The sequence below is a fragment of the Musa acuminata genome, chromosome BXJ3-3 (genome assembly GCF_036884655.1).
Source record: "Musa acuminata AAA Group cultivar baxijiao chromosome BXJ3-3, Cavendish_Baxijiao_AAA, whole genome shotgun sequence".
NCBI classification, from domain to species: domain Eukaryota; kingdom Viridiplantae; phylum Streptophyta; class Magnoliopsida; order Zingiberales; family Musaceae; genus Musa; species Musa acuminata.
Genome location: NC_088351.1, coordinates 27,366,972 through 27,490,377, shown reverse-complemented (window position 1 = coordinate 27,490,377; position 123,406 = coordinate 27,366,972). Strand labels below are relative to the sequence as shown.

The following is a 123,406-nucleotide window of genomic DNA, read 5'->3' as shown; positions in this document are numbered from 1 at the left end:
CATGTTGTAAACTCCTTATGTTACTCATCATGAAGGACTTTGTCTTTGATATGGTTACCTGATATGTTGTAAACTCCATATGTTACCCTTTACCTTGATCTGTAAGCATATACAAATTTACAAACATCTCTTGTTGTTTATCTCGGATTTTACATTGAAACTAAATGTTTTGAAAACCTTATGCCTTGAAAAATATAAAGTGACATACCAATATAGTTGATAAGTCAGCAATATGGCATTGATATGAAACATCAACTAGCTGATATCTTTACAAAACCTCTAAGTGAAGAACAATTTGATTTCATAAGAAGAGAATTAGGAATGTTGATGTGTCCGAATACTTAAACTAGTTAAAATTATTTTTCGGACGTTATTGATTACTATTACATGCCTTGGTATCACTTGATCAAATAACATGTTGGAAATTATGTGACAAATGTTTTTGAAAATCAGTAGCTTACTCATATCCGAATGCATGTAAGAAGTTCATCTTATTTTCAGTTTGAATGCTAAAAATAGGATTTTCCTGTACACTCTTATGAAAACTTTTTGAAAAATGAGTTTCCTCCTTCAAGCAACAAACTATAACATAACAAGGAGAAGAGATATTCAAAGTATTATATGTGTCATGCCTTCCTTTATGTGCTTGATAACCTGCTGGAATCACATCTACCATGCTTTTTGATAATGCTACCATGCTTTTTGTTGATGACAAAGGGGGAGAAAAATATGAATTGATATGGTTGCTATTACTAATGTTATGATTAGGCCATACCTGCTATCACTGATATTGATATGGTTGCTATTACTAATGTTATGATTAGGCCATACCTGCTATCACTGATAATGATATGGTTGCTATTACTGATGTTGATATAGTTGCTATCACTGATACTATGATTAGGCCATACTTGCATCACCAAGAAATATATGATTGCCATATGCCCTGTATCAAGATATCAAACAAAAATTTGCATCGTACAAACTAATATCTTACCATGTGATGCAATGCTACACTTGCTAAAATATTCGAAATGTGTAAATCATATGATATCAAAATCTTGCTTCACAGCTTTATATGTCGATATCTTACAATATGATGAATTGCTACAATAACCATCATTCAAATTTGTTAAATTTGAAAATGTATGTCAAGCCTTGACATCATCTTCAAAGAGATACATTATGATAGGAATCATGATGGGAATATGTCTCTTGAATTTATAAAGTTTTTAAATTCGAGAAGTATGGCATATAGACAGGGGGAGTTAAGGTTAACTCCATTATCAATTGATTTTCATCGTAAAAAAGGGGGAGATTCTTGAATCTCAGATTTTGATAATGAAGTCAATTGTCATTTGTTGTCTAATGTATGTGTTGAGATAAGTGTGCAGGATTAACTACGATGAAAGTAAGACATGCAGCAGGAGTTGCGCCGGAGTCATGACAATGATCACGTTGGGAGTTCGAGAGCTCGACGGAAGTTCGGACAGTAGTCGGAGGTTCTGCGGGAACAAATCCGAGAAGTCCAGAAGCTTACCAAAGGAGCTCGTCGGAACTTGCCAAGTGGATCGTCGCAGTCCAGGAGTTTGCCGGAAATCCGCAGGAGCATCACCGAGGGTTCATCGGATGATCGACGGAAGTTTGCCGGAAGAAGCGAGTGATGCACCGAAGCAAGCTACAGAATATGTCTTAGGAAATAATCGTAGTTAGCACTTTGATTAAGTTAGAAATGGGAGGTGATCCCATTAGCTTAATCCTGGGGCAATTGGGCCCCTGAAGAACTCAAATTGGCTCGAATAGTTCAGCCCATTCGGACCCAGGTTGCTGTGGGAGGTGCAACCGCCCAAGCAGGGAGGTAGCACCGCCCAGGCTATGTCTCCCAACGAGACTGGGCGGTGCAACCGCCCCAGCCAAGAGGTGGCACCGCCCCGGGCTCAGTCTCCGAGCGAGACTGGGTGGTGCAACCTCCTCTGTCAAGAGGTAGCACCGCTAGAGCTCAAGTTTCGAGCTCTGCCAAGCGGTGCAACCTCTCCAGTCAGGCAGTGCAACCACCTGAGCTCGGTCTTCGAGCTCTGCCAGAGAGGTGCAACCGCCTCTGACAGAGGTGGCACCACCCAGAGGCTCAGTCTTCGAGCTCTGCCAGGCGGTGCAACCGCCTGATCCCGGAATTCCGGGATTTGATCTTTTTGAGCTCCAAATTTGAACTGGGTTGGGGCCTATAAATACCCCACCCATTCAGCACTGAAGAGATACAGACCTACACCGAATTCTTGATCTTTTCTGTGATTCTAAGAACTCAAATTTGTGTAAAGTCCAAAAGTTCTCCTCTTTCTGTTCTTCAAGTCTTGAGTTGTAAAGAGAGGAGAGAAAGGTTCTGTAAGGGTTGTCTCCTAAGCCCGTCAAAAGGAGTGAAACTGTAAAAGGGCAGTTGGCCTTCGCCTATTGAAGGAAGGCCTCTAGTTGATGTCGGTGACCTCGTCGGTGGAGGAAGCCAAAAGTGGAGTAGGTCAAGACTGACCGAACCACTCTAAATCTCTGGTTTGCTTTTACTTTGAGCACTTTATCATTACTGCAAACCTCCTACATAGCTACTGCCCTCTGCGCTTTTACGAACGAGTCTCTAAGTTCTGTTCTTTCTGAATCTGCATTCAGACGTAAATCGGTGTTTTTGTACGATCTCTACATTGCAGTTTACGTTTACGTCTTGATTCTGTTTATAACTGCAAACTGATTTCTGCGCTTTTACGAACGAGTTTCTCTGCAGTTTACGTTTATGTCTTGATTATGTTTATAACTGCAAACTGATTTCTGCGCTTTTACAAACGAGTTTCTCTGCAGTTTACGTTTACATTCCATTTATAACTGCAAACTGACTTCTGCGCTTTTACAAACGAGTGTCTAAGTTCAAATCTTTCCGAATCTATATTTTGATGTAAAACTGTGTTTAGACGCAAACTGCGCTTAGACGCAATCTGCGCTTAAATGCAAATTGCGCTTAGACGCAATCTGAGCTTCGACGCAATCTGCGCTTAGATGCAAACTGCGCAAACTGCGCTTAGACGCAATCTAAGCCTAAGACGCAAACTACACTTAGATGCAAACTGTGCTTAGTCGCAATCTGCATTTAGATGCAAACTGCATTAAGACACAAACTGCATTTAGACGCAAACTGCGCTTAGACGCAAACTGCGCTTAGACGCAAACTGTGTTTAGACGTAAACTGTACTTAATCATAAGTAATCTTAGAATCGGCTTTTGCATCAAAATAGTTTTGATCGAATGAACGCAGCTTTCATTTTTAATCGCTGAAAGATTTCCGCTGCACTAATTCACCCCCCCCCCCCCTCTTAGTGCTCTCGATCCTAACATTCCCTTCTCAACCTATACACGCCTTTAACCCGACAACAAAAGAGAGATCATAACATCACAGATTTGGAGGCATATACTATGGCATCTGAGGAGGCAATCAATGCTAAATTCGAAGCATTTGAGGCACGAATAGAGGATACGATTCGGACACTCTTTATTGAACTCAGATTGGGCCGACCACTAAGCCCGAAGAAATCACATCAAGGAGAGAGCTCTGCCCAATCGCACCAAGCCCGAAGAGATGACTTCCAAAAGAGGGGAGGTTCTATGATCGATCCCAACTATCCACGCATGAGGGTGGACTTTCCTATATGGGAAGAAGGAGACCCGATTGGTTGGATTTCACGTGCGGAGCGATATTTTTGGTACCACAAAACCGTGGATGCATCTATGGTGAAAATTACAGCTATACATCTTAAAGGGGATGCTATACAGTGGTTTGACCAGTTTGAACATACTTATGGAGTTCTTTCATGGCGACAATTCAAAGAAGGACTGCTGATCCGCTTCAGACCAACCGATTACGAGAATATTGACGGACAACTAGCAAAGATCCGACAAACCTCTACCATTCAGGAGTACCAAACCAGGTTTGAAAGGTTATCTAATCAAACTCATGATTGGTCTCAAAAACAGCTATTGAGGACCTTCATTGAGGGCTTGAAGCCGGAGATCCGAGGAGAAGTTAAAGCGCGATAACCGTATACGCTTATGGCAGCCATCTCTTTCGCACGACATCAAGAGGAGCAATTGAACCATGAAGCTCGGAGGACTAGGGTCGCTCCTCAACCAGTAATATTGAAGCCCTTAGCCCCCCCTACTATCGACCAAGTCCCTACATCAAAGAGGTTAACAAGAGAAGAGCTTCGAGAGTGATATGCGAAGGGGTTATGTTGGCATTGTGATGAGCCGTGGAGCTGTGAGCATCGCTGTAGGAAAGAGAGACTTCTTATGATTGAACCAATAGAAGAAGAGGCCATTGAATATCCAGAAGAGAGCCTTGAACATAAAGAAGAAGATGTAGAAGAAGAGCCACAACCGACCGAAGTTACGGTACATACACTAGCCGACTACTCAAACCCGCAAACAATGAAAGTTTGAGGCCTTCTCAAACAACAACCGATTACTATTCTCATCGACACAGACAGTACTAATAACTTTCTAAATGGTAAGGTTACTATCCAGATGGCCTTATCTATCGAGAATTGTAGCAGGTTTGACGTTAAGGTCGCCGATAGATGGATTTTGAAGTATGATCGTAGGCGCTCGCAAGTGAAATTGTTGCTAATCATGAGGCCTTACCAAGAGATAATTGCATATTTCTTCCTTCTCCCTCTTGATGATCATGAGACCCTGCTCATAATTAAATGGTTGACAATATTATGTGATATTTTTTGGAATTTTATGCAACTAATTATTAAATTTTATAGTAAGGAGAAACAGGTGATACTGAACGTGGGGGCGACGTAACGACGATTTGCACACAACAAATGGAGAAGGTTTTGCATAAAGCATGTAGCATATTTTTGGCACAACTTGAGCAGCAAACTAAGGGAGAGCCAAAAGAATTTGAAGATCTAAACCTACTTCCTTTGGTTGCTGAATTTTCAGATATATTTGATGAACCGTACAACCTACCTCTTAACCGTCGGCATGATCATTATATAACGATTCTTTCAGGCAAACCTCCAGCAAATACTCAGCCATATCAATATCTACATCTCCAGAAGGATGAAATAGAAAGAATTGTAAAAAGATACTCGAAACAAGAGTTATTCGGCTAAGTTGCAACCTCTACTCTTCACTAGTGCTACTTGTACGCAAGAAGGACGGAACATGGCGAATATGCGTTGATTATCGAGCTCTCAATGGCATAACCATCAAGGACAAATACCTTATTCTAATAGCAGATGAATTGCTAGATGAAAGGGAGCACAAATCTTCACAAAGCTGGACCTTTGATCCGGGTATCATCAAATATGAGTGTGCGAAGAAGACATACCGAAAACCACCTTTTGAACACACAACAACCACTACTAATTTTTGTTTTCTTCAATAGAAGGTGGAATATCTTGAGCATATTATATCAAAGGAAGGTGTGATAGTGGACCCCTTCAAAATTGAAGCAATGCAAAACTGGCCTACCCTGAGGAACATAAAATTACTACATGGCTTTCTGGGTTTAATAGGCTACTATCGTAAGTTCGTGAAAAACTATGGAAAGATCAATGCACCACTTACTTTCTTACTGGAAAAAGATGTCTTCCAATGGTTAGACAGAGCCTCCATTGCCTTCGACAAACTTAAGGTAGCCATGACGTCGATGTCGGTGCTAACACTACCAGATTTCAACCGACCCTTCATTATTGAGGCCGACACATCTAGAGTCGGAATTGGAGTCATTCTCATGCAAGATAGTCGACCACTCACATACACTAGCAAGGCATTATCTCCCTCCCATCAAAATAAGTCAACATATGATAAGGAGATGCTAGCCATTGTGCGCGCAGCAACGAGGTGGAGACCCTACTTGATTGGTCGACGATTTTAAATTAAAACCGACCGTAAAAGCCTCAAGTACTTTTTGGAGTGAAAGATATCATCCCCTAAGTAGCAAAAATGGATAACAAAATTTCTTGGATTTGATTATGAAATAACTTACAAAAGGGGAAAGAGAATGTTCTTGCAGATACGCTTTCGTAGCTACCCGAGCAAGCTGAAGCTTCGGCCATTTCACTTCCGACCAGCGACTTCCTTGAAGATATTAAGATGGAATGGTAGGAAAATTCAGAGACTAGTAAGATTATAAAAAAATTGGAGGAAGCACCAAGCTCCGTGGCTCATTACAATTGGGACTCAAAAGAATTACACTATAAGGGACGCATTGTACTTATGATAAATTCTACTTGCATCTTCACGAGCAGATTTTGGACAAAGTTATTCCATATGCAGGGTACTAAATTGAAAAGGAGTACGACATATCACCCACAAATCAACGGCCATACAAAAGTTGTAAATAGGTGCTTGGAGACGGCCCAAAGCCACCCACCAAATATGACTATCCAAGGAGAACTCCAGACCCAGCCAAGTGCCATTATTGATCGACGGATTGTGACTCGACGACAACGATCCACTACTAAAGTGCTAATACAATGGGTGAATCTACCAGTAGAAGATGTCACTTGGGAGAACTATGACGACTTAAAGATCAAATTCCCAAATTTCATGAATCGTCAGCCTCGAGGACAAGGCTGCTTTGAAGAGGGCGGGTCTGTTAGGACTCTAGCTAGGAGAGTCTTAATTGAGAGGGACATTCATGTAAAACCTACCTAAGCTGACCCCTATTAAAGAGGTGAAGAGGCTAGCTAGGGTTTGGAGGTTGTTTCTTAGAGATGAATTAGGAGTTGTAAAGGAATAGGAGTCTTGAGTAGAAGTCCTATTAGGAGTTGGTTAGAAGTAGGAGTCTTGAGTATGAGTCCTATTAGGAGTTAGGGTTTAGAAACTCTATAAATAGCCATGTATTCCTCCTCTTTTGATAAGCAATAGATGAATCTTTTCTGCAACCTTTGAGCAGCAACTTGGAGGGAGGAACCTCTATAGAGTTCCAAGGAGGCTGATCCCCTAAAGAGATCAACCCCAAGTTTAGAATCTGCAAGGTTTCTAACAGCTCGCTGCCTTATCCCGGTTCCTATCCCGATCTAGTAATCGTTGCCTCCCCTTCTTCCGAGCGTTGAAGAACCCGAAGAACTTCCAATGGACGGCGCAGTGTGAAGAAGCTTTTGGGCAAGTCAAACGACACTTGGCCAACCTTCCCCGCCTTGCCTCGGTCTCTTTTGGGGAAAAACTCAGTATCTACCTAGTTGCCTCCCGGCATGCGGTCAGCTCTGTCCTGATCAAAGAAGTCTCCGGCAAGCAACTGTCAATCTACTACATCAACCACGTCCTAAACGGGCTAGAGGGGCGGTACCCACCGATAGAGAGACTAGTTCTAGCGCTCGTGCTAGCGGCTCAGAAGCTGCACCCCTACTTCTAAGCCCACATGATTGAGGTAATCACAGACCAACCGCTTAGGCAGGTTTTATCTAAATTTGACGTTGCAGGTCGGCTCCTCAAGTGGTCGGTAGAGCTCGGGGAGTTCGACATACGTTACGTACCAAGGACCATCGTCAAAGCCCAATCCATAGCCGACTTCATCGCGGAACTTGCTCAGACCGATGACGAGGGTTCCGAGTAGTCCGAGGAACTGTGGATCTTGCACGTGGATGGCTCGACCACTTCAAGCGGCGTGGGCGCGGGACTGGTATTATCGGCCCCCGACGGACATTCGTTCGAACGCTCCCTCCGCTTCGGGTTCCGTGCAACCAACAACGAAGCCGAATATGGGGCACTCCTGGCAGGACTCAGGCTAGCCCTCGAGATGCAGGTGAATGTCGTTCGCGTCCTCACCGACTCATAGCTGGTAGCCGAGCAACTTGATGGTGGATACGAGGCCAAGGAATCAACCATGGCAAAGTACCTGACGGAGGTAAAAAGCTTAGCCTCCAATTTCTCTCACTTTATAGTATCTAGGGTGCCAAGGAGTCAGAATGAGCAAGCCAATGAGCTGGCTAAACTAGCCTCAAGATCGGACTCCAAAGCCCAGTCCGAGATTGAAGAACTCCCCTTTCGCGTCATCTCGGTCTCGGTTGTGTCTTCAACCGGCGCTTGTACCACATGGGTGCAGGAGATGCTGCACTTCAAGCGCGACAGGATTCTTCCCGCCGACGAGGCTGCGGCTCGACGCATCCGTCGAAGGCAGGCATGATACTCCGAGGTGAACGGACGGCTCTACAAGCGGTCCTTCTCGCATCCTCTACTGCAGTGCCTTGGGCTTGAAGAGGCTCAGACGGTCTTGGCCGAGGTCCATGAGGGGATTTGCGGGGAGCATATCGCTGGATGGACTTTAGCTTACAAAGTCCTCTGCCAAGGATACTATTGGCCCACCATGTCCCAAGATGCAAGATCTTACGTACAGCAGTGCGTCCCGTGCCAAAGGCATGCCCAAACGCCCCGGCAGCCTACAGTTCCGCTCGCACCCATTGACTGCGCGTGGCCATTCGCGCAATGGGGACTGGACCTCCTCGGCCCTTTCCCACCGGCCTTGGGGTAACGAAAGTATATCATCGTGGGAGTAGACTACTTCACCAAGTGGCCCGAGGCTGAGCCACTAGCAACGATCATGGAACGACAAGTGGAGAGGTTTGTCTGGAAAAACATCATGACTTGGTTCGGCTTGCCCAGAACCATCATCACGGACAACGGATCCCAGTTCGCCAGCGCAAGGTTCTAAGAGTTATGCGCGAACTATGGGATTCAGTTGAGGTTCAGCTCGGTGGCCCACCCCTAGACGAACGGGTTAGCCGAGGTGACCAACCGATCTATTCTGGACGGACTCAGGAGGAGAGTGTCTGCGGCCCGATCTGCTTGGGTGGTTGAGCTCCCAAGTATCCTATGGTCCCTGCGGACCACCCCCAAAACCGCAACTAGGGAATCCCCTTACAGCCTCTCATATGGGACCGAGGCCATCCTACCCCCCCGAAGTGGTTTTCCCTACCCCTTAGACAGAAAACTACAATGAAACGACTTCGGCTCGAGGAATACGAGCCGACCTCGACCTGCTCGAAGAGCGGCGTGATGACGTGCACTTGAGAGACCTCTCCTACAAGAGAGCCGTCGCCATAATCTATAACCGCAAGGTATGACCTCGACCCATTAAATTAGGTGACCTGGTCCTATGCATGACCGAGGTCAACGACCCGACCCGAGCGCGGGGCAAGCTCGCCCCCAACTGGGAAGGACCTTATCGGGTTATCGACATTATCCGGGTCGGCACGTATCGGCTTGCAACCATGCAGGGCCACCCTTTTCCGAGGACGTGGAACATGCAAAATCTCAAGAAATTCTTCGTATGAAGGAGAGATGAAGTAGGCAAGAAGTCCGAAACAAAAATTTTATTAAAATAAAAAAACTGATTACAGGACCAGACAGCTTGTGGAAGCTTTATAGCACCAGACTAAACCCCTAGGTTATTACAATGCTCTATTTCTCGGAGGCTTCGGCACTGTCGTCAATGCTAGTCATAGGTGCCCAACAAGCCAATTACGTGAGTGATGGCACGTGTGACTTGATACAGAATCTTTTTGCTTATTATATTTTGGCGTATATCACTTTATAACTATTGCATAAATGCATACATATATTGTGATGTCCTTGGATTTGTGCAATGGGAATCGGATCGTGATGAGATCACGATAATGAGATCGATTCACCTTTAAACACATATCCTAAATGATCCCGGTCATAGGTTACTCGAGAGGGACATCATGATAACCGGATAGACTGGTGTGTTGTATACTCGTCCATATGATGGATGCAGCTGGTCTCATAGCTGCTTGTGTAGGGACACTAGGGATACAGTACAGGTGCTCATTAGAGAATGAGTTCACTGATTGATCCGCTTACGGAATGCTGGATGGTTGATGATGCCTTATTGTCAGACAGCGATTCCGTAGTTCTAGTGGTGTATCTGGTCCTTAGACTTGAGACACCAAGGATGTCCTGTATGAGTGCTCCACTCTTTGATACCAGACTTATAGGTTTGACTATCCTGGATCTAGTACAGTTGGTCATTAGGAGTGGTAGTCGACCTTACGAGGGCTATTGAGTGTCGATAGAGGATCATCCACTCTCGGCGTCATGAGAGGAATATCCCATGTGTTCTTGCTCAGACAAATCCCTGGCCAGGGTCATTCGGGTTGAGAGAGAAAGAGTTCTCCGGGAGAATCCGATTAGAGCGAGACTCGAGTAGAAACCGTATGGGTCTGACAACACCATGCTCGATATACGGTCTCTGGGATATTAGATGGATGAGGGATTATAGGTACACGGTAACTAAGGACAGACAGGTCCAATGGATTGGATTCCCCTGTATCGTCTGGGGACTACGGCGTAGTGGCCTAGTACTTCCGTAGTCGATGAGTCAAGTGAATTATTACAGAGATAATAATTCACTGAGTTAGAAGGAGTTCTGACAGGTATGACTCACGGCCAGCTCGATATTGGGCCTAGAGGGTCACACACATATGGTAGGCATTGCGATGAGTAGAGGTTCGGATATGAGATATCCGACGGAGCCCTTGTCTTATTGGATGCAGATCCAATACCCACTAGGGGAGGACCCATTAGGGTTTGACAGGGGATCTCTATAAATAGGAGGGATTCAGAGCCTCATAGGCTAGAGTCTTTGCTTGCCTTTTCTATTCTCCTCTCCCTCTCCACCTCAGTGCAGGCATGGAGTTTTGAGGAGCGTCGTCGCAAACCTGTTGTGTGGATCGCTGCTAGAGAGGAGGACGCTTGACCTCCTTCACCCTCTCCTAAGGATCTGCAAGGAAACAGGGATATACGATCTCCCTAGGTAACACAATCTACTTTATATGCAGTTTCATGTTTCGCGGATTTTTGCGTACCAATCTTCACACAACGACGAACATCTTTTGGGAATCGGGGATTTTGTTTTCTTGTTCTTCCGCTGCGCATGTGATGTCGCCCCCATGATTTCCCAACAATCAAAAGGGACCTCGTTTGGCATGTCGACGCTCAAGTCTTCGAGGCAGGAGGCGAAGGGGTTTTCCTCGACCTCCAGGTTGGGGTGGCGTGCCTTGAAATGAGCTAGGGCAATCTAGTACCCATATTCATAGGTAACCTGCCCCGACCGGATCAGACCGAGCTAAAAGCCCGAGGACTCTTTGTAGTCCTTGATCAGCTTCCTGTCCTTCTCCGGTCGTTGACTCATCTCAGCGGCTAGGGCGTCGGAAGCCCCCTTCACCTCAGCACGAGCCTCCTCTAGCTTTCGAGCAAGGCCCGCCGCTTCATCCCGAGCCAGACGAGCCTCGGTTCGAGTCACCCTCAGGAGCGACTGGAGCTCATTATTCTGGTCCTTGGACGCCTTCGCCTCTAATGTGAGGCGCGCTGACTCTGCTTCTAGCTCCGAGGCGCGTTGCTCAATCGCCTCCAAGATAGAGGAGAGCCATGACACCTCCGCCTCGAGATCGGAAGCTCGCTGCTCGGCCGCAGCAACCGCCTCCGGGGCCTCCCCTGCACGGACCTCCTCAATTTGCCGGCGCAGCTCAGCGTTGCGGTCGCTCAGAACGTCGAGAGCCCGGCCCGTGTCGCGGACACGGTCCATCAACACCGTGGTATAGTGATGGCTCTACAAAGAGAAGGAATCAGGACAAGTATCATTCGGGCAAGGAAGTCGATAGCAAGATGCTTACCCACAGCAATGACTTAGTAGAATTTCCTAACAAAACGTCTGAGGGCATGGTATAAAGATCCCGAGCCATGTCAGGATGAAGCCCGCCTCGTGCGAAGGAGGTCGCGGCCTCCCCATCAGCCCACACCCGGGTCCCGCGGGTCAGGCCCGCCCACCGGGCGACCAGCGGGTCGAAGGTTTGGCCCTCCGGGAGTCCGCCCATCACCCGAGCTTGATAAGGCTCATCCTGCACTCCCGTAGGAAGGAGACACAGATCACGGATGGAGGGTTCCCGAGGCGCCTTCCCTGCCACCTCGTTGCTCGGGCTAGCTTCTCCCCGACCAAGGCCCCGTCGCCGATCACGACGGCCTGGTTCAACAATGACCTCCCGAGCTCGAGGTGGAGGCATATCCCCCTTCTGGGCGGCGATCTTCGATTTCTTCCGAGGCCTACTAACCTCGAGTTCTACTGGCGCTTCTTTTGTGCCGGCCCTGGGCTCGACCATTTAACGCGACGACGTGACCGACGAAGAGCGCCCCCCGCGCACAGCGACGAGGTTCACCATCTCTGCACGAAAACACCAACATTAGTCAGAACACCAAAAACGATCCTTAGGAAAACCCTAGCATTACCCACTGTGGGCATACCTTGAGGCGCCAGGCTAAGACCCGCCTCGACCAGCCACCCCTCGGTCATCTCTCGGATAACCCGGGAGGCTGGGAGAATCTCCTTAAGCCGTCGAAGGTCCCTGCACTCTTCATCGTTTAGGGACGAAGCGATGTTGTCGATCACGCACGCCGCCCATCGGAGCCCGAAGCCCCAATCCTCCGAACGACAGACAAAAATGAAATGCCCCTTCCATCCCTTATTACTGGAAGGGGCCCCGCTAACCCGGAAGCCCGCTTGAGCGGACAGATAGTAGCCCCCCGACCCCTTGGAAAGGCGAAAATAGGAGAGGAAGAGGGACCGGGTCAAGGTAAATACGCCACCACGAAATGCAAGAGGTGATGACGGGATGCAATGGGAGGCGTAGCCCGGCCTCGAAGGCATCCAAAGTCAGGGCGAAACCCTTTGGGATAGGGTCGTACGCCTGTTGCCCCGGCTCGGGGGCAATAAGAACAAACTCCTCCGGGATACCATAATGGCCTCGGAGGTAACGAAGTGATGACTCGCTCATGGTAGAGTCGAGATCGTGTGGCCACATTAAGGCTTCAAGAGCCCTAGCCGCTTTTTCGTCGGACGACGAGTTGGGGCTCGGCGATAATATTTTCTCTCTAGCATTACCGGAGGTGGATGGTGAAGAAGACAGGGGCAAGAAAGAAGGGGAAGCCATCCTCACCGACCTTAGGAAGGAACAGCAAGATAGCCGATTTGGACGGAGCAACATAGTCTAAAGGAGCAACTGGGCGAATGCAAGTAACAAGACGTGCAGGAAGCCAACTGCATGCTATTTATAGGCCAAATCCAGCCAAAATGGCAACCCTTCCTCTCCTAAAGCACGTTGCGTAAGGCAGACCGAACGTCACTTCACCATAAATATGGCCTGACGTGGCAGCCAACCGGCGCGCGGAGCGAATGCTGAAGCGCTGATCTTATCGGCCTTGAAAACCAGCGACTCCCGAAAGTGACGGTCCCTTGGGCTTCCCTAGGAAGTGACCTGGCCTCCCGTGCCTGCGTGTCACTAAGCAATGGATTGCTGATCAAAACCAAGTCGCTCCTCGGCCGCAGACTACCCGAGTCCATGCCTACGAGGCCAGCCCTCCTGCGCCGTGCTCCTCGGCTGCGTGTTGCCCGAGACCACGCCTGCATGGCCTGCCTGCCTGTGTCGTGCTCCTCAGCTGCGTGTTGCCTGAGACCATGCCTATGTGGCCTGCCCGCCTACGCCGTGCTCCTCAACTGCATGTTGCCCGAGACTACGCCTGCGCGGCCAGCCTGCGTCGTGCTCCTCGGCTGCATGTTGCCCGAGACCACACCTACGTGGCCAGCCCGCCTACGCCGTGCTCCTCGATTGCATATTTCCCGAGACCACGCCTGCGCGGCCTGCCCGCCTGCGCCGTGCTCCTCGGTTGCATGTTGCCCTAGACCACGCCTGCGCGGCCAGCCTGCCTGCGCCGTGCTTCTCGGCTGCATGTTGCCTGAGACCACGCCTGCGCGGCTAGCCCACCTCCGCCGTGCTCCTCAGCTGCGTGTTGCCTGAAACTACGCCTACGCGGCCAGCCCGCTTGCGTCATGCTCCTCAGCTGCGTGTTGCCCGAGACCACGCTTGCGCGGCCTGCCAGCCTGCGCCGTGCTACTCGGTTGCATGTTGCTCGAGACCACGCCTGCGTGGCCAGCCCGCCTGCGCCGTGCTCCTCGGTTGCGTGTCGCCCGAGACCACGCCTGCGCGGCCTGCCCGCCTCGCCGTGCTCCTCGGCTCCATGCTGTCCGAGACCACCACCTCTACGCGACCTGCCCGCCTGAGTCATGCTCCTTGGCTCCATGCTGCCCGAGACCACCGCCTCTGCGTGGCCCGCCCGCCTAAGTCATGTCGCTTGGTTATGTGACCACAGCCTCTGCTCGGCCTGATCGACTGAGTTGTGCTCCTCAGACGCTACCAGAAGGACGGTCCTGCTCCCTGCGGGCTAGCACATCAGGCAACGGTAATTCTCACTATAAAAACCCTCGCGCTCCGAGGGGAGAGAAGAGGAGGAGAACACACAGAACTTAGCTAAAGAAACCCCCTACGACTATCCACTAACTTGATCGTCGGAGGGGTTGGCTCGAGCTCCCCGACCCAACCTTTGTGCAGGTGCAAAGGCGGAGGTCATCCACTAAAGGCGCAGGCGGGGGGTCCTCTCCCAGTGGAAACGACGACCCCGTCCCGATCGGACCAACGCAATCGACTGCCTCAACAGTCTCGAGAAACGTCACAAGGAGATCCCCTATCATTCGGACCCGAACTAAGCCGCAATGGCCCCGAGGCTACGGCTTGAAGTTGTTTACACCAATACTAGGGATATAGTGTAGGTACTCATTAGAGAATGAGTTCACTGAATGATCTGTTTACAGAATACTAGTTGGTTAATGATACCTCATTGTTAGATAATAATTCTGTGGTCCCAATTGTGTCTCATCCTTAGACTTGAGATACCAAGGATGCCTATGAGTATTCTACTTTTTGATACCAGACTTATAGATTTAGAAGTTCCAGATCTAGCATAGTTGGTCATCGAGAGTGGTAGCCAACCTTACGAGGGAAATTGGGTATCAATAGAGGATCATCCATTCTCGATATCATGAGAGGAATATCTCATATGCTCTCATTCAAGTAAATCTTTAGCTAGGGTCAATCATATCATGATGAATCTGATAAGCGTGAGATTCGAGTTGAGAGATGAGTTCTTTGGAAGAATCCGATTATGGTAAGACTCGGATAGATTTTGTATGGGCCTGACAACGCTAAGCCCAGTATATGATTTTTAGGATATTAGATAGATGAGGGACTATAGAAACATGATAATTAAGGACAGACATGTCCAATGAATTAGATCTCCCTATATTGTTTCGAGACTATAACATAGTGGTCTAGTACGTCCATGATCGATGAGTTGAGTGAATTATTGTGAGGATAATAATTCACTGAGTTATAAAGAGTTTTGATAGGTGAAACTCACGATCAGCATAGTATTGGAGCTAGAAGGTCATACATATATGGTAGATGATGCGATGAATAGAGGATTGAATATGTGATATTCAATAAGCCCCTGTTTTAATGTATCAATTGAGTGAAACCCAATAAGAGCTTAGAGTGGATACTTAGATAGAAATTCAATGTCTAATATGCTAGGGTAATTCGATGAAGATCCAATACCCAATATAGTATGATTCATTAAGGTTAAATTGAGAGGGCTTTCTATAAATATGAGAGGGACCAAAGAGTCATAGACAAGATTCATTTGGCTGCCCACCTCTTATCATCTCCTCTCCTTTCTTACCTTGCCACCATCCTTTACTTGGGTGTGAGGACAGTAAAAAGAGTCGACCCCTTCTTGTTTTGCTACTGCATGGTGGTGTGCAAAGACAAGGAAAGAACGTGCCATAAGAGGAGGTGTGTCACTACTTAATCCATTTGTAGATCACTACTGAAGAGGAGTTTGCGAGAGCTCCTTCATCCATGGACTAGGATCTATAGATTATAGGATATACAATCTCCCCTATATAAGAACGTCTTACATATCCTATGCAATTTTCGATTTCACTAGTTTTATGCTCCCAATTGTTGCACGATGATTTGATATGATTCTTTTGAGAAACTAATTTTTATTTTTATTTTTATTTTTATTTTTTTGCTATGCATGTGATGCTCTATATAATTTCCTAATAGAACTAAATCTAAAGCATGCTTCGACACTTTCTTGTAAATGACAAAGAATGGTGATGCTCTGATAAAACTATGAATTATGTTGTTATAGGAAAATTAAGCTTATGCGAGCCTGAAATCTCATTATCTTGGTTTGTCACCACAAATGTAACGAATCAAGTTTCCTAGAGTTCTATTAGTTACCTTCGTCTAACTATCAGTTTGTAGGTGAGCTGTGCTACTAAACTTTAAACTTACATCAAATCTTTTTCACAAGGTCAACCACAAGTGAGATAGAAATTTATAATCACTATTAGAAGTGATTGATTTGGTACTGCATGTAAGCGCACGACTTCTTGAAAGGATAGCCTAGCAATATGTATTACATTTGAAGTCTTTCGATATGGTATGAAATGAGCCATCTCGGAGAACCGATCCACTACTAGTCATAGGTGCCCTGTAAACCACAATATATATATATATATATATATATATAGTGATGCCCATAGATCTGTGTAATAAAAATCAGATCGTGATAAGATCACGATAATAAGACCGATTTACCATTAAACATAAACCCTAAATAATCCTGGTTATAAGTTACTCAAAAGGGACATCGAGATAACCAGATAGATTAGTGTACTATATACCCATCCATATAATGGAGGCGGATGGTCTCATAGCTGCTCATGTGGGAATACTAAAGATACAATGCAGGTGCTCATTGTAGAATGAGTTCACTGATTGATCCACTCATGGAATGCTAGATAGTTGATGATGCCTTATTATCAAATAACGATTCCTTCATCCTAGTGGTGAATTTAGTCCTTAGATTTGAGACACTAAGGACGTCCTATATGAGTACTGTTGAATCTCGTATTTTGATGATAAAACCAATTGATAATTATGTTTATGTTTAACTGCATTTTGAGTTATGCAGGTCTACTCGATAAAGATTAGACAATTAAGGCAGGAGGAATTGACGTTGTGCCGGAGGAGATCACGTTAGGATATTGGGTGGCAGAAGGCTTCGGACGTTGGGCATCGGGCCAAGAGCGGAATTGCGCCAAGGATATCGGTGTTGCGGAGGTCAACCGCCGATTGGGCAACAAGCCGCAAGAGAGGATGATGTGCCGAAGAATCGGACGAAGTGCCAACCAATGACGTGCCGGGCAACAGAATGTCAATTCGCTTTATAATAATTGTCTAGATCGGAGTAGAGTTTTTGCTTGTGTGTGCAGGATTAACTACGATAACGATGAAGACATAAAGAAAAACAAAGTGTCGGAGTCAAGCACGAAGGATTCATTGCGAGTTCAAGAGTTCGACGGAAGTCCGAAGGTTCGTCGGGAATGCTGCCGGAACTAGCCGAGAATGAGTAGGGAGCTTGCCGAAGGGTTTTTCGGAAGCTCGCCAGAAGGTTCGTTGGAAGTTCGCGGAGCTCGCCGAGAAAGATCGGAGCTTGCCGAAGAAGCTCGTTGGAACTCGCCAAGATCAAATTGTGAAGTCTAGGAGCTTGCCGGGAGTCCGTAGAATGGTTTCTGAGAGTTTATCGGAAGACCGTCGGAAGTTCGTCGGAAGCTCGGCGAAAGAAGTCTTGACTTACGAACTTTGTAATAGCTTAGAAAATGTCTTTAAATTCATAGTTAGCATGTTAATTAGGGTTAGGATTAGGTGTTAATCCTATAAACCAAGTAGGGGCCAATTGGGCCCGAGTTCGGACTGGTTTGGGCCAAGTTTGGAGCCCAACTAGTGAGCTGATTTGGCCTAGGCGGTGGCACCGCCCAGCACCCGAGAGCTGGGCGATGACACCTCCTGGGCTGGGCGGTGGCACTGCTTGGTTGGGCGGTGGCACCGCCAGCATCGGGAACATAAGAGAATTCAAATTTTTGGAGCCCAAATTTGAATCCTCTTGAGGCCTATAAATACCCCTCAAGTCTCAGCTGAGAAGACAACTTTTTGAGCAGCAAGTGATTGAGAGAAAAGTCTTAGAAGAGTCTTTGCTAGTCTTGTTTTCAATTTGCTAGTGTTCACCTCCTTCTTTCTTGCTGAAAATCTGTAAGAGAGTGAACCGCTTGTAAAAGTTGTAAGAGGGGTATTTTCCCTTCCCTTTCAAGAGATTTGCTAGTGGAAGGTGGGAGCCTCATCGAAGAGGGGCCTCGCAAGTGGATGTAGGTCATTTGACCGAACCACTGTAAAATCGGCGTAATCTCTGGTTTGCATTTACTTATTGTCATTTATATTACTGCAAACCATTTGCACTTTAATTCTATACTACTTTGTCTCCATCTTACTTATCTCTTCAAGTTAAAACGCAATCGAAACATTTTTAAACGAAAACGTTGCTTTTATCGTACGAAGTTTCCGAAAAGTGTTTAAATCGTAAAAAGTTTATCGCACTTCACCGCTGCACTAATTCACCCCCCCCTCTTAGTGCCGCTTCGATCCTAACAAGTACTCCACTCTTTGATACCAAACTTATAGGTCTTTAAGTTCTAAATCTAACACAACTAGTCATCGGGAGTGGTAGCCAACCTTACGAGGGCACATCAAGAATCTGAACTATTTTCATTGGCATGTACCTTTTCCAACTGTAATTCTTTCAACTCAAGCACATCACGAATCCAATGATATCTCACATCAATATGCTTGGATCTAGAATGATATGTTGAATTCTTGGAGAGGTGAATGACACTCTGACTATCACAGTAAATAGTATATCCTTCTTGTTTCAAGTCCAATTTCTATGAAAACTTTTTCATCAATAAAGCTTCCTTGCAGGCTTTAGTAATTGCTATGTATTTTGCTTCTATGGTAGATAGAGCAACACAATGCTGTAGTCTTGTAATCAGTATCACCTACCATGTCTACATCTGTGTAGTCTTCTAACACAGGTTCATCATTATCAAAATATAAATATAACCTAGAAGTACCTCTTAGGTATCTTAATATTCATTTCACTACTGCCCAATGTTCCTTTCTAGGATTAGAGAGAAATAGACTGACAACTCCAACTGCATGAGCTATATCTGGCCTAGTACAAACCATAGCATACATCAAACTACCTACTGCAGATGAGTAAGGCACTCTGGACATTTCTTCATTTCTTTCTCACTTGTAGGATATTGTTTCGAACTAAGCTTGAAATGACCTGCAAGTGGAGAACAAACTGCTTTGACTTTACTCATGTTGAATCTTTCAAGAACCTTTTCAATGTAAGTTTCTTAAGATAGTCAAATCTTCCTTTTCTTCCTATCACGAAGAATCTTCATGCCAAGTATTTGTTTCACCGATCCCAAGCCTTTCATGGCAAAAGACTTACTTAACTCTCTTTTTAGTTTTTTAATTTTACCAGCATCATGACCAACAATCAGCATATCATCAACATATAATAGTAGAATAATAAAATCATCATATGAAAATTTCTTCATAAACACACAATGATCAAATGTGGTTCTATCATACCCTTGGCTCATCATAAAGGAATCAAACTTCTTGTACCACTGTCTAGGTACCTGTTTGAGTCCATATAAGTTTTTCTTAAGCTTACACACCAGATTTTCTTGTCCTTTGACTTTGAAACCTTCTGGTTGCTCCATGTTGTTGAATCTCGGATTTTGATGATGAAGTCAATTGTCATTTGTTATCTAATCTATGTGTTGAGATAAGTGTGCAGGATTAACTACGATGAGATTAAGACAAGCAGCAGGAGTTGCTCCGGAGTCAAGATCATGATCACGTTGGGAGTTCGAGAGTTCGACGGAAGTTCGGACGGTCGTCGGAGGTTCAGAGAGAACAGATCCGAGAAGTCCAGAAGCTTGCCAAGCGAAGCTCGTCGGAACTCGCCAAGTGGATCGTCGCAAAGTCCAGGAGTATGCCGGATGTCCGCAGAAGGATCACCGAGGGTTGTCGGTTGATCGACGGAAGTTGGCCGGAAACTCGCCGGAAGAAGCGATTGACGCATCGGAGCAAGCTGCAGAAGTTGTCTTAGAGATAATCGTAGTTAGCACGATGATTAAGCAGGAAAATGGGAGGTGATCCCATTAGCTTAATCTTGGGGCAATTGGGCCCCTGAAAAGATTCAAGTGGGTCGAATGGAGTGAACCATTCGGACCCTGATTGCACCAGGAGGTGCAACCGCCCCAGCCAGGAGGTGCAACCGCCTGGGCTGAGGGGTTGAGAGGTGCAACCGCCCCAGCCAGGAGGTGCAACCGCCTGGGCTGAGGGGCTGGGAGGTGCAACCGCCCCAGCCAGGAGGTGCAACCGCCAGGGCTGCACGGCTGGGAGGTGCAACCGCTCCAGCCAAGAGGTTGCACCGCCAGAGCTCAAGTTCCGAGCTCTGCCAGGCGATGCAACCACCAAGCTCAGTCTTCGAGCTTTGGCAGAGTGGTGCATCAGCCTGAGCTCAGTCTCGAGCTTTGCAAGGTGATGAATTCACCAAGCTCAGTCTTCGAGCTATGGCAGAATGGTGCATCAGCTTGAGCTCAGTTTGGAGCTCTGCCAAGTGATGCAACCACCAAGCTCAGATTTCGAGCTCTGCCAGGTGATGCAACCACCAAGCTCAGTCTTCGAGCTCTGCCAGGTGATGCAACCATCGAGCTCAGTCTTCGAGCTCTGGCAGAGAAGAAGCAATCGGCAGAGCTCAGTCTTCGAGCTCTGCCAGGCGGTGCCACCTCTCCAGTCGAGAGGTGCAACCGCCTGATCCCAGAAATTCTGGGATTAGATCGATTTGATCGTTTTGAGCTCGAATTTTGAATTGGGTTGGGGCGTATAAATACCCCACCCATTCAGCACTGAAGAGATACAGACCTATACCAAAATTGTGATCTTTTCTGTGATTCTAAAGAGCTCAAACGTATTGTAAAGCCTTGAGTCTCCTCCTTCTGTTCTTCAAGTTTTCAACTGTAAAGTGAGGAGAGAAAGGTCTGTAAAGGTTGTCTCCTAAGCCTGTCAAAAGGAGAGAAACTGTAAGAGGGAAGTTTGGCCTTCGCCCATTGAAGGAAGGCAGCTAGTTGACGTCGGCAACCTCATCGGTGGAGGAAGCCAAAAGTGGAGTAGGTCAAGGCTGACCGAACCACTCTAAATCTCTGGTTTGCGTTTTAATTTCGAGCACTTTATCATTACTGCAAACCTCCCTCATCACTACTGCTCTCTGCGCTTTCACGAACAAGTTCTAAGTGCTGTTCTTCCAAATCTGGATTCAGACGTAAACTCGTATTTTCGTACATTACAGTTTACGTTTACGTTTGATTCTGCAGAACTGTTTTCCGCGCTTTTACGAACGAGCTTCCTTGCAGTTTACACTTACATTTTAATCCTATTAATAACTGCAATCTGTCCTCTACGATTTTACGAACGAGTTTCAACATTTAGACGTAAAACTGCATTCGGACGTAAATCGGCTTTCTTCGCTCAATCATCAGATTTCAGTTTACGTTTACGTCTTGATTTCAACTGCATACTGCCTTCTGCGAATATACAAACGAGTTTCAAAGTTTAGACGTAAATCTGCGTTTAGACGTAAAACTGCGTTTAGACGTAAAACTGCGTTTAGACGTAAATCTGCGTTTAGACGTAAAACTGCGTTTAGACGTAAAACTGCGTTTAGACGTAAATCTGCGTTTAGACGTAAAACTGTGTTTAGACGTAAAACTGCGTTTAGACGTAAATCTGCGTTTAGACGTAAATCTGCACTTAGACGCAATCTGCGCTTAGACGCAAAACTGCACTTAGACGCAATCTGCGCTTAGACGCAAACTGCACTTAGATACAAACTGAGAATTTGCTTTTGCATCATAATCGTTTTTGAACGAACGCAGCTTTTTGTTTTTAAATTATTATAAGATTTCCGCTGCACTAATTCACCCCCCCCCTCTTAGTGCTCTTGATCCTAACAATTGGTATCAGAGCTCGGTTAACTCTCTGAAGGATTAAAACCCAAGAGAGATGGCATACGCCGGAAACCAAGAGGGGTATTCAATTACACGTCCACCCATGTTCAGTGGAACGGACTACACTTACTGGAAGACCCGAATGAGGATCTTTCTTATTTCTATGGATTTAGAACTGTGGAACCTTGTTGAAAATGGATTTTCAAAATCTTCTCTTCCAATGATCGATTGGAACGATTTGGAGAAGAAGACTTTCGCTCTTAATGCAAAGGCTATGAATGCCTTATTTTGCGCTCTTGATAAAAACGAGTTTAATCGTGTTTCAACGTGCGAAACTGCTTTTGATATTTGGCACACACTTGAAGTGACCCACGAGGGCACAAGTAGAGTGAAAGAGTCAAAAATCAATCTGTTGCTGCATTCTTTTGAACTTTTTCGAATGAAACCGAGTGAAACCATTGGCGACATGTTTACCCGTTTCACGGATGTCGTCAACGGTTTAAAAGGTCTCGGAAAGAGCTTTTCGGATTTTGAGCTTGTTAATAAGATACTAAGATCCCTTCCTAAGAGTTGGGATCCTAAAGTCACCGCCATTCAAGAGGCAAAAGATCTGCAAAATTTCCCTCTTGAAGAACTAATCGGGTCATTAATGACCTACGAAATGACCTGCAAAGCTCATGAAGAGCAGGAAGACATCCTTCCAAAGAACAGGAAGGATATGGCACTTAAGACTTCTGAATGCCACTTGAGAGAAAACTCAAGTGATGAGGATTGTGACGATGACTTGGCACTTTTGACAAGAAAGTTTAAAAAATTCTTCAAAAGAAACAAGTTTAAAAACGATGTGAAAAATAAACTTGAACCTAAGAAGGACCAGGTGATCTGCTATGAATGTAAAAAGCCGGGACATTACAAAAGTGATTGTCCCCAAGTCAAGAAAAGAACAACAAAGAAGAAGGCGCTCCAAGCAACATGGGATGATTCGAGCGCATCCGAGGAAGAAGAATCCAACACCGAGCAAGTTGCTCATTACGCCTTTATGGCCATCGAAGGGGAGGTAACGGATTTATTAGATGCTGATTTATCTTTCGATGAATTACTAAATGCCTTCCATGATTTATTTGATGAATGCAAAGTTATAAATAAGAAATACAAGTTGCTAAAAAAGCTACATGATAATCTTACTTGTGAGTTTGATAAGTTAAAAGTCGAACATCATGATAGTTTAAACTCATGTATCAAATGTCATGATTTAGAAACTATACAAAAAGAAAACTTGCTGCTTAAGGACACCTTGAAGAAATTCGAGGTTGGTAGCAAGTCATTAAACATGATCCTTACAAACAAGGGTCATGCTCCCAAAAGAAGTGGGATTGGATTTGTGAGGAGTCCTCACCGAAATCCAACTACCTTTGTAAAAGGCCCCATCTTACACGTTCAACACCAAACCAAGTGCAACTTTTGTTGCAAATCTGGACACAAGACACATTGTTGTCCATTCAAGAAAATAAGTCCAAACAAATTAATTTGGGTTCCTAAAGGAACCATGATAAACTCTATGCAACATGATAGAAAATATAGATCTGTTTATGAGGCACCCAAAAGCAAATGGGTACCTAAACGTCATCCTTTCTTGTAGAAAACTAAACAATTGCAAGCTAGGAGCAAGAAATGGTACCTTGATAGTGGATGCTCAAGGCATATGACCGGAGATCCATCTCAATTTTCTAAGCTCTCTAGCATAGACGAAGGATATGTCACCTTCGGAGACAACAACAAGGGTAAAATCATTGGCAAAGGAACCATTGGTAACAAATCCAACCTCTCTATTGAAGATGTTTTACTAGTTGATGGTTTAAAACATAACCTCTTGAGCATTAGTCAATTATGTGATAAAGGATATATTATAAGATTTGAATCTAATGCCTGCATCATTGAAAAACCACACAAAAATATATCTATGATTGCATTAAAACAAAACAACGTATACACTATTGACATCAATGACTTATGTGATGAAATGTGCTTTGCCGTTATGAATGAGGATGCTTGGCTATGGCATAGAAGATTAGGTCATGCTAGCATGAAACTAATCAATCAAGTATCATCTAGAGAACTTGTAAGAGGAATTCCTCATATCAAGTTCATCAAAGATAATGTATGTGATGCTTGCCAATTAGGTAAGCAAATTAGGGGTAGCTTCAAAGCTAAGAATCAAATAAGCACCTCTAGGCCCTTACAATTGATCCATATGGACTTGTTCGGACCAATCTCTACATCGAGTCTAGGAGGTAGCAAATACGCCTTTGTCATTATTGATGACTACAGCAGATATACATGGACCTACTTCTTAAAATAAAAAAATGAATGCTTTAGACATTTTACCAAGTTTTGTAAACTTGTTCAAAATGAGAAGGAATCTATGATTTCGTCAATTAGAAGTGATCACGGTGGAGAATTTCAAAACCATGACTTCCAAGAATTCTGTGAACTCAACGGATACAACCATAACTTCTCTACTCCAAGAAATCCTCAACAAAATGGGGTAGTAGAAAGAAAAAATCGAAATTTGCAAGAAATGGCTAGAACCATGTTGAATGAACATAGCCTACCCAAATATTTTTGGGCCGAAGCTGTAAACACTGCATGTTATATTTTAAATAGAGTCCTAGTAAGACCCTTACTCACCAAAACTCCTTATGAGTTATGGAATAACAAAAAACCCAATGTCTCATATTTTAAAGTCTTTGGGTGTAAGTGTTTTATCTTGAATGAAAAGGATAACTTAGGAAAATTCGATGCTAAATCTGATGAAGGAATTTTTCTTGGTTATTCTTCGGTTTCTAAAGCTTTTCGCATCTTCAATAAAAGAACCTTAATTATTGAAGAATCCATCCATGTTGTTTTCAATGAGATTTCAGAAATTAAGAAAAATGATCTTGATGATGATATTAATTTTGATTCCTTGAATTTAAACGAAACCCCGTCTCCAACTAGCAACTTGGTTGCATCTACTTCCAAAACATCCTTACCCAAGGATTGGAAGTATATAGATGCTCATCCTAAGGAACTAATCCTAGGAGACACATCAAAGGGGGTTCAAACACGATCTTCTTTTAAAAACTTTTGTGCCAACGCCGCTTTTCTCTCCCAAATTGAACCCAAATGTGTTGATGAAGCCATGAAAGATGATTCATGGATTATCGCAATGCAAGATGAATTAAATCAATTTGAAAGAAATGAGGTGTGGACGCTTGTTCCTAGGCCAAATGACCATTTAGTAATTGGTACTAAATGGGTCTTTAGAAACAAGCAAGATGAAAATGGTATCGTGGTTAGAAACAAGGCTAGATTAGTGGCCAAAGGTTTCAACCAAGAAGAAGGTATCGATTACGAAGAAACCTTCGCACCTGTGGCTCGATTGGAAGCCATAAGGATGCTCCTTGCCTATGCTAGTTGCAATAATTTTAAATTATTTCAAATGGATGTTAAAAGCGCTTTTCTAAATGGTTTCATTTCCGAAGAAGTTTATGTTGAACAACCTCCTGGATTTGAAAATAATGGCTACCCTAATCATGTGTTTAGATTAACTAAAGCTCTCTATGGTTTAAAGCAAGCCCCAAGGGCTTGGTATGAGAGACTTAGCTCTTTTCTCATTGAAAATAATTTCGTAAAAGGCAAGGTTGATACTACATTGTTTATCAAGAATTTTGAAAATGATTTTCTCATTGTTCAGATTTATGTTGATGACATTATCTTTGGTTCTACAAATGAATCTCTTTGTGAATCCTTTTCGAAAACTATGAGTCATGAATTCGAAATGAGTCTAATGGGAGAGTTAACATTCTTCTTAGGCCTACAAATCAAACAACTAAGCAATGGCATCTTTATTAGTCAAACCAAATATGCTGTAAGTTTGCTAAAGAAGTTTAAAATGAATAATTCAAAAGCCATTGACACTCCTATGAGCACCTCCACTAAGTTAGAAATTGATGAGAATGGAGAAAGCTTCGATCAAAAAACCTATAGGGGTATGATAGGAAGTTTACTTTACCTCACTGCCACCAGACCAGACATTATGTTCAGTGTAGGACTTTGTGCTAGATTTCAATCAGACCCTAAGATATCTCATCTCAAAGCTGTCAAAAGAATACTCAGATATCTTAATGGAACTACCAATCTAGGATTATGGTACCCAAAAACAGAAAATTTTGAATTAACAGCCTATGCTGATGCGGACTTCGCTGGCTGTAAACTAGACAGAAAAAGCACATCAGGATCATGTCAATTTTTAGGACATGCCCTTGTATCCTGGTCATCTAAGAAACAAAACTCGGTTGCCCTATCAACAACCGAAGCTGAATACATTGCAGCAAGTGCATGCTGTGCACAAGTTGTATGGATGAAAAACACTTTAGAAGATTACAAAGTGATTCTTAAAGATATTCCCATTAAATGTGATAACACGAGTGCAATATGCTTAACTAAAAATCCTATACAACACTCAAGAACAAAACACATTGATATTAGACATCACTTTATACGTGATCATGTCACTAATCATGACGTGACCATAGAGTTTATTGATACCAAACATCAACTGGCTGATATCTTCACAAAACCCCTATGTGAAGAACAATTTGATTACATTAGAAGAGAATTAGGTATGTTGATGTGTCCAAATACTTAAACTAGTTAAAATTATCTTTCGGATGTTATTACTATTACATGCCTTGAGAACGCTTGATCAAACAACATGTTGCAAATTATGTGACAAATATTTTTAACCAAATGCATGTAAAAAGTTCATTTTTCGGGTTGTATGCTAAAAATGGGATGTTCCCGTATTGCATGATGAAAACTCCTTGGAAAATGACTTTCCTCCGTCAAGCAAAAACAATAAAGTGATATATGTGTCATGACTTCCTTTATTTGCTTAATAATGCTATCATGCTTTTTGTTGATGACAAAGGGGGAGAAAAAAAATATGAATTGATAAACACTATGTCATAGCTGAACTGCCATAATCATATCTATGTCATAGTTGCAAATACTTGAGTGATGCTATAAACAATGTTATGCCATCCTTGCATCACCATGAGATATGTGAACATGTACTATAGTTTGCATCATATCTTAATTTGATATTGTGAAAGAAAATGCAAACTTACTAGAAAATCTCAAATGTAAGCATCATGTAAAAAGTCCTTCGTAGCGTTATATGATTGCATGATGATTGGTTACAAACACTATCATACAAACTTGTTGATGTATGTCATGCCTTGACATAATTCTTGAAGAGATACATCATGATAGGCATCATGATGGGAGCATTGATAAGTTTAACTGATCTAACTTATCATTGCGTCACTTGAATTCTTAGGTCTTGAATTCAAGGTTGACTTATCTCAACTATGGCATATAGATAGGGGGAGTTAAGGATAACTCCTTTATCAATTGATTGTCATCATCAAAAAGGGGGAGATTGTTGAATCTCGGATTTTGATGATGAAGTCAATTGTCATTTGTTATCTAATCTATGTGTTGAGATAAGTGTGCAGGATTAACTACGATGAGATTAAGACAAGCAGCAGGAGTTGCTCCGGAGTCAAGATCATGATCACGTTGGGAGTTCGAGAGTTCGACGGAAGTTCGGACGGTCGTCGGAGGTTCAGAGAGAACAGATCCGAGAAGTCCAGAAGCTTGCCAAGCGAAGCTCGTCGGAACTCGCCAAGTGGATCGTCGCAAAGTCCAGGAGTATGCCGGATGTCCGCAGAAGGATCACCGAGGGTTGTCGGTTGATCGACGGAAGTTGGCCGGAAACTCGCCGGAAGAAGCGATTGACGCATCGGAGCAAGCTGCAGAAGTTGTCTTAGAGATAATCGTAGTTAGCACGATGATTAAGCAGGAAAATGGGAGGTGATCCCATTAGCTTAATCTTGGGGCAATTGGGCCCCTGAAAAGATTCAAGTGGGTCGAATGGAGTGAACCATTCGGACCCTGATTGCACCAGGAGGTGCAACCGCCCCAGCCAGGAGGTGCAACCGCCTGGGCTGAGGGGTTGAGAGGTGCAACCGCCCCAGCCAGGAGGTGCAACCGCCTGGGCTGAGGGGCTGGGAGGTGCAACCGCCCCAGCCAGGAGGTGCAACCGCCAGGGCTGCACGGCTGGGAGGTGCAACCGCTCCAGCCAAGAGGTTGCACCGCCAGAGCTCAAGTTCCGAGCTCTGCCAGGCGATGCAACCACCAAGCTCAGTCTTCGAGCTTTGGCAGAGTGGTGCATCAGCCTGAGCTCAGTCTCGAGCTTTGCAAGGTGATGAATTCACCAAGCTCAGTCTTCGAGCTATGGCAGAATGGTGCATCAGCTTGAGCTCAGTTTGGAGCTCTGCCAAGTGATGCAACCACCAAGCTCAGATTTCGAGCTCTGCCAGGTGATGCAACCACCAAGCTCAGTCTTCGAGCTCTGCCAGGTGATGCAACCATCGAGCTCAGTCTTCGAGCTCTGGCAGAGAAGAAGCAATCGGCAGAGCTCAGTCTTCGAGCTCTGCCAGGCGGTGCCACCTCTCCAGTCGAGAGGTGCAACCGCCTGATCCCAGAAATTCTGGGATTAGATCGATTTGATCGTTTTGAGCTCGAATTTTGAATTGGGTTGGGGCGTATAAATACCCCACCCATTCAGCACTGAAGAGATACAGACCTATACCAAAATTGTGATCTTTTCTGTGATTCTAAAGAGCTCAAACGTATTGTAAAGCCTTGAGTCTCCTCCTTCTGTTCTTCAAGTTTTCAACTGTAAAGTGAGGAGAGAAAGGTCTGTAAAGGTTGTCTCCTAAGCCTGTCAAAAGGAGAGAAACTGTAAGAGGGAAGTTTGGCCTTCGCCCATTGAAGGAAGGCAGCTAGTTGACGTCGGCAACCTCATCGGTGGAGGAAGCCAAAAGTGGAGTAGGTCAAGGCTGACCGAACCACTCTAAATCTCTGGTTTGCGTTTTAATTTCGAGCACTTTATCATTACTGCAAACCTCCCTCATCACTACTGCTCTCTGCGCTTTCACGAACAAGTTCTAAGTGCTGTTCTTCCAAATCTGGATTCAGACGTAAACTCGTATTTTCGTACATTACAGTTTACGTTTACGTTTGATTCTGCAGAACTGTTTTCCGCGCTTTTACGAACGAGCTTCCTTGCAGTTTACACTTACATTTTAATCCTATTAATAACTGCAATCTGTCCTCTACGATTTTACGAACGAGTTTCAACATTTAGACGTAAAACTGCATTCGGACGTAAATCGGCTTTCTTCGCTCAATCATCAGATTTCAGTTTACGTTTACGTCTTGATTTCAACTGCATACTGCCTTCTGCGAATATACAAACGAGTTTCAAAGTTTAGACGTAAATCTGCGTTTAGACGTAAAACTGCGTTTAGACGTAAAACTGCGTTTAGACGTAAATCTGCGTTTAGACGTAAAACTGCGTTTAGACGTAAAACTGCGTTTAGACGTAAATCTGCGTTTAGACGTAAAACTGCGTTTAGACGTAAAACTACGTTTAGACGTAAATCTGCGTTTAGACGTAAATCTGCACTTAGACGCAATCTGCGCTTAGACGCAAAACTGCACTTAGACGCAATCTGCGCTTAGACGCAAACTGCACTTAGATACAAACTGAGAATTTGCTTTTGCATCATAATCGTTTTTGAACGAACGCAGCTTTTTGTTTTTAAATTATTATAAGATTTCCGCTGCACTAATTCACCCCCCCCCTCTTAGTGCTCTTGATCCTAACACATGTAAATTTCTTCTTCTAAGTCACCATGAAGAAATGTTGTTTTCACATCAAGTTGTTCAACTTCTAAATTCAAGCGGGCAGCAAAACTAAAAACAACTCGGATAGATGACATTTTCACAATCGGAGAAAATATTTCTTCAAAATCAATACCTTTCTTCTAATTGAATCCTTTCACAACTAATCGTGCCTTGTATCTTTGTTGTGAATTATTATTTTCAGTCTTCAATTTGTAAACCCACTTATTCTTGAGAGCTTTCTTCTCTTTAGGTAATTTTACCAAGTCATAGGTGTGGTTCTCATGCAAAGATCTCATCTCTTTTTGCATGGCTTTAACCCACTCATTCTTATGCTCATGTAGAATAGCTTCTTGATAAGTTTCTGGCTCTCCCCCGTCAGTAAGCATAACATACTCATGTGAAGGATATCTGGTAGATGATTATCGCTCTCTTGTGGATCTCCTCAATAGAATCTCAACTGGCGGTGGAGGTGCTTATTCAGTTGGTTCATCATCATCAACTATAGGAGTATCATCACTTCCATTCTCACCATGATCTTCTTATTCATCTCCCCCATGATCATCATGAACTACAGGTGAAGGAACTGGACTCAAACTCCAAGGAATATAAACAGAGGTTTCCGACTTCTTAACATTATCACCATCATTAAACAATTAGTCTTCGAGAAACATAACATCTCTGCTTCTAATAATCTTCTTGTTCATTGGATCCTATAATCTGTACCCAAACTCTTTATGATCATATCCCAATAAGATACATGCTTTTGCCTTATTATCAAGCTTGGACCTCTCATCTTTGGGAATATGAACAAATGCTTTATACCCAAAGACTCTTAAATGATTATAAGATATATCTTTTCCTTTCCATACTCTCTTTGGAACATCACCTTTCAAAGGAACTAATGGAGAAAGATTTATCAGGTCAACTATAATTCTCACAGCTTCCTCCCAAAATGACTTCGGTAACTTGGCATGGGAAAACATACACCTAATCCTTTCTTCAATGGTTTTGTTCATCCTTTCTGCCACACCATTCTGCTGAGGAGTTTTAGGGACTATTTTCTTAAGCCTGATACCATGGAACCTATAATAATTCTTAAAAGGACCCTTGTACTCACCACCATTATCTGATCGAACACAGTTTAATTTTCTGTCAGTTTCTCTTTCAACACTGATATGAAACTCCTTGAAAACATCGAGTACCTAGGCTTTAGATTTCAAAGTAAAAGCCCACACTTTTCTAGAATGGTCATCAGTAAAAGTAACAAAATAAAGATCACCTCCAAGAGTTCTAGTTTGCATAGTACAGACATCAGTATGAACTAAATCAATAACATCTGATCTTCTAAATGATGGATATGTATGAAATGCAACTCTATGTATTTTTTCAACTAAGCAATGATCACAAGATTTAAGAGATGTACCTTACAACTCTGGTAAGAATTGTTTTCTAATAAGATTTTGAAGTCCCTTCTCATTGATATGACCAAGCCTCTTGTGCCAAAGATTTATACTTTCACCTTTTTGAATTGCATTAATCTCTCTTTTGTGTAGCTTAACTTCCATGATATAAAAAGAGTTAAGCTTATTTCCTCTTGCCACAATTAGAGAACCTTTAGCGAGTTTCCATTTGCTTTCATCAAAATAATGTGCAAAGCCTTCATCATCAAGTTTTCCTGTAGATATCAAGTTAAGACGAATATCTGAAATATGCCTTACATCTTTGAGTATCAATTTGCTCCCAATACTAGTCTCCAAGTAAATATCTCCAATACCCACAATCTTAGATGTACCACTATTTCTCATTCTGACATTACCAAAATCACCAACAATGTAAGATCTAAAGAAATCATCATGAGAAGTAACATAAAATGAAGTACCAGAGTCAAATACCTAGTTACTGTCCTGAACTATAAGACTAACACAACCGTCATCACAAACAATAGTGATATTACCTTCAGCGGCAACTGTATTGATCTCTTTCTCATTTTTCTTCATTTCATTCTATTCTCGCTTCCAAAACCTACACTTTTTCTTCATATGACCTGGTCTATTATAGTGGAAACATTTGATATCTCTTATAGACTTGGATCTTCCTCTATAACTATGTGGATTTCTACTATGACTTCTTCCATATCTTTCTTGTTTTTTAAGAACAAATGTCCTAGAAGAAGATTCACCCTGTTCTTTCCTTCTGGCATCTTCATTTAGCAAACTGTCTTTAACCATATCTATAGTTAGAGTTCCCTCTGGCATGGAGTTATAAATTGTCACCATATATGTTTCCCAACTTTCTGGTAAAGAGCTAAGAAGTAATAATCCTTACATCTCATCATCTATATTTATTTTCATAGCAACTAACTTGATTTCAAGACTCTAAAATAGGCTTATGTGCCTAACAATGTTACCATCATCTTTATACTTCAAATTTATAAGCCTTCTGAGGAGAAAAATTCTATTTCCCACTGTTTTTTTCGCAAAGAGATTTTCTAACTTTTACCAAACAACATCAGCTCTGATTTCATCAGAAATATGCTCATGCAAGTTTATATCTATCCATCTAGGCAATAGCTTTTCTACATTGAACTTCATATTCTTCATCGTCCATAGTAGAAGGTTTATCTTTAACCTTAATGGGCTTATATAAATCTTTGCAATAGAGCAAATCTTTCATCATACGCCTCCAAGTAGAATAATTTAATGAGTTCAATTTAATCATACCATCTGACTACTCCATTTCAATCACACAAGAAAAATTAGCACCAAATAACCTGTTGCTCTGATACCACTTGTTGGGAAAACCTATTAAAGCGGAATAATTTTTTTCCCTCTTTGTGTATCAAAATGGGTTCCTCATCAAAATACTAACTTGATATCAAAATGTTAATATCAATCAGCATAGCATAAACAATAGAGCAATAAATCAATCACACAGTGAGACCAAATCTTTTAACGTAGAAAACCCAATGTGGGAAAAATCACGGGATCATAGTCCACCTCAAACTTCCACTATCAATAGTAATGATAATAGGTTTATAGTAAATCTTCTCTAGAATAACTAAAGGATCATAATAATATCAAGAACATAGATCTTGACTCAAGAATAGTATATCATCATCACATATGGATCGTCTTGTAAGAGAATTCTAGGTCTCACAAAGTGGGTATAGTAGGAAAGTACCTTAGAGAGGGTAAACTATAGATCAACACCGTTAGAATTGTAGAGTTTGCTGCAAGGATTCTCCACATAAAATTTGGGTCAAAACTAACAACGTTTGGCTACTAATTATTAAGTAGAAAACTCAATATCTTAATCTTTCTCTCTCCTCTGTCTCTCTGCACTATCGCACGCTGCTGCATGTTCGCTGATCCCACTACACCGAACCTTTCCTCTTGTTTTCCGCCCTCAACTATTTTACCTTTTAATTAATAATTTGATTTGGGCTCCAAAGGCCCAATTGTCCAAGCCCACATATGAGCTAGACCCAACAGTTACAACTTGCTTCTCTTTGTTAAGAATATGTCATGTTACCAAAGTAGAGAATTGTCAAGTAGCAATTGGAGGTTGAGTCAACAATATTTCAGCCTTTAATACTATATTATAAGCTTCATCTATTATTTATATCGGAGTTAAAGGAGTTCTATCTTTAATTATAAATTTCAGTCCGTTAACGTACCTTACTGTTTATTGGTCTTCTAACTCTAATAAGTTACATCTAATTGAAAAGCATAAGAATTCATCAATATACTTAGTTACAAATCAAGTGCCTTATATGTAGTTTTGGTATTATTGGAATAATAATTGTTCAATATTTAGAGGTAGGAATCTTCTCTTAAGAAGTTGTTTCATCTTCCATCACGTACTAATGCCTTTCCTTATCTTTTTCTATTATTTTGTGATGTATCCTACTAAGCTGCTACACCTCTTTTTAACTTGTATGCAACTTGCTTGTAATCAGGAATATCCATCACCTTGAATAAGTTCTTTACTTCATAATTCCAATCAAGAAAGCCTTCAATGTTGAGGTAGCCATTAAAACTGAGGTCTGAGGTGATAATTCTCAAATAACTTATTTCGTCTAGGTGGTGGTTTATTTCTTTCACACCTTTCACTATAATATAATGAGTCATCATCATATATAGTTAGTTGTTGTGGGTGGATAGTATCACGTTGGTTGAAGTATCGAGGTTAAGCCGCACTTGCACCTCTTCTTTGGTTGGTTCTATGATAGTCCATAATTTCTTCTTCATTTGACTTATCTTTAGAGGTTGGTTGCCTACATTGGATTGCAGGCCATAAGTATCAACTCTGGCACTATTAATCCTACTATTATCATGAACTCTATTGGTGCCTAAACTCAAGTTAGTGAGAATATCACTAATCTTTCAAAGTTCCCAAGTTATCCTTACTTATTGTGCTTTAAACATCTCCTATAAGGCTATTAATCCCCCATCATTATTATTGTGATTGTTGCCATTGTCTCCATCATGAAAGTCGTCATCATCGAAATTACCATTGTCATCGCGGATAACATTGTTATCGTTGCCATCATTATTGCCACTAGACCCTGATGCATAAAATCTCCTGTATATGACGAGTTTAAAGCATACTCTTTAATTTTCTAACAAATATATATTATGCTAACACCAAGAGCAAGGATTTGATACTATCATAGAATGAAAACGAAAATAAGAACTTACTACTATAAAAAAAAGGATTCTAATAAGTGAGGATGAGAAAATCAGCTCCTTGGTGGAGAAAATATTTATCAAACTTGAAGATATAACTTTTTTATTATTCGATAAGCCTCGAGGATCTTTTTATTTATACAAATTATATATATATATATATATATATATATATATATATATATGTATGTATGTATATATATATATATGTATGTATATATATATATATATGTATGTATATATATATATATGTACATATACATATATATATATATACATATACATATATGTATGTATATACATATATATATATACATATACATATATATATATGTATATGTATATATATATATATATTTATATATATGTATGTATATATATATATATATATTTATATATATGTATGTATATATATATATATATATATATATATATATATATGTATGTATATATATATATATATATATATATATATATATATATATATATATATACATACATATATATATATATATATATATATATATATATATATATATATAAGTGAGGAGCAGAGGACGGCATTTGTAAGCGCGTCTTCTTGATTCTCATATTCTATGCGCTGTTACCATTCTCGTCGATGACGCCTCGCGCGATCAGCTCCGGGATGCTCAGTATCGTGGCGAGCACCGCCGCCGACGCAGGCCAGAACGCCGCTGTCCGGACGCCCATCTTCTTCGCGACCTCCAGCGCCCAGGCCATGCCCTGGAAGGCGATCATGCACGTGATCTGATCGCCGGCGTCGCCGCTCCTACGGATCAGCTCCTCCAGGCAAGGCGGCATGGCCTTCTGGAGGCCCGCCATCAGCTTCCCGTGGTCGTTGCGCATGCCGGAGTCTTCCAGCTCCAGCCCGTCCGGGATGGAGACGAGCTCAATTCGGCCCGAAGCAGCCTGCTCCATGTCGGCCAAGGCGGCGACAAGGCGCGCGTGGCTGAACTCAGTGTCGACGAAGGTGACCTTGAAGCCGTGGTTCACAAAGCAGTGGGCGAGCGCCATGAAGGGGATGACATGGCCTTGTGCAGGGTACGGCAGGAGCAGTGCGTGAGGCGACGAGTCCATTGCAGCCGTTTGGTGATCTCCACAGTATTTGGATCTCTGGTTTATATGCTAAGCAAATCTGAAGATAATTGAGATAATAAGATTACATTTTAAAATTATTATTTTATATAAAGTTAAGTATTGATAAAAGATTCTGTAGTTCATATCAAATAGTTGAGATATTAAGTTGTATTATTACTAGAAAAGAAGATAGTTATTAAATGCATATCAAATCATATCACTTGTGTTTCTCATGTCTTAATAATATATTCCGCCACCGAAGGCACTTTCACCTTCGTGGCGTAAGCCGCCGTGTTTGACTTCGCCGTCGGCGTCGTCTTCTTCTGGATCATATTCAACTGGCGAATGCGGCAGATAGAAGTTTGTGGAGAGAGAGAGAGAGATTTCTTGACCACTGATGGGATCCAATCTTGGCTCTTACTTGGACGGTCAGCCGAGAATTACTCACGCGCGTTGGATTCTCCACATCGTACGATAATTTCATCAACTCAATTATATTAAATAATAAAAATAATTTAACGAGCTTCGATCAAAACGATTGGGGCCCCGCCCATTCTTCCAATAAAAGAAAAAAAATTAATATTTTATGAAAAGTTATCAAAAGGAGGATCAAAATATTAGAAAAATGGAGTAGGTTGATGAGTTGGAAATGGATGAGTAGAACAGAAGGGAGGGAGAAAAAAAACAAACAGAGAGCAGGAATAAAAAAAAAAGAGGAAATAGAAAAGTGAAAGAAGAAGAAAGAATTATAAAGGAAAATTAATAAATAATAAATTATTTTATAATATTTTTTGTTGACTTTTCATCGGTTTATCCCCTGCAATATAGTGAATAGAAACTTACTCGCATCAAGGTTAGGTTCGATTAATAATATATATATACATATACATATATATATATATATACATATATATAAATACATATATATATATATATATATATATATATATAAATACATATATATATATATATAAAATAACAAATTGTGTTTGGATCTCTGCAACACACACACAACTATTGTGTTGATAGTCTAAATTTATCTAGATTTGCCTTAGTCATGTAATACTTGTTTGCAAACTAACGGAGTCGCTTTGTCGAAATATAAATTGCGATCATAAGTGTAATTGAAAAAAACAATTCATTAATAATGAAAAATGGACACATTTTGGTCATGTGAAGTCTTGCTTTGAGTGCATAGATCTTGAGGTGTAGCTCATAGAGTTCCATGTGAATGTTCAGCCATCTCATAAGCCCAGTAAAGCTGCAGAACTGATAGCTATTCCCACACACATACATAGTTGTTGAGGCTTCAAGTTGATATCGTAAAGACTGTTTTATTCATGCATATGTGAGTGGAATTTGCATCCATTAGACTTAGACTAAACTTGCTCCGGAAACCAACTTCTGAAACTAATACCCTATATTATCTTTGTAAAGACAACCAAACTCACTTTTCTTTATTAAGAATAATTGCTTTAAGTGTAAACAGAAAAGAATTAAGAAGTTGCTGTATGCTTATTGTGTTTGTATTGTGCTGCTAAGAGCCTGGTTAAGCATGATGTTATTAAGAAAGCTCTTTCTTGCACTTTTATGCCTTCCCCATTCTTTATCATCACCTCCTTCTTAGATTTTATATTCTAATTAATTAATTAATTAAAATAAAGAAAACCTCATAATTATCTTTTCCAAAACTGTTGTTCTCATGACCTTCCGAGGACCTTTATTATTATAGATTTTTTTTCTTACCTTTCGATAAATCCCTTCTCCGTTAGTTACAATGCTTGTAAATTTCGAGGTAACTTCTTTAAAGCATGATTTATCCAATAAATTACCTAAGTTTATAAATATTATACAAACTCATATGAGGAAAGTCATCAAAATATTAGTTTTGTAGCAATAAAGGTTATATGAAGAAGACTATAAGGTTTAGTTCCAAAGAGAAAGGTATAAGTTAATCTTTATATGTTTCGAATTAGACATAACAGAAATTCATTTATAATATTTGATGCTTCAACTCATGTTACAAATAATACATAGAAATTAATTTTAACATAAAAACCAAAAGTGCATAAAAGATTCACCACTACAATGAATCATCTTAATTCAAAAATGATGTAGTGTATATTTATCATATATACTTAGAGATGATCCATTTGATGTATCTTAAGAATACATGTTATATTTCTATAATTTTAAATTTTAAATTTTTTATCTAGAATTATTAGGATATTATCTTTCTTTTGGTGGTGACAAATTCAACATATTTATGATTCAATTAAAGTTACTTATACAATTTTGAATGATGATTTATATAACATTAATATAAATCATAAGTTTCCTATTATCCTACATTCAAATATTAGAATGAAGCATAGTTTTACGAACTTCTTGAGATTATATATACTTACAATTATAGATTACTCCATTTTCTTATTTATGAAGAGATATCTTATGACATTTATAGATGATATGTCAAAATTTGACTATGCATATATGATGCATGTTAGGTCTTAAGCTATTGATACTTTTAGATATGCATAAATAAAGTCAAAAAATAATTAGATTAAAAAAATTAAATTATCAAATCTGATAGAGGTAATAATTTTATAGTAGATATAATATGTTTGATCATAATTTTGGTTCTTTTACTAAATTATAAAGAAAGTAAGATATTCATGCTCAATATATTTTATTAGGTGTGTCACAATAAAATGAAATTATTGAAATACGAAATCATACTCTTATTGATATGGTTAGCAATATAATAAATTATTATTTTATACTTGAATCAATGTGAGGTGAAGCTTTAAATTAATTTCATCAACTCCTTTAGAGTTATGAATAGACAGAAAACTCAACTCAAAATATTTACATATTTAGGATTGTTCTACGAAGATAAGGATCTTCAATCTATATAAAAAGAAATTGGATTCAATATTTATTTTTAAGTATTTTATTCTAAGGGGTATAAATTTTTTTATCTCAATCATAATATGAGAATAGTTGAATATGATAATAAATATTCCTAAAAAATGATGAATCAGTAGGAGCGAAAATCTCAAATTTTAATCTTGATATTAGGAGATATATGTTAATATTTTAAAATTATCTATAGATTTGCTATTCGAGAATTTGTTATTACTTAAATCACTAAATGACTTAATTAAGGTGAATAATAAACGAGCATGAATAAATTATCACATAATATTGATATCATTGTTGATAACTTGTAGAACAATCATAATCGATAGTCTTAAAAATATCTAAAAAAAAATGAGACTTATCATTTTTAATAACTATATGATACAAAAGAATCATATTATGATATAGGAATAAAAAATGATCTATTATTATTTTTATATGTTATAAAAAATAATGATTCTGAGTAGTGGTATGATGCAATAAAAGAAGAGTTAAAATTAATAGACCTATTTGATGTGTAGAAACTCATTGAATTACCTACTAATTATGAAAGAATTGATTGTAAATTAGTTTTTAATACTAAATAGGACTCAATGGATAATATCAAATAATATAAAGTTAGATTTATAGCCAAAAGTTTTATTTATAAAGAAGGCATTGATCATAACTTGATATTTTCTTCAAGTTTTTTTAATGGACTCATTAAGAATCTTCATGATATTAGTAGCTTATTATGATTTTGAGTTATCTCAAATAGATATGAAAATAATTTTTCTGAATAGAACTATCTAAATGATTAGTAGAGAAAGGAAAAGAAAGAAAAATTTTAGCTTACAAAATTTGAAAATCTATTTATGACTATAAGCAATCTTTTTAGATAATGGTATATAAATTTTATGATACCATTATTTTCTTTAAATTTAAAAAATATTATTGATTAATGTTTATATCTAAAGATTAGTATGAGTTAGTTTATTATTATTATTATTATTATTATTATTATTATTATATATATGATATTTTACTTATCAATAATAATTTTGGTTTATCACACGGTATCAAGAGATTTTAACCAGGAATTTTATGTTGATTGATATAATTGAGATAACTTATCTCTATGTTAATATATTTTAGAAATATATATTAATAATTATTAAGACTATCTTAGAAATAATTTATTAATTGAGTTTTAGGGAGATTTAGTATGTAGCATTATTTAGCAAATAACAAAGGTATAAAATTCAATCAAAGCTATTAATTTATAAAATTAACTTAGAAAAAATCAAATAAAATAATAAATAATAAATATTTCTTATGTATGTGTAATTAAAAATCTATTATATGCTTAACTCTATATCAATTTTATAGTTAGAATATTAGGTAGATATTGGAGTTACTCAAAAATAAAATATTAGAAAACTATAAAAGAATAAAATAAGATATCTATATGAGAAGAAAGATTATATATACACATATAAGAAATCATGTCAATTTGAAATGATGATATTTTCATATGTTGATTTTATAAATTATCTTAATAGCAAAAATTCTTCTTTATGATTTATGTTTACATTAGCTAGATTGACAATTTACAAATATAGTATAATATAAATTATATTATTGATAATAGAAATTGATTCTGTGATATATTATGAGATCATTAATTAAGCTTTATGACTACAAAATTTCATCTCAGAATTTAGTATAGTCAGACTCAACTACAAAGTCATTAAAAATATTTTGTGACATACTGTTCTAGTTTTCTTTTCTGATAAATACTATTACAATTCTAAGTATATCGACATAAAATACTTAATCATTACATAAAGAGTTTAGAAACAACTTGAGTTTTACTATATTAATTGTTGATATATTCACTTAGACCTTACAACTAAAAATATTTAAGAGAATATAATCTTATAATTGAGTTTGTGAGCAGTCAATAAAAGATATGATAATACATATTTGAATGAATATTATAATTAAAGTCATTTATTTCTACTATCTTATTTATATTTATGTATATATATAATAATAATTAAATATGATAATAAGATTATCTTAACAAGACAAATTAGAAAGATCATTTTGGATTAGATCAAGAAAGACTAACAAAGTTATAATATATAGAAGGAAGCAGATGACATACAACCGCTATGATTTATATTGCTAGACATACTTAATATAGTATTATTATATTTATTAGACTTATTGACTTATTTTTAAAAATATATATATAAATATATTTTAAAATTTTAATTTTTAATTAAGTAAATTATTTTTAAAATAATTTTTTATTTTAATTTGTAAACTATTTTATGTCTTATCAATTAATGAGTCAAGTGAAAAAATATTAGATTTTATTATCCTAATTAATTTATTAAAATATATTGATATTCTAATTAAGGTTATCGACTAATAGAAATAAAGTTTACTTAATGTTTGGATACCTTATAAGATGACTTGATAGGAGGAAATTTTTTGATTGCCTAGACCCTCTACTCTCATCTATATATGAGCAAAACATTATATGTATCATTTTCTTTATAGATTTTTTCTTTCAACTTATAATAAATCTCAACTCCAATAATTATCATAGTCCTAAAAAAAAAAAAAAAAAGATCTATCTTCTTTCTTACATAGATTCATGATGTATATGGATCACTTACTTCATAATATCCGAGATATTTTATCAATTATTATATTTAATAAATATTTTTTATCTATAATATTTGATTTTAGTTTTAACATAAATTTTTCTAATAATTTTATTTCTTATACTCTCATCAAAATCAAATTGAGAATTTCTTTAACTTGTGAAGGATGGCATATCTAATCATTGACTGCTGACAGCTGACTCCCAAGAAAGTTATTTCAGTCAACTCGGTTCCTTTCAGAATTTTCAACTCCATGCTGTGAGCAAAGGAAGGAATACTTGTGAGAAATGTAGTCAAGCATGGCATTCGTTGAGTCTCTCTCTCTCTCTCTCTCTCTCTGTGTCTGACATGTGACCTTTTTCCAACACAAGAGGAGCTGATAGTGTCAGTGGATTACAACATATATATATATATATATATATATATGCCACACAAACCTTGTACGATGTCTCGTTTTGACTCCACACTGCACAAAGGACAAAGACATAGATCTCTCTGTGCATTACTGCCATCAATGTCATATCATTCGAACGCCTACACTCTTCTTCCAAGGTGATCCAACAACATTCCACTGAGGAGGAGATGTGATGGGAATGGAGCCATGCACGCAGTAAAGCTTGAGGTAACCAAAATAAATGCATGCATTGGCTGAACAATACTTTGGCAATTGCCACCTTTTTGTCAGCTATTTTGGTGACATTTTTGCAGCAGAAGTGCCACCTTAAACTTGGCTTCTCTTCTTGTATGCATCCATTAACATGATGCAGCTTCATAAGCTGATAACCCTAACTTTGTGAGACCCTGCAGCATCATAATCATTTATTTCTATTCATTTTTAATAAATAAGTCAGACAGCAGAATTTTTTTTATATATAATTGGAGAGCTCTAAAAAAATTCTGAAAGTTAGACCCAAATATTTTCTCAAATAAAAAAAAGTCTTTTTCGCCGACAGAGAGAGAGAGAGAGTGATCCAGTAGGGTGATCGCGCTTCCGTACCTCGCGGAACGGAAACCCTAGGTCCCGATTCGGAGGTCGGAGGAACCCTGACCCTGTCTCCGGGACGATCGAGACCCCGCTCCCTCTCCCGCCACGAAAAGATCACCAAATTTCCCGCCCGCAGACTCGCGGGTCGATTCATTAATCTGATGCCGGGCAATCGGTCGTAGGTGTTGGATTCTTCTCCTTCTGCGTCTAGTTATGCTACTTTGTTTGGATTTGCCTGTCGAGGTGGCGAAGTTCGTGCTCTTGGCCCCGATTTGAGAGGGATATGGTGGGGATTACTCTTTTGGTGAGAACCGGGACTTTATTTCTGTTGTCTTGGGCTCCTTTAGAGCATGTTGTCATGAACTAGAGTTTTGGAATTGGAAATTTTATTTGCTATAGTTTGTTTTTGTTCATCTTCAGCTAGTCTATTTCTTTGAGCACAACATTTTACCAAAAATAGAAGGCTCTTTTTGATATGGTGGTGAATGATTGTTGATGATGTCAACTTGTTGAATTAGTGCATGCAAGCGATGTACCTACTATGGGATGTTTTTGAATGAACTCAACTTTTTGGATTGGAAACATAAGAAACGATCTTCGAGTGACTCTTGAAGGGGTCATTTTGTGTCTACTATGATTTGAAAATCTTGAGCCGTATGATTGATGCTTTGGATAGGCATACTGTTCAAATATCTTTGTTTCTTTTCTTCAAAATGTACTACTTTAGGCATACAACTCATGGTCTCTTCTTCTGCTTCTTTGCCACTATCCCTCTCTCCTTTACATTTCTGTTGTTTAAAGCATATTCTGTTGATACTCAATTTCGCTTTCTGCTTCTCATTCCTTTTTTTCCATGGTTATAGTTGACAACACAACACTTTGGTCACATAGAATCAGTGTGGACTTCATAAATACAGTTAATAGTTGCTTTATAATCAGGAAGCAGCAACAAGAAAAATATTTTTAAAAAAATAATATACTTTTGACAGTGGGGTTTTTAATTTCGAATAATACCGGGTGATATATACCGATCCGACAATATACCGATATGTGGATCGCCCACTTTTGGAATATATCGGATGATACAAGGGTATATCAAATGTTAACGATCGAAATTTCGATCGTTACTGCTCGGTACAGTTCGGTAATGGTCGATTTCGATCGTTATCGATTTGTAACAGTGCTCCAACGATCAAAATGACCGTTGGAGCCTTTTCTCATGGGTTTTTAAACTCATTTTTTCCCTTATTTCATTCTATTTCATTCTCACACTCTCTTAAACTACCTCAAACTTATTTTTTCTCATATTTACACTCTCATAAACTCTACAAAGTAACGATTTGTGAATTGACAATTCAAATAATTTTTCTATAGATATTTCAATATTTACATAAGAGCAATCCGTAATGGATCGAAATATGAACCTTGCACAAGACTATTCCTCAATGTCCGAAAAAGATATATGATACTATTCTTATCTAATTTACATTGGTTTTGCTAAACTTATACTAATACTATATTTATTTCTAACTTAAAAGTCTTATCCTAACTTTTTTTTAATTTTCAGATATTTTTGAAGGATTTTACTCCTAAATTAGGTGTATCGCTCGATATGTCATGGTGTACTACTCGGTACATAGTACCGTACCATACCGAGCGAAGTTCGAAACTCTAATACAATACGAAATTTCAATCCTTGGTTAGTAGTGTGAAGAAGCTTTAGCTAGTTCACATGGAAGCCATATGCTCTCAATGCCCTAATTCTGATAATTCCAAACCTGTTTGGCTGAAATATAAAAACACACTTCATGTTCCTTTTTCGTTAATTATGGTATGTAGAAAGTACATGATTTTTTGTTCTTATCATGTTCCTTGCCGAATTTAACCAGCTTACGGATTGAGAAAAGTGATGTGCACTGTGACTTACTGAGTTTCTTTATTATTTATGGATTCTTTAAATCGTTCCTGTGATAAATGAATTTGATTATGTCACAGGCTCAGTCACTTTTTGAGTGTTTATGTTGAAGGAACTCATAATGATATCAGGAAATTGCTTTTGTTTGGCAAGGAGATAAATGCACAAAATATCAGGGAAATTAAGTTATAACCCCCCCCCCTGGTCAGAGCAGGCTGGATTTTTGCTAGGAGTGAAGTTTCTGAGGAGGTCTAGATTTTCCTCAAGGAGTACTCATTCTGTATTCATCCATATCAAGAAGCTGGAAGTTGGCTGACTTTGTAGAATTTGCCATGGGTCGTTCAGTATTTGAATAATATGCTGTGAAATCTTAATCTAAAAGGTTTCAGTTCTCAGTTCTGAGGTACTTTTGGTAGCCCCTTAGAAAAAGCACCTAAAATTTGGAAAGCTTAGTGATTTATTTCTCTTTTGTAAATGCTGCTATTAATTTAACATATGGAAATCTATGGAAGAGGAAGTTAATATGGTGCCTTATCAATGACATTCAGTTATTTGCCTCTCAGGAAGCCTGATTCTTGTGTTTAATATGGTTTGTTTTTAAGGGTCTTTATGTGGAGATTATAGGACAGAAAAGTATATTTTCATCCATAAAGTCACAATTGGATACTAAATTTTCAAAGCATAAGCTTGAGGCTTCTTTGGTACCGATACTCATATTTTCTTTTAATATTTCTGATGGCTATTAAAGTATCCAAGGAAAGCTGTTCTGATCTTGTTGAAGATTTAGAGGCAAGAGACTGCTGAATATGCTGCTTCTTAGGTGCTTCCTCTTTTGAGTGTCTCTTTCTTGTCCAAGACAGCACATTGTGCAAGGAATAAGCAGTTGTGGCAACAATATTTGATGTACAAGCAGCTCCAAGAGGTTCAGAGACAGCAGCAACTTCAGCAGCTAGATCAGGGAGCAGGCAGCTGAGTCCGCTTAGTCAGTTATCTGCTGTATCAAAGCCTGCAACAGGAAATCAGTCACCCGCAAGCCATCAGTCAAGCATATAGCAGTATGTGGCTTAATAATTTTGTTGGAGGCACATCCAACATACCTAGTAAATCTCATGTGTTTAAAGCTGGAAACATGAACTTGGTGCAGCCCAGTTGCTCTGTTGCCATGCAGAACCATGCAAATGGTGTAATTATTTCAAATGATCAAAATCAGGCAACACAATCTATGGGATTTATTCCACAAAAGATGGATCACTCTTTTCTTGGCATGCCTACTTCAGATACCAGCTCTGTCAACAACTATTCACATTTATTAAGAATGTCTGATGATTGTCATGATTTGATGACTAAGGCAGCTGCAACCAAGGCAGAAAAGCCAACATATTCATCTAGCACTTTGTGAGCTGATTATCAAGGGGCCTCACAAAGTTGCTTACAGGATAAGGCTTTAGCTACTGCACAGAATTTTCAGGGGAAACATGACTTTGGCAATTATCCAGTACAAGTTCTGGGTAATAATGTTCCATCAAGAAACTTTCAACAGATGAACAATATGCAAAGCAGCATTCAGTTCCAGGAATTTCATGGTACACAAAAACAAGAAATGTCATCTAGTAATTCACTGGAAGAGCCATTATCAGACGTAGGGACTTGTAGCACTGTGGCTAGTCTAGATCCTATAGAACTGAAGCTCTTGTTTGGCTCTGATGATGATCACAATTGGGGTCTTCCATCTGGAGGGAGCTTTATCTCTGGCATGGGTAGTGATATTCATGGGCATCCTTGAGAGAGTGGTTATTATGGTATGTTTCCTTCTATCCGTAGTGGGAGCTGTAGTGCTCTTATACAAGAGGCTGTTCAAGCTTCCATTGCTGATAAGGGGCAGGAGGAATGGAGTGGCATGGGTTTTCAGAAAACAGAGCAACTGACCGGTAAAGCATTTTGTAACTACTAATGATAATGGGAAACATGCAGCTGTTTGGGATGATAGCAACCTTAAGGGTGCAACTTCTTTAATTCCGGGAACTTTTCCCTTGATTAATGGTGTTAATGCAACCTCAAACTCTGATCCTAGTAATCGGCATTCCTTTAAGTCCGCTTATGAAGAAAACAACAAGGCTCTGACTGAGGTTCCCCATGCATCTTTCAAGTCTTCTTCCAGAGGACCCAGTAACAAAGAGTTCCTTCAGAGCAGAATCATACCCAAGCTGTGGAAGGTGGCCTTCAAGTTCAAGTACCTTCAACTAGTGGAGCCTGGGCTGGACAAACTATTCAGCTGCGTGAAATTAGTTCTGGTAACTTTTGAAGTCACAGGACATAGGTGGTGTTTGGGGTAACCAACAAAACATGTTCTCTTCTAATGTTTCTATCCTGCCTGTTGATAAAAACTAAACAGCTTAAATGCAAGTTATCCTGTGGCATCAAGAGGTGACAACACTTTAAATTATCAAGAAATTGATGACAGTTTGTGGAAGATTGGTGAAAATCATGGTAATCTGAATTGTGGGTTGCAACCAGTTCAAACCGATATTATTGGCAGCCCCAAGATGCAAGCCGAAGATTTTTTAGCAGGTCAGTTTGATTCTGTAAAGAAACCAACACCTTAAAGTTGGACCAGGACATGCATCGACAGGTTCTCAATGCACGGCAAACTGTCTTTGAGGAACAGTTTGCCCTTAATTTATGTGTGAATTCTGGAGGTGACAAAGATGTTATTGAGAACCAGAATCAACAAACGGGGAGACCACAAACTTGGAACACATCTTTAAGTGCTGCTGCAGAAAGATTGGGTGATAGGCTACTAGAAGGAATGCAGAAGAGTGGTCACAGATGAGGGTTATGTTGGAAATGCAGCAAAAGAGAAGTCCTTATTGACTGGTAATATAACCAGTTTAAAATGTTGTGCAGTTCATTGCAAAGTTTGAGGAAGACTGCAGGGCCCATCCAACTCCAACTCCGTTTCTCAAGGATCGAATAATGAGGAGCAACCATTTGTTGGAAAGTCAGTCACAGTTTTCTGGTCATACTGTTTCCAACAATTCTGTGGATGTGCCTAAGGTAAACGTAGGTTTTGGAACCATTATAATTTTGTACTTCTTTACCTCACCTGTTAATCTATCTGTAAATTTTTATAGTTCATATTGGAAACTTTCTGATCTACAGAGGATTGCAGTGGGAACAGAAGAATTGCTGTCGGGAAATACCATACCTCTTCCTGGCAATTCTTTTGATGGATCAACTGCTCAAATTTTCCAGAACGAGACAGTTGCTCCAACAAGGTACATTATGGACTATCCATTTAGCTCCATTATTTTATCATGATCATCCTCGCCAAGAATTCCCTTGCGCTGATGCATTATGCTGATAGCTGCATGGCGCTTGTCACTATCAGATAACCATGATATGTGGTCAGGGTATTGTACTCTCCCATGCCTAGTGCTGGGACTGCCGAAATGGGCAGGCTATGCTTTTCAACGTTTGCTTTACCGTCCGGATAAACTTAGATGTTTGTTATAATGCTTATATATGTCTGTGTCTTTTGGCATGTTCATATCTTGTACAACATATAGAGGGGCGGCCGAAGGCTTAATAGTCTCATTTTAGTTTGGTTGGTAGCCTCTTTAGGCTTGTAAATAAATGTTGTGTCATATGGACACGTGCGAGAGATTTTCGATCTGTAATGGACCATTTTACCTTTTGTTGTGCAACTGTTCAGAGCTTGTAAAGTCTGTTTGTAATTTGCATTGTCTATGAAGTGTTTTTCGGAGATGTTTGCTTGTGGATCCCGATTAAGGCGTTCTCTCTAACCCGTTCTCTCTTTTGTTGGTCCTAAGGGACAATGGGAGGCTTCGGGGAGGCTGACCTTTGCGAACGGACACGCAAGGGTGCCGCACGACTTAGGCAAAACCAGCTAAGTCCGTGACAGATGGTATCAGAGCGGGACAAGCACTCATAAACACTTAGCATGCAAACGTGGGGGACCTAGCAGGGCTGCGTTGAGGGCAGTCAGCAAACGCGCGACCGTTTGGGGGAAAACGGGCATGGAGATGTAGGGAAAAAGAGTCGCTCGGAGGAGCGGGCATCTGACATTGGCATTCAGAGGAATGGCCAACCCTTTGCGTAAGAGGCACCACGAGAACAGGCAAGCTTGGAAGAATGCGGAGCGCACAAAGGTTGAGATGGCTGAGTTTGAGCTACGGCTCAACGTTGACAACTATACTTGATGGTGCTCAAGACAAGCGAGGCGCTTTGTAAATGATGAGACCATGCAAGGTGGAATGAGTTGCTCAACGACCAAAAGAGTTATGCAAAGCTCACAGAGGTGAGAGGAATTGCTAACTCGAAGAATTTGGTACTCATGCATGGGCTTGTATGCGGACGATGGAATGTTCGCGGCCATCCCAAGGCGACCGAAACTCGGTGTCATGGAGCATTGAAACTTTCTCTTCAACATGTGAAGGATACGTCTGTAGGAGGCTGAAGTGTGCAACGAGTTCAGCATATTGCTAGGCCTTGAGGAGTGCAATGGGGGTTGTATTGACGTGGAGTCGCAATCTAGCAAATGCGTTTGCAGGAGGCAGAACAATGCACAGTTTATTCAGCAGATCGGAGTAGTCCAAGGGGATGGTGGTCTCCGAAACGAAGAGAGATGTTGCTCCAACGGGATAGTTATCTAGGAGGGATAAGTCCCGGCTCTCCAGAGGGAGGAATATGTGGGACGGACCTCACAAGTTGAGGAGGAGTACCTCAACAAACAACAACTCCACGAAGCTCAATGGACTAAGCAGGCGGTGAGGAGTCGTTGCATGATCTCGCTCGAGAGAATGCATTGGTGGATGCATTGCGAGATCAAGTGGGGGAGTGACCCAAAGCAACTTAAATGAAGGCACACTTGGAGTCGATGTGGAGATCGGACTCAAGGGAGGGCTGACCCGTGGAATGGTGGGCACGAGGGCCACCATCAACTCAATGCAAAAACGAGGAGCGGAGCAACTTGGGTGTAACTTGGCGAAGTACTCAAGCCGCATGAAGGGAGCCAGCATAGAAGTTGTAACATGGAGCAGAGGCACTGTGCTTTCCGTAGACAGAGGTCAAGGACATGAACTCTTACAGAGGCAAGAGTAGGATCATGTTGTTCCATGGGTCCTTCATTCTAACGGAGTGGACTCATCTTGCATGGTGCCAAAGACGAAGGGAGCTTTTAGGCACATGCACCTTATCTCGGAGAAGCATTTGATGGAGGAACTAAGGTGACTCAATTTGCGGAGGTGAAGTTAGGTTCAGAAGGCCTTAGCACGGGGCAAGAGGACTCAAAGGTGGGTACTCTTGAAGAATATGCCACAGTGTTGTCATTCAAGTTGCCATGAAGGAAGCGGTGCGCAGCGGAGATTGTACTGGTAGAGGCAGAGGCCTAGGATCCAAACAATGGTGCACAAATTACAATGAAGTCGGTGGACTTCGGGAGCTACTAGGCGACGGACTGTCCTAAAGCGGTGCTTCATCTAGGTGTGACCCAAGAGTGTGTGGATGAAGGTCGATTGCCAAAGGAGCGAACAAAATCGAAGGTGGAAGAGACCCTGCGATGTATTGGCAGAGGCCACACATGGAGGGTTCACAATTCGAGTTTATTCCATAAGGATCAGAATGCAATGGAGATGTCACCAGGAGGCGACATGGTGCAGCGGATCGTGGTGGAACAGTTCGTGGCAATACGATACACACGACATAGTCCCGTGAGGGACTAGATCATATGAAGGTATGATCGGGAGCTACTGGAAGCTCCACTTCAGTGAACAACACGACGGCAAGAAGGGCTATGGATTCAAGGAGTGAAGGCCATGGTACCGTAGAGGCAGGTCTTCCAGGCGTGCATCGAATTTTGCATCAGATGAAAACCTTGGTCATCAGCATATGGGGGCTGTGTTCTACCAAGGGAAAAGTTCGAATGCAAGTACCAGTGAGCCCCATAGGGGGGACTTGATCATGCAGAGGTATGATCGAAGCAACTGGAGAGTTGGACTGCTCCAGAGCTTATATTCGCTTAAGGGAGCCCGGCAAGTCAGAGGACAAGGTCGAATAAACGAACGTTGCTACCAAGGAAGCTAAGGAGAACAGAATCGGTGCAAACCCTACAACGTGATGGCAGAGGCCATGCATGGGAGTTGCAGTCTATCTTTCCATCGACCAAACGGACTGCTTGGAGAACACAGAGGTGTTGAAGCAGGGGGTCGAAAGGGGCGAGGAAGCGACGACGAGTCCAGAGGGACTTAGCTACCCAAAATCAAGCATCAATTAGAATGGAGGTGGACTCAGAGGAGTGCCACGGAGACATATCTACTGATCGTGAAGAAAAGGGATGCAGATGCGAGGCGACGGATAGTAGGGCCATGGGCATGGCAGCGCCATGGTACCGTAGAGGCGGGACTTCCGTGAAAGTCATTGATCCCTTGCTCTCATGTAGGGAGAGCGCTTGGTCGTAAAAGGGGCCGAGGAGGTAGAGCATGTAGAGGCAAACTCTAAGTATTGAGACAAGGCTGAAGGGCAGAGGCCAAGGAACTTCATAAGACCGGTGTCAACGAGCTTCTCATTAAGATAGCCGAAAGTAAAGGACTTTAGGTCGTGCAAGAGTGCACGACCAAGAAATGAAGCAGGTAGTACATGGTGTTGTACCTTTACTACTCAGTGGAGTAGGCGACAGGGTTGATGGAGAAGAAGGTACAATCTTAGAGGTGACCAAAATTACAAGAAACTTGCTCCAAGTTGAGGTGAAAACTTCATCCAAAAGTTCGATGACATTGAGAAGTCGTTTGCTCTTTGCTCACACTTCTGAAGCACTTGAAGTGTTTGCACTCCTTGCATCAAGTTAGCTACTATGATTCACCAGCTCAAATCATAGAGTACAACCCTCAAGGAGGTGGGCGAAGTCAAGTAACATTTACCTTCTCAACTCTTAAGAGAATGGGCGAAACTGAGTACTCCAATTCTCTTATCTATTCAACAAAGGAGCTTTGTATAGGTTCAAAGACCCTTCGAAGATAATGGAAGACAATAGTTGTTAAATCATTACCAATTGTGATCAGTGCTACTGAGAGTAGATTATCTGCTTCATTTCCCAACAGAATGTCAATCGAAAACGGAAGTTATGTGAATCTACTTGGAAGTAACAACTAAGTGAAAGAAGAGTTGATGGAAAAATTTTATGGAGGAATGACCCAAAACTTCAAAAAGTTTGCGAGGCGATGCTCGTTAAAGCTCCAACAAGCATCCACCCAGTTCAAGCAATATGAGGTATTTGAGAAACTAGCACATAGTAAGGATTATCTTTTCCTTCATCTGAAGGATCTGCAGGAACTAACATGGATCAACATAACTTAGCCAACCCCACACTAGAGTTAGAGTTATTGGGGAGTTGAAGCAGCATGACGGATCAAAAGTTCGACTACTCAATAACAGCAGCGGAGAGTAGTTAGGAGCCAAGAGACGCATTACAGTTAGAGCAGAAGATTAAATACTCAACAAAGGCGAGGAGTTGTAGTGTCGGTAAAGACTTCGATAAGGACGTCGAAGGAATAAGTGGGAGAGAATGTCACGGACAAAATTCTAAACATGACGTTTGATATAATGCTTATGTATGTTCATGTCTTTTGGTATCTTCATACTTTGCACAGTGTGTAGAGGGACGGTCGAAGGCGTAACAACCTCATTTTAGTTGGGTTTGGTGGTCGTTTTAGACTTATAAATAAAGGTTGTGTTATGTGGACACTTGTGAGAGATATTCAGTCTATAGTTGACCATTTTGACATTTTGTTATGCAACCGTTCAGAGCTTATAAAGTCTGTTTGTAATTTGCATTGGCTATGAAGTATTTTTTGAAATGTTTGCTTGTGGATCCGAAGTAAGATGTTTTCTTTAACCCGTTTTCTCTTTTGTAGGTCTTAAGAGACCATGGAAAGTTTCGGGGAGACTGATCTTTACGAACAGACACGCAAGAGTGCTGCACGACTTAAGCAAAACCAACTAAGTCTGTGACAAGCAGGTAAAATCTTGGTTAATTGTGTGATTATGCTATTTTCTCATATACTCGGAAGTCTTATTTTTCCTATGTAAGTTACAGTGATTGCTGTTGACATGTCTTGTTCGGATGGCACTTCCAAAGGTGGTTGTCTTAGTGGAAGTTTTGTAGATCAAGAGTTGGTCATTCAGACATTTAAGGTAATTTATGTCATCTAAAGATTCTCCTGGAAGCAAGTTGTCCAATGGATGCGGCAGGGATAGTGAGCGTAGAGCAAACTTGCAGGTAAGACTGCAAAAGCTTTTAGTAATTCAATCATTTACAAAACCTTCGGTGTCAAGGAATGGATGTGTATGTTGGTCTGTTGTCAATTCAAGCTGAGCAAATGATTTTGGTCCATGACTAATATTTGCAGTGCTGCATTGGCATTGCTTGTTTCATCCATGATTCATCCTCATCCAGTAGAGAAATCATCATGTTGCTGGAAAGCATATATCTCAAAGTTGGGTATGTTTGATTCACAGCAACAAGAAGCTATAAGAGTTCCCATAAGATCTCCTCTCCATTGATCTCTGTTGAAGAAGCCAATGGAATATGGGGTCTCGATCTCCGATTGGGGGGGATGAACGTTCTTGCAATTCTTGGAATATGTTCGTGTACGTGGTTTTGTTCTAATTTCTTCTTTAAAGTAAATTTTTGTGTATAATTATGTGTTTAGAACAGATACTAGGTGGAATAGGAATAATGTGAAGTTTAACCGGAATCTAGGTGGGTGTAAATGTAAATATCTTATAATTGTATGTATTACTAATAAAATATATTAAGCATGATTTATCTTATCGGTTCATATTATTGTACTCATCGATAATCGGTATGATATGTATCGATTCGTATTGATGTATCAACATATGATATATTGGGATATATCGATATATCAGTATATACTATTCACACTGATTCTCTATTAGATCGGTATGATATATCAGTATATACTGTTCACACGGATTTTCTATCAGATCGGTATGCATCATTTGCATCGAGCGATATGATGAATTTTGATATTAAAACAGACGTAAAACTTTTTATTATTGTTGCAAAACGATTGAGAAGATTCTCACTCCATGGTTAGATTACGTAAAGGAGTCTAACCCACATCATTCATCTTCTAACGCTGCAAAGCAAACATGAAAAAGAAATCTCTATTTCTATCACACTTTTCAGATACTTTTAACTTTTTATGGAGCTTTGATATAGTTTGTCTTTTCTTTAAGAGAAAAAAAATTCTTCCAATATGAAAGCTTTGGACCTTTTATCGGTCAACCATTCCATCCCTACCTGTACGTTTCTATCTTTGCCGAGCGTTTCATAGTTTGAGCTTATGATACGTTGACACACTTGAATACAACCATTGGCCATTCTTCCACGACGTCAGGTCGGATGTCATACTCTTCTTAAGTGACTCCATCGATTTTCCATAGCTCGTCATTTATTTTTCCCAAACGACTGTCCTCTTCATAGCTCCGATGGTGAAAGTCATGTCAAGCATCTGTTTGGAGTTCGCTGGATCTGTCCGTGGCTGATGTTGTCGATCGAGATGATACGAGATTGGCTGCGTGCACCAATAGATGCCCTGCGAAATGTCCTATAAAATAAGCCCTCCTGTTGAGGGCATGCTTTGATGTCATCAGATTGTGCTTTGTGCTACGGGGATGATACCACTAGAAATATTTATGTATTCGATCTCAAATAGTAGTATTTGACATTTAAAATGAACAGTACTTGCCATTCTCAATTATGATAATCAAGTGATGACTTGACAGATAAAGCGAACATAGAAGCACAAGTTTTGATTGACTGATCTTCCAATCCTGGATGACATAGGAGAAGCTTGTGAAGTTTGCTCTCACCTCCACACTGCATCAGCTTGAAGAAAATTGGAAGTTTTCTCAGAACCTCATTTCTTAACTCACAAAGAAGAAGTGATTAATGACATCTTTACCACAGAAATCTTCAGTTCTATACTCTTGAACCTGAAAGGAGAAAGAATACAATTAATTAAGCCTATGTCACAAAGGATCTATGATCATTGTTTCTAATATAGCTTATATGTTCCATGTGAAGAAACCCAGCAAATTTTATAGATTATGTATATGGTAATCACATTGCTGCTAGGTTTCTGATACCCTGATGCCTAGGCAGACTGAGAGCATCCTAGAAGAATCTAAGCATCAAGGATAAATACTATCTAAATATTTGAGTCAACTTAAATATAAAAAGCAGTCTTTGATTCAGATTAATGACATTTTGACTTCCTGTGCTGGAGCTTGTTCTTTGGTCTTGAGTTCACCTTTGTCCTTATTTGACTGGTATGCTCTTGCAGCAATGAGTTAAATCAAACTTAAGATAACAATTTCCCCACATATTAAGGATAGCTGTCTTTCATCACAGAGTTCACCTGCTAAGAAAATATATGCAGATATTGTTATCACCATTTTCTGCAATTACAAAAATCAAAATGAATTGGAATTTTGGAAACTTGATGAAAATGATCGAAGCAACTGTGCTAACTTGACTAGCTGGGGATCAAGAGCACAAACTTGTCCTCTTTTTTCTAGCAACAGAACATTGACTGAAAGAAAATTTGGCCTCCTTTTGGTCCATATCTTGGTCATTCTGTAATATAAAAGCTTATAACTTCCCAAAAGGCCTGACTGATATCAAGAAAAAACTAAATCTAAAAAATGCAATAGATAGCCTACCTTCCAAACAAAAGAAGCTATTCACCAATGCATAACAGTTGGACGTGGCCAATATTTAACACTGACTGCAAGAAGGGTCCATGTCAAATATATTAACAATGAGTGAGCATAAAAGGTACTACTAATCATAATCAAAAGTATATGAGATACTATATCACACCTCTCAAACTTGCATTTCAAAAAGAGCTCTTCTTAGTTGGTTCACCACAGGAATCTGATGGATCCTGATACAATTTGCTTGAATTGAGGCCTCTGGATGCAATTTTCCAATGCATTACTAAAATGCTTTTAATCCTATGTAGCACCATAACTGTACAAAGGCTCTTCTGCTGCGTGAACCCAACTAAATCCGGGCTCCTTTCTCGTTTGTGATCCTGTTATCTTCCTCAAATTTTCTGCATCATGTTGTCTTCCTACTTCACAATACATATTGGACATGAGCACAACTGTAGGAACATCTTCACCTTGCATTTTCATAACTTGGTCTCTTGCTAGCTCAGCCAGGTCTAAATTACCATGAAGTTTGCAAGCAGATAACAACGTTGCCCAAATTGAAACATCAGCTTCAAAAGGCATGCCATTGATCAACTGTTCTGCTCTATCTAACATCCCAGACCTGCCAAACAAATCAACCATGCATGCATAGTGCTCCATGCTTGGTACGATACCATGCTTAGAAACCATCAAATCAAATAGCTGAATTCCATCTTCTACTAGCCCACGGTGGCTGCAAGCTGACAAAAGAGAAACAAAAGTTACATGGTTCGGATGTACATTTTCCTTTTCCAATAGAGCATACATTTCTAGAGCCTCATGCCCATACCCGTGTTGTGCATATCCAGTGATCATTGTGTTCCAGACTACTATGTCCTTGTTTGTTAGTTCATCAAAAAGTCTTCTACTCTCTTCCAGGGCTGCACACCTAGCATACATGTCCAGAAGAGCACTGCTAGTATAGTCATCCATAACCCCATGCTTTATGACACATGCGTGAATGTGTTTTCCTTCCTCTGGACCAGCTAAATGGCCACAAGCCTTTAAAACACTTGAGTAAGTGAAACTGTTGGGTGATACTTCTGTAGAAATCATGGTTTTAAAAAACTTCATTGCATCTGAATAGTGACCTGATAGTGTAAGTCCTGATATCATTGTAGTCCATGAAATAACGTTTCTCTCTTGCATCTTATCGAAAAACTCTAGAGCTTGGTCGGCAGCACCATCTTTGAAAAGACCATCTAGCAGTGTAGTTCTAACCATCAAGTCTGATGCAAATCCATGCTTAATTGCATGAACATATACGACCCATTCACACCCACAGCACGAAGATAACAAAGCAACAAAGGTAGCAAGATCAACATCTATATGCTTACAGTTCATGTCATTAAAAAGGGCTAAAGCCTCTCTGTAATTCCCATCTTGCCCATGTCCAGAGATCAAAGAATTGTAAGAAACAGTATTCCGTTTATGCATGCATCCAAACACTTGACAACTTTCCTTTATCGAACCACATTTTATGTACATATCAATCAAAGCAGTGTTAACTACCACATCTTGCCGAAAACTTGACTTCTCAACAAACCCATGAATCGCCCTCCCCAAATCCAAAGACTTCAAACCACCACATGCTTTGAGTACACCAGATAAGGTGCAATCATTTGAGATGAAACCTTTTGACCTCATCTCATGGAAATAATCCAATGCAAAAGTGTCAAGTCCATTTCTTATTAACCCACCAATCATCGCATTATACAATGTGACATCAAATGTCTGTACACTCTGGAAAACCATTTCCAAGCTTTGTGTATCTCCAAATCTGCCATACATATCAATGAGAGAAGTTCCAACAAAACAGTTTGAATCAAGTCTCATCTTTAAAATAAGCCCATGAAGTTGTTCTCCGATCCTTCTCTCCAATTCTGAGCAAGCCTTAATCATACTCCCAAAACTAAACTCTGTAGGATGGAGATTAAAACTCCGTCTTGCCTGCTGGAAAAGTCTCAGAGCCTCCTCATGGGCACCAAAACTTACGTACCCACTAACCATCGTGTTGAACATAACAGGATCCTCGACCGGAGACAGACCGAAAAGGGAGACAGCACTCGCCAGATCACCAAGCTTTGAGTACATGTCGATGAGAGCAGCATTGACAAAAGAGTCCGATCCCCATCCAGAGACCATCACTTGGGCATGGGTTTGCTCGCCCAGACCCAACTTTCTGAGCTTCCGGCATGCCACAATGGAGGCTGAAAACACGAACTGGTTGAGCTCGATTTCTGCCTTGCGCAGCTGGAACAAGAGGCGCAAAGCACACATAGGATCGCCGAGTCCAGAACTCGCAGACATAAGGGTCGAGTAGGAAACCAAGTTTCGCTCAGGCATTTCGTCGAACAGCGCACGGGCATCGTCGAGGCAGTGGGCTTTCGCATAGAGGTTGAGGAGATGGTTCCAAAGGGTTGTTTCTTGCAAAGACCCAATCTTGATCATGTAGGCATGGATAGATTTACCCACAGGGACACAATTCTGAGCGATGGCAGCTTTGATCCCCGAAGCGATCGAAGAATAAGACATGGAATTGGGCAACCTCTTGGCGTCCGCATACAACACAGGATTACCAGTCATCGGGGCAAACACCCATCGATCATCCACCAACAACTCCGAAGAATGAATCTGCAAACGAGTGATCGATTCAGTGCATCATCAGACGACAACACTTTGACTCGAGCACCGACCAAGCACCCGAGTTCCAACCTGGCAGCAGGATTTCGACCCTTTGTAATCAATCTTGCGAAAAGTCAACGTGGACACTTAGTCAAACCTTTCGAAATCCTTAAAAATAATGAAGTTGTGATAGTAAATATTGAATGATGTATTTTCACATAAATTACTGTATATGTCTTCATCATAAAAGCGAATTTATAATAATATCAAATCTTATTTATTTTTATGATAGGAAAAGTAACGGCGCAAGCATTGACTTGCCGAGTCACCCAGCAAATCATTGTCACCTAGGCGATGATGTGGGTAGGAGAATCCGTGCACCTCCCTTACCTTACGATTGTCAATAGATACACTGATGGGGATATAAACAGGAATAACCTTTGTATATGAACAAATACTAGAAGACCAAAATACGTAGCGGAATAAAATGGAAACACAATCAAACAGAACACCAAGATATACGTGGAAAACCCCTTCAATGTGAAGGGTAAAAACCACGGGGCAAACTAGAGATAATCCACTATGAGAATAATGAATATACAAATCTCAATCTCTTGCCCAAAACCCTAGCAACGTCACTGCCCACAATATCTAAAACCTCCCCAAGTAATCACAGCAAGAGTCTACTGTAGATTTGATCTAACCTGAGATGAGAACACTGCTAGATGATTGTGAACAGTCTCTCTGCGTTGTCATTGTCTTCTTCCCTTTCTTTCTCTTCCTTTTCTGCCTTGTTCTCATTCTTCTCTTTGGAATCTCGTCCCTCCAAAGATCTGCCTCGTTGCTACCTTTTTATAGCTTTAATATGCCTCTAAAACGCAGCCACCACACCTCCTAATCTTAATTAGGGTTAGGTTAAGAGGGGGTGTGGGCTGTGGGCTGATAAAGCCCACATGGGCTGAATATGGGTCATCAGCCTAACAACCTCCCCCTTCAGCCCATAAGGGAGGCTGTCCCATGACTCCTCAATGTGAAGCCATACCGACCAACTGTCGGCATATCTCCTGTCTTTCTTTTGGTAAGGTCTTCGTCAACATGTCTGCTCCATTGTCATCTATATGAATTTTCTGAAGCTGCAATTGCTTCTCTTCAAATACATTTCGAATCCAGTGGTATCTGACATCTATATGCTTTGACTTGGAATGAAACATTGGGTTCTTACACAAATGGATGGCACTCTGGCTATCACAATGCACCACATAATTTGTTTCAGCCCCAATTCTTGTAAGAATTCTTTCATCCATAACATTTCTTTGCATACCTCTGTAGTAGCAATATATTCTGCTTCTATGGTGGAGAGAGCAATACACCTTTGTAACATGAATTCCCATGACACAGCTCCCCCTGCAAAAGTAAGTACATAACCTGAAGTAGACTTCCTCGTATCTATATCTCTTGCCATATCTGCATCTGTGTAACCTGTTAACACAGGTGGTCCACCTCCAAAGCTTAAACAAACCTTAGAGCTCCTCTGAGATATCTAAAAATCCACTTCACTGCTGCCTAGTGCTCTTTGCCTGGATTTGCAAGAAATCTGCTAGTAACACCCACTGCATATGCGATGTCTGCCCTCGTACATACCATTGCATACATTAAACTTCCAACTGCTGAAGCATAAGGAACCTTTTGCATTGTCTCCTTCTCCTCATCACTTGACGGACTCTATTCTGAGCACAACTTGAAGTGATCTGCAAGAGGAGAACCAATTGGCTTAGCATTGCTCATACTGAATCTTTCCAATACCTTCTCAATGTATTTCTCCTATGACAACCAAATCTTCTTGTTTTTCCTGTCACGAGAAATCTGCATGCCTAGTATTTGCTTTGCTGGCCCCATGTCCTTCATTGCAAAAGACTCACTCAGTTCCTTCTTCAACCTGTCAATTTTAGACATATATTTCCCAAGAATAAGCATGTCATCAACATAAAGTAAGAGAATAATAAAATCCTCACCAAACCATTTGATGTACACACAATGATCTGAAGTCGTTCTTTTGTATTCGTTTTCTGTCATAAATGAATTAAACTTTCTGTACCACTGTCTTGGAGCTTGCTTTAGCCCATACAAGCTCTTCTTCAACTTGCAGACAAAATTATTTTTACCTTTGACTTTGAAGCCTTCTGGTTGCTCCATATAAATTTTCTCCTCCAAATCACCATGAAGGAAAGCTGTCTTCACATCTAACTGCTCAACCTCCAAGTCCTGGCTAGCAGCAATACCAAGAGCAACACGAATAGAAGACATTTTAACAACAGGAGAAAATATCTCTTCAAAGTCAATACATTTCTTTTGACCAAAGCCTTTCACAACCAATCTAGCTTTGTACTTTGGTTGAGAACAATATTCTTGAGTCTTCAACCTAAAAACTCACTTCTTCATCAAGGCCTTCATTCCATTTGGTAGCAGCACCAAATCATAAGTGTAGTTCTTCTGAAGAGCATCCATCTCTTCCTGTATAGCAACTAACCACTTCTCTTTCTACTCACTCTCAATTGCTTCCTGGTAACTCTCTGGTTCACCTGCATCAGTAAGCATCACATACTCATCTGTAGAGTATCTTCTGGAAGGTTGACGTTGTCTAGAAGATCTTTTCAACTAAGGTTCTGTTGGAACTTGCTCTCCTACTTCTTCTTGCTCAACATGTCCTGCAGGTAGATCAACATCAGGCTCTACACTATCTTCCTGCACATCTCCCCCATCACCCTGATATACTGGAGGAATAACTGGGTCACAATCTGTTAATCCTTCTGCAGAAGTCTTGGCTGGTGCCTTCTTCTTCAAATCTTCAAAGGTTTGATCCTCAAAGAAGACAACATCTCTGCTCCTGAACACCTTCTGCTTTTCTAGATCCCAAAGCCTGTAACCAAACTGATCATGTAAGTAACCAAGAAAAATACATTCTTTAGACTTACCATCCAGCTTGGACCTCTCATTATCTGGAACATGTGCAAATGCACGACAACTAAACACTCTCAAATGCCTGTAGGAAACATCTTTCTCTAACCATACATGCTCTACAACATCACCATCTAGGGCTGTACATGGTGATAAGTTGATCACATCAACTGCGGTCCTCAAAGCCTCATCCCAAAACCTTTTGGGTAGCTTGTCCTGTAAAAGCATACATCTGATCGTTTCCATGATGGTGCGGTTCATCCTCTCTGCAATTGCATTATGCTGAGGTGTACCAGGAACTGTCATCTCATGTTGGATCCCATGTGACCTGCAATAGTCATTAAACAATCCCGTATACTCACCACCATTATCTGATCTTATGCATTTCAATTTCCTTTCTATCTCCCTTTCAACCCTGGCATGAAACTCTTTGAAGACATTAATAACCTGATCTTTGGTCTTCAAAGCATAAGCCCAAACTTTCCTGGAAAAATCATCTATAAAAGTGACAAAATAAAGTGCACCACTTATACCAAGAACATCAACAGATCCACCAGGAGTTTTTGTCCTCAAAGGACCACATACATCTGTATAAACACGGTCTAAGGCATGCATTTTTCTAGACAAAGCAGCACTAGCAAATGAAACTCTATGTTGTTTACCAGCCAAACAATCAATACAATGGTTCAGATGTATACCTCTGAGATCTAGTAATACCTCTCTCTTAGAAAGAGCTTGCAGCCCCTTCTCGCTCATGTGTCCCAATCGCCTATGCCACAACTCCATACTGAAGTCTTTCTCTGTAGCATTTAACTGCTCACCATAAGCTTTAGCCTGCAACCTGTACAAAGTATGACATTTCTTTCCATTGGCTATAACAAGAGAACCCTTACTGAGCTTCCATTGCCCTCTATGAAATCTGCTTTCATACTCTTCATTATCTAGTCTTCCAACTGAAATTAAATTCAGCCTCAAGTCAACCACATGCCTCACATCCTTAAGTACCAACTTGCAGCCAAGGTTGGTCTTTAAATGGATATCACCCATGCCAATGATGTCTGTTGTGCCATAGTTGCCCATCTTGACAACACCAAAGTTTCCAGACCTGTATGTAGCAAAAAATTCTCTCTGAGGTATAGCATGATAAGAAGCACCTGTGTCAATCACCCACTCAAGATCCTGACACACACAAGAAAAAATATCATCAGAAGGAGACAAAATCAAATAATCACCACCCTGCACTGTAGCTGTAGTATTATCCTTTGACTCTGTAGACTCCACTTCTTTTCCCTTTTTCTTGTTCTTCTTAGGTTGCTTACATTGGTTCTTGTAATGTCCTTTCTCACCACAGTTATAGCAAACAATATCTTTTCTTGATCTTGACTTGCTCCTACCCATACGTGAACTGCTTCTAGACTTTGACCTTCCTCTATTCTTTGAGATAAGTGCTTGTGAATCATTCTGAGATGTTGCTGAACTCTTTCTTCTCAACTCCTCATTCAACAAACTGCTTGTTACTTGACTCATAGTGACAATACCATATGGTGCAGAATTACTAAGGGAAACCACCAGTGTCTCCCAACTTTCTAATAATGAACTGAGAAGTAACAATGCCTGCAACTCATCATCAAGAGATATTTTCATAGAGGATAACTGGTTAGTAATACTCTGCATTTCATTCAAATGCTCAGCAATAGAAGCACCATCTCTATATTTTAGGTTCACAAGTTTTCTGATCAAAAAAGCTTTGTTGCTAGCTGTTTTTCTTTCATAGAGACTTTCCAATTTTTTCCAAAGAGAATATGCAGAAATTTCAGTAGAAACATGGTGAAAGACACTATCATCAAACCACTGTCTAATAAACCCAATTGTTTTTCGATTTAACCTCTTCCACTCATCATCTGTCATAGTTGTAGGTTTTGCACTATCCCCTTGCAAAGGTCCATACAAATCTTTGCAATACAAGAGATCTTCCATTCTTGGTTTCCATATCATCCAATTATTTCCATTTAAACATGCGAGAAACATTACTGACCTCCATGTTCAAATACAAAAATTAAATCACCAAAACCCCGCTTTGATACCAGTTGATGGGGATATAAACACGAATAACCTTTGTATAGGAACAAATACTAGAAGACCAAAATACGTAGCGGAATAAAATGGAAACACAATCAAACATAACACCAAGATATACGTGGAAAACCCCTTCAATGTGAAGGGTAAAAACCACGGGGCAAACTAGAGATAATCCACTATGAGAATAATGAATATACAAATCTCAATCTCTTGCCCAAAACCTTAGCAACGACCACAAGAGAATAACTGGGATACAAGAATCACGTCACTGCCCACAATATCTAAAACCTCCCCAAGTAATCACAGCAAGAGTCTACTGTAGATTTGATCTAACTTGAGATGAGAACATTGCTAGATGATTGTGAACAGTCTCTCTGCGTTGTCCTTGTCTTCTTTCCTTTCTTTCTCTTCATTTTATGCCTTGTTCTCCTTCTTCTCTTTGGAATCTCGTCCCTCCAAAGATCTGCCTCGTTGCTGCCTTTTTATAGCTTTAATCTACCTCTAAAACGCAGCCACCACACCCCCCTAATCTTAATTAGGGTTAGGTTAAGAGGGGGTGTGGGCTGATAAAGCCCACATGGGCTGAATATGGGCCATCAGCCCAACATACACGACGTTTACCATCTACGATTTCGGAAAAAATCGCACGAGCCAATCGTAAGATGCATTAATATTTTACGATAAAGCTCATTTCCCCTTCTTCCATATGCTTAGCGTAGACGACTATCGTCCACTTATCCTAGGCAAGCACTAGCCCTAACAAAATAGCATGCTTGTAATCGTTCTTTGCTGACAATGTGTCACAGAAAGATGTACCAATCAATAGTCGATATAAATGAGCTCACGAGGGACATACGAGATGACTTTAATGAGCCATTGGCCACCTTCCACCGATCGCTCAAGTATAAATTACTATATATGTCTTCATTGATAAAAGCACATTTGATAAAAGTATAAATTACTAAATATGTCGGCATTGACTTGCCGATTCACCTAGCAAATCGCTGCCACCTAGATGATGATGTGGGCAAGAGAACCTGCACGCCTCCCTTCCCCTACAACTTATCAATTTCGGAAAGACCATACAAGCCAACCATAGGGGGTATCAATCTTTGGCGACAAAGCCCATTTCCCCTTCTTCTAGTTGCTTAGCATAGACGACCGTCATATGCTTATCCTGGGCAAACACTAGGCCTGACAAACAACACGCATGCAGTCGTCCTTTGCTAATAATGCATCATAGGAATATGTATCAACCAACAATCGACATAAATGAGCTCTTGAGGGACACATGAGATGGCTCTAATAAGCCATCGGCCTCCCTCCACCGATCGCTCCCCCCCCCCCCCCCCCCCCCCCAACCGATCGCTTCCCCCCCCCCCCCCCCAACTATTCTCACTTCACTACTAATTTTACCATCGGAAGGATCGAGTTAGGACCCTCGATAGCGATCAATTGTGTAGGGACCTCGATGAAACCAAAGCACACCTCGGGATGATGCAAAATCCATCTCGAATTGCATCATCCGACCTCTCCTCACTGCAATCGCCTCTCGTGACCGTCACGTCGACCACTTAGATGTGCTTGTACCTTTGGGATAGAATCAAGTCGTGTCGACCTCTCGATCAACGACATCAATACAGTAACATTTTAAGATATCAAATATTAAATATCAATAAAAAATATTGAATTGAGTTTATTTTTTATTCTTTAAGACAAATAATTCATTGTAATTCCAAAAAAGAGAGATTTTTTGGAAAGATATTCATATTTTTATATTTTTCAAAATACACTTTTTATTTGTCATAATTCCTTGAAATATTCCTAATAAAATAATTAGTGTAGGTATATCATACTATATATAGATCCGTTTATAAATGAATGGGTTGTCATTTTGCTATATAGATCGGTTGAATCCCTCAAGTATAAGATTTAAATATCACTTAGAGGAATCGATTATTTTTAAATTTATAATATTTTTGACACCTCCATACCATAGAATTTATAAATTTATAATATTTTTGACACCTCCATATAATATTTTAAATTTATAATATTTTTAAATCGATTATTTTTGGACTAAAAAACCGATAGAAATCGAGTTATATATAAAAATAATAGATTATCTTATTGATTTAAGAACAAAAACAACCCGATAATATTTTTATACTGGTATTTTTAAATATGCTTACGTACCACACCTGAGGAATTGGACAAGTTCATGAACCAATCTCAATGATATAATCAAATATGTGTGTGATGGACAAATAAAAAATCATTATATTTGGAGAGATGTGTTGACCAATAACATTTTATTAATAAAAAGAAGGAAAAAAAAGAAAGAAACGTGATTCATTGACCCACCACCGTTCCATGGAGATTCGACCCGGAGATTCCCCGAATCTCCGGATCTACCGATCCTGCATCTCGTCCGTTCAGTGAGTCAATCGGACGACAAGAAATAGTCGTCGTTTTCAGAGAGGTCATCAATGAGGTGAATCAATTCCAACTGTTGTCCAATCATCCGCCAAGCTCCCATCAGTGCCTGCTGCGGTCTTCAGATTCCAACAGCGACTTTTCGTCCAAAGTCTCATCGCCATTTTCCTTGGGTTTTAATGCCTCGAAGATTCACCAACTGGCTTCCGCTTTCTTCTTTCAGAATTGCCCTGTGACTCTCCTCCGCAAGGTGAGTTCTTTGGCTTATCTACTCTTTAGACGGATCATGTCGCATGGAATCTTTGACTTGGATCCTTCTACCTTCGGCTTAGATGTTCTTGGATATGTTGTCATGTTCTCCCCAGGAAAATTTTGTTGGAAAGACTGGTTTTTTGTTGTTCAAGACCGAGGGTTTATTCTGACATGTGATTCCTTCTTTGGAGTTCCTTTCCATTCGAAGTATGCTAGGTTTTTTTTATATACCATTGTAATGATTTTACCCTTTTCTGATTGACTTTTACACTAGAAGTTCTTGAGTGCTGCTTCTAACTTCTATGACCACCATCAGTTTCTGTTAATGTGGCTTTGGCACCAGATTGTTGCTTGTGATTTTCATTCTCTTTTTTTTTTTTTCTCATTTTCGTTCCTGGAATATGGGTTGTTTTTATTCAGAAGAAAATAAGATTTAAAAGGAAATTTTTTTGGAGTTGATTTGCAATAAGAAAACTCATGTGTGACGAACTTATTAATCTGATGCACTATTCTTCAGAATGTTTGTCAGATTCTGCTTTGCCCTCGATTAGTATATCATGGATGATGAATCAATAATGCAGATCTAGAGACAAAGGGTGTGACCATATGGTGACCTGCTTCGGTGTAATCACCGGATATTCAGCTATATTTGGATTGATCCTTGTTTGTACATTATGATTAAAGAAATAATTAAAATCGGTTTCCTTAACGGAGTGGACAATTTAGAAAATCAATTAATTAATTAATTAATCCAAAAATCAATTTTCATTTCTTTTCTTGAGAAGAACGTCTCTCTCCCTTCATATATAAAGCTGGTGAGGCTCCTCTTCTATTCTTCATTGGGGTAAAGAGGAGCCTAACAACCACCAGATACGAGGGAGGAGAGAAGCCTCCTTGAAAAAGACAGGTTCTCTACCTTCCTCAGAATTAAATTTCTTTTGTTTACTATTTGAAAAAAAAAAGGATGCATAAGTCTAACAATCAATTTTTTGGATTTCAGATTAGTCTTATGAGGATTTAAGGTCAGTTTAGTGATGTTCTAACTGAATTAAGTTTCCGAGTTAGTTGGACCAATTCAGCTAAGGTTTAGGTCAATTAAGGATTGGAATGAGATCGACACCTCATAAACTTATAATTTAAAAGTTTTATTTGAATTTTTTATTTGAAAATAATTAGTGAGTTTTAAGAATTTAAAACTATCATCGATGATATTGATGTGATTATTACCATGTGGTATATGCAGCTATGATAAGTGGTTCATATTTGAAGTGCCCTCGTAAAAGGAGCTTTAAGCTCATCATAATGCGGAACCACCAATGGAGCCTCACATGTTGTATATTAAGCATTGTAGATCATGATATTTTATTGTATGGCTTCTTAGGATGTATATATGAATGAATGAATGAAACAAATGAGAATTAATGATTATGACATATGATAGATGAGGCCTTTGTTTCTCTGCCAAGGGCCAAGATTAGTAGACTACCAAATATATTGACTAGACAGTTTCCTACTATTGAGAGGGGAACACAACTCATTTCGATAGACGAGAGACTATAACTCCATCCACTCTTGAGAGTGCGATATGAGTTCTTTTCATCTGCCATTAGGAGAATATAAAACTCATTTCTTTTTATTCATTGTTGGAAGAGTACTCCATTGGGTATCCGATATCTGCCTATGTTTTATGTGAAATTACTTGACAGTTATTGAGATATGTTGCATGAGATGCATGATTGTGTTTATTTCATAAGAATTATTATTGTTTTATCTTGTTTTTTAATCTTTGGAGGTTCTACCTAGCATAATTGCTGATATGATTTTGTTTTTTATTTATATTTATCCGTAGAGAAAATTCTGACTTGTATTAAATTTGATACTTGGGTGGAGGAGACTTCTTTATGGTTAAGTAGCACCACCAAGTTCCAGCAATTGTTTTAGTCGATAATGTTCAGTATTGTAAAGATAAGAATATTAAATTTAGTGAAAAAAATTACCTATGTAGTTATGGAGTTTGATGTGGTAATCTATTCACAATATAATTTTCTTAGTACAGAGTTAAAACATTTTGGGATGTGACAGTGAATCTTTCAGGTATCTATCTTTGGCTCTTCCTCTGATCAAGAACTAGTACTGAAGATGTACCTGGTACAAGATAAAGGAGGTGCTATTGCACTTATGTTGGCTGCCCTTTTATTCTTGGGCACCTGGCCTGCTGTTCTGACTCTTTTAGAGCGGAGGGGTCGTCTTCCTCAACACACTTACCTTGACTACTCCATAACCAATCTCCTGGCTGCTGTGATCATAGCCCTAACACTTGGCCAGATTGGTGACAGCACACCTGAGATGCCAAATTTCATTACCCAGCTTGGTCAGGTTATTTCATGCCCTCTAGTTTTAGTTGACATTTTATTTTTCTTCTCTTAGATTCAAGTACCTTCTTGATTCTGTACACTTGTAGAAGAATTGCTAGCAAGAGGAAATCCTGTTTGTATTATAAAAGTATCTAACTGCACAGTGAATTGGAGAATTTTGAATTCTTCTGCTTTTAACATGTCAAACAATTGCTAGGTGACATCAACTTTTTGTTTCAATCAGTTTTTTTTTTTTTTTTAAATTGAGTCTTTTGCTTAAGATCAAAGGTGAGTGGGCTTATAATCCAGTTCTAGCATTATATGTTGCTTAAACTGCATGCTACTTTGATTTTAAAAATTCATTTCAATACCTGTTTATTCTTCTGTAAAATAATCATTTTTGAAAATGGTTTCTGGACATAGTAGGTTTCTTTCCACATAATTTAGTTACCCGGCACTCTATTTCAATTGTTGATAACTTCTTGACAGAATGATTCAATTTCTTGTGACTAAATTTAGATAATGAATATTTGCAGGATAACTGGCCTTCAACCTTGTTCGCAATGGCAGGTGGAATTGTTCTAAGTCTTGGGAATTTATCAACACAGTATGCATGGGCATATGTTGGTCTTTCAGTAACAGAAGTTATAAGTTCAAGTATAACCGTAGTTATTGGTAAATACCTCATGCCATCTAAAGGTTTAGTTAATTGAACAACTTCTATTTTACTTACTTTATAGAATTTATTTTATTTTACTTAATAGAATAGAGGGAAAGATTGTTCGGATGATTTTTTTAATTGAATATTTTCTCTTTAGATCCCATGTGTTTGCAACATAATTTTACAGTCTGTTTCTTATTTAACTTGTTATAGTTCCTAAATCAGATGTGTGTGCCATAGTACTTGAAGTTTCGGACGCCTTAAGGTAGTGACTGATAAATCATAGTATACTCTTTGTGATATTATAGGAAAAGAAGAATGGGAAACACTCTTATGCTTTAACATTATCTCGAATTTCATCATCAGCCCAGATTAGGGATTTTTTTAGCATTTCATGGGCTAGAATTATCCAACAAGATGACCTAATATTTCTAGGATGTCTTGATCTATTCCTTTCCATCTTGAAAACAAGCCTGAACTATGTAGTGGAAACTCATTGGTCCACTACATTGAATGTACTTCAATTCTTAATTAGGGAAGATTGCTCTAGAATGCATATTGTTTCTCCTTCTTAGTGTGTTTTAGCTAAACTCTTCTCCATTGTCTGAAATGCAGGAACTACATTGAACTATTTTCTTGATGATCGTATTAACAGAGCTGAGATTCTTTTCCCTGGAGCTGCTTGCTTTCTTGTTGCGGTTTGTCTAGGATCTGCAGTTCACTCTTCAAATGCTGCAGACAACACAAAGAAACTTAGTGGCTCATCAAGTAACTCCACGTCCCAAACTTGGTATAGTGTCCTCATGAACTAATGTTCTTTTTATCCATTTAATACCTGTAAGGACTAGGAAATCTAAAGGGAAAAAATAATTAAATTTGTTAACTTCACTGACATGATCATTAGCAAGGATAGATCAAAGATATCTAGGAGAATTATGCCCATAGCAAAAAAATTAAATGGGCCTTGTTTAATTATTATGGGCAGGTATAATTAATTACATTTTCCTTTCCCCCAATCCCAAATCATCAGATGAGATAATTTCTAGCAAATAATTTTGGTATCCTAGTTTTTGGGTACATCACATCTTTGCTCCTTAGCCAAGGTATTTTACCATTCAGCTACCTCCATCCATAATTGCCAACAAGATAGAATGGCATTTTATGATGCACTTTTCTTTTGTACAAACTATTGCTAAGTTTGTGCCATGTTGTTTACATGCCCATCAATATGTACCATCTGTTTGTGATGTTATCATTGACACTGCTAGAAATTTGTAGAATAAAGATCTTATAGTTGTGCTTTTTTGAAATGCGATCAAAATTTTTTCCTTTGAATTGTTCTGAGTTTGGTTGTCAATTAAGAAAAACTTTTACTCGTTTGTAGCAATTCTAGGGATCAAGAAGTCAGCAAGAATTTACCAGACAAAGGTTCTACTTTGAGTATATGTTTCTTAGTTTTAAAGCATAACTTCCAGCATTCTCTGTTCTAAGTTGTTTTTCTTAAATTCTCTGGCTGTAGATGAACCCAGGGACTTGGAAGATGGAGGTTTGGTTTCTGGCTCTAATATCAATAGTGAGAAAGCAAAAGTTGGAACTGCAGAATTCCTTATACAGCTTGAGAACAAAAGATCTATTAAGGTCAGCGATCATACAGAATTCCTGTCGAGATCATGTACATATATTTTTAATAAAAATATTTTAAAAAGAATATATAAGCTTGATGTAGACAAGAATATTTTAAAAAAAGGACAAACAGGAATATTACCTAGCAACCACACATGATTGTTCACTGGCATGCAGTATTAGCCATATCGATCTGTGCATATAATGCTCCAAAATATGCGTTCAAGAAGTCTTGCATACATTGGAACAATTTAACAATTATTTTACACAAAAGAATAAAGTTGTATGAGACCAGATTTTATCTATATACATGCACTTGATTTTTATGTGCATCTGTTTGCTTTGTCAAATTCCTGTAGTTTGAATTGTTTAATATTCTGAAGCCTATGCTGCTGCAATGGCCAGATATACTCTTCTTGGTAAATGGTCAGATCCAAGGTCCTCATGCATTTGGATTATTTACATGCATTGAAGACACACATTATCTCAGATTGATCAGTGATCATGTCTATTTACAGGTGATAGGGTCTAATACATTTCTAGGTCTCAGCATCGTATTCTTTGCTGGCATTTGCTTCTCACTCTTCTCTCCAGCATTCAACTTGGCCACCAATGATCAATGGCACACATTAAACCAAGGTGTGCCACACCTTGTGGTCTACACAGCATTCTTCTACTTCTCCAGCTCCTGTTTCATTGTTGGGATCGGTCTGAACATCTACTTTCTATACAAGCCGGTACTCGGTCTTCCGAGATCATCATTCACTGCTTATCTCAAGGATTGGAAGGGCAGGCACTGGGCTCTGCTGGCTGGATTGCTATGTGGTTTCGGAAATGGCTTTCAATTTATGGGTGGGCAAGCTGCTGGATATGCTGCAGCTGATTCTGTTCAGGTTAGTGTATTATAGTACATTTTCTGACAATTTATATGCAGTTGTGAGCTGTAACATTGCTGAAATATTCTCTTTTTCTTTCCAAAGAAGAATCTTTTAATCATAGACAAACCTAGTTTGGCCAATCATGAATTGAAAATGACCTTACCTCTCTTTTAGCATGTGGATGCCTCTAGGAGTAGGACCCTGTAACTAGTAAAGAGCCATAATAGATTCCAGGATTATTTTCAAAGTGTTTAAGCTGAGTTTATTTACAGAATCCTAATTTTCTATAGTTATTTACCAATTAAAGAAACAAAAACAATCAAGTTACATGTTTTTTTATTTTACATGGATTCTGGGAAATTATTTTCTGCTGTGTACAATGTTTTGCTGTAAAACTTGGATGCATGAAAGACCTTATTTCCACAACTTCATGGTAAAACTCACTTTAATGCCCTCTTGATCATGTATATGCTCCTTTAGTCTTGTCTTCCAGAAAAAAAGAATTCTGGTTTGAACAAGTAGATATCTTTTTCATGTATCCATGAAGAACTGAATTAAGCATGAAAATGGAAAATGAAGTATTCACTCGGTGTAACTAGATTTTCATAACCTCACAATCAGCTAGATGATGAAAACAATTTCTGCGCTTTATTAAATATGTTAGGCAACAAAAGAAAATTACTTGTAGCCAATAATGGTACCAAAAGAAAATGAAAAAAGTTCATATAAACTGATTTACATATTGTTTCTAACTATTTCTTTGTATGAATCAGGCATTGCCACTTGTAAGCACATTCTGGGGCATTGTCCTTTTCGGAGAATATCGAAGGTCTTCGAGGAGGACATATGTGTTGCTTGTGAGCATGCTCTTTATGTTCGTCGTTGCTGTGGGTGTTCTGATGGCTTCATCTGGGCACAGAAAAAGTTGATGCAAATTTGCAAAGGACAACATCTAATTCTCTTTGATGAGGTCGTTTTGGTATCTCCTTAACTCATCAAGAACTGCTCTTCATGTGTAGATTGGCACACTCTCCATTCCATAAGGTTTACAGTGGAAAGTTAACCTTCTGAACCAAACAAAAGGTCTTCAAATAGCCACGTTTGTGTTTGTTAGCACTTGTCTCGTGCAAAGTATGTGTGAAGAACATATCGATCACTGCATGTTGTGGACAAGAACTGAATGAATGATGCAGATGGAGGATTGCAATTGCTATCTTTTATGGATACTGTAATCCGGGGAACATCCAACTTCTACATTGTGATAGAACATCCAACGACCATATTGATCATGCAAAAATCTACTCCTTTTTATGTCCACAATGTTAAAAGAATGTTGACCTTTGTGATGTTTGTAGTTTTGAGGATTTTTTATCATGCACTTGATGATGTGTTTGAAATGGGAGATGACAATACAGCATACACATGTATCTATTGACTATGAAAGCAATAATGATGTTTGACATTTACTTGAGTTCATAATAATAAATTATCTATCTGTATTTGTTCCGAAATAAGATTGTAAATTAAAAGATCAAAAGAAAAGGCTTTGAAAAATTGAGATTAAATGATGTGGAAGTTGTAAAGGTTAGTCCTTTTTTTTTCTATTATAATTTATTTACAAATGACCAAGAATATTTGAAAGGTTTTTAAATAAGATGATGTGGATGTTGTAAAGGTAAAGCTTTTTTCTAAAATGTTAAAGTTATATGCTTCCATATTGGTCCCAACAGAGATACAAAAAAAAAAAAGTATTCAAAAGGTATATTATTTAGATGATGTGAAAATTGCAAAAATAAATATTTGCTATAAATATAAATTTTTTTATAAAACAATAATTTTATTGCACAAATGAAGATTCTAATGGGAAAATTAAACAATTTATTAAAAAATACATGCTACCTATGAATAGATTTTAGATTATATGATGTGAAAATTGTATAGTCAAATATTTACCAATAAAAAATACCTTTCTTTTTTAAAAAGTTATTAGTCAAAATAAGCATCTAATGAAAAATGAAATAAATTAATAAAATGCTTGCTAGAGGAAGAGCTAAGATTCTTTTAATGGCTAGACCATGTGAAAATTGTAAAAGTAAATCTTTTTTACAAAATTATAATTTTATTAATATTTTTAATTTTTATTGGTCAAAATAAGACTCTAATGGAAAATTAAAAAAAATCATCAAACAACTCTATCATTCTATAAACTAATTTTCCAAAAAAAATTTAAAACTAAATATTTTAATTAATACATTTTATTGTTTTTATTTTTATATGAATAATTATTTTTATTAATTAACTTGAAGGAGGGTTTATACCTCCAACCCTTGTGGCTAGCAGCCACACACTCTAACCAACTTAACTATTCCAGCTACATAATTTTTCTATTTTTAATTTATATAAACTATTGTATTATTCTTACCTTCAACATCATAAATATATTTTTTTTGGACAAACAAATTAATTCAAGATATGATACACATGCTTCAATTTTTTCACCTCTAAAACTAAGTAGACTCCAACCACTATAGGTGCAAATTTTAAACCATTGGATGTATCTTATACTTATTTTGAAGAAATATATACAAACATACAAATTATGGCTACTATGATTATATAGTAAATCCACTTCAAAAGTTATTTATATACCTTTAATCTTTTCTCTTTTACTTACATTTATTCATTAATAAGATGAGTGCTATACTAAGGATTTTTTTTTTATATTTGGATGATAATAGTTGAAATTATCTTTCTTCATTATTTTTTTACTTGATTATCATTTTCCAATTCCTCCTTTCTTGTAAGGCAAGATAAGAATATCATGTAGTTTCTTGAAAGCATAAGCATATCCACATGCACATACTTCACATTTAGCTGTCTTGCAAATCATGGCCTCATACACAATAACTCATCAAAAGATCTTATTTTGTTGGATTTATAAATAAATCCAACAAAATATTGCATTTTTCCTTATAATTTTTGATATATTATTACTCTAAATTTTAATTCATCTGAGAAAAAAAATGGAATAATCATGGCTAATTGTAACAATGCTAACTAATGTTAATGAAAAAGCATATATAACCATCTAAAATATCCAAATAATTAACAACAAATGTTAATTAACTTATATATATATATATATATATATATATATATATATATGCTCCAAGATGCGACGATTCGATTCCATTCTCGTCAATCACCACTAAAAAATCTCAGTGTTTTTGTTCCCCGATCGTTTTCATCCTTCCTGCTGCAAAAAAGACGTTGTCTTGACGATCCAGACAAGCTACTGTTGATCGCCCAACCATCAGGTGAGCTCCGCTTCCTGCTGAAGATTTTACAGAGGTTTCTATCTCGTTTTGCTTAATTTGCATGTCTTACGAGGATGCTGATGCTTAAAGATTGCTTTTTCGCGCCTTTTCTTGAGCAAAGGAGCTTCAATTCTTGAAGGGGCTTTTGATCTCGTGTGTTACATTGGGGAGCTTCGAGGCTGGGGTTGCGCGATGAGCCTCCGGAGCTTGAATCTGTTGGTGATGATCCTCGTGACCCTGTTGAGCTCTGGTGCGGGCAAGCCCAGCGGCGAGCAGCCCCTTTTGAGAATTGAGATACACAAGACCACTCTCGCCCTCCATGATTCGGCTTACGTCGAGGCCTCTCCTCGTGTTCTCGGATTGCAGGTATTGTCCGATGCTGTTAGGTTGAATCACGAAAGCAACAAGGTGATATGCATGTGATGAATTCCAATGATTCTATGCGCTTATGATGCTTCATCTTTAATCTTAACATTACTCATATATGATATGCATATGGATGATTCTATGCACTTATGATGCTTAATCTTTAATCTTAATATTACTCATATATGATATGCATATGGTTGCTTCTGCTTCAATTTCAAGGCTGATTGTTTCATGTTAAAAGGTAAAATCAGCAAAAATAGAATATCATTTAGCAGAAATAATGTTTTTCTTCTTTTTTCAAGCAACTGCTTTTTTATAGCATAGAAATATACAAAGAATGAAGTAAATAACTGAACAACCATCTCTTTGATATGGATGAATTTCTCTGTTTGTTTTGGCTGTGCCTCATCTGGTTCTTTCGTTTTCATTTTGTGGCCTACTTATGCCAAGCAACAGTCATGTGTTCACAAGAATGCTTGAATTGATTCAAACATGATTGTATATGTAATAATAAGCTTAGGAAAGACAGATTACTTCTGCTTCTATTGTTTTTGACAACACTAGCTGTTATAACTTTATCAATCAAGGAACCAATGTAGAACATTTTCCAATTTCACAATCTCATGGAATATGTGATATATTGCAGGGTCAAAACAGTGACTGGGTGACTTTACAGTATAGTTATCCAAGTCCATCAAATGACGATTGGATTGGAGTTTTCTCTCCTGCAAGTTTCAGGTACAAGTATCTTATGTATCAATTTGGACTTGTATTAGTGAATATGTTCCTGGATGATGCAAAAGGAACAAACACTAAAGGAAGTTTCTGATTGGAATTTTTTTTTTGTTTTATAGTACTAGTGATAAAACTTTTTTGAGAAAATTTTTACTTGTTATATGAATTCCTAGATGTTAAAATAATTGTTTGGCTACAAATGTTAGGCGAACACAATAGTTCAAAAGCAATTTCCAAAGATGACTTATTTTAAGTAAATGCAACGATTTAAGATTTGGTAGCGCTGCTTCACAATTAGCTGATATCTCATTTGAGTTTCAGTTCTTCCATCTGTCTGCCGGAAAATCCAAAAGAAAGTCCTCCACTGCTATGCACTGCACCTATCAAGGTTTTTCTCTCGTCACACAATAAATACAAGACTTTGATGCTTTAATTGTAAGATAGATGTAGAATATAATCATCAACTCATCCATGTTTTGCAGTACCAATATGCAAATTATACCACCTCAGACTACCGCAATACAGGAAAGGGATCATTGAAGCTTCAGCTAATCAATCAGAGAGAGGATTTCTCCTTTGCACTATTTTCTGGAGGGCTCTCAAATGTATACGTTGAGACTGAATTTTATTTGTGTTTCTCAATAAAGCATCAGCCTCAAAATCGAGTATTGTTGGGTTCATTATTTCTTAGATCGGAACTTCATAGCCAGAAAGCAAGCTTTTTTCTTTAGTTTGATGAGCCTTTTATTTCTGAAGATTTGGCTAGGAAGAATCTTTTGTAATGCAAATTATTAAAGATTACTTTATTTTGTGCCTATCAAGGTTCTCAATATCGTACCGTACCGGTATTTCGACCTGGGCTCGGTACCGGTATAGTACGGTATACCGAGTGGTACACCCAGGTGTACCGAGTACTGTAGCACTGTAGCACTGTAGCAGTGCTACAGTACTCTCGGACTGGTAACAGTCGGTCCACGTACTGACAACCTGTTGGACCGGTACGTACCGCCCGTACCAGACGGTACGGCTCGGTACGACAGACCCTGGTGCCTACTATGATTTGCTGCTTTAGTTGATTTCCTGCATCACTTAGGGAGTAGGGAGTAAGGATTCTTTTTTCCTGTTTTTAAAAATTAGATATAAGAAAATAATTTTTAACCTAATCAGACTGACAATTTTATAGATTTTGACAAACAAGACTTATCCTCTCACTTCCAGTTATTAATTACTACTGTAAGCTAATGTTGGTTTCATACTTTCTATCACTGCAACAGCCAAAGTTGGTTGCTGTCTCAAAAAAAGTAACTTTTGCAAATCCAAAAGCACCAGTATACCCTAGGCTGGCTCAAGGAAAGTTGTGGAATGAAGTAAGTATTGCTTACATTTCTTTCTGTAACTAAATGATGCCTATATACAGTTCTGCTTGAAATTGAGGCCACAGTTCCCTAGATTCTAATTGAATTATGATCTGAATAACTAATCACTCTGTACTGTTTTCTTATTTCTGCAATACGCAGTAGCATATATATAAACCATGCAGAGTACTTCCACTTTCGCTTCAGATTTGTCATGCCTGTTATTAGTTGACATTGATGGCAGATCATGTTTAAGCAATGAGAATAGATAAGTGATATTGCATCAGAAAAAAAGTTATACGTCCATAATGCCCTGCTTATATTCTTTAAGTTAAAACACCTACCAGAAGAGAAAAGTTCCAAGTCTCTGCATGCTTGATAGGATATTTTTTCTTTGAGGGGATATACTTGATAGGATTTCAAGACAATACTTTCTTTCAAGCTTGTTGGACATCATTGCATTTTCCTTTTCTGTACACATTCTTCCTTGGAATTTCATGTTCAAAAGGTGTGTGACAAAATGTTCATTTTTCAGATGAGTGTTACATGGACAAGTGGATATGGAATTAATGAAGCAGAACCTTTTGTTGAATGGGGTGCACGAGGAGATTCTCAAGTCCGCTCCCCAGCTGGGACATTAACTTTCAGTCGTAACAGCATGTGTGGTTTGTAATTTTTCCTTTGCTCTGGAAGGTCGTCTTTATCTCTTTAGGGATCAAGTGAAAAACTAGAAGACTGCTGGCTATCATCTCTAGAACCTCTTACATATTTAGGTTTTCAAAATTCCTCAGGGAGATCTGTTGGTTGCAGACTAGAGTCATTTGTCTTGGTTATTATGCTGAATATCTGTTGAAGCTAGTCAAATGTGATGCAACATGTCTAATTTTCCCATTGTTATAGATAACTTGTTTGTATTCCATCTATAGTCTCAATATAGGATTGTCCTTGGAAAGTTTGTTGCATGTACTTTGACTTGTCAATAAGATATAATATGAGCAGAAAATCTCCATTCTTGAAATAGAAACTTGATCTATCACAGTCAGAAGCGAGTAGATTTGACCTTTCAAGAAAGACAACATTTAAAAAGATTTTGTAATAATGTGCTCTATGGTTAATATGTTTATGACTGCATTTGCCTTCTCCCATGAGCAAGTTAGATTTACAATTATTTGCTTGGTTGCACTTACAGGTGCACCTGCTCGGACAGTGGGTTGGCGAGATCCTGGTTTCATACACACTAGTTTTCTGAAGGACTTATGGCCTAATAAAATGTAAATATCATAGTTTCATCTTAATGTTTCCAGTCCATTTATCATTTGTTTATCTATTATCAGAGGGAGGTTCTTCCACAAGTATTCTAATGAGTCATACCTTTTACATTGTAGGTATACTTACAAATTGGGACATAAATTGATCAATGATTCATATGTTTGGAGCCGGTCATACATCTTTAAAGCATCTCCATATCCTGGGCAAGATTCTTTACAGCAGGTTGTCATTTTTGGTGATATGGGAAAGGTAATGATCTTGGTTAGTTTTGGTGTGCATTTAATAAAGACATTATTTAGACTCAATCGCTGGTCGTTGACAGTTTATTTTCCTCTACTTGTGATGTAGACCAATGGTATTTAGCCTATTTTTGGAATGAACTTTGTTTTTCTCAGAAGCTGCAGCATATTCATGTCCTTACCAAATTATATGTTTAACCCAAAGAAACATGTGAAGTATATTTAGATGTTCAGATATATATATATATATATATAACATGATCAATTCACCAAAAACATTAAAAAATATATTAGTGGTCATTAAACCTTGAGAATACATGGATTTGTGTTCATATCCACCAGCTTAACATACATTTGAGTTGGATAGTTCGCACCTAGGTTCCACAAACTACAAAGTAATATTGCTTCCTGACTTTAATTGATTTGGCTTTGATAATAATCTTTGGATTATCTTTCACTTGTGTTTTTCAAGTGTATTACTCTTGATTTGGCTTTGATAATAATCTTTGGATTATCTTTCACTTGTGCTTTTCAAGTGTATTACTCACAGGATATGCTTCTCCTTTGCCTTGAAGATCTTGAGTTCAACAGTAATACATAGTAAGAAGAAGATTTGATGTGATCTGAGTCAGTTGATGTACTGGAAAATAAAGTAACAAATCTATGGTAAATAGTGTTAACTAGACTATATTATGCATATATATGAATCATGTTTGATGTATATCCTAATGTTACTTGCACTTATTGAACTCTGTGATTATAGATTATTAGAGCTAGCCCCAGGAATTTTACCAAAGGGTAATTTTGGCAACCCAACAAAGACAATAAAGCAGAAAGAATAAAAGCGACAAGAACATCAGATTTACGTGGTTCGGTCAATTAACCTTGACCTACATCCACGAACGAAAGAGGAGCAAATCACTGCTATAAAATGAGACTATTACAAATGCCTTAGGAAGATGTTCCTAGGCCATAAAACACCCGAAAATACTAAACAAGAAAAACCCAAACTATAAGCTCAAACTATTTAACTGAGTGTGGACTTAAACCCAAAGCAAACACTTAGGTTTTTCTTGTGGTGCCACTTGTGGTGTATTTGACTTCAAAGCCCAGACCCTTATTTATAGTTCCAATAGGAGATAACAAGCCTGATTTTCCCGATGTGGGACTATGGAACTTGCCAAACTAACAAATCTCCACCTTGGCATGTCCTAACAAAACTTGCTCCACCTTCTTCATAAAAGCCCCAATGGGCAATCACCAACAATGAACACCAACCAAGTCCAAGCACTGCTTGAACTTGTAAACCGGAAGAGGCTTCGTAAGCATATCAGCAGGATTATCCTTCGTATGAATTTTCTGAACAAGGACCTTTCCCTCAGCAATAGTATCTCATTTGCATCCAACAATTTTCTTACCCGAAGGCGGCTTCACAAGATCCCAAGTTCTATTCTGATGAAGAGATTCTATTTCTTCATTCATCACAATCAACCACTTAGCGGAATTATCACAAGAAACTACATCTGAGTAGAAAGTAGGCTCACCAACTTCACTTGTTTCTTCTGCAACAGACAAAGCATATGCAACCAAATTTGCATATCTTTGTGGTGGTCGAATATTTCTCCGTGGTCTATCCTTGACTATGGAATATTGCTCTTCCTCTGGATCATCTGTGTCAGTAGACTCGGGACCATCTACTGGCATTCTTTGAGTAGAAGAGTTCGACTTAAAAGAATTAGAACTACTAATCTCAAGCTCCACCTGCTTCTGTGCACTATCATTTGTATAACTAGTAGATTCCTCTTTAAAAGATAACATAGATAATTCATCAAAAGTAACATCTCTACTGATTACAAATTTTGGGGATTTGGGATCAGAACATCATAATCTGTATCCTTTCACCCCAGATGCATACCCAAGGAAAATGCACTTTTTCGCTCGAGGCTCTAATTTTCCTTCATTTATATGCATATATGTTGGATACCCAAAAAATTTTAAATCAGAGTAATCAGCAGGAGTACATGACCAAACTTCCTCTGGAGTTTTAAAGTTAAGTGCTGCAGAAGGAGCGCGGTTGACAACGTAACAGGCCATATTAATCGCCTCTGCCCAAAAGTCCTTTGTTAACCCTGCATTTGAGATCATACACCTTGCTCTCTCCAAGAGTGTTCTGTTCATACGTTCGGCCACACCATTTTGCTGAGGTGTCATCCTAACAGTGCGATGCCGAACAATTCCTTCATTTTTGCAGAATTCATTAAAGTCATGCTCACAAAATTTCATGCCATTATCTGTTCGAAGCCGCTTAATCTGTTTACCTGTTTGCTTCTCAATTAAAGCCTTCCATTGTTTAAAGGTTAGAAAAACATCATTTTTATGCTTTAAAAAATAAACCTAAACTTTCCTGGAATAATCGTCAATGAAAGTCAACATATACCTAGCACCACCCTTAGATTGAACATGAGCTGGACCCCAAAGGTCTGAATGAATATAGTCAAGAGCAAGGTTCGCCGTACCGTACCGTACCGACGTTTCGACCCAGGCTCGGTACCGGTACGGTACGGTATACCGCTCGGTACACCCAGGTGTACCGAGCGGTACACTCACGTGTACCGAGCACTGTACACTGCTACAGTGTTACTGTACACTGCTACAGTGTCGGTACGGTACGGGACGGTCCGCGTACCGCTGGCCTGTCGGACCGGTACGTACCGCCCGTACCGGGCGGTACAGTCCGGTACGGCAAACCTTGGTCAAGAGTACCTTTCGTTTTGTGAACTGTCGGATAATTGAAGCTGACTCTTTTCTTCTTTCAAAAAATACAGTGTTCACAAAAATCCAGTGGCCCAGTACTCTGTCCGCAAAGTAGACCCCTTTTGCTCAATATGCTTAAACCTTTTTCGCTCATATGACCCAAACGCATATGCCATAATTTGATGATGTCAGAATCAGACAATGATGATGACGAGACTGCAACCGAGCCTGTGACAATAGTTCCCTGCAAAATATATAAGCTACCAGACCTACAAGCTTTCATAACAACAAGGGCACTTATAGAAACTTTCATAACTCCACCTTCAGTTGTGTATTTACACCCAAGGACCTCTAGGGTGCCTAAAGAGATGAGATTCTTTTTTAAATCAGGAACATGTCTAACATTAGTAAGCGTCCTCACAATACCATCATGCATTTTAATTCAGATTGTTCCTCTACCAACAACATCACATGCTGCATTATTGCCCATCAAAACAATTCCACCATTACAAGATTCATATGTGGAAAACAAATCTCTATTAGGACACATGTGAAAAGAACAACCCGAATCTAAAATTCATTCATTTTTAGACCTCGTCCTATCATCAGTAGCAAAGAAAATATTTCCATCATTCTCATCAGTTACTACATTAGCTTCAGCAAACTCAGTAGTTTTCTCAACAATTTTTTTCTTTTGCTTTAATTTATTTTTCAATTTAAAGCAATCAACTTTAATGTGTCCCATTTTATGACAATATCTGCATTCCAAATTTCTATGTCTGGATTTAGATCTAGATTTAGATTTACTATTGTCAAATTCCCTTTTATCTGTTCTCCCCCTAATAACCAGACCTTCAGCCTGATTCTCTCTACTTTCCCCAGTGATATCCCTGTCTATCTGCTCTTTAGATTTTAGTGCAGATTTAATTTCTTGATATGAAATTGTTTCTTTTCCATAAATCATAATATCACGAAAATGCTTCAAAGATTGGGGAAGAGAATACAAAAGTAACAGGGCCTTATCCTCATCATCAATTTTTGCATCTATATTCTCCAAATCCATAACCAAGGAATCAAACTTATCAAGATGTGAGAGTATAGATGTACCTTCAATCATCCGAAGTATATACAAACTTTGCTTTAAGTAGAGACGATTCTCTACTATCCTCTTAATATACAAGGCTTTAAGCTTGTCCCACATGCACCAATCACGTGAGTGATGGCACGTATGGCAAGATCTTCCTTGACGTACCATCTGGCATGTTCTCAGCTCCCTAGAACACCAGATTTACGTGGTTCGATCAATTAACCTTGACCAACATCCACGGACGAAAGAGGAGCAAATCACTACTATAAAATGAGACTATTACAAATGCCTTAGGAAGATGTTCCTAGGTCATAAAACACCCGAAAATACTAAACAAGAAAAACTCAAACTATAAGCCAAAACTATTTAACTGAGTGTGGACTTAAACCCAAAGCAAACACTTAGGTTTTTCTTGTGGTGCCACTTGTGGTATATTTGACTTCAAAGCCTAGACCCTTATTTATAGTTCCAATAGGAGATAACAAGCCTGTTTTTCCCGATGTGGGACTATGGGACTTGCCAAACTAACATAGATCCTAAATACCAACTGATTATGAAATTAGTAATGGTTCATGTTTTCCCATTATTAGCACATACCATATAAAATTCATTACAATAATTCTCCTAGTATGATTATGATACCAAACTGGCACTGAGATATCCATGCATCACTGCTTGCAAAAGTTACTGAAAAATATTATTACAAATAAGACCTTTCAAGGCTCTTTTCTCATGCAATTAATCGTCTTACACGATAAGAGAACATAGTTTTCATCTGAGCTGTGGCAGAAGATGCTTGAATAGGAGCACATGCTATAACTTTGCAATTTTTCTCTCTACTTCCTGGGCATAAGATGGTTTTCTGTTTTGGCTTTCTTTACCAGGCTGAGGCTGATGGTTCAAATGAGTACAACAACTTCCAGCCTGGCTCTCTTAACACTACTTATCAGCTTATCAAGGACCTAAAGAATATTGACATAGTTCTCCACATTGGTGATATCTGCTATGCAAATGGTTATATCTCACAGTGGGACCAATTTACCTCACAGATTGAACCTATTGCTTCAGCTTTGCCTTATATGATTGGAAGGTTAGTTCTATAAGTTACTTGTATCACCATGAAAACTGGAAATGACAATGTTTCATCCTCATCTTGCAGAGGTAACCATGAACGGGACTGGCCCGGGACAGGATCATTCTATCAGAATACAGATTCAGGTGGAGAATGTGGTGTACTGTCTGAAACTATGTTTTATGTTCCTGCCGAAAACAGAGCAAAGCTTTGGTATCACTCTGCAGACATATACTAATTTTTGTTCCCTTATGACAGCTATTGTTTGCATCATACGGTTTGAATTTGTGTATGAATTAATTGCCATCCACTTTACTTAAGTGTGGTGTTCTACATCAAATAACAAAATCGAGTTTTTGTCGAAAGGTCTTGATGTTGGATTTCTTACTCAGTGGCATGCACTATTCCTTTCTAATTTTCCATCCTATTCTAAAGCTTAATTGTTCTTAACTTAGATATGCCATCTCATAAGTTCTCCAGCTAACAGTATGCATCAGTAAGCATAAAATGAATTACTTATGTTGGGGATTTAGTTTTTTCTACTATTTTTGCTGATTTGAGCAAGGCAGATTATTGAACTCGTGTTTTTCTCCCTTAGTCTCCTATGATGCAATCTAAAAGTCTTTAACTGTGTTTTCAGGCATTCGATCGATTATGGCATGTTCCACTTCTGTATAGCTGATATTGAACTCGTGTTTTTATCTCGCTGAGTCTCCTAGGATGCAATCTAAAAGCCTTTTAACTGTGTTTTCAGGTATTCGACCGATTATGGCATGTTCCACTTTTGTATAGCTGACACTGAGCATGACTGGAGACCAGGAACCGAGCAATACAGCTTCATCGAACATTGCTTGTCAACAGTTGATAGACAGAAACAACCATGGTTGATCTTCCTTGCTCACCGGGTTCTTGGTTACTCTTCTGCCGATTTCTATGGTGATGAAGGAACATCTGAGGAGCCTATGGGAAGAGAAAGCCTTCAAGAACTCTGGCAGAAGTACAAGGTTGACATTGCCTTTTTTGGACATGTACACAACTATGAAAGAACATGCCCGGTCTATCAGGTACACATCTTACAACCAGTCCTTTGACATCAAATATACGTTACGAGTTCTATCAGATGAACACCAAGAGCATGTTCTTGTCTGTTGCAGAACACCTGCATACGGAACGGATCGAACTATTACAGTGGCCCCTTCGAAGCAACCACACATGTAGTTGTCGGAGGTGGAGGTGCCAGCCTTGCTGACTTCACCACGGTCCGAGCGAGATGGAGTTACTATCAAGACCATGACTACGGGTTCGTAAAGCTCACAGCCTTCAACCATTCGATGCTGCTGCTCGAGTACAAAAGGAGCAGCGATGGAAGGGTCTACGATCACTTCATCATCTCCCGGGATTACCGTGATGTTCTCGGTTGTGCCGTTGACAGTTGCTCAAGAACAACCCTGGCTTCTTGAACATGGCCACTGAGGCTGCATCGATCTCCATGGAGGAAAAGTCATCTGTTATTATGGTTGATACTCATTTATGTCGCATGTTGATCGATTCTTCTGTGGTGATTCAGAATTCGTATTGTTCTGGGAAACAGAAATCTCAGAGTAAGGATTTGGTAGATGCGAACTTTCACCGTCTGCCTCTTTAGCTTGCGTCCACTAGAACTCAATCTGGGAATCTCGATGATACGATGAGATTAACGCTTTTAGAGTCTCTTTCAAGCACTCCATTCTTGGTGAATGAAATGTCAACCCAACCACATAAGAAGATTTAGCTCGTGTTAAGCATTATCGCCTCTACCATGGAAAATGAGTCTGCTACATCACCATCGGATCAGTCGCCAATATCTAACCATAAAATTCAATACCATCAATATTCGATGTGTTACCGATATGTCACTACCATACCAATCCATTATCAATGTTGGATCAAGATTTAGTATTATACTCCAAATTGCATCAAACAAGCCAGAGGCAGTCAGGCAGGAAAGAAGAAACCAACATTCAATTTGCAGCAGCTTCTTCTCCAGCTATCAATTTTGTGCATTTAGAGACGCAGCTAAGGAACTCCTTTGTGGTACTCTTTGCAATCTGCATTACTTGTATTACTTGGATCATCACAGCTCCAAAAACTCAGTTAATGCTAACCAAATGATTACGACAAGCTCCGGTGACCAAAATAGAACGAGCCAAGAGAGAGTAGAACTCATAGATGAGCCGCAAAGGCCAAGTAATTATCCATAATCTCCCAGTAGCAAACACCTTCATCACCTTAAGAAGCAAGGTAGGAAGAGAAAAAAAGAGAATCACAACTATGAAGTGCATGTGCAATTTCTCATTCATCTTTAGTAGAAAACTGGCCCAAACTCTAGTAGGAGACGAAGAGAAATGCACTCTTCCATGGAAGAAAAGAGATGAAAAGATATTAAGATGAGGTTGCGGACGGAGAGGGATTGACGACGATGTGCCTCAGAGGGTGGGAAACATCACCACCTCCAGCATGCTTGACAAACTCGGCCGGGGTGAGGAAGGTGCCATGGCAGACACACACTATCCTTACCTCTTCTCCCTTCCTGTATTTGTAGAGGAATCCCTCGATCTTTCTCCCATTTGGACCATCACCCCTGGTGGAAACACATGGCATCTCACCCACCATGTTCCTCCCTCGATTCACACCATCAGTTGCAAGGTTCTTCAATGAGTCTTCCTCTCCAACAACAGTAATAGGTTTCCTGACTTCCAAAGTAGAAGTCGAACTTGTGGCATTACGAATAGAATCTGAGTGAGCTGAAGAGGCATTCTTCGGATCATCTATGTCACGAATAAAAAGAGACAGATCGAACCCTGCAACCAAAAAGAAAAAAAAAGGAGTCATAAGCTTCTTCTTTTTACCTTCCTTTTCTTAACTTCTAAGAAAGTTTAGAATATTGGCAACTACAACTGGAACATTGACATGAAGTGAAGACTTGTTTTGCTTCCAAAACTATTCGAAGAAGTAATTAAATAAAGAACAAACACCTAAACAGTTGAAAGAACAGTGTTAATTCTTTCAAATCCAATTCTTTCTGTCTTTTTAAGAGACACTGATATTCACTCTTCTGGTAAGATTAAGCAGTAACAATAGTTGAATAACTTCAATGACTACAAGCATAGTTAGAGATGATAATATAGCCACATTTTTTCAGAAAAAGGAAGGAAAATACTATAAGAAACATCCTAACAAAGCGCAAATATCATACTACAAGTGATACATCTGATGATTCTATTGTCGCTAACAATGAAGCACCGGAGGTGAATCTACAATGCAAAGATGAAACTCATCATTGCTTCTCATGATTTGAGATATCCTCAAACAATGACATGTGAGTCTATGACAAAAAGCAAAACTTATCCTTGCTACTCACTATTTGAAGTATCTTTGAACTATAATATGCTTTTGAACTAATAAAAAGCGAGACGGATAACATCTACAGTAACAATTACAACAAATAAATTATTGTGGCACTGACTCAGTGACCCGCATCGTTGGAAAATGTTTACTACCCAACATCGATGGAAAAGAAACATTGACAACACACGAATTAAGCAGCACCATTCTTGCACCATTACAGGAAATCAAACCAGAAAAGTGTTCTTTGCCTGTCGAGGATACATGATATACTCCAACTCCAATCATTTCTACCTCAAGAAAGAAAATATCACTAGCTTATACAATTCTACCTACTGATAAGCATAACCCAAAAAAAAAAGAAAAAAAAAGAACTCAAACTTATAGTTTTTGCATTTTTTTCAATAGATATCATTCATGATCTAACCAAAATTCTCAACAAGAATGCAGTACCTTGGGCTGGCGTCTTCCTCTTGAATTCAAACACGCCGTAGGAACTGCCGCTGGCCCGAACAGAGCCATGTGGGATTGGTGGCAAACACCCTGTCACATCTACCGGCGGTGATGCAGCCGTGCTTTTAGACCCTGCCGCCCATGCAAGTAGCTCGGAAGGAGTAGCAGCACCGAACACTCCTCGGAATTCTTTCCCCTTCAGAGGCTTGAGGCGGCCATTGATCATATTTGGCGTTATCAAGCTTTTCCTTCCATCCGCATCCTCATCTGATCTCGAAGCGTCTGGTTTGATGCAATGTCTCTTCTCCAACCTCTTCCTCTTCGCTTCGAACCTCTTCAGGCTCTGCAGCTCCTTCCGCTTCCTCCTCTCCTCCTCCGTCTCAGCCGGCAACGAGTTCGTCCTCACGAGGGCCGTGGTCATCACAGGGAACTCGTGCTCCCTCTGCGGTGAGGAGAAGGCGGCGATGGACGACGACCGAACCAGCTTCTTGGCCTTCGAGTCCGTTCCGAAGCATCCGCCTAGGGAGAGGCCGAGGTTGAGCTCGACCTCGCCGGACTCCCGTCCTGGCACCTCAAGCTGCTCGCCAAAGCAGCTGTTTCCGTCCAATCTGCGGAGCAAGTCTCTCGGAAATTTGTCGATAACCGACGAGGGTAGCTCCCTCTCCCGCTCCGCTGCCTCTTCTTCCATTTGAGGATCAACAAACGAACCGTAGATCAAAAGAACAGATAAGTATCACAAATTTCGACCAAAAAGCTACCTTTTCTCTCAAAGGTTTGATCTTTTTTTCGACCTACTCGAAACCCGAAACGTGGATTCCTATAGCATTCAAATTCTAAAGAAAAAAGTACACAGATAAATCGCAAAAAAAGAGCAGAGGAGACATGAGGGACAATGAGATATCAGATAAAAAGGAACAAAAAAAAAGAAGAAGCAATCTTTGAGCTTCCTAAGAGCTAAAAATCATCATAAAAATAAAATAGAACGCGCAAAAAAGAGGAAGTCTATGAAAGCATCAAGGCCGAGATTCCATTTAAATTAAACAGCGAAGAAGAAGAGGAACGGAGAAGGGGACGGAGAGCTTTCTCCTGTTACCTGTCGGCGTTCCGTGCCCTGGAGATTGGGCAATGACCAGAATGCCCCTACTCGTGGGGTGGGGGGAGCCCTGTCGAGGATACGCGACCGCAACGTAGGAGGAGAGAGACGATGGGGAGCCGAGGGCCGCGTCATCGCGAATCGAGCGGCGCCGCGCCCCTCGGCTCGCGCGTGAGCCGATGGCGTGGCCTTCCTGCTGTCCGAAGCACACGTGTTGCGGAGCAAAAGCACGTGACATCGAAACGTGTCGAGCTGCCATCCGACCGGCCAAGGTAAGGTCGCTGTCTCGGCCAATCCAGCTGTCACACTCAGACAGCGACCTTACGGTGGAAAGCGGATCCGTTATGGAAAAAGAATTTGGTACCCGTTACCAGCAGCAGATCCGGTCTACATGGCTACGGCATATCCGTTCTCACCCTAGAGACAATTTTTTCCTGAAAATAAATTTTAGGCTATATGATCGATTACTTTTTAAGTTTTGTTTACAGAATTATTTTTGATTTATATATTTTTAAAGTTGATATCATTCTAGAATGTTGTAATTAGACAATGTGAATAAATTAATAGTACCGATGCAAAAAGAGATTGAGAGACCAAAGATGACTACAGAAAACAATAAAAAATAAAAATTCTTAATCTAATATCTTTATACAAATAATAGGGCCTAAATAATCGGGGCATTGTCCGATTTAGTCATGTTGTGTATAAAAAAAAAAATTCAATGCAGCTTTTTATAAACAAAGGTGCCACGTAGGCAAGGCACCAGCACCTACTAGATATAGTAATTAAATTTGGTGGAGATGAGGGAGGACCTTAAATAAAATGTTGGAAGTGAGGAAAGAATGATGCACAGATAAATAATCAGAAGACTATTTTAGATATATTATTGATTATTTTATCAATATGAAAACACAATATACTAGATATAGTTAAACTTTTTTCTTGATTTAATGTAGAAACATCTAATTCTATCTAGCATGGAACCCGATCCACATCCTTATCCAGAAATTATTTGTTAAAAAATTTGGATACGAATATGAACACAGAGCATGTGTTATATTATATAATTCAATTGGCCTCCCACTACCGGCAATTCGGTGGCAAACGGCATTGTTTTGCACCGTCGCATCGCAGCACATGGTATTTTGTCGAGAGTCCCTCACGTGCATTTGCATGTGTCGAAGACTGGTTTTGTCCAACGAAAAAGATGAAATCCATGGAAGACGTCGACATAAAGATTTGACCAGTGCTCAATCTTATTTTTTTTGGGATGATGTGATCTCACACTGTTCTTTTAAGCTATTCTGATAACAAGAACTGAAGGTAAAGAAAAAAAAAAGAAAAAATCAATCGATATCTCATCAATAACTGCGAAATGGAATTATTGATGATATGTTTAAACTTTTATTTGTATGAGAACCAACCTTAGAATTCGCTTTCATAAGCGCCAAGAGCCACATCTCCATGTCACGCCCACGTATCCTCCTCGATTATACCAGCAACTACTCTGTCGTATGGGAATAAGATGCATGCATTTTCAGCAATCAAAGGAATAAAATACTCTAAAAGGTACTCCAAATAGTAAAACGTAACATTTTGTTAATGGAATAGTAATTCTGGTGATCTTAAATCTGTTTGATTTACATCAAAGAAAATTTTGATTTCAGACTATTTGACACAAACAATAGAAAGTCATACAGAGCACTGAATGAAAAAAGTTAAACACCTCGTCATAAAAACATAGAAATGCTTATTGCTCCAGAAATGCCATATTTTCTCTACAGTAATATAAATCTCGTGCAGAGTTCAACGTTTGATAGTAAGTTCATGAGAATGAATATTGAATATTGACTACTGAATATGGTCTTCACCATTGCATATCATGGAATTCAAATGCTTGTCAAGTAATCCAAAGCTGTTCATAAACTAGAATTAAGCACTGGAATTTGGAAACCAATTTCCAAATACTAAGATATTTGCAAACATTAGTAGAAATTTGAAAAATCTTATTAATAAAGTTCCCACCACCTAAAAGCAGTAAACAAAGTGTGAAAGAACATGCATTCCACTGAATTTTTTGATTTGTTATATGAAAATCTCATTGAATAATATGACAAGACTTGCTTGAAAAGGAAAAAGACTAAATCACTAGTCGACTTGCTTGAAAAGGAGCTGCAGTTGGCAGTACCATGCCACACAGTAGGAATAAACAAACAAAAATTGAACAACAACAAAAAGAAAAGCCTTTGAAGGTAGTACACATTCGTATTGGTGATGCATTGGCATTGGACCCCGCAAACAAGGCAAATAATGGATTACTTGGGAAATGAAAGAAACAGAGAGATGAAAATGAATTGTTCCCTGGTGAGAAAAAAACACTAAGGCGCATCAAAGACCATACCACATGCAGCACTATGTTGACCATGTCTCTTCGAAGTCTTACTCAGTGGACATTGGACAAGAAGAACAAAAGCTATGTAAGCAAAATAAAATAAGCTTAAACTGAAAATATTGATTCTCAAGCATAACCAGAGAGGCATGCATCCTTATGGCTTTAATTTAAAAACCTTTTTCATCACTGTTGGTGAACAAATGTGCCGTGGCGGGTGAGTCAGCACGGTTAGGTCCACGGGCCGATGTCGGGAGTTTTTGTCGGTTGAGCTCGACGCCGAGGTCGACCGAGCCCTCGCGACGGGGTGTTGATCAACGTTCCTTAGTGTGCCGATCCGGGCACCGTGTATGCCGAGCTGCGTCTCTCCTTCTCCAGGGTGGTTGGCAGCTCGTCTTTGTGAGGTGGTCGCGCCCGCGGGAAGGAGTGCTGGTTGGCGTTAGTCGGGACCCAGAATGATTGGCTGCTCTCCTTCGTGCACTGGATGGCGATTCTCGGGGGTTGGCAGCTCACCTTCGTGAGGTGGCTGCGTTTTCTTGCAAAAATGGCCCTCGTCGGGATCACCCGACGAGGCCCCTCCGACGAGCAAGTCAGTCAAGTGATCAATTTATTTTTGTCACCCCCTGGCCAAATGCTGGCCATAGGTCTTTATATTATTGTACGTGGGTCGGTCGTACGCGGGTTGGCGTGGTGGACGTGCCAAATAGTGCCTTGGTACGGATTCTGATTTGGCGTGTCTCGGGAGTGGCTCGGCCTCGAGATTCCCGAGCCGTGACGTGCCAAGCAGTGCCTTGGTATGGATTCTGACTTGGCATGTCTCGAGAACGATTCTGCCTCGGGATTCCCGGGACATGACGTGCCTAGCAATGCCTTAGTACGGATTCTGACTGTGGCTGATGGCGTCGGATTCTGACGTGTCTCGGGAACCGATCTGGAGAGGCTCGGGCCAGAGCTGAGCCTGCGGGCTGCAGGTCGGGAACCGATCTGGAGAGGCTCGGGCAAGAGTTGGGCCGGTGTCTTTCGATGGGTCCCTTGGGACGTGGAGTTGCTTCTCGGGGTTTCTCGAGATAGCGCCCGAGGTGACCTTTTCGGATGAAGTCCTCGCTTCGATTCTGGAGGTCACGATAATCTTCCGTGCCATGGCTGTAGTCCCGATGGAACGTGCTCAGAGGGAGAGGCGGAGGCCTCAGGAGCAGTAGCTCTTGTTAGTCGGGCCTTTGGCGAGGTTGCACCTGGGCTACTGAAGTTGTTCCCCGGGATTGCTCCGCCCTTGGCCTCTTGTTGTTCATGCGCTTTCCCGCCACCAGAGCTTCAGCAGCGATGTACTGGTTGGCGCGCGCTGGAGTATCTCGGGGATGACTACTGGTGGCCTCTCGATCAGTGACCAGAAGAACCTTGAAGGCTTCAAACCCATCAGAAACGCCTACATGATAAGAGAAGAGTGAGCGTCCGGGAATCCCCGGATCTCAATGGCAAAGCGTGCCATGAACTGAGAAAGTGACTCATCTTCGTGCTGGGATAGCGCGAGCAGGGTGGCCATGGAAGGCCTAGGTCGCGCGCTAGCAAGGAAGTTCTTCTCAAACTCCCTGACGAGTTGGTCGAAGGACGAGACCGAGGATTGGCGTAGCCGGCTGAACCATGCTCGTGCCGGTCCCCTTAGAATGGTCGGAAATGCCCGACACATTAATGCATCGAATGTGCCATAAAGGGCCATCTGAGCCCAAAATGTGGGGACGTGCTCCGTGGGATCGGACCCACCGTCGTATGTCTCCAATGTCGGCAGCCTGAAGTTGAGAGGTACCGGCCTGTCCTGTACTTGCTGAGTGAAAGGGGACCCGCCCGAGCCGCCTTCACTGGACTCGCCTCGCGATTTTCGAAACTCACGCTGGAACGCATCCAAACGTTGGTTGACCGGGGACAATTGGGCCCTAAGCGAGTCGTCCGCCGAGTCGAATGATACAATGTTAGGCTCGAAGTGGGGTAGTGTGACTCGGCAGGGTGCGGGTATGCTCTGCTCGGGCAGACCTCTCGGGTCCGTCATTCGGTCTCGGGCTTCTGCCGTCCAGACCTACTCTTTGCTCGGCCTTTGCCGGGTCGGGTCAATCGAGGGAGCTGCTAGCTGCACGATTTGGGGAATGAGCGGGACGAGTATCTGCATCATCCCTGCCATCGCTTGTACTTGCTTGGTTAGGTTGAGGAACGCCTCGGGCGACACGGCCGAGGATCCCACGGTAAGTCTGGGAGGTGGTAACCCCGGGTCATTGAATGGGCGACAGCAGTGATCTGGCGTCGAGGCCGGGGTCCCCCCATCTCGAAGGACGGGGAGGGGCTGATCTCCGGGCCCGACAAAAGGGTGACCGACCGGTGGTTCTTCCTCGGGGAGAGCTCCCGTGGGATGCTCCTACGACATGGCCCTCCTTTTAGTGCCAAAATGTTGGTGAACAAATGTGTCGTAGCTGATGAGTCAGCACGGTTAGGTCCACGGGCCGATGTTGGGAGTTTCTATTGGCTGAGCTAGACACCGAGGTCAACCGGGCCCTCGTGACGGAGTGTTGATCAACGTTCCTCGGTGTGCCGATCCGGGCGCCGTGTATGTCGAGCTGCGTCTCTCCTTCTCCGAGGTGGTTGGTAGCTCGTCTTTGTGAGGTGGCCGCGCCCGCGGGAAGGAGTACTAGTTGGCGTTAGTCGGGACCCGGACCCATTGGCTGCTCTCCTTCATGCACTGGATGGAGATTCTCAGGGGTTGGCAGCTCACCTTCGTGAGGTGGCTGTGTTTTCCTGCAAAAATGGCCCTCGTCGGGATCACCCGACGAGGCCCCTCCGACGAGCAAGTCAGTCAAGTGATCAATTGATTTTTGTCACCCCCTGGTCAGATGCTGGCCATAGGTCTTTATATTATTGTACGTGGGTCGGTCGTACGCGAGTTGGCGTGATGGACGTGCCAAACAATGCATTGGTACGGATTCTGACTTGGCGTGTCTCGGGAGCGGCTCGGCCTCGGGATTCCCGAGCCGTGACGTGCCGAGCAGTGCCTTGGTACGGATTCTAACTTAGCGTGTCTCAGGAGCGGTTCTGCCTCGGGATTCTCGGGACATGACGTGCCGAGCAATGCCTTAGTACGGATTCTGACTGTGGCTGATGGCGTTGGATTCTAACATGTCTTGGGCCAAAATATAACGTATCAATCACATAAATCCATGTCTCAAAATGAGAACCTTAGCATCAAGACACAATGACAAGAAAGATTGCAGTTGAGAATCCATTACATAATAATGAGATTGAAGCTAGAAATTAGAGGTCAGAAGATGGCAAGACCTACTGGGACTCAAAAAGAAAATGAAATTTATAATCAAGGTTGCAATTGTGTGGCATTTTCCAACTCGATAGTTTTTGTTTGGACAGAGGAAATGTCCAGTGTCGAATTCAATTCAAAATATGCAATGAAAATATTTAGTTTGACCCAGATGCCCATAAAATTTTAGTTAGGTTATCACTAATCCCGAGTTTTAGCAATCACTTAACAGAAAAAAAGCATTTTCCTTTCCAAAAGAGGTTTCCACATCACAAGCAATGACAAGAACATTGATCGCAACGAATTGATGCAAGAATAGAAAAGACGGACGCAAATTATTGCGTTTATAGATATCAAATCGTAAGCATAGACAACCCCATATGACCTGAACCAAGACCATCCAATTCCATGATCGCAAATTCCTAAAACCCTAAAGTTCCGACTAGGCATGTATGATGAGCACGAAAACCCCAAGCCTTTAAACCCTAACTTCCATGGCTCAAATCATTCTGCCCATAGTATTTATCGTGGGAAGATTAATCAAACAAGCAAGCAGACGGACCGAAAACCCACTAAGAATTCACTCAAAGAATGCTCGTTGTTCTCAAATGTCGCTATCAGAAGAATTGAAACACATTATTGTAAGGAACGACCAATCCTATCGAAACCCAAACTAGAAAATAATAGAGGAAACCATGAAACGAGAAGGAAATCCGTCAATATTGAATCTTTTCCAACGAAGAAAAGACGTAAGTGGGTGAATGCGTAGATCAACGAGGGTAAGAAACAGATTACTTTCTTGGAGATGTGGCGACGAAAGAAGAACTCCAGCTCCGCTGTGACGGGAGCCCTAAGAATCGAAGCCAACGCGGGAAAGCAAAACAGAGTAGGACTTCGCAGGCCAATGGATTTCAGAATTTGTACCATCGGCTCTAATTTGATCGATGCAGACACAGATCACAGAGTAACCAAATCAAAGTTCACACGACTCTTAAAGCACTCGACCCCGAAGAGTTTGTTATGAAAAAAAATGGTATCATTGATTTAGATAATATGTATTTATACAGATTTTAAACTTTAAAAGAGAGATTTTTTTGAACATATACTCAAATTATATATTTAAATCTTTTACTCAAATCTATGGTTGATTCTCAAATCATAGGTTGATTGAGGATCGAGTACATAAGGAATATAAAATTATCATTTCATATTTACCTATCATGATCTTCAATCATGTCCCCATAAGATAAAGCTTCTGTCAAGGATGTTAATCTTGGATCGATACAACTGAAATATCCTACAAGTAAACAAATATGTCAGGAAGTCTATTAGTTGATAAACAAATATGAAGTGAGAAACATGTAATTAACGTATGACAACTTAATCTCTAATAAAGAAGAAGTCAATAATTATATTTTATGTGTGAGTGGAATACTGAGTTGGCGCATAGATATGTGATACTAATATTATCTTTGTATATTATAGGAGTAGATTGGGAGGTGATTCCAAATTCGTATAGTAAATTGGTAACCCAGTTGCATTATATAATAATAGTAGTGATGGCTTATTATTCAACTTTAGTAGTACATCTTGCGACTATGTGATATTTCTTAGAACTCTAATTAATCAAATTTGCTCCAAGAAAAATAATACAGGCTAACATAGATGTTCAATCATCAGTGTTGCTTGCCCTAGTAACATCAATAAAAGCATAGAGATGAAGTTATTAGTGTTTATGAATAAAAAGTCTATAATTGAGAGTCCTTATAAAATATTGCAAGACATGTTTTAGTGTAGATTAATGCACAATGGAGGATTGATGCATGCATTATGATAATTTATTGATTACAAATGAAATATCTAAACATATGATAGATAAGTACTACAAGTAACTAAGTACTTATTGGTATTGTGTGAGATCCATAATAGTAAAATTATTATGAAATAATTTGAGTAACTTAGTGGTGGAGAGTGAGGTGGAGATTTCTTTTATAGTATTTATATTCATATACCTCTTTTAAGATAGAAAATGTGTATAAGATATGAGCATTGTTTCTGCTCCTAGAAAATAGCTTAAGGTTCCTAGATTTTTAATGAAGAATTGATCAGCTAAGTGCTTAAAGAATTATTTAATCTTCATAAAATTATTGCCTGAAGATAATATCATCTACATAGACAATTAATACATCTCTTTTACTATCGTAGGAATAAAGAGGTATTAGACTTGGAGTTAATGAAGTCAATTAACATAAAAAATGAGCCAAATTCAATGCTAAGCTCTTGGAGCTTGGTAAAATCCATAAATATTTTTTGTAGTTTACAAACATTGTTTGGATATTAAGAGTGAATGAAAATAGGAGGTTGTTGTATAAAGACATCTTCAATTAAGGACGGTAAGAAATTATTGTTAACATCTTGTTAGCATACATATCAGCTATGAGTGATAACAAAACTTAGGATGAGTCGAATTATCATCGATATGATAATTTATCGAGAGTCTATATGAAATCAACATCTAATCATTGGTAAAATCCTTTAGCCACTAGACGTGCTTTGTATCTTGTAATGGATCTATTTTGATTTCACTTAATTTGAAAGATTCACTTACACCTGATAACATTTTGCATGAGGTGAGATGGTACAAAGGTCCATGGGACATTATGAAGTAGAACATCATATTCTTCACATATAGCTTTATGCCACTCTGGAGATTTTTTGGTCTTAGGTGATAGTTATGGGCTTAGTTGAAAAGCTTGTGATAGCACGAAGATCAAAGATTTGATATGGTTTAAAGATATCATTTTTGGAGTATGTTGTCAAGTGATTCCTAGACTCGATGGTATTATTAGGTTATATTGAAGGAATAAGAATTAGTGAAGAGTTAGTGACACATACTTAATCAGATTGATGTACTTCGATGTCACTTAATCAAGGAGAGGACAAAGATATCATTTATAGTGCCGAGGGCATTGCTTCATTAGGCATTGTAGACTGAGTTAGTAGAGAGGTAGATAAAGTTGCAGAGAATGTGAGGTGCTGTTGAACTAGGGTAATAAGAGAGTACAGGTTTAGATGAGAACTATTGATTGATATGGTAAGAGGTGCATTTGAGAAAATTCAGCGATTGACAAGAAGGGGACGAGGACGCTAGTGAAGATGTTGGGTAGTAGGCATCAATGTAGGAATAGAGGGAACGTTTGTCAAGTAGAACTAAACAATACTAGAGGATCATTGGAGAAGCAAGTTAATCATTAGAGGAGGATAATTAGATTGATAAAGTGGAGTAGATATATTGCAGAGTATATCATACCAGGAGATTGATAGGGAGGAGTCCCATGTCTTCATCTTCAGTACAATACTAAAATATGAAATCGGGGAGCAAAAAATCGAGAGTTATAAAATCACAACATAGAGGGCAAGAAAGAGGAATAACAATAGTCAACAGATCAACGGGGTAACGAGGAAGAGAGAGCCTTGCTTAAAGAAAAAAGACTCTGATACCATGAAGAATTGAAGAATTTTTTGTAAAAGAGATGATATTATTTATTAAGGTAGTGTGTATTTTATAAATTTTAAAAAAGATATTTTTTTAATTATACACTCGAATCATACATCTAAATTATGTACTTAAATCTATGAATGATCCTCAAATCATAGATTAATTAAATATTAAAATATATAAAAAATATAAAATTATCATTTCATATTTATCCCTATCACCCGAGCAATAGTAGTCCTATCTCTACTTGTTAACTATATTATATAAGTTTAAATAAGATATAATCACAAAATTAATATTTCTGTTCTCCTTATTTCTCTATCAAATCATCTTTTCTTCTTCTCTCAGTGGTATGTATTTGTTGATGGTGGTGGTGGTGGTGCTGTTGGGGGATGAGGGAGGTGGTGTTGGGTGGGGGGAGCACACTTGACCGTCCTTGTTGGATTTACTGGTATCTGCCATAGTTTCAGGAGACATTGCAGGAATTCTACTAAGCTTGTACAGAATTTATCAGCGCACCCTTTTCCAGCTTGCATGCAGACTCTCCATTGATCTGCTTTCAGGACCATCCCTCCTGCCCTAAAGCCTGTTTACCCACCTTCTCTCTCTCTCTCTCTCTCTCTCTCTCTCTCTCTCTCTCTCTCTCTCTCTCTGGAGCCTTAATGCACTCACATACATGGAGATCTCCATGGCTCTCAAACCATAGGGTCACTGCAAAACCCTAAAATGGTAGGCATGTGATATCTGGGTTAGTTCACGAGGACACCCCTCTCTTTTCAGGCCATCAGAGAGGTGCATGTGCCTGTGCATGCGACAAGACTGCAAAGAGCAAGGCAAATGGCTGCTGAATCTTTCTGGGTTCGGTTATCATGGTCGTGATGGACTTCCCTCTGCTTTCCTGCCCAACGAAGGTTGACAGAGGCCACCAACGAAGTTATATTCTTCCTTGCAAGAGCATTCCATCCCATCAACTTCAACCTCCTTCGTCTCTCCCTTTTTCCCTGAGGAGATGGTGAGCAATAGCCGTTCCCCATCACTCACTAATTAAGAGCCTCCTCCTTTGTTCTTTCTTAAGCTTACTTCGTGTTTCTCCTGTGCTTTCATTTCTCCGACAGATATGCTTGGTCTCTTTATACATGGATGTGGGTTTTATGTCTCAGTCGTGTTATCCAAAGAAGGAAGGGATTCTTCTTTTCGGCATTGCTCCATGTTCAGAAAGTTCATCCTCTGTATTCCCTTTCGGATCACAATGAAGCCTCCTGAAGAGCAGCTGTAGCTGCATTTGTTAGCTTACAATAGATAAGCATGAAATCAACTCTTCTCTGTGTTTCTACGTGATGCAGAAGTTACGGAAGAATCAAGGAATCTCTTGCTCTTACCACACACATCTCATTAGAACTCATACCTCTTGAAATATTCCCTGAAACTATTGCTTAGTGAGCTAACTTTTTCTCTAAGAAACCATCTTATTTCAGCTTCAAGGCACTGATTGTATTTAGTTCATGGCCTTCTTTTCCTGCAACAAGGATCACTCAACTGTGATGAGATTAAAGGCATCACTGGCTCTTCTGCAACAAAGAAGACTTAAATGTGATGTCAAATGTGGTGCAGCTAGGAGCTATGATGAGGATCAAGACCACTGCAGACATGCCTCGATCTGTTTGCAATTTGCTTTGCGCAGACTCGTCTAGCCAAAGAAGGCTGGCAAACTCAGTGGTCCTCCAAGCATGAGTGGATGTCTTAAAGAGGTTATGATGGTCCCTGGGCTACTTGGTACCTTGTTAGGGTTTCAATTATACATGCTTTCATGGAAGATATACATACCTACAAGGTCAAAATACACACTTCCATCAGCTTGACTCTGCAAAAACTATACAAGGATGATCCATGTTTAACTTGATTTTGGTTGCTGTCATACCTTAAGAATTCAACTCTTGCTACCGTACTTTGTTTGACTTCCATCTGTCATGTAAAATGCACCAAAGAGAAAAATATGCCCATAAGAACATGATATTATGGGAGTAAGTTGACTTTGTTACTGTAACATGCATAATTCATATGTATGTATGTTTCTTATCAAGCTATTCACGACGAAAATGTCTCTATTTGAACATTTTCATCATGCTTTTGTCTCTGTACAGATTGAAGAATAGAGACTCTTCTGAAACAGATTGTTTGTACATGATGAAAAATACATGTAGCAGACCAAATTACCCCTGTTGATGAAACAGTAGTTGCTAGATATGCTTGAGCTACAAGGATAAAAGTAGTGACTTATCTATCAACTTGATAGGCATAAATATCCACCACATGTTTGCAAATGGGCTGCACCTTTTTATTTTCTCTTTTTAGGGTTCCTGCAAACACAGCATCTGAACAAGATCAAAGTGCATAACCTGATGGAGTTGCCTGCAAATTTCGAGAAGAAGTCCAACCTAATATGAAGGCTGAGCAAACCTGGAGCAAATTGGAGGTGAGGGTTTGCCGACTCCCGGATTCTTCCCCGATAGCTTGATTTTTGAGTTTTGGAAGAATTTGAGTTCTTAAGTTGTTCTCACTCTTCTTCGTTACTATATTGAACTAAGAAGAGGTAGTTCTTGCATATGAAATAGTTTATTGAGATCTTTGTATGCCTTCATCTCTCTTTTTAGAGAAAGATGGAATCATAAATAATCCTTTTCATTTTGCTTAGGTAATATGGTGTCTTAGATCTATGTATCTAAAATCTAAGAGTTCAATTCTTAATTGTTCTTCTTGAGAATTTTCAGAAATAAATCAAAATTCAGCTTTCCTCTCTCTCTCTCTCTCTCTCTCTCTCTCTCTCTCTCTCTCTCTCTCTCTCTCTCTCTCTCCCCCTTCATATATTGTGAGAAAAAGAAATTTATTATGCTTATGCTGTGTATAAGCAGCATCTTTTTTGTATCTCTCCTTTTGTGTAGATGCATGCTTGATATGCTGCATAAATCATATGATATTGATCTTTAATTTCTAAAGATCCAGTTAACATAACTTGATTTTTAAAGATCCAAGCTAGATAAGTTGTCATATGTATTTCAACAAGTAACACTAGTAGATTTCTCTCTCTCTCTCTCTCTCTCTCTCTCTTCAATTTAGATGAAAGAAGTATATATGAATTATCTAGTAACTGATGATGAAAACAGTGACTTAAGATGATCCAAAACTCAAGAGAAGGAGAAGCTTTCACCGAGCAAGGTGTTGATGATAAGGGTCAAACAAGTTCGAGAGCATGGTCGGCACTCAGAAATCCAAGAATCGTGCGAGTGTCAAGATCCTTTGGAGGAAAAGATAGACACAGCAAGGTGACAACTATAAGAGGTTTAAGGGATCGACGCATCAGGCTATCAGTGCCCACAGCAATCCAACTGTATGACCTTCAGGATAAGCTTGGTCTGAATCAACCCAGCAAAGTCGTGGATTGGCTGATCAATGCTGCTCAGCATGAGATCGATAAGCTTCCCCCACTGGAAATGCTGCAAGGAGATCTCACTCAGTTCCCTCAGTCTGTGGCAACTCCAGCTTTCTTTGGCCACACCGTTCCTGATGATGGTGAGTTTCTTCCCAGAGATAAAGCTCATCGATTAGCATCATCATCTAGTTTGGCAACTGCTGATATCTTTAACAGCAACGTTGTGCCAAGATATGTCAGTAACAGTTTAGATGTTCTTATGGGGAGCAAAGAAAAGGAAGCATCGAAGGAAACCCGTGGCGTTGTGTTGGAGAACAGTGCAGTCACTTACAGTCCTTTCTATCATTTGGAGCCACCAAATGCTTACTCTTCTCTTGCTCAATCCGAAGCACCTCATGGTTACCGCCCGATTGCGATACTTGCATCACACATGGCGCAGAACATGGAATCAAAGCAGTATGGCCACGTTCAGATGGCAAGCCCAGCATCAGGAAGTGTCCCCCTAAGAACTTCTCTGCATGCAGGTATCCCTAACTTGGTGGTTCTCCAACAAAACAGTAGTGTCTTCAAGCACCATCCTCATGATCACTAGCATAAGAATAAGCAGCGTGTACTCACAACTCAGTGATGTTCTTTTTCTCCATGTACTGGAAATGCTGGCCTTTTAAGTATTGGATGTGGCATATAAAGTTTTTGTGTGTTTGAAAGTAGAAGAAGAAGATTTATATATAGGAATTGTTATGTGTGTGTGTGAGAGAGAGCGAGAGAGAGTGTGTGTGTGTGTGTGAAATTTCCAGCTGCAATTGTACTCCATTGCTGCATACTTGCAGTTATATATACAAAGCATGGCACACATTCCATCATAGCATTCTAACAGTAAGATTTCTATCACATATTGCAAATAGCTGCATCAGTCATGCATACTTGATGCTTCTAAAAGTACTAAATGATCTCATAAAACCTATCTGCAGTTACCAAGCCATTTAAAGTCTTATATGACAGATGAGATATGATACTGTTGCTTATGTTCTGATGCTTAATAATGATAAATGAGAACATTAATCATTTATGCTATCTCATGTGGAACTGAACTTAGTTAATGAGAAATTACATGTTCATAAGACTCGAATATGCTGAATACTCTCAGCTTAGGCTTCCAACAGCGATAGGAATAGTATTTGTTGAAAGCAACTCTTCTTTTATCTACTACACAGAACAACAGATAAGGAGATTTACATCATGTCTCGGTGACCATCGCAGCTCCATCTTTATCTAGAAATCCTGATCACTTCCATCACATATCTTAGGTATATGTGTCACATCCATAAATACCTTTGTCTTCCCCTCATCAATGTTCAGATGTCATTATGTATTAACTGCGAACAATCCACTGTGATCCGTTGTGATAACTTGTCTTCGACCTGCACCCTTGTGTTCTTCACCAAGACAGAAGGGATAGATATCACAGTGGTCATCATAACTTCTTAAGACCAAAGGAAATAGTACAGATTGTTGTGGGTTTGCAAAAGATGCATGGGAAGTGGCACGTTGCCTTTACATGGTAGCCAGTGGTCCAATGGACCACACTAATGCTTAGGATGGACCTTAATATATGTTTTGCTTTTTCCTATCTTTGATATTCTTTCGTGTTATTTATTTTATCATGCGCCATACATGCATATTAATATAACATATTTTGATATTCATCTCACGTGACACATCAGCTACCATTCCTAAACTGATATGTCACACCGAGCCAACTCGGTAGCATGAGCCTGAGGCCAACTAGTCATCTGACACCATCCCCCCTGTACTCACTCCGCTCGAGGTTGTGCGAGGCAACATTACCATGTATCGGGTCACATGGGAGGTAGGAAGTAGCGTTGAACGAGACTGAATCGAGCATAATATCATACGTCTACACCCAACACATGGGCCCACCACTTGTGACGTCAGCGGGCATTAAACACCCATGTACGATGATGATCGAGAAGTATTAAAGCTGCTACATACGACTGCATATAGAAATAGATATAAAAGCCACCCCCAGGAATAATGCTGGGTCAGACCTCATACACACACACACACTCCAACTCTCCTATCTCCAACTCTTCCTAACTTAAGCATCGGAGGGATCGAGTCGGGAATCCCCCTCCCGATTTCGACTTATGTGTAGGTACCCGAGGGAAAGCTAAAAGAGTGATCTTTAGCCTCCACTTGGGAGAACGAGGCCTACACCCCCTCAACCAGACCTCGGGTTAACATACTCCGGCTCAAAGATCATGCTGGTGATCTTGCCCACTCGGGACGGGCCCAGCCATGCTAACACTTTGGCCACAGTATAAAGGTACAAAATATTTTTGATGTCAGAAGGAGGGCCCATGTCATAAGAACGCCAACCGTCAACCAACCTTGGTGAACATCCCGGAGAAGAGACGCATGCAACCCCCTCCACTTTTGGCCTCAAGGGATAGCTCCCCCTCCCTCTACACACGGATGGAAATGCTGTATCCTAGACCCCGAGCAACTATTGGAGGTTGCTTCACAACTCTGAGCTTTCTCCCCTTACAGGGAGCATGGGACATCTTATCATCTCTACCAAGGGGCCTCACCCATCAAGTCCAAGCTTTGACTAGGATGATGCAAACCATCATTCCCCTCATCCCCCATCTTGCTCAATTGATAGTGCCGCCACAACTACCCTTGCCTATGGCCTCACTAACTCTCTCCCTTACACCTTAGGACCCTCCCATGGTTGATCGACAACCCTGAGCGATGAACACTTGCCCACCAAATGAAGAACAGTTAGGAGGGCGGAGACTGACGTCGAAGCACGGTACCCCAGAGGCCCCACGGGTCGCCATAAGTTGTCCAGAGCCAAACACTCTGTTATCTGACTCAGCGGACTCTTTCAGGGCTTAGCTACGCCTAGTTAGATGATGCCTAAATGAGGTCCAAAGAGAGTTTTGCAAGTTGAAGGAAGAACATTGGGGAGACACCTTCAGGGGATCTCCTTTGTCCTAGAGATCCAGGATAAGCCGATTCCCCTCAATTTTCACCTCTCGACATTAGAGGCCTACGATGGTAGCTCCGACCCGGTGGACCATGTCACCACCCTTTGATCCCAAATGGCTTTATACAGCACATTCGATACTTTAATGTGCTGAGCCTTCCCCACCACCCTCCGAGGTTTAGCTCGAATGTGGTACAATAGGTTGAGGCATTCTTTAGTCTCATCCTTTATTCAACTCACAAGAAAGTTTGAGCTCAACTTCTTGGCCAGCACCTGACTCAAGTGTAGTGAAATCTAGAAGTGACATCATATGCACAAAAGAAGAACAGAAAATAAAAACCCCAAATTTCTCAAAAAGATGTTCATTATCATACAAAAAATTATGTATAAAATCTGTAAAACTAAAAACCACACGTGAGATATTTGTGTTACCTAGAGAGATCGTATATTCCTGAATCCTTACATATCTGTAGGAGACGATAAAAGAGGTCAAGCATCCTCATCTCTAGCGGTGATCCACATAGCAGGGCTACGACGATGCTCCTCGAACCATTGCCCAAATCTCCACACTTGCTATCTAAGGAGGAGAAGGGGAGAGGAGAATAGAAGGTGGCAACCAAGAAACCTCTAGTCTAAGGGTGTTTGGTTTTCTCCTATTTATAGAGGTCCTTCTGTCAACTTAACCCTATTGGATCCTGCCTTATTGAGTATTGAATCTCCATCAAACTACCCGAGCCTCTTAGATTAGTGGATCTCTATCCAATAATCTCTTATTGGCTCTTATTGAATCTCATTCATAGGATCCAATAATTAAGGGGCTTATTAGATATCCAATAAGATAGGGGCTCCGACGGATATCTCATATATGAACCTCTACTCGTCGTAACGTCAACCATATATATGTGATCCTCTACTCGTCCGAACTCCTTTTGGCTTAATTAATTATTATCTCTATAATAATTCACTCGACTCATCGACTATGAACGTACTAGGCCACTACGTCGTAATCCCTAGACGATACAGGGAAATCTAATTCATTGGACCTGTTTGTCTTTAGTTACCATGTATCTATAGTCCCTCATCCATCTAATACCTTAGAGACCAAATACTAGGCATGGTACTATCAGGCCCATATAGTTTCCACTCGAGTTTTGCTCTAGTTAGACTCTCCCGGAGAACTCTTTCTCTCTCAATCTGAATGACCTTGCCTAGGGATTTATCTAAGCAAAAATATATGAGATATTCCTCTCATGACACCGAGAGTGGACGATCCTCTATTAACACTCAATAGTCCTTGTAAAGTTGGCTGCCACTCCCATTAACCGATTGTGCTAGATCTTGAACTTCCAAACAAAGTCCAGTATCAAAGAATGGAGCGCTCATACAGGACATCCTTGGTATCTCAAGTTTAAGGACCAGGTACACCATTGGAATAATGAAATCGATGTTTGACAATGAGATATCATTAACTATATAGCATTTCATGAGTGGATCAATTAGTGAACTCATTCTCCAATGAGCACATGTACTATAGCCCTAGTATCCTCATACAAGCAACTATGAGACCAACTGCCTTTATCATATAGACAGATATATAGCACAACAGTCTGTTTGATTATCTCGATATCCCTCTCGAGTAACATATGATTATAATTATTTATGGTCTATGTTTAAAGGTGAATCGGTCTCGTTATCGTAATCTCATTACAATCTGATTCTCATTGCATAGATCCATGAACATCACAATATATTCATACAACAAGCAATATAAAGTGATAAAATATTATAATAATAATAAGTAAAAAGACTGTGTATTATGTCACATGTGTTATCACTCATACGATTGGCTTGTAGGGTACCTATGACTAGCAATCTCTCACTTAAAGTCAATAATCTCTAGGTTTGATCCTCATCAGACCCCTATGACGCTTAAAGATAATTTGAGATAATGGCTTTGTTAGTAGATATGTGATGTTATCTTCGGATGGAACTCTTTCCACTACTATATCTCCTTAGGCCAAGTTCTCTCTAATAAGCTAGAACCTCCTTAGAACACTTTTAATGAGACCCGGATTCTCTTATTTGAGCAATCACCTCATTGTTATCGTAATATAACAGAATCGACTTCTCGTTGCCTAGCATAACTCCCAAATCTGTGATGAACTTCTTCATCCAAACTCCCTCATTTACCGCCTCTACTGCAATAATGTACTTTACCTCTATAGTCGAGTCAATAGTAGTGCATTGCTTGGAACTCTTTTAGCATACTACTCCTCCATTCAAGATAACCACATACCCCAAATTAAACTTACTATCATCGATATCGGACTAGAAACTCGAGTCAATGTAGCCTTCAACCCTGAGGCTACTATCTCCATATACTAGTAAAAAATCCTTAGTCCTTCTTAAGTACTTAAAGATACACTTTATTGCTTTCCAGTGCTCTAAGTCTGAATTCGCCTAATACCTACTCGTGATACTCAGAGCATACACTATATCAGGCTTGGTACATAACATGACATACATGATAGGTACTATCACTGAGACATAGGGTATTCTATCCATGTTCGCCCTTTCTTTAAAAGTCTTTGGGGGCATACTCTTAGAAAGCAATATCTCATGTTTCATCGGTATGAGACATCTCTTGAAATTTTTCATATCAAATATTTTAATAATGATATCTATATACCTGGATTGGGATAAGCCAAGCATCCTCTTAGATCTATCTCTATAGATCCAAATCCTAAATATATATGATGATTCCCCTAAGTCCTTCATGGAGAAGTGTCTAGATAACTAAGCCTTTACTATGGACATTCCTACATCATTCTCAATTATCAGGATGTCATCCATATATAACACTAAAAAGGTGATAGCACTCCCACTTACCTTTCTGTACACGCAAGGCTCATCTTGTTCTTAACGAAGTCATAATATCTAATCACCTCATCAAATCTTATGTTCCAACTTCGGGAAGCTTGCTTCAGTTCATAAATAGACCTAAGTAATCTACACACCTTATCTAGATAGTCCTTGGATATAAATCCCTAAGGTTGTATTATATATACCTCCTCCTTGAAGTTTCCATTAAGGAACGTGATTTTTATGTCCATTTGTCGTATCTCATAATCATAATATGTTGTGATAGCTAACAAAATTCAGATGAATTTCAGCATGGCTACGGTGAGACGGTTTCGACATAGTCTACCTTTGATGATACCCCTTAGCCACTAGCCTTACTTTATATGTCTCTACCTTTCTATCTACTTCAATCTTCTTTTTGAAGATCCACTTGCAACCAATGAACATAATACCCTCGGGTGCTTCAACTAGGTTCCAAATATTGTTGGAGTACATAGAATCCATCTCAGAATTAATGACTTCTTACCATTTCCCGGACATGGTTCTGAATCGATGCTCCCTCAACCATTCTAGCATAAAAGAGGCTCTTGAATATCATATATCATTGAGTCCTTCCCTATTCCTCAAATAATTTACAGACATGTAGGAGAATGGATCTATCATCCATCTTTTCATATTGTCTTTGTAACTCGGGAGTCATGGAGCCTAACATGTAATATTGAGCAAGAGTGGAGTCATATATATACTTCATGTAGCAAGCAATCTCATCCTCACTTGCCCCTTCCTCGAGCGTAGGCATCACTGTATCAAGGACATACATGATTTTCTCTGTCATGAGAATAATTCCCAAGTTGTAGAGTCAATCCATATAATTCGGACTAGTGAGGCGGCTAACATCAAGTATGTCATGTAAGGGATTTAAAAGTGACATTTTCTAAAAATAAAGATGCAACAGAAATAAATAACATGTAAATTTTATAAAAAAATAAACAAATAAAATATTGACTTCTATCTTAATCTACTCCCACTATTTTCTCATGAAACACATAACTCCTTCCGGTATGTGAATCGAAGACCCCTGGTATATTTCTAGTGGGGATCGAGATCCAATCCGCATCTTAACATAATCTCAAGGGACTCGACCAATTACACTAAACCCGTAAAGGTAGGCAACTCTTGCCGATCACAACTCATTGTGATTCTTATCCTGTTCGACCTTCGAACCACCATAATCTCGAGGGACTCAACCAACCATGATGTTCGGTTAAGTCAACACCATTGTTACAAGTCTGATTCAATGATATACTCTCGATGGACTCGATCAAGCATACCATGTCCTCAGGTTACTGGTGACATCTTTATGTCATAGGCAAGATAGCGAATAACGATATAAGTGAGCCTTGAGGGACTCGACCAACTCAACCAACGTTGAGAATTTGTCCCTACCTATAACAATGGAAGGTCACGTGTCTAATTGCCTCATGTTTATCGATTTAATATTATCGAGAGGGGAGATTTTGATTTGGTTTCGTAATATGACATGTCACACATATACATATTTAATATATATCTACATCGTATGCAAATATATATACATATCTAGTAGGTGTATAAGCAATCACACTAGATGGTCATGGACCATAGCCTAATGTGATCAAGCCTAAGCCAATGGGCCTAATTACTCACATCAAGATCTATATGTTCAGTGGTGCATCTTCATGCCCTGTGATCGTCCATCTCATCCTCATCGGTTCTGTCGGCATCTCGACGCATCTTCATGTGTCGCGATCGTCCATCTTGGCCTTGTGGGTCCCGCTATCACTTCCACACTCCTATTATGCCTCTTCATGTAATTATAACTTAATCACAAACACGCAAGCCCGACAATGAACGAGAAACAAATTGGAGGCTCATATGCCCCAATAATAATAATAATCACATATACACACATATCATATAGTCCATGATCATCCGTCCATATGATACATCACATGTACATATCATAATATAGGACTACTAGATAACAATAATAATTAATTAAACCTTTTAATTAACTAATATTTTCTAAAAAGAGGGACATGCAGGAAATTTTTTGAATTGTGAGGGGTGTTTTGGTAATTTTTAAAAATAAAATATAAAATTTCTTCAATTCTGAGGGGCAAAATACCCTTTGCCCCCAAAATGCCCTAATCCCCTCCTGCTTCTCATGACCACTACCACCATGCCGACGGCGAGCCTCTATAGGCGGGCGCACCCTTACTTGCAGGCAGCATCGCCACAACGAAGGGCTGCCCCCTTTGCCCGCGAGTAAGCGTCGCCCCTACGAGCATCGCTACGCCTACAAGAAGTTCAGTCCGCGGGTGTAATGCCCATAGGCAATGCTACAACAGCCTGCAGGTGGTGTTACCCGCACGGGCGGGCGCTCCTACGGGCAGTTCTGCCCACGAGCACAATGCTCGCAGGCTGTGCTAACCTCACGGGTGCCTCTACCAGTGGGCATAGCACTCGTAGGCACCGCCCGTGTAGTTGCCTGCCGACCGCAAGTGGCCAGGCCTTGGCCAAGGCTGCAAGCAGCCATGGGCCAACCTATGAGGGCAGCAAGGGCAGCAACAGTTACTGCCCTTTCTCACCTTTTGCATTAATAATTTTGACGTCAAAAGTCTTCCTAAAACATAACACATGAAGTTCAACACCAATCTTTCGCATGAACAACCTAGCTTTGATACCACTATAGTGAAATCTAGGGGTGATATCACATACATAACAGAAGAACAGAAAATAAAAAACCCCACATTTCCTAAAAAGATGTTCATCATCGTGCGAAAATTGGTGCGCAAAATTCAAGCAAACTGAAAACCACGTGTGAGAAATTATGTTACATAGGGAGATTGTATATACCTAAATCTCTACAGATTTATAGGAGAGGATGAAGGAGGTCAAGTGTCCTCTTTAGCAGTGATTCACACAACAGGACTACGACGACACTCCTCGAATCGTTACCCAAATCTCCACATCCGCTATCTAAGGAGGAAAAAGGGAGAGAAGAATAGGAGGTGACAACCAAGAAACCTCTAGCCTATAAGTGTTTGGTTCCCTCCTATTTATAGAGTCCCCTATCAACTTAACCCTAATGGATCCTACCTTATTGGGTATTCGATCTCCATCCAACTACCCAAGTCTCCTAAATTAGTAGATCTCTATCCAATAATCTCTCATTGGCTTTTATTGAATCTCATTCATAGGATCCACTAATTCATGGTCTTATTGGATATTCAATAAGATAGGGGCTCCAGCGGATATCTTATATTCGAACCTCTACTCGTCATAATACCTACCATATGCGTGTGACCCTCTAGGCTCAATATCAAGCTGACAATGAGTCATACTTGTTAGAACTCTTTTTGGCTCAATTAATTATTATCTTCGTAATAATTCACTCAACTCATCAACTGCGGACATACTTGGCCACTACGTCGCAGTCCTTAAACAATACAGGAGAATCCAATCCATTGGATCTGTCTGTCCTCAATTACTATGTATCTATAGTCTCTCATCCATCTAATACCCCGAAGACCTTATACTAAGTATGGTACTATCAGACCCATATAGTTTCTACTCAAGTCTCGCTCTAATCGGATTCTCCCGGAGAACTCTTTCTCTCTCAATCCGAATGACTCTAGCTAGGGATTTGTCTAAGCAAGAACACATGAGATTTTTCTCTTAGGATACTGAGAGTGAATGATCCTCTATCGACACTCAATAGTCCTTGTAAGATTGGCTATCACTCTCGATGATCGGTTGTGCTAGATTTGAAACTTCTAGGCCTATAAGTCCAGTATCAAAGAGTGGAGTACTCATATAGGACATCCTTAGTGTCTCAAGTCTAAAGACCAAGTATATCACTAGGACAATAGAATTACTATTTGACAATGAGGTATCGTTAACTATCTAGCATTCCGTGAGCGGATCAATCAATGAACTCATTCTCCAATGAGCACCTGCACTGTAGCCCTAGTGTCTTCACACAAATAGCTATAAGACTAGTTGCCTTCATCATATGGATGGGTATACAGTACAAGAGTCTATTCGGTTATCTCGATGTCCCTCTCGAGTAACCTATAACAAGGATTATTTAGGGTCTGTGTTTAAAGGTGAATCAGTCTCATTATCGTGATCTCAACACAATCTGATTCTCATTGTACAGATCCGTGGACATGATAATATATTCATGCAACAAGCAATATAATATGAGAAAATACCATAATAATAATAAGCAAAAAGATTGTGTATCATGTCACATGTGTCATCACTCACATGATTGATTTGTAGGGCACCTATGACTAGCACTAAGCCATCTATAGTCGTGCTTCTCGGCTTGAGCCAGAAGGATGATGAGCCCCTTTCCCACTTTGTCACCCGCTTCATCGGTGAAATCAAGGCGATCCCCGATGCTCATCCTTTTCTAATTATGCAGGTATTCTTAATGAGACTATGTCCATCTAGGTTCTTTTGGTCATTAATCGAGAGGCCGTCAACGATTGTCCTAAAATGCTCTAGTGAACCAACCAATATACGATGACGTTGGTGATCGGGAAGCATGAGGACCACAATGGAAAAGCCCCGAGGTCAACCCACAGAACCATCGAAAATGAGGTACAACACAACCATCGGGTGAAGAAAAACGTTAGCCTTGCCTCCAGGGCATCAACTGACAAACCAAACCCATTTTGGAGTGGGTCAAAAGGCCGTTGGTCGACTTGAGGAGCATGTAGCTCATACTGATACGTGATACCTAAACCTAATCTTTGACTAAAAAAAGACTTAACTATAACTGAGTCCTTGTCATGGTTTCTCAGCATGGCCTCTAGGGCCTGCACGGCTTTCTCATCCAAAGGGATGAGGATCTGGAGGGGGAAGACTCTCCCTCATTCCTCGTAGCGCTCGAGGAAGAAGCTGCATCCTCAGGCCTCACTTGACTCAAGATAGAGAAAGCAGGAGACATCGCAAAGGGAAAGACCAAGAAGAAGGAGGGACAGCGCGACATCTCATCATGATCCCAACGAGATCCACATTAAATGAAGCCAAATCACATTAGTAGCTGTTGAAATTAAAGCGTTCCACTCGCAGATGTAACCTCAAAGTGGATGACAGAGCAGCACATTGAAGAGGTCAAGGCACGTCAGCAATCGCCACAACTTGAACTTCCCACTCCTATGTGAAGCTTCCCACCTGCAGGCGTCCATTCGCCAACTAATTCAATGCGGTTGAGCAAACCTCATAGTAGGTTCATTTATCCGCTTCAACGCTATCGAACCCAACCCACCAGCAAAAGCAATCGAACCATGCCTCCTACATCAAACGATCCATCGCCCTAAATCGAAACGAGCAAACACCCCAACGGAGGGACACCATCTGCCTCAAACGGTTGATTGCTGAAAACCAAGCCCCAACCAACCTTCGTCGACCCTATCTCGGCCATCGTTGTCGAGCAGACCTCGCTTAGCCCGTCTAAGCATGTCTCAACCAATCCTTGTTGAGAACTTCCCAGCCAGCATGAGACCAAACTTGCAATGAGGTACTCCACCCAACTGATGGGACGAAGGATCCGACCCGCAAAAACCCCAAGTCGTGCCCCATGATTCTCCTATGGCATGAATCCTTTGGGGGGATGGGTGGAGAGAATGATATAGCATATTTTGACATTCACCTCATGCGACACATTAGCTGCAATAGCAAACTCGACGTGGCATCCCTAAGTCGATATGTCGCGTCAAGCCAACTCAACACCATGAGCATGAGGCCAGCCAGTCGCCTAACGCCATCACCTTGCACCACTAAACATCGGAGGGGTCAAGTTGAAAATCTCTCTCCTGATTTCGACCTATATGTAGGTACTCGACGAATAGCTAAAGGAGTGATCTTCCATCTCAATCGGGGAGAACGAGGCCTACACCCCTTTAGATATATTTTCTTTTATTAATATCAATCTTGATTATCATATTGACAAAACTGAATCAATCTAATCCATTTATTTAAAATTTTATCACATTTGTGTTAGATTTTGTGACCCTTTATAATTGGATAAGATGTATAATATAACTAATTGGATTCCATTGAAATATTTTAGCCAATAGAATAGAAGTCCGGAACGATTCCTTAGGAGATAGAGGAAATCTCCTAATATCTTATCGTAGATTCTCTGCTCTCGCCTATAAAAAGATAGGACCTCTAGGGACTGAGGGCATGTATACACGTACAAACGCACCTCTCCATCTCCGTTAAGGGATTACAGTTTTCTCCTCAACTCTCTCCACAAAACCATCAATCTAGTTGGTCTTGTGAAAGGATAGGAAGAGAGGAGAAAGGATCTACTCATTACAAATTTCGCAACGATCTTAGATTAAAGACGGTGCTTGCTGCGATCTTGGATAGGAAGAGAGGAGAAAGGATCTACTCATTACAAATTTCGCAACGATCTTAGATTAAAGACGGTGCTTGCTGCGATCTTGGATTAAAGATAGTGTGAAAGGATAGGAAGAGAGGAGAAAGGATCTACTCATTGCAAATTTCGCAACGATCTTAGATTAAAGACGATGCTTGTTGCGATCTTGGATTAAAGATAGTGCTTGCAAATCAAACAGAAATATCTGAACAGATGACATCAAAAGGTACGCATCGTTAAACGAGATCTATATATTTGATTTCAATCTTGGCATAAAGGTTATTTCCATATTTTAATACAGCATAATTACATAAAAATCTGTAATTATACTATATTAAAATACGGAAATAACCTTTATGCTAGGATTGAAATCAAATACATAGATCTCGATGTGTACCTTTTGATGTCATATGTTCAGAGATTTCTGTTTGATCTGCAAGCACCATCTTTAATCTAAGATCGTTGCGGAATCTACATAGAGTAGATCTTTTCTCCTCTCTTCCTATCCTTTCACGGGACCAACTAGATTGATGATTTTGGGGAGAGAGTTGAGGAGAAAACTTTTTATATGCAAGAGCAGAGGGTCTACTTTCCATCAATATTATCTCGTAAGGTACCGTTTCGTAAGGAGATTTCTTCCCATCAAGATTTCTATTGGCTAAAATATTTCAACGAAATCCAATTAGTTACATTATACATCTTATCTAATTATAAATGGCCACAAAATCTAACATTCTCCCACTTGACCCATTAATTGATAAGATATAAAAGAGATATTCAAAATCAAAATAAATAAAACAAAATTTATTTAAAAAATAATTTTACTTAATTGGATTTTAAAAAAATTTAAAAAATATTTTATACATGGCCATGTTTTAAAATAAGCTAATAAGTCCAATAAACATAATAATACTATATTAAGTTCAACTATCAATACGAGTCATAGCGATTGTATTCCATCAATGTCATACTCCCTTCTATGTACCACAACATTGTTAGTCTTTCCTAATATAGTCCATAATGAACCCTGTAATTTGTCTTGTCAAGACAATCCTGTTAGTACATTCAACCATAATATGCATAAACATAAATGAAACAGGATAACGGAAATAAATAACTTTAATTAAGCAAAAAAAGTCAATAATAGCATCCACATAAACATGCATCATCATATCCTTTATGACTTACTCACAAGTCTCATTCTAAGAACATGTTCTTTGAATATTTTACACTATAAGGCTTTTGTCAATAGATCATCAATCATCATAGTGGTGCTCAAGTTCTCAATTGACACTTGTTGTTTCTAGACTCTTTCTCTAACCACCAAGTACATAATCTCATTATGAACTACTAGAGTACTTGCCATTCTTAGAGAAGAAAACTACTGTAATGTTATCACAAAATATCTTCAACGGCTTGGTAATTGAGTCAACCACACCAAGTCTTGAGATGAAATTTCGCAACCATAAAGCTTGATTTGTGGCCTCAAAGCATGCCACAAATTCAGCTTCCATTGTGGATGATGCAATAAGCGATTGCTTTGCACTTTTCCAAGAAATTACCCTACCAGCTAACATAAATACAAATCCTAAAGTGGACTTCCTACCGTTGAAACAATTTGCAAAACCAACATCTGAATATTCTGTCACTTCAAGTTGATATGATCTCCTGTATGTGAGCATATAATCTTTCATCCCTTGCAGATATCTCATTACTTTCTTTGCAGCTTTCCAATGTTCCATTCCTGGGTTACTTTGATATCTTCCCAACATTACAACTGCAAAATTGATATTTAGTCTTGTACAGGTTTGAGCATATAATAGACTTTCAATTGCGCACTCATAAGAAATATTCTTCATTTAATTATTTTCTAAGTCATTTCTTGAGCACTGGTTTTGATTGAATTTTTCACCTCTAGTAATAGGTACATCATTGGCTGAGCAAAGCTGCATATTAAATCTCTCCAAGATATGATCAATATATCCTTTCTGAGACAATCCTAATAATCCTTAAGATCTATCCCTGAATATCTCAATGCCAATAACATAGGTTGCCTCATTCATATTAACCATCTTAAAGTTCTTATTGAAAAATATCTTGGTTTCGTGATAAACTAAGATCACTATTGGCAAATAAAATATCATCAACATATAAGACCAATATAATAAACTTGCTCCCACTTACCTTCAGGTATATACACTGATTAATAGTATTTTTCTTAAATCCAAATGAAGTAATGGTATTATAAAACTTTATATACTATTGTCTGAAAACTTGTTTAAGGTCATAAATGGATTTCTTAAGTTTACAAGCCCAACTTTCTTTTCCCTTTTCAATGAATCCTTCAGGTTGTTCCATATAGATTTCCTCATCCAGATCCCCATTCAGAAATGCTGTTTTCACATCCATCTAATGCAACTCAAGATCATAATTAGCTAATAATGCTATGATGATTCTCAATGAGTCTTTTTTAGAAACCGGAGAAAAAGTCTCATTATAGTCAATGCCTTCCTTTTGAGAAAAACCTTTGGCCACAAATCTGGCTTTATATCATTCGATATTATTTGTTGAGTCACGATTTGTCTTAAAAACCCATTTACAACCGACTCTTTTACAATTATTGGGCAATTCATCGAGATCTCAAACATCATTCTGGACCATTGATTTTAACTTTTCTTTCATTGCATCATACCATTTTTCAGAATCATTACTTTCTATGGCTTATGAAAACGATAAGGGGTCTCTTTTTATTCCTATATCATAATCTGATCCTTGTAGATATACCACATAATCATTAGAAATGACATGTTTCCTTTTCCTTTAAGATATTCTCAAATATGTCAATTGTGATTGTTTTACAAGATCATCAACGGCGACATCAACATCATGTGAGAATTCTTCGATGTTATTTTGTTATTCACCCTCATCAATACTCTCATTGATTTGAGGAACAACAATATCTTAAATAGGAGATGATATTGTAGAATTAACCTGAATCTCCTCAATATCAAAATTAATCCTTCGAAATTTTTCACTCCCACTGATTTCGCCATTTTCTAGGAATTTTGCATTACCATATTCTACTATCCTCATACCATGATTAGGGCAATAAAATCCGCATCCCTTAGATTTTTCTGGATAACCAATAAAATATTCTGAAATAATTCTTGGTTCTAATTTCTTTTTATGTGGATTGAATACTCTTATCTCTACAGGACACCCCCAAATATGTAAATGTCTTAGACTAGGCTTCCTACCAGTCCATAACTCAAATGGAGTCAATGAAACTAACTTACTAGGAACCCTGTTCAAGATGTCCATAACTGTCCTAAGAGCTTCACCCCATATCAACTCAGGTACGGAGGAATAACTCATCATGCTCCTAACTATATCTATAAGAGTACGATTTTATCTTTTAGCAACACTGTTCTGCTATGGAACACCTAGTAATGCATATTGAGCATAAATACCTCGTTGTTATAGGAATCTAGCAAAAGGACTAATATTCTGACTAGATCCATCATATATGCCATAAAATTCACCACCCCTATCAGATTTAATAATTTTAACTTTTCTATCTAATTGTCTCTCAACCTCATTTATGTATACTTCAAGAGTATCAATAGCTTGAGACTTTTCATGTATTAGATAAACATAGCCATATCCGGACAGATCATCTATAAATGTGATGAAATACCTTTCTCCACTAAAACAAGGAATATGGAGTGGTCCACAAATATCAATATGAATAATCTCAAGGAGTTCTTTACTTCTTGTGGCATTTTTCTTTATATGTTTAGTTTGCTTTCCCTTAATGCAATCTATACAAGCATCAAAATCAGTGAAGTTTAAATGTTCCAAAATATTATCCTTCACTAATATTTCAATTCTTTCCTTTGAGATATGCCCCAATCGTATATGCCACAATATAGAAGATCTTTCATTATTGAAACTACGTTTTAATCCAACACTTGATTCCAGGGTCATTAATGTCTTTGTAAACTCAAGATCCAAATTAATTATGTAGAAACCATCACACAAAATCCTAAAACTAACTTTTATTGAATCATAAAATATGCTGAGTTTATCATTACCAAAAGAAAGACAATATCTTAACTCATCAATTCTAGAAAGAGAAACTAAATTTATAAAAATTATAGGAATATAACATGTGTCAATAAAATCCATCAGGTGACCCGTCTCTAAGTGTAGACGATAAGTTTCCACTAATATCACTTTCGCTTTAAGACAATTTCCCATAATGATGAATCTTTCATGTTCTTTTAGTTTCCGAATTGAAAGAAATCCCTACATGTTATTGGTAACATGAGTTGAAGCACCATAATCAATCTACGAAGTGTTAGAAGGAACTTCTATAATGTTTGATTCGAAACATACAAAGGTCAGAGTTAATACATTTCTTTTCGAACAAAGTCTTGTGTTTAATGCAGTCATTCTTCACATGTCCTTTTTTGCCACAAAAAAAGTATTTTACAATAAAGGCTTTCTTTTTGTTAGTTTGTTTAACATTTCCAAACCCGGTAAATTTTTTTGATGGAAAATGCTTCAATTTTCTTTTCTTATTATCAGCTCCTTGAGTAGTAGTCATGACATTATATGAACTTTCATACCTTAATCTCAATTCTTCCTAAACACACATGCTAGTTAACTCATTTAAGTCTCACTTATCCTTATTTGTATTGCAGTGAATCTTGAATGGGCCAAACTGAAAAGGAAGAGAATTGGGAATAAACTGTACGAGGAAAGACTCATCATTCATGCATAATGTTTTAAGTTTTACAGCTTTATCAGCCATATTTAGAATATGATCCTGAATTCCTCGAGTGCCATCATATTGAGCCGTAGTCAGTTCTTTCATTAATATGCCAGCCAATGACTTATCAGCAGATTTAAATCTGTCTTCAATAACCTTTAAATATTCTTTTACGCTAGTTATAATCGGTAATGAAGTCTTTATGTTATTTGCAATTGTCATTCTTATGAACATTAAACTAAGCATATCATATCTTTCCCAAGCTTTTATTTCATTAACTTGTTCAATAATACTTTCATTAGTCAAGTCTGCAAGTTTTTCAATAAGTAATGCTAAATCAAGATCTAATACACCCAGTATAAATTGCACATGCTCTAACCATTCTGAATAATTTGATCCAGAGAGTATAGAGACACTAGAAGCATAAGAATATATATGCGGAAGTACCACTGCAAAAATATATAATAACATTAATGCTTTGAGTTTGTTAAAAATTGATGAACTATTGATATCATTTATATTACACCTTTGGGTGAAATATTTATATATCTAGTGTTCACTCAAGAATATTTATGGAGGACTGATACTATCCTTATGGAATAGTGTTGTTACCTTTGGGTATATAACCCTACACTGCAAGGATATCCAAAATAATATCATCCTACCCAATTATATAATTATTTGAATTAGATTCTCTTTTGGGATTATCTAAATCTCCTAATTATATGTGGCCATTATGAATATTATTTTCTTAATATCATTTAGGACTAATTATTTAATATTATTTTATAAGCCATTAGTCTAGGCCACTTTGATGGCTACAAGACCAATACAATAATATAAAATAAAATTTAAAATATCCTATAAATGATAAAACTTCTATTGTAATTCATATCACAAAAGTCTACAAGTCAAATAAAATTTAGGTAGATGAATTACAAATAATATTCATCAAATTTTTTTAATTTTTGCTAAGTAGTTCAATAATAGAATAACAACCATAATAATTATTGAATTTTAATCGGCAAAAGAAAACTCATATGATAATCATGATAACATATAAATCATGCCTTCATGTGAAAGGTAAACATTATTTCATAATTTCAAATATATATATGTGAATAAGTAAATAAAATTCCAAGAACAATAATTAGATTTTGATTTTATTTACCATATATAATCAATAATTCATATGAGAAAACTATAAACTAAACCATAATTTATATTTTTTTAATCAAAATTAAATCCAATCAAATAATCAAAAAATATAATTATAATTAAATTTAATCATAATTATAATAAATCATATTTATCAATTTTATAATTGAGAATATAAACTAAATTTCTCAATTTCATAATCATAAAAACTGAAAATATTTGATAGCATATAAATTAAAAATATGCGATTTATGAAGGGTAGAATTGTAATTTGATAGAAATTAGACCTGAGGGTAAAACCGTAGATACGTTGACAGAACATAAATGTACGAAATTTATAAGGGGCAGAACTGTAATTTTTCAAAACCCTAGCCTCGAGGGTAAAACCATAAATATGTCAAAAACCCTAATATGCCTGCGCCGTCGCCACCTGCGCGTGCGGCGCTGCCGCTGTTGCCTGCCCGCGGCCACCACCTGTGCGCGGCTGTCGCTTGCGCGCGACTGTCGCTTGCGCGCGACTGCCGCCTGTGCGCGGTTGCCGCTTGTGCGCGACCACCTGCGGCAGTTCCAACCTGCGCGCGGCCGCTGCCGCCACGGCGCTGTCGCCGCGGGGCTGCCACTGCTCGCGCGAGGTCACCGCATGGGTGCGGCCCACCCACGCGCGGCCGCCGCCGGGGCTCTCTGCCAGTGTGCGACCGTCGCATGGACGGGTTCTACCCGCGTGCGACCGGCCATCGCATGGGCATTGTGATGCCCGCGTACGGTGGTTGCATGCACTGTGCTGCCCAGTGTAGTCTTTTGCGATTCGTAATTATTGTAGGATAAAGGTAACTCATGCATCGTAAATAAATTAACAGATCTAATATATTTGATCTCAAAAACCTAGACTCTGATATCAATTGTAAGCATAAAAATCTATAATTATGTTGTATTAAAATACGAAAATAACCTTTATGTCAAGATTGAAATCAAATACATAGATTTTGTTTAACGAGTACCTTTTGATGTCATCTATTCGGAGATTTCTATTTGATCTGCAAGCACCGATCCTTTCTCTTTCTCCTCTCTTCCTATATTTTCACATGACCAACTAAATTGATGATTTTGGGGTTAAAGTTGAGGAGAAAACTGTAATCCTAAAGGTTTATTTTTTATAGGTGAAAGCATAGGATCTACGATAAGATATTAGGAGATATATGCGAAAGCATAAGGTCTACGATAAGATATTAGGAGACTTCTATTCTATTCATTTATCTCCTAAGGAATCGTTCCTTCTATTGTATTGACTAAAATATTTCAATAAAATCTAATTAGTTATATTATATATCTTATCCAATTATAAAGGCCATCAAATCTAACAATTTGAAGTATGGTGATTTGATTAGAGTAAACTTATAATATGTTGGATGAGAATTTAATGTATCGAAAATTTGTTAGGATAATCCTTCCAAAACTACATTAGGAGCATGCTTGGAGACTCCATTTATAGTGTTTGTCCGGTAACCATGATCAATTATAAAGTATTAAATTTTGATAGAGGATGATATATCAAATTTATTTATAAAAAATAAAAGGTTTGATACATATTTTGAAAGTGATAATTAGTTTAGCTTAGCAAACAAACCATCTTTATCACTTGTAAATCTACATTGTTTTATGTTGTATTTAGATAAGTATTTCACTTTTTTAAGATTTGTCTTTGCCCATATTTTTCATGTTTAATAAAAAAATGACAAAATTATATATCAAAATCATGGGCCCAAATATAAACTTATTTTAAAATTATTTTATTTTTTTATATACCTCCACAAAATTATCTATTGCTATATTTTCCGTTTCAAAGCATGTTTTTTGTATTAATAAGAAAAATTCACTATGATGTCAAATGACAAAATTGACTCTGTAAATCTATATATCACAATAAGTTCTTCTCGATGATAATCTTACTTTCATATTTGTTAGGATTCACTATTCGACACATAAAGATCATTAGGATGATATATACAAGGTTAGATGATCTATGATCAATAGCTAAAGAATTTAAATTAATTTACTTTCCACACATTAAACTATATATAAGATATTCTTATGCGGATTCGAATCCGAAACCTATTCAACCATTTGTCATGGCATTTAAGTTGAAAGCCACCACCTAATTTTTGGCTACTTGATTGATGCCAACCATGTTAACTAAATTGAGGTCATGTCTTGGATTCTTACACGATTTTGTCGAATCGGATAAACGAGATTTTTTATGTCCATTGATATGCTCATCGGCTTCAGAATCCGAATGGTGTGATGGATACGGGCAGTAATCGGAGAGGATCCGATTCGGACGCTGGTTGGGCTCGTCCCCGAAACTTGAAGCCCGTGACATATCGCGGAGTCCTGAGGATGGATCCGGACCATAACTTGACCCGACCCGCTACGATATATGTTTGTGGCGGGTCCCACTTCGCGGCTGGTTGGCCTTATCTTTGGTTCATTCTATCGGGCAAATTTGTGGAGCCCACACGTGGGACCCTTGGCTGCATCTCACGGTACTCGTTCGGGTAGCGATGCAGGTGGATGGCAAAGGAAAAAATTATTGTTCTCATCATCTGCAGGATAAATTCTCGAAAAAAAAATTTAGTTTTAAGAAATTATTTGAATAACGTTCTCAATTTTTTTTTACTTTTGTAGATCATCTTTCTTTTCAAAAAAATAAATTAAAATTTTTTAAATAATTATCGTCTTTATCCTTGATCGTCTTCGTCTCAATATTTCTATTATGATGTGAAGCGATTTGGAGTGAAGGCATCGTTTGTCATCTCAATCGTCCCATCATTGATATTGATATTTATTTTTTACTTAGTCTTTAATTTTTACATCTATAAACTTTTTAAGGGATTAGCTAATATGGGGATTGACTGAAGGTGTTATACAGACTGATAAGAGTAGCTGAGGTGGTATCAATCTTCCTCAGCAGTAGAATTTGCTCAGTATGATGCATGAGCGAGCAATAGTCTTGGCGATGTGTGGCCAACAAAGTCGCAGATTGGCCGTCCTTATCTCACTTTATTTTGCTATCATTTTGCTGCAGCTGAGTCAGACTGACAGTCACCTGAGATACATGGCTTCTTCCAGCACATTTTTTATGCCACCGCGAAGTTGAAGGATCAAAAGACGAGGCAGCCTAAAGAACTTAGGAATTGAAGTGGAATGACCAAATGACAATGTCTCCATGCAAACATACCTCAGTCTCCTGGTTTTGGTTTAAATCGTTCGTTTTTCTAATTAAAATTATTTTTACAATAAATATTTTAATTTAAACATATATATATATATATATATATATAATAGTCAATTCGAATGGAAACTGAAAACATTGTTTTTTATTTGATCAAATCAGTTGAAATTCCAGTTTGATTTGAAATCAATAAACTGTCAAATCGATTTCGTTTCAATAAACTTCATCAGTTAGTATCGAAACTAAATCGATTTGGATATTTGAAGTTTCGACCACCTAAAGCAAAAGAAATGAAAACAGAAAAAAAAAAACATGTATTCTTCGTCACCATCGCCATCCTTACAAGCCATCTTGTCTGTTCTCACCTTGTAATTTGGAACTTTTCCTCTTCTATCACTGTCATCACCATGTGGTGTTTTCGGCTGCAAATTTTCAATTTTTCTATATATATATATATATATATATATATATATATATATATATATATATATATATATATATATATATATATATATATATACAAAACGATTTTCATAAAAAATATATATTTAAGATATTTTTCAATTGGTATCTCATCTTTTTTTCCTAATAGTGCCCTTAATTTAAAAGATATTCAAAATATTCCTCAAAAAATTTTGATCAATTTTTTCATATATTTTTACCAATTTTGAATTATTATAATATTTTCAATGAGCTCGTTTCTAATATTTTTAATAATATTAATAATATTTTTATTGAAATACTAAAAATCCTATAAATATTATAAAAAAAAACTATAAATGATATCATATTATGTATTTTTAGTTGTCAGTAGGCTATTAAGATATTATGTTTTTAGATTTTTAGTTAGTTTGGTTAGGGTTATAAGTGAGTATTTACAATATTTTCGAGTAGATTGTATAGTATTTTTATTGTGATTACCAAAATCTTTTAACAAGTTTATTTTTAATTTTTTTACTTGAATGATGTTATTTTTAAATTATTATAAATATCTATTTGAATCAATTTTATTTTACTCATTTATACTGTTTTCAAGTAGATTTTATATTTTTTTTATGATGATCAAAATATTATAACATTCAAAAAATATTATAATAGGCTAAAACACTGTAAGAGATGAAAAATTTTTGAGGTATAATTTAGGGGTTTTTTAATAATAAATATTGTTTTAAAAAAATAAAATAGAATATATGTATCTAATTGGTGAAATCACAGATGGTTTATGAGGGCAGTCATATAAATCTGCAATTTCATCTGGATGTTGTAGCACTCACACTAATGTTTGATGTTGAGGCTTAGCAGTAGATAGATTCTGTCACTTCCTCGGCGTACACGGGAAGGGAACCTCACGTTTGCTCCGATGATCCAATCTCAATCTCACAACAATGAAACAGTTGAGAGAGAGAGAGAGAGAGAGAGAGAGAGAGAGAGCATTTAAACACAAGAGAGCGATGGATAGCAGTGTCGGTGAGGTGTAGTAATTCGATGCCCACTGTCCAATCATGAGACCCGACTGCCGGAGGTGACGGTGCGAGGCACGAAGACCCATGTATCACGTGTTTCGACCTAAGTCA

The 123,406-nt window shown here is 39.3% G+C and overlaps 6 protein-coding genes and 2 long non-coding RNA genes across 21 annotated transcripts; 4 read left to right on the top strand and 4 right to left on the bottom strand.

The window, feature by feature from the left end:
- Nucleotides 1-34,974: 34,974 nt before the first annotated feature.
- On the bottom strand, nucleotides 34,975-35,478 carry LOC135632512 (UDP-glycosyltransferase 83A1-like). The gene has a single exon (XM_065141121.1). It carries the CDS (start codon nucleotides 35,476-35,478, stop codon nucleotides 34,975-34,977), a length of 504 nt encoding a protein of 167 aa, XP_064997193.1.
- A 6,506-nt stretch (nucleotides 35,479-41,984) lies between these two features.
- Nucleotides 41,985-47,634, top strand: LOC135632818 (uncharacterized). The gene is made up of 3 exons (XR_010494797.1): nucleotides 41,985-42,346; nucleotides 44,038-47,011; nucleotides 47,117-47,634. It is a non-coding gene; the product is annotated as an uncharacterized LOC135632818 (long non-coding RNA).
- A 6,044-nt stretch (nucleotides 47,635-53,678) lies between these two features.
- LOC103978416 (pentatricopeptide repeat-containing protein At3g02330, mitochondrial) lies at nucleotides 53,679-57,479 on the bottom strand. Of its 7 annotated transcripts, none has more exons than XM_018823054.2 (5): nucleotides 54,885-57,479; nucleotides 54,725-54,789; nucleotides 54,534-54,638; nucleotides 54,267-54,423; nucleotides 53,679-53,995 (listed from the first exon to the last, which is right to left on the bottom strand). In XM_018823054.2, the coding sequence occupies exon 1, from the start codon at nucleotides 57,341-57,343 to the stop codon at nucleotides 55,019-55,021; it is 2,325 nt and encodes a 774-aa protein (XP_018678599.2). In that variant the 5' UTR covers nucleotides 57,344-57,479; the 3' UTR covers nucleotides 53,679-53,995; nucleotides 54,267-54,423; nucleotides 54,534-54,638; nucleotides 54,725-54,789; nucleotides 54,885-55,018. The 7 variants fall into 7 exon arrangements, with proteins under 7 accessions (XP_018678599.2, XP_064998208.1, XP_009392471.2 ...); XM_065142136.1 differs by having other exon boundaries at nucleotides 54,313-54,423; XM_009394196.3 differs by having other exon boundaries at nucleotides 54,267-54,420.
- A 7,471-nt stretch (nucleotides 57,480-64,950) lies between these two features.
- LOC135633168 (ureide permease 2-like) lies at nucleotides 64,951-72,082 on the top strand. 7 transcript variants are annotated; one of them, XM_065142334.1, is made up of 8 exons: nucleotides 64,951-65,102; nucleotides 67,199-67,480; nucleotides 67,995-68,133; nucleotides 68,735-68,909; nucleotides 69,504-69,547; nucleotides 69,639-69,757; nucleotides 70,261-70,635; nucleotides 71,394-72,082. In XM_065142334.1, exons 2-8 carry the CDS (start codon nucleotides 67,244-67,246, stop codon nucleotides 71,547-71,549), a joined length of 1,245 nt encoding a protein of 414 aa, XP_064998406.1. In that variant the 5' UTR covers nucleotides 64,951-65,102; nucleotides 67,199-67,243; the 3' UTR covers nucleotides 71,550-72,082. The 7 variants fall into 7 exon arrangements, with proteins under 7 accessions (XP_064998406.1, XP_064998404.1, XP_064998400.1 ...); XM_065142332.1 differs by having other exon boundaries at nucleotides 67,995-68,157; XM_065142328.1 differs by having other exon boundaries at nucleotides 64,965-65,102; nucleotides 67,187-67,480.
- A 1,719-nt stretch (nucleotides 72,083-73,801) lies between these two features.
- Nucleotides 73,802-84,461, top strand: LOC135633992 (probable inactive purple acid phosphatase 1). Of its 2 annotated transcripts, none has more exons than XM_065144091.1 (13): nucleotides 73,802-73,937; nucleotides 74,077-74,303; nucleotides 74,953-75,044; nucleotides 75,363-75,429; nucleotides 75,524-75,646; nucleotides 76,316-76,408; nucleotides 76,932-77,061; nucleotides 77,586-77,667; nucleotides 77,782-77,914; nucleotides 82,630-82,835; nucleotides 82,905-83,030; nucleotides 83,572-83,881; nucleotides 83,972-84,461. In XM_065144091.1, the coding sequence occupies exons 2-13, from the start codon at nucleotides 74,130-74,132 to the stop codon at nucleotides 84,275-84,277; spliced, it is 1,842 nt and encodes a 613-aa protein (XP_065000163.1). In that variant the 5' UTR covers nucleotides 73,802-73,937; nucleotides 74,077-74,129; the 3' UTR covers nucleotides 84,278-84,461. The 2 variants fall into 2 exon arrangements, with proteins under 2 accessions (XP_065000163.1, XP_065000162.1); XM_065144090.1 differs by having other exon boundaries at nucleotides 74,059-74,303.
- A 532-nt stretch (nucleotides 84,462-84,993) lies between these two features.
- Nucleotides 84,994-88,000, bottom strand: LOC103978413 (ninja-family protein 2). The gene is made up of 3 exons (XM_009394194.3): nucleotides 87,748-88,000; nucleotides 86,655-87,335; nucleotides 84,994-85,657 (listed from the first exon to the last, which is right to left on the bottom strand). Exons 1-3 carry the CDS (start codon nucleotides 87,983-87,985, stop codon nucleotides 85,239-85,241), a joined length of 1,338 nt encoding a protein of 445 aa, XP_009392469.2. The 5' UTR covers nucleotides 87,986-88,000; the 3' UTR covers nucleotides 84,994-85,238.
- Nucleotides 88,001-88,809: 809 nt separating this feature from the next.
- On the bottom strand, nucleotides 88,810-94,349 carry LOC135633525 (uncharacterized). Its single transcript, XR_010495045.1, has 3 exons — nucleotides 94,224-94,349; nucleotides 89,172-89,254; nucleotides 88,810-89,064 (listed from the first exon to the last, which is right to left on the bottom strand). It is a non-coding gene; the product is annotated as an uncharacterized LOC135633525 (long non-coding RNA).
- A 4,893-nt stretch (nucleotides 94,350-99,242) lies between these two features.
- On the top strand, nucleotides 99,243-101,217 carry LOC135632268 (uncharacterized). The gene is made up of 2 exons (XM_065140689.1): nucleotides 99,243-99,400; nucleotides 100,089-101,217. The coding sequence occupies exon 2, from the start codon at nucleotides 100,098-100,100 to the stop codon at nucleotides 100,944-100,946; it is 849 nt and encodes a 282-aa protein (XP_064996761.1). The 5' UTR covers nucleotides 99,243-99,400; nucleotides 100,089-100,097; the 3' UTR covers nucleotides 100,947-101,217.
- The last annotated feature ends 22,189 nt before the right edge of the window (nucleotides 101,218-123,406 follow it).

Coding starts and splice junctions, on each gene's coding strand:
- LOC135632268 (XM_065140689.1), top strand. CDS start 100,098: ATGATCCAAAACTCAAGAGAAGGAGAAGCTTTCACCGAGCAAGGTGTT.
- LOC135632512 (XM_065141121.1), bottom strand. CDS start 35,478: ATGGACTCGTCGCCTCACGCACTGCTCCTGCCGTACCCTGCACAAGGC.
- LOC103978416 (XM_018823054.2), bottom strand. CDS start 57,343: ATGACTGGTAATCCTGTGTTGTATGCGGACGCCAAGAGGTTGCCCAAT.
- LOC135633992 (XM_065144091.1), top strand. CDS start 74,130: ATGAGCCTCCGGAGCTTGAATCTGTTGGTGATGATCCTCGTGACCCTG. Junction 74,304..74,952: donor CTCGTGTTCTCGGATTGCAG/GTATTGTCCGAT, acceptor GATATATTGCAG/GGTCAAAACAGTGACTGGGT. Junction 75,045..75,362: donor TTCTCTCCTGCAAGTTTCAG/GTACAAGTATCT, acceptor TTTGAGTTTCAG/TTCTTCCATCTGTCTGCCGG.
- LOC135633168 (XM_065142332.1), top strand. CDS start 67,244: ATGTACCTGGTACAAGATAAAGGAGGTGCTATTGCACTTATGTTGGCT. Junction 67,481..67,994: donor TCATTACCCAGCTTGGTCAG/GTTATTTCATGC, acceptor GAATATTTGCAG/GATAACTGGCCTTCAACCTT. Junction 68,910..69,503: donor AACTCCACGTCCCAAACTTG/GTATAGTGTCCT, acceptor ACTCGTTTGTAG/CAATTCTAGGGATCAAGAAG.
- LOC103978413 (XM_009394194.3), bottom strand. CDS start 87,985: ATGTCACGTGCTTTTGCTCCGCAACACGTGTGCTTCGGACAGCAGGAA. Junction 87,336..87,747: donor AGGGCACGGAACGCCGACAG/GTAACAGGAGAA, acceptor CTCAAATGGAAG/AAGAGGCAGCGGAGCGGGAG. Junction 85,658..86,654: donor GAGGAAGACGCCAGCCCAAG/GTACTGCATTCT, acceptor TTTTGGTTGCAG/GGTTCGATCTGTCTCTTTTT.